A 144,179-nucleotide genomic window follows, 5' to 3' on the forward strand; every position below is an offset into this window, starting at 1 on the left:
TCACAAAGGGGTGTGTAAATAGGACAAAAGAGAAAAAAGACTCTGAGCACTGAAAAGCACTGGAGGACCAACGCATCACAATCCGTGATCGTGGTCTGAAAGACAGAAATGTATTGGATTTGTTGTAGCTGATTTCATTTTTTCGCAATAAACAGAAATTCTGTCACTCATGAAAGCGTATCTCATCTGTCCCAGTGTATGTTTTGTGAATATACATATATATCCTCAAGTGCTAGGTCGCTGTAATCCGGCCTCATTAAGTGCGGCACGCATTGGCAGGGTAGCGAACCCTCATTAATCCTAAAAGACACGTCGGTTGAAAAATGCGAAGCTTTATCTGCGTTTGACACTCAAAACGAGCCGAGAAGAATTCAGCATCAGCATATTTATTTAAAAGAAATCCCTTTTGCGTTTCGGAGCCGAAGCTCCTTGCTCACAGATAATTACACGTATCTCATTCCTAAACTTTTTTTAAGAAACCCACCCCCATGTTTTTCAAATTACAACATAAACAAAGGACTATCACAACCCCCGTTTTCAACGAAAACACATTGGCCATCTTTGAACAGATTTTTCTGTTTCTTCAAATCTACTGCGTGTTATTTATTAAAGCAACCTATTATCCTGCGTCTAGTACATAATGTATATTACTGTTGATTAATAATGCTAAATAATTATGTCAAAAGTTATTCTCAAAAAATTCTCAAAAAATAATTGTCTTCTATTGAATGCCCTTATCAAACACAAAATATCATCTAGCTCAGTAATGCCGTACAACTGCCCATTTAAATGCTGAACCTTTCTACAAACCAAACTCTTTTGACCTGTATGCTGGATCCGCAAAATAATATGCATATTTATGACAAAATAGAAAAAAGAAACTTAATTATACATCACAGGCTCGGGGTCAGTTATCTAACAACTGCCGCCTGAAGAAGAGTTGAATTTTTGGCGACACGACCTGAACGAGAAATATTGACCCTTAGAAATGCATGCATGCAGTGAATACCGAGGAACGGTGTAAGTACGCAAATATATTTTACTGTGAATGCGAGATTGCAAAGGACAGTGGCAGCATATTCATACAGCAGTATGTGTCAATACGTTTTATCTATATATATATAAATATATTTATATTAGAATTGGCACATATATATATATATATATATAAGCTCAAAACAACTAATAAACCATACAAAAAAAAGAAAAACCTAACTTAAAATTCGTTGTTCAGGCAAAATCGCTGTTTAGACAGTAGTTGTTCAGTACTTCGTTGTAGAGACTTTTTAGTTGTTTAGCAGTAGTAGTTTAGGCAAGTAGTTGTTTAGGACCTAGTTGTTCAGGATGTTTCTTGCTGTAACTGTAGCTCCCTGCGTGCAGGAGCAATAATTTCATCTTGTTCCCTGCCTGCTTATTTGGGGGCAGGAAAAGAGATGAACTGGGTGCTTTCTACAAGCAGGAGCATTTTCAAAGCTCCCGTTTGCTGAAAGTGGAGTGTTTGCTTTTGCTTGGTGAGACCTGTCACAGATCCTGCCAAGCAAACAGCTACCTCCCATAGGTGGGCACCGGCCCTGGGGGTGGCAGTCCTCAGGGCCTTACTCGCCTCAGCCCCTTCTTCTTTTTTGGCCCTGGGAAGGTCTTGTTGCCCGGGTTTGGGTGTCCGGGCGGACCCCTCCTTTAAACTTATTGTAGCCAAGGGGATGGGGTCCCCAGGGCCCAGAGCGGGATACTATCTCCCACCTATTGTTTTAAGAATTGTAGTCCCTGGGAGATGGTGGTCCTGAGGGATCCTTGGGGGCTCTCTTAACTTTCATCAATTGTAAACCCCAGGCAGGTGGTGGTCCCCATGGCATAAGGTGGTCTCAAGGACTCCCTTAATCATTTAATTTTCTATCCCCAGGGAGGCGGTGATCCCTAGGGCCTGAGTGGGTCCCCAGGACCCCCTAATCATTTTATTTTCTAGCCCCAGGGAGTTGGTAGCCCTCAGGGCCTGGGGAGGTCTGCACGCCCGCCACATTTATTTTGCACATTGCCAAAGGGAGATGGTGTCCCCAGGGCTTTAGAAAGCCCTAATGGGGGGACCCCCACACTCCCCTCTTCAATATTATAATTGTGCATGCCACTGGGACCTGGCCCACCCGGGGGCAAAATTAAACGCAAGTGTGGGACACCGTTTGCTCTTTTTTTTAAAATGCATGATGAAATTCACTAATTTTGTTGAGGATAAAAAAAAAAGGATTCTTGCCCTGGCTGGGTCCCAGGGGACCCCTGCACTAAGGCTAGGGGTTAGGGTAAATGGACCCTACCCCCTTTTCTTTTATTTTTTTTTTAGGCTCGGCTTAAGCCAAATCTCACAACGGCTGCCAACACTTCCTGGTTGAAGTGTTTGCAGCCAATCAGCTATCTGCAGAAGATCAGGAAGATTTGCGAAGCGTTCGCACCTCTAGATATACAAATCTGTTTTTTAATTTCTCTAAAACCACAGAATGGACTTACACCAAATGACAAAAAAAAAAGTTTTGTGGGCCAAAAGCTACGTTTCTGCCAAATTTTTTGTAATTCCATCCAGTGGTTTGGGCTGTAGTGGTGTTCAAAACTCCTATGGAAATTATAATTGGAAATGCACGTTTTTTAACCTCAGTTTTTTCTGGGCCTCCGCTTGGAATTTTCCTGAAGATTTGTCAAACAGCACCCATAATATAGGCATATGAAAAAAAACACTTGGAAACAGGGTTGTAAATATAAGTACCGACTGGCGACCCCAGGTAGGTATTATATATATATATATATATATATATATATATATATATATATATATATATATATAAGGTTACAGGGACATTATAGTTAGGCTCACATTTACAAAACCATAGAAATTCACCAATTATAGTTAGAGTTATCTCAAGTGAATATAACTCATGCCTTCAGGTAACTATAACTCGTGCCCTCGCCATGCACAGTTTTTTTGTCAAAAATTTTACTGCAAATATTACATTGATATTGTCAATGATTTTATCAAAGATGTCATGAGTCTTTAATTTGTATGGTAATTAGCAGTGCATGGCGAAGGCGCAGATTATAATTACCTTAGGACACGAGTTAGAGTCTCAAGGCCTCCCAAATGGTTCTTGCTCTTTTTTAATGATGTTTGGCCCTTTACAGGATAACCGGTCACTCCGAGGGAACCTCAAATCCTACTCCGCAGTCCAATTGCTCCAGCAACCAAAGAACTCCTTTAAGTAGCAGCTCTTTGTTTGCTGGAGCAAAGCTTTCATCTCTGTTTCTTGTACGCATCACTGTACCGGGTGCACCGGCAGTCGGCACCCCAGGACATAGGAGATGCTGGTAATGGGGGGTGGCAGTCCCCAGGGCCATGAGTGTTTCCTCGAGAGGGGCTGTGTGCCCCCCCCTCCAACATGACAGCCCAGGGAAGGTGGTGGTCCCCAGGGCTTTGGGGTCCAAAACAAACCTCCTTTTCATTATTTACTATTTGGCCCAGTGAGGTGGTGGTCCCTAGAGCTTCATGGGGTGGCGCACCCCCCACAATCAATTTAACAATGCCCCGGGAGGTGGTGGACCCCAGGGTGTTGGAGCTTTGCAGCTCCCCTGCTTACATATTAACATATTGCCCCTGGAGGTGCTTTTATTATGTGGGGGAGGCCACTGGAACTCCCTCCACATAATAAAAGCCTTTTCCCCCAAGGTGGTGATGGTCCCCAGGGCACGGATGGGCCACTCGCCACCCACACATATTTCAGAAATAGCCCAGGGGAGGGGGTGGTCCCCGGTGCTGTGAAGGGACCAGGATGCCCCCCTATTTGAAAAAAAACAATGCCCTCGGGACTTGGCCCGCCCGGGGATTTCAAAAGGACAAAGCACAGGGAGCCTGTGCTTTATTATTTATTTTTTTACATCGGTTCCCCAGATCCACTATGACTCCTGCTGTAGATTTAAAAAAAGGCTATTTAGTCCTGGGGAGTCCCTCCGAGAACCCACCATTAGAGCTAAGGGGTAAGGGTGACTCTACCTTGGCTCCTTTTCCATTTTTATATTTTTTTTGTGGGATTTGGCCAAAGCTGAGTCCCGAGATGGCTGCCAACACTTGTTTGTTAGAGTGTTGACAGCCAATTAGATCTCAGCACAAGATCGGGCAGGGTCATGAAGCCTTTGCGTCACTAGATCTACAAATTAGGATTTCCTTACATTTCTTAAAAACTACTGAATGGATCTACACCAAATAACAAAAATGACTCCTTCTGGGTCAAAAACAACCTTTCTGCCAAATTTGGTGTCATTCCATCCAGTGGTTTTGGTGCCAATGCTGGTCAAACTCCCCATTGAAAAATGAATGGGGAGACGCCCCTGTTTTCCTCAGTCCCCGCTTGACGGATCACCCCTAAACTTTCCAGACAAGCTTTGTGAAGACTCGTCAAGAGGTGCCAAAGGTATTAGCAAAACAAAAAACGCTATTTCTATGGAAGTTTGCTCCTAACTATAGCTACCTAGTGGATACTGCCACGAGGTATATATATATGTATATATATATATATATTAATATAAACAAAGAGAAAAATATAATACTCGCACACTCAGGTTTCAGGAACAAGAAAAATTCAGTTTAATCCACACACAACGTGTTTCGACTGACACAGCAGCCTTGGTCACGTGACCAAAGCTGCTGTGTCAGTCGAAACGCGTTGTGTGTGGATTAAACAGAATTTTTCTTGTTCCTGAAACCTGAGTGTGCGAGTATTATATTTTTCTCTTTGCTTAATTTATTACCGGTTTGCTCGTACCGGTTCTCGCACCACCCCTTTGGGCTGATTGAGATCTCATTCCGAGCATTTTTTGATTTTATATATATATATATATATATATATATATATATATATATATATATATATATATATATATATATATATATATATATATATTTCTTTTTTTTAAACAATAGTTGGGTGACAGGAATGTGCCCAGTGCTATAATCTCAGTCCACTGGTCCCCATCAGTGTAATAATCAATAATACAAAATTAACAAAACTGAGATGTAACCAAATTCACACAATGTAAACTATTTTGTTGTTATTTTATTCTTTCTTTATTGTATAAATGTTGTATCTCTTTATACAGCAACTACAGCCAACACGTGTTTCACACACACTGCACTTTTTCAGGGCTGTTTACAAAATACACAACTTACACATCAGTAATTTTCCACAGAAAGAAAACCATGATACATAAGTGTACTGAAAAAGAAAACAAAATTCACAACCAATGCACATACTCGATAATAATAATTCTTTCATGCTAATTGTATGTACATAACTTTTGTAATGCATGTCACATATTATCAATTACACTACCAACAGATTGACACAAGTTGCTTTGGCTTCCCAGGGGACACTACCATTTTTTTTGTTATACATTTGCAACAGTGGCACATAGCTAACACAACCTCTCAGGCTGTTCTACTTGTACATGTCAATATTACATATCCAAATTTGCAAGTAATTATCTTAGAAGCAATAATTATTTAATTCTGTATATATAATACCCCAAAAGCAACAATACATTTTCAGGCCATGAAATATGACAATTTTATGCAATCTTAATTTTTGTAAACAACAATTCAAGGCTATTTTATATTACTGAGCATTTTAAATATTCTTCAAGTAAAGTAAACTTATGCCAGTGCATGGAAATATTCTACTCCTTCATCTTGTAGGATCATTAAAAGTTTGCATTTGCATTCACCTTATTCACATCAAATCTATTAAATTAGTATGCAGGTGAGTTATTTTTTAAAAGAATTTTCTACTTGTGATAATCTAAATTGGATTCCTGTATTATGAGCCATTATCTCACCTTGGCTAAACATCTGAATTCAAATGTGTGGAACCACTTACAACTGATTTACTTTTCTGTCCTTGTTTGTACACTTTCCATGATACAGGATCCTAAAAAATAAAATTACAAGTGTGTGAGAAAAGGCCTCTTTTGTCGCGATTAACCAACATTTTTGCCTGGTATTTGATGTAGACTCAAAGTTGTTAGTGCCCAGGGCTTCTGCTAGCCAGGTTCCCTGGGCCAAATCTCTTTCCCTAAATCTGTTGTGATGCATTGGCACAATTTGCAGCACCTTTAGCTGCCACTATAAGTCTTTAGTAAACAGTACTTAGGTATCCAGGGCATTGGGTACTAAGGGTAGGCCTCTGAGGGCAGCAGCACAGATTGTGTCACCCTCTAGCGCCATGCATCCAGAAGCACCCAACACTGCTGTTACAGGCTGGGTGTTCTGATGCAATCCTAAAAGGCAAATCTGACATGTCACACAACCTGTGTACCCTATGAACTACACACTGAATGCAATATAGATAAGTCACCCCTCTTACAGGCCTTCCAGCCCTAAGGCATGGTGCCCTATACTGTATGTGTGGGCATAGATGCATGAGCAATATGCCCCTACTCTGTCCTTGCCAAACCAGGGACATAGTAAATGAACAGAGCAGTAATTTTCATACATGTGCTGGACACTGGTCAGTACGAGTTTCACAGCTACATGATGGCCACTCTGAACTCTGGGTTGTTTGGTATCAAACAACTCAGAATGATAAATCAAAACTGGTACCAGTATTGGATGTATTAAAAAATGTACCCAGGGGTCACCTTAGAGGTGCCCCTTGCAAAAGCTAACTATCATGGTTGCTGGCCAGTCACAACCAGCCTGACACCACCAGATAAGATTCTGGAACCCTGGGTTGAGAGATTCTGCTCTCTGGGTCCCAGAACAAAGCCCTTCCGGGCAAGAGTTGCTATCACCCTCCCCAGGAATGTGCACTGCCCTGCTAGCAAGCTTCAAAGGGCTAATGCCCTTTGAAACTTGACCACCAAGCCTGCTCCTAGACGCAGATTGCCACCCCATTGCAAACCCCCACTTTTGATGTGGGCAATGGTGGGAAAAACACACAAAGGACAGGAGGAGTGTCAGCCTCGGCTTGAACCACCCTGAAGTGCTGCATGTTAGGTGACCCCTCCATTTAATTTTCCTCCATCTTGCATGGGAGGAAAACAGCCAATCAGGTGTAGGGAAGTGACCTATGCCCACAGGAAGTGGTGTAGCCACCCTAATGTACATTACCCATTGGTCACTACTAGGTACTCCTCTAAATGCCCACCAAATACAGTATTTAGTGGGCATCACTAGCCCAGAAAATCAGACTCCAAGGACAAAAGAAGAAGACCAGTAACAAAGAAGACCTCAGGCTCGAGAACTGAAGTCCTGCTGCACCAAGAAAAAGGTGCCAAACCCTGCATGCTGCACCCAGGCCTTGGCAATCACTGGTGAGGGGTTGCTTCGATGTTGGACGGACTCTACAAACCCCAGAGGATCTCCACACTTCGGAAATCACCAAAGATCTCCCTCCAGAGTGAAGGCACCACTCTCCTGCAATGAAGACCAAAGACCAGGTGAAGGCCACTTCACTGACCGGTTGCTGTCCATGGAACTGGAAACTGCAGCCAGGCCAAACTCTACCTGATGGACCATGAGGACAAACCCTGCAAGTGTGTCAAGTTTGGTGACACTGCACCCTTCAGCGGCCAAACCGCACCATTGCCCCAGGTAGCAGTAACCTAACATCAGACACCCAGAAAGAGTGTCCACCCCCGACTGCAAAAGGACCATGAGGAAGCCTCAGTCAAGGGACTTCAGAAAACACCAGGACCTCCCACCAGAATGTCCCGACCCTCAAAGTGACCTACCTTCTGCTTCTAAGGGCACCTTTGCACACAGCTTATGGCCCACCAATTCGCTCTGCACCTAGCCGCCTTGTGCCCTGCACCAAAGATCCATCTGTGCACTAAGGGTCCCCCCCTTGCGACCTCAACACTCCAAGCGGACCCACTAGACTTGGCTTTAATTTCACCTGTGCAGTGCTTTTCCAAGTGGTCCCCCGCAGAGGCTTGGTCACAGTTCCAAAGCCTTTCTGCATCTGCTCCCGCCGAAATGGTGAACCACCCAAACTTCTCCAGCTGGTCCATATTGCCCATCGGCAACCTCAACATACCTGCAAAAGGATACATTGGTAAACGCATTGCCTGATTTTATATGCATTTTTAAAGTATTTCTCTATTGATTCCTATGGTGCATAATTATACACAAAAAGACTACTTTTGTTAAAACTGTAAAAATTCATAGCTTAAATATTACTCTCCCCATTTTGATGATCTTGGTCTGAAGTATTTTTGTAAATTGGTCTAGAGTTATTCTTTTAAGTTTGTGTGTCTTGCTTTATTGACACTCTGAGTACAACAAATGCTTTATAAAATAAAATAAAAGTAATATCCAGGATTTGTAAGGTGCAGCAAATCACCTGTGAGGTTCTCAAGGCACTACATTGTGGGCACAGGGAGATTAAGTGGTTTGCCAGATAATGAGATGACACCAACATTTGAATCTGGTCCCCCCAGCTCTAAAGGCCATTACGCCACACCCTATCCCAATGCTTTTTGCTTCTCCAAGGTAAGCCTAACTGCCCGACCCATCTACCATATAAATTAGAGCATTAGGTGGTCTAGTTTTTACCTCTGTAAACCAACCTACGGTTTCCTGGACCCTATACACAGTATTTCTAATTTTGCACACTACATAGAGGGCCAGCCTCCTCCAAAGAGTCCTCATTTCTTGTCTCTAAACCAAAAACTATTTTAGCTCCTCATGTCACTTTACGTCACTCAGTGGGTGGGTCACCTAATTTATTATGCACATTCCCTATTTAATGTCTCTTTTTTTAAAAAACATTGTGCTAAGGAATATTACTAAAATAATATTCTCTACCTCGTGACAGTGACATCTATGAGTTCTTATTCTTTTGCAACCATCTATTATTGGTAGGGAGGGGGGTATTAACCTATTACTTATCAAACCAAAACAGAGCAATTTGTCACAGTTATAATTCCAATACCACTACACTCTTACAGTCTTGCTCGTCGTTCTGCAAAAGGCTGCACTCCATAAGGAATCCTAGTTCCTTTATTCCTGCCCAATCGATTAATTATGAGCCAACTTAACTTGGGCTAGCTAACCCAACTAGTAAAATTTTAAAATGAAATGTTTTAAGACATTTTATTAATGATTTTTGTTGCCATTAAAGCGTAGTCTGGAATGTTTGAATATGCTTATTTAATAAAAGGATAGAGGTATTGAAAAGCATTCACAACTGTAGGGGAACCCTGGTGGCACGAGGGAGACTACGTGGATACGTAGCATCTTTGATTCCCAAGAACGGAGTTGAACCTGAATGTGCATTTTGATCTTATGTTATTTGGTATTTGTAGTATCTAAACTGAAGGGTTAGGACGTGTGCTACGTTGACGAGTAGTGCAAGGGAAGGTCTTATCAAAGAGTAATGTTACAGTCATCGCAAGTTCGATTCCTGAGAGTGGGGAATTTAATTCTAATTGGTTTTATTATTGATTCGTTCAATTTTAAATTGGATTAGGTCTTTTAGAAGAACGACATATAGGTTTGTATAATAATTTCTAGTGACAACGACAATTATTTCAATTGGAGAACGTGGACATATTTTATTGAAGCCCTCTTAGAGTTGGGTTAATTAAAATAATGCTTGTAGCCAATTGTAACGATGTGGGTAGCCGGTTACTAATTGAAACATAACGTGGATTTGAACCAGGTGGCTTCAATTAGGTAATTGTTTTAAGTATATAAGAGCACGGGTGTCGAATACCCCTTTTCATCAGCATCGTGAAGGAGGGAAGATGTTGCTGAAGAGAGACGCAGTGAGTGTCGAGTTCGGGGAATGTTGCAAGTAGACGCTATTAAAGATCGGCTACGTTTATGTTAGAAGGTGTTCCGTGGTAGTAGCCATGTGCGATGGAAGTTTATTATACCTTGTGTTTTTGAGGAGGGAAGCAAATTTAAGGCTTGAGTCAAGTCGGGAGGAGGCTGTGGAGGAAAGTCGCGGGGAGATAGGCAGCTCGAGTTGGACGAAGCACTACGGACTGTTTTGGCGAGTGCAGTTTGCAGTTGGACTCTGATATGTGGCACGGGGACAGCATATTATATTATAAAGGCGGGGTTGCATTGAAGATCGGATGCTAAGAGGCTCAATCCATCGGGCAGGGATAAACGGCACTAGAATTCCTTATGGAGTGCAGTCTTCTGTAGCACGACGAACAGGACTAAGTATTTAATGGTATTGGGATTATAACCGTGCCTAGCTGATCTATTTCGGTGTGATAGGTGAATATCCCCAACCTAGCAAAAATGGATGGTTGCAAACGAATAAGAACCCGTAGATGTCGCTGTCATGAGGAATAGAATGTTAATTTAGTAATGTTCCTTAGCACTGTGTTTAATAATACCTTGAAAGATTAAATAGGGTGTCCCTCCCACTTAATTACTTATAGTTGCACAAGGAGCTAGAATCGTTCGTTTTTGATTTAGACAAGGATTGAGGGCACTTGTAATTTATTTTTTAGGATCCTGTAACATGGGGAATATACGGCCAAGGACAGAAAAATAAATCCGATGCAAGTGGTAACACATGTTTGAATTAGCTGTTTAGCCAAGGTGAGATAAACTAAATTTGATTCCTATATAATGAAGGATTATCACAAGTAGAAAATTAAATTATTTTAACATTCAATTTACCTGCATAATAACTAAACAGGTTTGATGTGAATAAGGTTACTGCAAATACAAACTTTTAATGGCGCACAAGATGGAGTAGTAAACTATTTCCTTACATTAGTGTAAGTTTACTTGTAGAATTTGTAAAATGCTCAGGTAAGAACTTGGTATATGAACTAAAAATAGCTGCGACTTTTTACAGAAAGTAGGATGAAATAAGATTGTCATATATTTAATGTCTTGACAATGTATTGTTTGTTTTTGTGGAAGACAGACAGATCTAGAGAGCCAAATATTGTTTCTAAGGTAATTACTTGCCAATTTGGGTACGTAATATTGATGTGTACAAGTAAAACAGCCTAGGAGGTTTTTTTAGCTATTGACCACTGCTGCAAATGTATAACAAAAACAGGTTTGTAGTGTCGACTGGGGATGCCAATGCAACTGATGTCAATCTGTTAGTGTCATTTATAATATGGGATGTGCATTATGAAAGTTATGTACATATGATTATTGTAAATTATTAATAGCAAGTATGTGCACTGGTTATACATTTTGTTTTCCTTTTCTGTACACGTTTGCGTATGATATTTTAGTGGAAAATTACAGATGTATAATTTCTGTATTTTGTAAACAGCCCTGAAGATCAATGTGTGCAAACCACCTGTTGGTTGTGATTTATCTATAAAGAGATAGAAGTGTTACTATAATGAGACTGAAATAACAAAAGTTTACATTGTGGTTTTGGTTCTATCTCAGTATTGTATAGATAGATAGATGGATAGATCCTATTGGTGGCCACCAGAAGGTATAGTTATGATCTATTTTCCATAGGATATATATTTTTTTATTTTTATTTTGACAATAACTTTGCCTCAGTTTGACAAATCATAATAATTTTTCAAAACTAATAACAGTTGGTTCAGCTGCTGTCTTTAAAGTCTCAGGGTGATCCATCACCAGTGAGAACTGGGTGGATCCCAAAACATGTTTTCCCATAGGGTCTTTAAACACCTTTAGCCTGAACCACTGAACAGAATTACATCAAATTTGGCAGGAAGCTAGATTTTATTGCACAGATTGTGTTTTTCTTATTTGTTATAAATCTGTTCAGTAGCTTTGGAAATAAGAAAGAGGGGGGTGGGGAATAGAGATATCTGGAGATGCAGATCCACCTGGGGTGGATTCATATGCCAGAGGAAGAACTTAATTGGCTAGCCGCAACCTAACATGTAAGTTGGGGCTGCCATTTTAATGTATTGGGGAACGGTCCCTGGGGCTGAAATATGGGCTGCAATGGACAAAGGGATTAGGGTAGAGGTAACGTGACCGCTTGGTGTGAAACTTTAAAAAAAAAAAAAAATACAGAGATCTGTTGATGCACCAACAGGTGCCTGTGTGTCCTCCGCTGTAAATCCCATTTACAGCTGTTACTTATGGATCTATCACGTAAACTGATATATGTACATGCCTACTTTTACAAAGTCATCAGGGCACACTATAATCCATACACTCACACACCCATCCACACTCTAATGCAGGCACAGACACAACCAAACACTTGTGCATACACTGAGACATGCAGGCATACACAGATAAACCAACCAAGCAATGTGTTCAACTTTGCACACACATGTATAAAGTAACACACCAAGGCACACTTTCATGTACATACTCACACCTAACAACACAACAATGCAGACACTTACAGACATAGCTATACAGGGATGGAGTCTGTCACACACCCAGCCAAACAGTTATACATGCACTGAGACATCCAGGAACACACCAATTTAGACACTGATGCACCCACATAACTAATGTATTCGATAACAGAGCCCGGCATACACTGCCACACCTGGGCACATACCCACACAATGATCTATCAATCATGTCTTTGTAAAACACAACTTGCTACCTGAAAAGGTATCCAGGTGCTAAGAGGTCTCATTTAAAAAGCCAGGTTTTGAGCCCTTTCTAGAACGCCTTCAGTGAAGGGGTAGTGGGGGGGGGGGGGGGGAGGGTGTTCTTGCTCTTGGCAGCTAGAGAGGAGGAGCATCCTCCAGCAGGACAGTAACAAGTGTGAGAATCTGTGCAAGGGCCTGATGAGAGGAGGGTCCTCCTAGGGTACTGGAAGTGCAGGCAGTGGTTCAGGTAGGTGCCTCCTTGGTCATGGAGGGCTTTGTAGACATCTGTGAGAAGCTTGAAGTGGCATCGCTTCTGGACCAGGAGCCAGTGAAGGTCTTTCAGGAGCTAGGAGTTGTGGGATCTCTTGGGCAGGTCAAGAACCCGTCAGACAACAGCGTTCTGTATTTTTTTGAGACATTGCATGAGTTTGGTGGTGGTGGCTATAGAGTGCATTGCCATAGTTGAGCTAGCTAATACAGAGTGTGAGTAACTCTTGTGTTGATGTGGGACTCTTGAAATTGTTTGAGTGTGCATCCAGGTACACACCGATGCATCCACTAACATACCCAGTCTCGCTCATGCATACACTAACACACCCAGGCACACACTCTCACACATGGTTGTGACAATAGCCAGAATACGTCCTGTCCACATTTGCAGGACTGCAGAGGATCCTTAGCTATCTTTAAATTGTCAATACTTTCTTATCATCCAACTTTTTTTTGTCCTTCATATATTTCCCTCATTTTCACTGCTTTCTTTTTTTTTTTTCAATTTTTTTTTTTTGAGTACCTTCTCATCACTTTGTCCCAGTTTTTACTGCATTCTCCTTTCCCCACATTTTATAAGAATCTACTACTTTGTACCCCCATATAGCATGGAGTTCCAACCATAGCAGGGGTTGGCTCCTGCAGCGAACCCTCTTCTGCATTTAATCAGTGTAATTTGAGATGTAATCAGTAATGTCATGAGTGATGTATTGAGGTCCTAAGCAGTGTATTTGCATATATGTATTTATGGCTCGTGTGTGTGTATATATATATATAGCAGCTGTTACAGGCCTATGGGACATGGACCCCCATTTAAATGAATTGTAGTGAACATCACTTTAGGACAGTCACAAAAGGGAGAGCATATAAAGGGTGATAACAGATTTTATTTAAATATAAAATAATTTGTTTGTGGAACCATAATAGCTTTAGGAATTGTGGTGTGTGCTAAGGTGATTTTACTGCTACTGGGAATTCATGAATCATGTTTGGCAGAACTGTTTCCTCAGGAGTTTTCCATATAGGTTATGGAAGATCCTCCAGAAGCTAAAAGATTATTATTTTTTTGTTAATTCACACTATTTTTCAGCCACATCAGAATGAAGTCTGACATTCTCAGTAAAATAGGTAATTCCAATAGGAGCAGCTTGTCAGTTGATTCCCTTGTTCTACTGCAGCCTCCCAGAGTGTTCTAAAAACTAGAGCACTAACTGTCTTTCTTCTGACAAGTGGCACACATGAATTCATCTTTATTGAATCAAACTGGTAAAATTTTAAAACATTTAATTTAGAAAGGGACAATATGAGGGGGCTCATTTTGTCATGAAAGTATGATTACTGTGCTAGAAAGAAATTAGGGCACTCTTTAATAGAGTTCTGAATCATCTTCCTCTTGTATTTCAATAAAACATTCTGACATGCAGACTGAAACATGCACTTTCGGCACCTGCCGCAGACTACTAATTAACTATGCTACTTTACTAGAGTATTCTAATGAGCAACTAGAGTGCTAACCTTCTGACTCTATACTAAGTGTGGCACATTCAAATGGCATATTGATGGAATTGGAGTGGAAAATCAAAAGCTTTTTCCTCTGAGGATATAGCAGTAAATGAGGAAATTAGGGCGCTTCATAACCAACAAGTCTTTCAAGATTGCCACGGGGGGGGGACAAAGACCAAATGTAGTCCAATCATAGCCCAGTGACACATGTGCCGGATTTAGAATCCAGTTAACAGGTTACTCCATCACAACAATGACTGATATTCCATCTGCTAAAATATCAATCACATAGACCCTTAATTTGTTTATTTGCATGCAGACTTAGCCCAAAGGTATTGAAGTGCTTTACATGAGCATCAGTTACATTACACAACACATTCATATTGGTTTTAGGCATGGGGAAATTAAATGATTTGCCCAGACTCCTAGGATGTTGAGCTGATGCTGAAACTCCAACCTGGTTTCCCAGTTTGAGAGTCTGCCACTCTGGTGGTAGTGTTGCATCCTCTCTCCCCCCCCCCCCCAAGTGTTGCTGATGTGCTTGTGGAGGTCTTCCTCCCACCACAGGTCCAGAAACCACAAGCACTTTGGTGAGAGATCACTATTCCCACCACCAGAGGTGGACTAGATCTTTCTACTTGGCGAAAAGTGTAGTCCGTTTAGTCAATCATGAATCAATGTCCTAAAACCATACACAATTCTGAACACTACAATCTAACAATAGATCAGACTCCAAACTGAATGCTTTATTACAGTCGCAAATTCAAGGTCCTGTATATGGTGCGCAAAACTAAATTATAAACATACACAAACATAGGTTGACCAAAAAGTCTCCAGAGATTTAGACTATTGAACATCAATACTGTTAAACACTCCAAAAGAATGGCATAGCCACAATATGGACATTAATCACATTGCGATGCAGATGATGGCATCAGTAAATCATCAAAGTTTAAGTCCACTGCATAGTTGGGCCTTCCTTTTTAACATGAATTTGGACTTACATGTGTGGGAATTGGTTAACACATGTGGGCGAAAAGACAAAAGTGGAAAAACATGGGAACTCTACATAACAGTATGCTAGTGTAATTAAGTTGAAAAAAAAACACATTTAATTATACCTCTTGTCATGGGACAGCAGATGGAATACTACTTCAGGCGGAACATTCACCTTCTCCTGACATCAGTAGACAGAAGCATCAAGATGGTGCAGAGCACTGGCTTGACATGCAGCAAGTCAGCAGTTCAAAATTAGTTGGGCATATTGTTACTGAACAGCATAAACAAATGGGGCAATTAAGACTAAAAGGAAACTCTTCAGAAGGCTTGGAGAAGAAAGGAGGTGACTGTCAGACTTGAGGAGGAGACTGACTCTGGCAGAGTTATGGACAGACTAACTCAAAGCTTCAAAGTCTCACTAATTAGAAATATCCATGGGCTTCTTGATTTGCCCTTCAGTTGGGCTTATCTCAAGATCAAGATTTGGGGTCCAATGGTTGTCAATGCACTATTAAGTCTGCAACTATTCTGAATTTTCTCAACAAAAGTGCACTGTTTTCAATGATTTCATAGAGTTCTGCCAAAATATTTCAATTTCTAATTGTTTGTTACTTGAGAAGTTTTTCTCACCACACACGGATAAAATTCCCATGTGAGATGTTTAAGTTTCCTGTCTTGTTTGACATCTAGAACAAATTGTTACATAGTTAACACAAACATGTTGTTTGACTTCAATACAATAGGACATTCAACATCACTTCAGCAACATAGGGAAAGAATTCAGATCAGAGGGAACAGAATAGTCTTTTTTTTTTTTTTTTTCTTTTTTTTTTTTCCTCTCTACGGCTGTAAAATGAATCTCAAGCTAGTCAAGAGAAGACAACCTAAATGCACATTAATACACTAATAAAGCCCATTGTGCACCTTACAATTTAAAACGTATTTTATTGCATACATTTATGGCATAATAGAACACAAGTTAAACATTTATTGTTCTGCACATATGTAATTCATGTTAATAAATTCATTCAATATAAGTACGATTCACGGTCATTTAATACTTCAATTCTAATTCATCTAGTAATTTACTTTTTGCATTGTGTAAATCACTCAAATATTAATGCACAATGTTTTTTCATTGTATAGCTACAAATGGCAGCCATATTGTTCACCGTATTTCAAAAATGTATTTTACATTTCCACGTCAATATTTCATACCTTAAGGTTTGAAAGTCACTGTATGCTAACTTCTTTGCCATTAATATTAGTACATTTGAGCTCGATCAGTCCCTCTGACATCAATCCATGCCATCACAAAATAACTTTTCTCATTTACAATGACACAGATTAAAAACCTTGTAGCTTGATGACCTAGGTCTGTAATAATTATAAATTCTCGTAATGGTCTGATAATATCGGCTTCTCATATTCTACATTTCTTCACTCCTCTGTTTATTCATCATGCTTTGTCTTTCCCAGAAATTGTAAGCTTTGTAAAACAAAGTGCACAAATCATCACACTGTCACAATCAAAGCGTGTCATTTTCACAAATCCGTTTCCAGACAAAGATCCTACTTTGGCAAATCCTTCACCTTTTGTCTCCCAAACATTTCGGTTTCAGATTCATGTGATATTCAAATTGGAGAAGTATCTCCTTGCTTTTATCAGGAATGTGTGCAGCAGTGCTGTGACTGTAAAACTCAGCAGAATCTGCCTTCCTCTGCTAAAAGGCTGTTTAACACAAGACAATTCTGCAAAAACCTAAACCTTACCCCAACCATTTCTGTATCCATTAGGAGAATTGCACCTAACAAAAATCAGTCTATCTTATTTACAATAGATTCTTTTATTTGTCATTCAACATCACACCCCCTGATGGAATAGAAGCTCTAAAGATATTTCCAATAATATCTGAAAGACTTGCTCCTCTTTTAAATTTCATTTTAAGTGTCTCAGATTTTCAGAAAAGACACTGATAAATAGCTTGTGCCATACCAACCTCTTGTAACTTGTAATAAGAGTTCTTAACACAGATGTAACGTACACCAGGCACAGAGGGGTCTTTTCCATTTAGTATAAAATCCCATACACTCCTGAACAAAAACACGTCTGCATTTACTCATTCCCACAAACGCTTTGACTGTGTATGTGTATATATCGCTTCCCAATAAGTTGCCAATCTGAAGCTAAGCATCCTTGTGTATCAGATGTTGTGAACCAATTTCTTTCTGTAAAATATGCCTTTGTCTATCTTGTCTTTCATTGCTTTTCTCTTGTCAATTTGATTTATGAACTCCTTGTCTACCTGTGTGATGACATGTTAAGTTATTCCTGTGCACATATGTTGTGCCAAATGTTAGTGTAGGCTCAGAGAACCTGCCTACTATGTTCTTTGCAATGCTGATTGATGGGAACAAAAGAAACACAAAACTAAAATTGTAATAGAAATACTGAATGTATTCTTGAATATACAAATGTGTTAATTATAAACTGCAACTAATTCCATAAATTGGAGGTAAGCTGATAAGTGATTCCCTCCTGTACTGATGAAGGAATTTGTGTACAGAAAAAACACACACATTCATACAGCAAACTATAAAACATTGGAAAAATAAATCATCCTTCCTCTAAAAGAAGTACTCCCTCATCGTTATAAAATGTAGCTTGCTTAGATGTTGCCATTCTCTGCACTGGAGTTGCTTTGCTTTAAATATCTCATTTCATTGAAACACTCATTATTGCAAGCAATAAAATGTGCACAATCCTATATACTATAACCAAACCAATGCACACATACTTACATTTATTGCGTTTACCGTGCCTGGGTACAAGGCTTCTGTAGAATCCGAGGAGAAAAGAAAAAATATAAAAGCAAAAGCCAAATAATGCAATTCCAAAGTCTTTTTGCACTATTTTACAGCAGTTCTTGATGACCAAGTGCTATTAAAAGACCTTAACATAATTCAACTTTTTCAATAAAACAGTCTCATCACTTAACATTACTTCAAGAATGTAATGTTCTTGATCAATTGGCAAGGTTATTTCAAAATTCAGTTCAAATATGATTTTCAAGTTCCAGAATGTTTAAACGAATTCCAATCTTCAAAACAAAAGGCCGTCAGCTCATTCTCCTAGTCATTTGTGCCAAAATAGATACTCTCACCTGACGAGGTCTGCAGCTTGTCACTCTCTGCTTTCGTTCTCCTTACTGCCCCATCTCTATCTTCACTTTGATTTGACTCTTCAACTGCTTTTGTTATGGGAGCTTATTGGCAACCAGTTCATGAGCAGCTGCAGGCCATTGATTTTCCTTTCAGCTTTCTCGTTTGGTGCAACTGCATTCACATTTGTTGCACTGGCAGGAGTCTGTTTGCTTTGACTCTTCTCTCCCACACTTTTGTCTTTATTCAGGCTGTTTGCACTTTGACCATTCTGCACAATTTCTGCTTCAGTCATCACAACTTGGTCGAGCGGAACCCCCCTTATCAGCATTCACTCTTGCAGGATCAGACTCTGGGCCTTACAATGACCCTGGCGGTATACTGACTGCAAGGCTGGTGGGTGGTCCAACTGACACATTACGACCACCATGGTTGGACTGCCAGTCTTCCTCCAGAGGACGGTCTGGTGATGCTGGCAGTCCTAACTGGCCAGGGCAGCACCACCCTGGGGATTACAACCCCCTCTGCCAGCAGTTTCATGGTAGTAACCTCACCATGAAAAAGTTGGCGAAGACAGGATGCAGGGTGCCCCTGCACTTGCCAAGGGCAAGTGCAGGCCCCCCCCTGGCAAGCCCTGTCACAAAGTTCACTCACTGCCTTGCAGACAGTGAACTTTGCGATGGGTGCCAGTGCACCCTATGGACTATAGCATTTCTGCCTGCTGACTCAGCGAGGAACTCGTGATGAGGCTGGCTGCAAGGCAGTCACCTACCTGTCGGGGATTCAGCAGATGGGCTTTTCAGTCCTCTGAAGCTGTAATGATCTATGTCCAAAGAGGACACAGAACGTTGTGTGTGTCTTGCATGAATTTAGTTCGGAATCCCAGCACACTTCACAGCTGTTGTCCTCAAGATAAATTGATACTGTCCTTTCCACCCTGGCTTAAGGCAAGCCTTCCTTCCAAGTTTCTTTATAACTTAACCTCTAGCTTTAAAGCTGCTGAAGAGTTCTTGAGCTGTTTGAACTGTTGCTGCTTCAACCTGATGAGACAAAGGGCAAACATGTTAGAAATGGTGTCTTTGAATGGCAGTCAGGTTCCCCCCCTGTCCAAGCAAGGACCCTCACTCTAGTCAGGGTAAAAGAGAATCAACCTTGGCTAACCCCTGCTTATCCCCTTGGAAGCTTGGCACAAGCAGTAGGCTTAACTTCTGAGTGCTAGGTGTAAAGTATTTGTACCAACACACAGTAACTTAATGAGAACACTACAAAATGACACAACACAGGTTTAGAAAAATAGGAAATACTTATCTAAACACCAAAATGACAAATCCACAATACAGGTTATCAATCAAAAAGCAACAAGTCTTCATGTAGTTTTAACCACACACTTTCACTGTTAGCGTGAATGTACCTTGGGTGCATCAAAGGGCTTGTGATGCGCCTATTTCACTCACAAGTGAGACCTTGCGTTATTTCTCCTTTTGTTGGGTCGAGGCGCATAGTTTCTGCTCTTGGCAGGAGCGCAATACATCAATCCGGTCAGCACTCTCTGGTCCTGGCAGGCTTTGCATTGTTTTTACATGCCCAGCAGTACTTGCGTCAGAAATCCAGCCGCATGATCCGAAAACCACGCAGCGCGGGTTGCATTCTCACCAACCTCCATCGATGTGTGATTTCTCCAGCTCCATGTGTCGATTCTTCAGTCATGTTGCAGATGAGCATCTTTTTTTTTTTTTTTTTTTAACTGCAGATTAGTTGCATCTCTTTTCTCTGCACAGCGTTCTGTACAAGGGTTTCTTCCTCTTAGGCTGCCAGCTTCTCCTTTCAGGGTCCCAGGAACTGGGCACCACAGGGCAGAGTAGGAGTCTTTGCTGTCCCTGAGACTTAAACGGAGGCAAGCTCTAATTCAAGCGCTTGGAGATCTTCGCAACATGGAAGGCACACAAAGTCCAGTCTTTGCTTTCTTACTCTGGGAGAAGAACCAACTGCAGGATAGCTCCACAAAGCATAGTCAGAGGGCAGCTCTTCTCCAAGCAGAGGTTTCTCTTGGTTTCCACAAGTGTTCTTAACGTCTGGTTTTGGGTGCCCTTCTTATACCCAATTTCTCCTTTGAAGTAGGCCTACTTGAAAGCAAAAGTCTTTCGACTGTGAAATCCTGCCTTGGCCAGGCCACAGACACTCACCAAGGGGTTGGAGACTGCATTGTGTGAGGGCAGGCACAGCCGTTTAAGGTGAGTGATCACTCCTTCACTCCCTCCTAGCACAGATGGCTCATCAGGATATGCAGGCTACACCCCAGCTCCCTTTGTATCACTGTCTAGTGTGAGGTGCAACCAGCCCAACTGTCAAACTGACCCTGACAGGGAATCCACAAACAGGCAGTCACAGAAATGGTATAAGCAAGAAAAATGCTCACTTTCTAAAAGTGGCATTTTCAAACACCATCTTAAAATTAACTTTACTAAAAGATGTTATTAAATTGTGAGCTCAGAGACCCCAAACGCTACATGTCCATCCACTCCCAAAGGGAATCTACACTTTAATCAGATTTAAAGGTAGCCTCCATATTAACCTATGAGAGGGACAGGCCTTGCAACAGTGAAAAATAAATTTAGCAATATTTCACTGTCTGAACATATAAAACACATTACTATATGTCCTACCTTAACCATACTCTGCATCCTGCCCTTGGGGCTACCTAGCACCCCCTACCTTAGGGGTGCCTTACATGTCAGAAAAGGGAAGGTGTAGGCCTGGCAAGTGGGTACAAGTCAAATTTACAGTTAAAACTGTACACAGACACTGCAGTATCAGGTCCGAGACATGATTACAGAGCTACTTATGTCGGTGGCACAACCAGTGCTGCAGGTCCAATAGTAGCATTTGATTTACAGGCCCTGGGCACCTCTACTACACTGTACTAGGGACTTACATACACATTTTGTAAAGGAGCACTTGCACTTAACCACTGGTTAGCAGTGGTAAAGTGCCCACAGTAACAAACAGCAAAATCAGAGTCCAGGACACATCATCAACCTGGAGAAACGGAGGCAAAATGTTAAGGAAGACCATGCCAAGGATGAAAATTCTAACAGCACATCAGCTAGATCCTAGCAATAATCCCGCACCAAGTCATCTGTTATGCTCACAATTTTATTGCAGGTACTGTTGGTAACCTCATTGCATGCCCCATAATCTCATGGTGAGACAGTCCTGTCTTTCAGTTGGGGTGCTACATATCCACATCAGGACAGGTGGCAATGCATCCGGCCATTTCAATGCTGTAGAAGCACAAACCTTTGTCAATTCAGCTTTCAATGTTCCATTCATGTGTTCCACCAATCCGGATACCTCTGGTGCGTAACTGCGGTGCACATTTTGCTCCATTCAGTGCTGCAAACAACAATTTTATGACCTTATTAAAATGAGGTCCTGGATCTGATTCCAAAGTTGGGAACCCAAACCTCCCTATCAGTTCTCTGAACAGCAGCTTGGCTACAGTGAGACTGTCATCCCTACATGTTGGAGCCTCAATCAGTGGGAAAACACAAATGACTAGTAAATACTTTAATCTGTTGCAGGCAGGCATCTTAATAAAATTGAGTTGCAATTTGTTAAATGGACCTCCCTATGTCTCAAATTTAACCAATGTGCATTTCCCTACTTTCATTTGTTGGCATGTAGCACATCTAACAAACCACTTCCACAATCAATCTAAATTTGGTGCTCTAACACGTCTGAAAGTGCGAATCATTTAATCTCTGCCAAGATGAACCTGACCATTGCAATATCCAGCCAGCGAGTTCAACAAACACTCTTGCCACAACTTTCCCTTCATTTGAAATCCTGACATCTTCCTCCCTTTGAACATAACCTGCTTTTGCCCAACCTGTGGTCCTCCTCTGTTGCCTTTTCAGGCAATCTCTTGATTTCATCCCAGCTATCAGCCACTAACATCAAGAAACTTTGATTTTGTCTCACTGGTATCACTTTAACCACCCGACTCTACATTGAAGGTGATGCAATGGAGTGCACAGTATCTGGCAATATAATCAGTATTGGCATTACTTAATGATGCATAATCATTTGATTTCTTATGGGCTGCGCAATTCAATCTTCTCAGGCAACTGCAAAGCATTTAACAAGATGAATTATTTATCCATTTTTAATGGGTGACCCTGATAAAGTCCTAAAACCTCTCATGCCACAACTGCCCAAAGTCATGCTCAACACCAAATCTGTAGTGACTATCTCTGAATATTGTCACTTTCAGCTGCTCAGATACACAGCATGCTGTTGTAAAAGCAACCAATTTAGCCACTGGACAGAAATTACTTATCGAAGCTTTGAGTACTCTGTGTGAGGGTGCAGACTGCATAACCAGCTCAGAGTACCTTTTGTCTCTTAGAGGAGCCATCAACAAAAACAACTTGGTACTTCTCCTATAGAGAAGTATTCTGAATATAGTCTGGGTTTGGTGCACAGTTCAGTGACATCGAGACAGTCATGTTCCATTTCATTGGCATCTTTTGAAACTTTCACAGGCTATAATGTACAATTCAGCTTCACATGGAATTTGGAATACTTACTGCTGGCTTTGGCACCACCTTTCTCAAATACTGAACTATGCCATAGTTCCACTTTGCTTTCGCAATCCTATAATTGGAGGATTACATGGGCTGCCCATCACTCCTTTTAGAATTCTCTCCTCAACAAAATCTACAATTTGGGAAATTTCTTTAATCGCTTCTGGGAAACCTGCATTTGGCTTTACAGTCACTTTAACTGGTTCAGCACCTTTTTGAGTCCAGTATCCTTTCCAGAGAGCCCAAACTCTCAATGTTACTGTGTCCTCCAACTCATCAGGCAGGTCTAACTGTCATGGCAGGAAACAATGTATTTGGAGGAAACATCTCATCTGTTTGACTCTAAGTCTCGTGGCTATTGGCTTGAATTGCTATCCCTTCATGTGTAAAGTGATGGAACATTTGAATTTGCACAGTAAGTCTCTTCCTTACCGCACTAGATCTCAGACTATGAATTGGTGAAAATCCTCAAAGGTCACCACTTTAACTGGAATGGGCTCTGTAAAGGGATTTACCCAATGCTTGTCTGCTACTCCCCCAACCTGAACTGTCCTTCCAGGAATGAAACATGACCATGATATTCACTTTCACATAAGGAACACACTGATCTACCTTCAGTGAGGCAGCCAGCACACATTCTTCTTTTCTGAGCGCCCTCACATTCTTCACTCACTTCATCTATGAAATCAATCCATGGGTGTTGTGATTAACTGATTTACATTTGCACTTTGTTTAACTTTCTGCCGAGTAACCATTACCTGTTGCTGTGCCATCAGAGCTTGTGGAATCTGCATTTGCTGCTCCAACTTTCTTGTTGATTTCAGGGCTCTTAAACTCTTTGATATTGACTGTCCACCATCTGCACAACACCACCACCCTGCACCAAAATGTACATTACTACAGGGACAGTTCCATTTCTAATGTCTCATTGCTGCACGCATGACAAGGAAGAATTTTCTTCATGTTTTGAACATCAGCCACATTAACATTCAGAACTAATTCCACTAGCCCTAAAACTGAGGAACCATATTGGCTTCCTGCATTCACCAGTCCTTGCATACATGCTATTTAGGCAGACTTGATCTGTATCATCCATGCCTTTTCCCTTAGTCTTTTCTGCTTCAACTCAGTTTCATCAATACCCTATTTTGCATAATGCAATACCTTATGAATTGGCTTTCCATACCAGCAAATCAAATGATTCAGTCATGTTACTTATTTCAGGCTTCAACCCTTGAACAAATCTGAACACAAAATGAATCATCTCTTGGTTCAATAATTTCTGTGCTACTATTTGAATGCTTGCAACAATCTTATTGGCATGAACATTATCTTTTGTCTCCTGTGATGTCCTCCTAATTCTTTGCCTACCAATATATTTTTTAGGGGAAACTTTAGCGTTCAATAACTCAGTCACCTTGTACTAGCTTTTCATCAACTCTTCAGGTGGTGCACCTACTTACTGCATCCCTTGGCAGCTCTCAAGTTAGCCAATCAACACCCTGCTTACACTCTCCTACAAATCTGCCAGAACCACAATTTCAAATAGTGTTCAGATCTTCCCACAGGCACTTTGCAAGCTTGACAAACCTCTTGGTTTGCTGCTACCACTCCACTGGTTTCCATCAAATTTGGTTAATCATTTGTAAATGACAGTATGCCACTTCTGCTCCACAGGGCATGAACAAAATTCCCTCCTTGAATCTCTCATTGCGAGCATTTGTTTTTTACAGCTCCTTCAGCCTTCTATAAATCATTTGAAGATGCAGTTGGCTTTATTCCTATCTCCTTTATTTGCCCATCTATCTTAACATTTATCTAATGCTCCCCATGTTTAAATGTTCTGTAATGTTAATTTTTATTCTAGGTGATGTCCTAGTTTGCAGTGTCTCTTGAGTCAAAATCTAATCTTTAAGTGTTTGCATTCATTTATCTTTCAGACTTTTCAGTTAAAAATTAGTTAATTTCTTATAAGCCTGTCTTGATCAAAGAGTGATGTCCTTGCACATAGTACAACTTGTTTTCATCGTAAGAATCTACTGTCCAATTTGAATGTTCCCTCAATCATTTTTAATTCCAATTTTAATCTCACCATGTTAAATATCTTATCTTTGGGCGTGTTTCCTGAAACTGATGCTTAAATTGACTAACCCTTCAGTCAATCCTTGCAAACTAATACTGTTACTATTGTCTCTGGCTGTAAGCTGTGGAATACTGCATAGAGCTCGCAAAGCTTCATCTTGAGCCATCACAGATGATCCCATTGAGCATGGGGGACATGTTGCATCAATTGGACCGATCAATCATGTATTTTTTGAACAAAAAGAAATCATAGGTGTCATGGCTGGCACCACAGTTCATAGTCTCCATTCCTGCATTATTTCCAAAACGTGAATTTATTGCTGATACTGGATTTGGAATCTGGGAACCCCAGGCATACAGCAACTACCAGGCCTATTGTCACCGGAAATGTCAATGCATCTGGTCCTGACATTCTTTTGACATTGGGGTAACATTAATTCTTTACCCTGCCCAGTTAGCAGTTGTTAGACCTGGCATCTGATGTGTTTTTTTTCATCTTTTTCAAAAACACCCCATTTCTAACATTGGTGATCAGCAGTGAGGATTGGACTGGTATTTGTACTTGACAGTGACTAAGTGCACCCTACTGTTTTCAGTGCAGACCATTATGTGACCACATACTACTTGTCTGTTTTTTACTTGTTCTGTTTGGACTTTCTACTGCTTCAATTTTTGTTTTTTTATATATATATTTTTTGGGGGTGGATTTTTATTTTTTATTTATTTCATTCTTTTGAACGCTCTGTTCTATTTGGAACTTTGTACTTTTCAGTGACCCTTAACATGTCTCAGTCTGGAGATGCACCAGCTAGGTCTACAAAAGTTGTTTTTGAGTTGGAGAAACTGGAGGAGTACACAGTGGCTCAACTTAAGCAATTTTGTAAGGCGTGCACCTGCCTGCCCAATCAAGAGCTTCACCAGGAAGGATGAGCTGCAAAAGGCATTAAGGGCCTTGGTCTCAGCCGGGGAGGCTGGGATGCACACAGAGGGGGGTGAAGAGTTCAGAGTATTTATAATGTGGTAGTGCCTGTTCTGCCGGGGGGGGGGGGAAGAGAATGGTCTCCATGGCAGGTAGCAGTGTCATCCAAGGGTCTGACACCTGAGGAGTTGCAGGAGCAACAGGCAGAGAGGTTGCACCAGTTGATATTAGAGACACTTAAAATGGAGATTGAAGAGAGAAGGGTCTTCATAGAGGAGAAAAATATGCTCTTGGTTCATGAGCTCAGGTTAAGGGACTGGATCAGAGGAGCCAGTCTAGCAGATATGGTCGCAGCAGTATCTCAGTTCAACCTGAGGAGGGGGTATACATTCCAAAGGACTTGGTAAATAACTTAAATGTGATATTCCTTTTTATAATCCCTTATCTGTGGTTTAAGGGGTATGAGTCAGCTCTCCGCATGAAAATTGTCACCAAGGTACATTGGGGGGTGTCTGTGGAAGTACTTTGAGGTAGAGGGGAGGGACACTCTCACATCCTTGGGGGATCCTCAGGGACTCGCTCCCTCTATCATGAGGGATACCCTGCTCACAATATATGGTCTCACCCCTGAGCAGGACAGGGATAAGTTGAGGTCCTACAAAAAGGAATCCCAAACGTGGTTGGAATGTCTTTTTGCAGGTCACTGGATGGTTTGGTGAAGGACAGCAAAGTGACAACTTATGAGGGGGCTGTACAATTTGATTGGGAACATTTATCTAGTCTGTTTTCGAGAGCTGTGCCAGCATCTGATTGACAGCAAGCTGACTGACCCCAGAAAGCTTGCACAGGAAGCAGACTGTAGGGAGAGCACCAGGTTTCATAAGTAGTATGGGGAGACCATGCCAAGGGTGGGCAAGGTCCATCAGAAGAAGCAGGGGTCAAGGTGTAAAGGTAAATGGTTAGGAGTTTTCTAAAGGGACCCAACCTAGTTCCCAGGGTAAGGATTAGCAGCCCCCAGTAGAAAAACATGCGTCTCTGCAATGTGCAGAGAAGGGTCCCCACAAGTGCTTTGCATGTGATCAAGTGGGTCACATGAGGGGAGGGGGAAATTCCAAATGTCCCAAGGGGGCACAGACACCCATTGGTGCTCAAAGGGTTTGGCCTGTGTAGCTCTTGGGAAGGAGTTGGTTCCAGGTGGGTGCCAGCTTAGATGATACCTGTCTCACTAGGGGACAGTGAGATAGTCCAGAGGACCCTTGTGCCTGAATCCTAAAATACAGGAGGTGGGTGACCATCAATGGACAGGGTGGAGGCTCTGAGGGACATGGGAGCCAGAGTCTCTACGGTTAGAACTCACCAGGTGTCAGAAGAGCAGATAGATCCCCCATGTACTTCACCAAGTACTTGCAGTAGAAAACTCTCAGTGCCTGTGCAGAGTGGCACAGGCTCATCTTGAATGGGGGGTTGGGGTTTCGGGTTCCTTGAGGGTTGCTGTGAGTCCAACCATGTCTGTAGATTGCCTGTTTTGCAATGACCTGGAGGATTCCTCTTGGAAGGAGGTGGAACACAGGTCTCACTTGGAGATGTTGGGGGGGGGGGGTTGCCTGAGTGAGGTGTGCCCACCCGGTCAGTGGCAGCCCATCGGGGTGATCAGGGGAGCCTGAAAGAGTGGCCAAGGTGTCTGCCAGAAGGAGTAAGGGCAAGGGGTGGAGGAAACCAGCCCCAGATGTTCCCACTGTCTGGGAGCAGGCTGAAGCTGAGAGGATGCCGCAGAGCCAATAGGCATGCAGGTGGCTGAGATGGGGAGGCCCCTGAGCTGACTAAGTGGTTGCAGGAAGGGGTGGTGGCCCACCAGAGAAGTCTTCAGTGAGGCACAGACATGTCCTACTCTGGAGGGTTTGCGGCAGCAGGCCGTTACCCACATGGGGATCTCCAAGGAGGTGGTAACTGATGGAGGTACCAACTTCTACTGGGAGGTACCAACTTCTACTTATATGAAGTCTCTGTAGAAGGCATGTGAAGTGACATGAGTTCACCACTCCTTACCCCCCCCCCCCCCCCAAGGAAATGGTCTTGTTGAGAGATTCAACCACACCTTGAAAGGCAGGATTGTGGGCCTGTCAGAGCCCTTGGGTGTAAGTGGTATGTCCTCTTGCCATGCCTTCTGATTGCTTACAGGGATGTGCCACAAAAGGGACTTTGGCTTAGCCCCTTTTAATTGCTGAATGGACACCCTGCGAGAACCTCCAAGTCTGGTTGGGGAAGACTTGGAGAAGGCCTCCAGTAAGCACCCCAGGATGTGTTAAGCTACATGTTGGATTTTAGGAACTAGACAGTCCGCTTCAGGAAGCTCGCTCAGAACCTGGAAGCAAGCCACAAAGACTTGAAATGCTGGTATGACCAGAATACCACTGACTTTCAGCCTGGCCTGAAAGTGTGGGTGATCCACCCAGTGGAGCCTAGGGTGCTTCAGGACCAATGGACTGAGCATTTTGAGGTAGTGAGCACAAGGGTGATGTCACCTATTTTTGTGAACTTGGTGACTCCCATGAACCCTTAAAGGGTTCTGTATGTGAACTGCCTCAAACCTCACTTTGAGAGGTCTGAGTTGACAATGCTCCTAGCAACAGATGGGGTGGCGGAAGTATTTTCCTGACCTTCTGTTAAGGAGAAAGATGGGACTGTGGAAGGAGTAAACCTTTCCCCCTCTGACCCTCAGAGGAACTGCTGTCAGGTGTTGGTCCCAGGGGTCACACATTTGTGATGAGGACACTAGGAACAGGCCACCTCTAAGTGTACCCAATTGCCAGGCCAAAACTTCCCTTTTCATACATGTAAGGCACCCCTAAAGTAGGCCGTAGGTTGTCCCATGGGTAGGGTGCAGTGTATGTTAAAGTTGGGACATGTACTAATGTGTTTTACATGTCCCGAAAGTGAAATAATGCCAAATTCAGATTTCACTGTTGCAAGGCCTATACCCCTCATAGGCTAACATGGGGTGCCTTTAAACATCTAAAGTGCAATTCCCTTTGGGAGCAGATAGAAAAGAGGGGTTTGGTGTCTCTGAATTCACAATTCAAAAACACAACTTTTGGTGAAATTGGATTTTAAATTGTCAATTTACAAATGCCACTTCTAGAAAGTGGGCATTTTCTTGCTTAAACCATTCTGCAACTACCGGTTTGTTGACTCCATGTCCGGGTCAGTTTGACAGTTGGGCTGTTAGGGAATCCCCTCTAGACGGTGAGACAAAGGGGGCTGGGGTGTAGCCTACAAATCCTGATGGGCCTTCCAAGCCAGAGTGTAGGGAGGAGTGGTAACTTACATCTGAATGGGCTGTGCCTGCCCTCAAACAATGCAGTCCCCAACCCCCTGGTGTGTCTGTGTGTGTGTGTGTGTGTGTGTGTGTGTGTGTGTGTGTGTGTGTGTGTGTGTCAGGCCTGGGCAAAGCAGGAACCTGTGAACAGGCGTTCCTGTGAAGTTTGCCTACATCTAAGGCAGAAAGGGGTATAAGTAGTGGACACAACCCCAGATTTTTAGATTACTTCTGGAACCAAGAGGAACCTCTGCCATGGAGAAGAGCTGGAGGAGGAGTGTTGCCCCTTTATGACTGCTTTACTGGGTTGGCCTGCAGTTGCTGCTTCTGCCTGAGACAGGACTTTGTTGTGCATTCCTGCTTGAAGAATATCTAAGGGCTTGAAATGAATTTGGACTCGGACTCCTGCCAAGTGGTTCCCCTGTCCAGTCTCTGGGCCCTTGAATGGTGAAGTTGGCAGAAAAAGGACTGAAATCCATGCACAGAATGCTGTGCAGGAAATTTCACATGCCACCTGCATCACGGATGGAGAAACAACGCAACACCCGTTTGCAGCTGCTGACGCAAACCCCACATAGTGCTGTTTTCCAACACTGTGCGGCCAGATTTCTCATGCATTGTCGCTGGCCGTCAAAATAATCGTGAACCTGCATGGATCCGAGGTGCCATGTCTGGAAATTGATGCATTTCTCTTGCAAGGGAGAAAAATGGTGCATCACCTACCTGACCGGAGAAGAAACGAGGCACAGCCTCACTTTTGAGTAAGGAATTGACACATCGCTGACTTTTCTGACGCATGCTTTCCTGTGCAGCTTTATTTTTGATGCAAACCAGGTACTTTGTATAAAATCAACGTTTACATTGTTCTCTATGTAGTAGTATTCTTTTGAAAATTCATATCTTGTGAATGTTGGATTTTTGGCCTTGTTTTGATTTAGATAAATTGCCTATTTTCCTAAACTGGTGTGGTGTTCATTGTGTAGTGTTTGTTACTGTGTTGGTACAAATACTTTACACATTGCTTCTGGGGATGAGCCTTCCTGCTCATGCCAAGCTACCAAGGAGGGGTGAGTGGTGTGCTTTTTGGGGGGGGGGGGGGAAAGAGTGACGGTTAACCAGGTTTCTCCTTCGCCCTGACTAGAGTGTCCTTGCTTGAACAGGGATTGAGGAGTGGGGAACCAGACTGCCAACCAAAGATCCCATTTCAGTACTGTACTATAAGTCTGATTTGATCCTTTCTATGGGTTTGTTACATGGATATAGCTCTGGTTCAGTCTGTGCAGCTGTCTGCACATTAGGGATCATAGTTATACATTCTGATGCAAACCAGCAGCGGCACTAGTTTGTGTGAGGGGGGGAATTACCGCTGGCTAAACTGATTCCTACGCACCAGGTGGGACTGGCGTTAGCCAGCACTGCGGGCTGGTCTGAATCAAAACAAAGGCCTCCAACCAGGCAGTGCTGGCTTAGGGAAAAATGGGGGTTGTGCATCAAAAAATGGTGCATATCGGGTAAGAGTCAAAAATCATGGCTCTAACCAGACTTGAGCCATTTGTTGACTCCCAACCCCCACTGAAATGACCCCCCCACTGAAATGACCCCTGTCTTAGCAAAGACAGGAGTCATGCCCCCTTGCCCAATGGCCCCCATGCCACTTTAAAACAATTAATCTTACACTTACCTGTACATGCCTGGGATGGGTGTCCTCCAGGGTGGGTGAGGGTGGCAGAGGTGTACCGGGGGGTTGGTAAGGGCACCTTTAGACTGCTTCCATGGTCGGAGACCATGGAAGTAAGCCCACAGGCCCCTTAACTCCTGCCCTCACCCAGGCGTTAAACAGCACACATCAGGCTGTACCTTTGTTTTTTGTTTTTTTGCATCAAAATGACACGGGAGTATAAATGAGGCGCACAGGCCTTAGTCATTTTTGGGACTGGAAAGCCTACCTTGCATGTCACTAACGCAAGGTGGTGTCCCGCATCCAGAAAACTACACACACGGAGGGATTTTGACGATCGTGGGGTCGGGCGTCATAGTATAAATATGGTGCAAGGTTTGCGCCAAATGTGCATCAATTTGTGATGCACTTTCGGCACAGAGTATAAATATGCCCCAAGATGTGGACTCAATTTGAGTCACTACTGCATTCTGAATAACTGGAACTAATACATTCTGAGCTGTATTAACAATTGGAACTGTCAGATAAAACACTGGCACCTGTGCAACAATAGCAATAGGCACACTCTGAGTTAATTGAGTGGCTTTGTTGAACTAGGGGTTGTGGCTATATTTGAGACTACATTCTAATTTACTGGTTGAACTGCATTGTACAGTGGACAGTTCTGCAACAACTGGATTATAAATTCATCCTCTGAATCACTCTATCTGCTACCTTTCACCCAATTTCTGTCCCTGCATCTTCCTGACATTTCTTTTTGGCTTTAGATTGCACCTTCTATTGCCTTCCTATGTAATTGCTGAGAATAACTTCACTGTGTAATGCATCTGTTCATCCCATCTAGCTTCGGCTAATGTCTCTTCTGTTTTCCTCATTCTCTCAAATTTCTGAGCCTCTTTCTACCTCACAATTAATTCCCAAATGGCAAGTGCTTCAAACTGTGCAGGTCTAGGAAGGGGTTTTAATTTATACAACACCTTCTTCCGATTATCTAATACTCTTAAATTAAGTTAATTAACAGGGACAAGCTAAAATACTATCCTTAGTTATTTTACACAATTGATTTACCCACAGACATGCTGATACTCTTTCCTCAAGTACTTTAAATTCTGGTACCACCTCAGGTGGAGTAGGTTCACCCTCTAACAGGAATAAAAATCCCATGTCAACGTGCTCCTTAAAGCTTTGTTAATCTAATTTACATAAAATAACTTTTTTTTTTTCAAACACAAATTTGGCAAAACCAGGAAGTAACTTTGATCACACAATTCTTTTCACAACCTGGTCTCAACCTATAGCAGTGCAGCTTTACTCACTGGCCAACTTATCCAAGTGCAGACCAAATGATGTCACTCATTTCACTCTGCAGCTGTGATTCACTTTAGAGCCATCTTATGCACCTCTCACATAAAACCCCATTAGAAAAATTGGGAGCACAAAAAAAAAAAAACTTTCTGCTCATTACCGGAGGACTAAAATACTTCGAAAGCTATATCGAACTTTTGACTGTGGCCTTTCACACACTGCTACTCTTCTGGCTAGGACTTCCTCACCAAATCTCACTCCGGTTGATACGAATTCTCCCTGTGCCCTCAGGACTCACCGAATATCTACTGCTATTGTCGTCCGCGCCCATAACGGCCAATACCTCAGTCTCCAGACACTTGTACAAAACTTTGCAGGACCCCTCGACAAGCAAGTGAGCAATTTTTTAGCAAAAAGTATGCCACTTCATATCACACTTCACTGCAATTTAGCCGCAAGCACTACTCAAAACGCATACCATACACTTGCAACACAATGCTGGAAATTCATCAACCCTTCCACTACACCGAAAACAACTCACAATTTGGGCAAATTCGGACTCTCCGCCTCTCAATGACCTAAAATCATAAACCATTCAGGGTGCCATGAATACTTTAACACTAAATCACACTCCAAACTGAATACATTTTAAAGTGTGCTATATTTTTTATTACAATCCCAAAACCAATGGCATGTATATGGTGCACAAAACTAAATTATAAGCATATATAAAAACAATAGGTTGACAAACTTCTATTGAGATTTAGTGTAAACATCAATACTGTTGAATACTCCAAAAGAATGACCTAGATCAGCAGAACCTCAATATGCACGTTAATATCAGACTTCAAAGCAGATGATGGTGAAATCAGTAAATCATTAAACTACAATTTCAGCAGTCCATTGCAGAGCTGGGCCATCCTTTTCTCTAACACAAATTTGTACTTGTATGTGTCGCAATAGGCTAATACATGAGGGCAAAAAGACATCTAACAAGGGACTCTTTAAAAAAAAAAAAAAAAAAAAAAAAAAAAAAAAAACTGGCTCATTTATTTAAGCTGGAAAAACAGAAATCGCTTTTAATTATACCTCCCTCGTGGGACAGGAATAACTCATCAGATAGAATGTTTACCTTCTCCAGACATCGACACTGCAGACCACTGGCTGCACACAGGGCAAGTCAGCAGTTAAGAATTAGTTCAGCATATTACTGAACAGCATAAACAAATGGGGCAATTAAGACGAAACTCTACAGAAGATTTGGAGAAGACAAGAGGTGACAGCAGCCGACTCGAGGAGTAGACTGAGTTAATCTGCGCAGAACTCTGCCAGTCTTACATGAATTGGAAATATCCATGGGATTCTTGATTGGGCCTCCTGGTGGGTGAATCTTACGCACAAGATTCAGAGTCCAATGGTTGTCAATGGCACCATCAAGTTTGCAACCATTCTGACTTTTCTCAGCTAAAGTGCATTGTCATTTCAATTATTTCATACAGTTCTGCCAAAATACTACAAATTCTAGTTGCTTGTTACTTCAGAATTCTCTAACCACACACACATTAGGCTAAGCATTTCTCACATGGGAAGTATGTTTCCTGCCTTTCAACAGCTAGAAGGAAATAGTTACATAGTTAACACTGAAACATGTTGTTTGCCTTCAATACAATAGGACATTCAATATCACATCAACCTAGGGAACAGAATAGGCAAGTAATGTTCATCTACTGCTGCAAAATGAAGCTCTATTGCACACCTTTAAAATTTAAAGCAAATATAATGTATTGCAAACACTTTATGCAATATTAGAACACAATTTAAACATTCATTTTTCTGCACACATGTAACTCATTTTAATTTCAATTCAATGAGTACATTTAATTCATGTTCATTTAATACTTCACTTCTAATATTAATCTAACTAAATACTGTTTGCATTCTCATGTCACTAATTCACTGAAATATAAATGTGTCAACTATGAATGGCAGCCAAATTGTCCACTATAATTCAAATGTGCACGTTTTACATTTCCACTATTTTTTTGGTAGGCTTTTAAAATGAAGGTGGGTATGTTGCCATAACTTTTATGCCACTAATGTATTAGTAAAATTTTATCCCCATCAGTTTAAGTGATCAAGTCATCAACTAGATAAATTATTTGATATCTTTAGCTTTTTTTTCATCTCAGAAAATAGGTCCTCATTTTAGCTTTCTTAGAACACTAACCAAACTTTCAAAGAGAATAAGCCCCTCATTCTTGGCTTTTCTAAAGGAAATGCTTTAGGTATTAATTATAATTATATCAAGATGACCTCAGGCATGCCACATTTTTGTAATGAATATGGAAGGTTAGCAATCTAGTTGTTCGTTACAATACATTGGGGAGGCAACAAGGTGTGCATGCTCGGCAGGTGGGATGGGCACGGGCAGCTCAATGGACCATGGATGGCAGGGAAAGGGTGGGGGGGTGCATCAATAACAAACTAACTATGCAGGACAGGTGAGAGGATGTGGCAATATTAGACCATTGAGAGCAGAAGGAATAAACAATGGCAGTACAAACATGCATGCCAACAGATCGGATTTAGGCACAAGACTCCTGATTTCATTATTTTTTTTTTTGTTTTAAGCTTAAAAGGGCTTTTACTTTCTATCTTTTGTCTAAAATCATTTTCAGTGTAAGTCAATGGGGAAATTCAATTCCCCTGTTTTTTTCAAAATCTCTTACAAAGTACAAAATGTTGGCAATGCCCTTTTCTTTGTGGTATCCCAAAACTTTTTTTTTTTTTATATATATATATATATATATATATATATATATATATGATCCTTTTTGTTGGCCTTAGGGCTCTGGGCACTTTACCACTGCTGAACAGTGCTAAAGTGCATGTGCTCTCGCCCACCACTTAGTATGATTGGTTTATCCAACGTCTGGCATATTCAATTTACCTGTAAATCCCTTGGAAAGTGATATACCATATACGCAGGGCCTGTAAATAGAATGCTTTGTGGGCCTTCAATGCATATCGCACCGTACACAGAATTCACATTTCAAACATCTCTGGCCTGTCACTGCAGGGCCTGCATGTGCAGTTTACTGACATATAGGGTTGGCGATCCAAACTACTTGTGAAGGCCTAAACTCTTTTTGCTACACTGAAGTTACCTCTAAGGACACCCTATACAGGGTGCTGAGTATGTGAAAGGGAGGACAGATGTCTTACATATTATAGTAATGACAGTCTTTTAGTTTCTTAGTACTGTGAATGTTGCTCGTCTCCTCAAACTGTTGGAAATGCCCTGACATTTCTCTGAGCCTCTGATTTGAGTAATAGCATGGGTATGTTTAGAATGGTAGAAAGAAATAATTGTTGGTGTTGGGTGTTTTTTTTTTTTTTTCTTTTTTTTTTTTAAATACATTTTATTAACATGGTGGAAATACCACTTTTCAAAAGTTGGCATTTCTCTGTGCTTTTGCAGCCTGCCTTCAATCCAGGTCTGGGATAGTGACAGCTCTACTTGGTGCATACTCTTACCGATGACCATCACACAGAAGGGGCTGGGTCTGACAGAGGCATCTACATTCTGATAGTCTTCCTGGGCTGGGGAGATAGTGTTCACACCTTGCATGTGAATAGGCTGGTTCCTGTCCTCACCCAATGGACTGATTACCCCCCTACTCCTGTCTGGAGACAGGGCTTGTTTGAAAGGGTGTTATTCTTGACTTGGAAGGACTCCTTTGAAGTTACCCTACCCCCCCCCCCCCCGCCCCCCCCCCCCTCCATGAACAAACTTATTTTTGTGTACAAGTATAAGGGCCTTGTGAGAAAACAGGGCTGATTGCAGAGGCCCCATAACTTTTTGCCCCCATTTTCCACTTTATGCTGGTGTTTTCCTGACTCTGATGGTGCCCTGGGTACTGCTAACCAGTCCCAGGGCCTGTGCTCTGTGTAAAATGGATATGCAAATTAGGCTAATTATAATTGGCTAAGTTAACCTACCTATAAGTCCCTAGTATATGGTAGGGCATGTAGGTTTAGGGACCACAGCATAGGTGGTGCACACCTAGGTGCACTGCTGAGGTGCCCAGTGTCATTTTAAAAGCAAGCCTGCCTTGCTGGCTGCTTTTAAATTAAAGTTATATGCAAATTCGACTTTGGAATTAAAGGTACTTCCAAAGTCTTAAACTACCTTATTTTTACATATAAGTCACCCCTAAGGTGTGCCCTATGTGCCCCTAGGGCTGGGTGCCATGTAACTATAAGCAGGGACTTTATAAAAATAGATTTATAAGCCCTGGTGAGGTAAAAACAGCCAAATTCGTTTTTCCCTCATAGAAGTAAATGGCCTTCATAGGCTAGAATGGGCAGACTTTATTTTAAATTCTAAAGTCTCCTTAAATGTTGCATACCAAGAATTTGGTATCAAATTAATTGTTGTAATAAATCCTACAACTTCCAGTTGTTGGATTTAATATAACTAGTTCAGGTAAAAAGTTTAGACTTTACCTAAAAAGTTGCCAATTTCAGCTCTGCATTGTTTTTGCTGCTGTGCTCTGATTGGCCAGCCTGCAGCAGCTTCTGCCAGGCTGCCTTGATTAGGTGTGAAGTGGCCTGGCTTCACACAAAGGAATGTGCTTGGGGGAGAGAATCTCCCCTCAGCAGATGGTGAGGCAGGAAGGGGGAGGGCGGCCAAACTGGTCTTCAAAGGCAGAGAAGGACATTTGAAGCACCCAGCAACACCCCCACATCCTGCAACCCCAGACAACTAGGTGCCCCTTGATTAGATTAGGAGAGGGCAGGAGAGGGGTGTGTTTATGATTTTTAGCCACACCAGTGGGTGGGCTCAGCCAGATGTAACCTCCAAAAATCAGATTCAGCCATGTTGGATTTTTGGAGACTGTTGCCTTTTGGGATGGATTTTTGCCACACTTCCCAGGAAGTGGTCATCACAGGGGGACGACCCTGTACCTGATTGGAGGATCAGGACCCCCCTGCTTTTCACCCAGGAGCAAGGATAAAACTGGCAGACCTGCACCCACGCCTCAGATCCCCTCCAGAATTCAACAAGAAAGGAACTAAAGAAGGACTGCCCTGCTGGACCCCTGGCATGCACCTGGACCCTGCACTCAGAAGGACTGCACCAGCTGCACACTTGGGCTTCACCACAAGAAGGACTTTGCCTGGCTTCAACTGGTTCAAGGAGGGACTCCCTGTTTGCTACAGGTGAAAAATTGCTAACCAGAGTCCCCTGCACCAACTCCTGAAGAAAGCGACCAGCTGACCACTGTCCATTGGCCTAAAAGGAGTTTGCGCCAGGTGCATTCTGGGAGTTGAAGTCCGCACCCCCAAGGACCATCACAGAACTTCTGGACCCTTGGGGTGAGCTGTGGACCCCAAAAGAACCTTAAAAGGACATCTGGGTGAAGCCCCAGAAGTTTGGAGAAGATTTGAGAATTTTTGAAAAAAAGCTCCGTAGAGGGACCGACCCGCCGCGGAAATTCTAGCCGGCTTGCCTCAACCGCGACCCGGCCTGATTTGGTGGTTCGTCCTGGTAAAGAAAAACATCCGAAAAAGAGAGTAAGTCCGAACGTAAAAAGTTGACCGGGACCTCCCAGCCATCGTATCCGAGAAGGGCTCCATGGACGTCGGATCAAGATCCAGGTTTACCCCGGTCGAAGGATTTTCATCTCGAAAAAACGACTAAGTCCGAAGGTAAAAGTCTCCACCGAGGAAACCCACATCGCGTATCCGGACAAGGGCTCCAGGAGGTCGGATTCAACTGGCAGGTTCGTCCCGGTGAAGAAAAACTTCAAAATTAAGACTGTCAGAAGGTAACTTTTTAACCGAGGCCTCCCGCGACCTGTAGCCGAGCAGGGCTCCATCGCGGTCGGCCTGAAAGTTTGACTTTGCCCCGGTCGAGGTGCAACAAGATGACCCGATTGGCGCTTTTTGTTTCTAAACGCTAGAAAAGTAATAATTCTTTAAAAATTCATATCTCCTGTTCCGCTGAACCGATTTTAATCGTTTTTGTGTCATTTTAAAGATAAAAATATAAACTATTTTTATAAATTGGTTTTGGATTTTTAAACTGTTTCCTGTGTTTTATTTAATTACTGTTTTGTGATATTTGAATGCTTTACACTGTCTCCTAAGTTAAGCCTTGACGCTCGTTGCCAAGCTACCAAGGGTTGAGCTGGGATTAATTTACTGAGACCTAACTGTACCTATGTGGAGGTTAGTGGCTTGTTGCTAGGTGTAGGTACCTACCTGCCCTACCAATAACCCATTTTCCAACAGGCCTCTGCCCCTGACTGAGCACTCTTGGAACTGGGCGCTGAACCTCCGTCAGCGGGATTACTGGACTGCACAAAGTACTCATGTGGACTGTCCTTCTGTTTGTTGCCCTGGTGTCTGCTGGGTGGCACAAAGGACTCATCGGGGGATGGCTTTCCTGTGTTCTGCCTTGCTGTCATCTGCTCCCGGATTGTTTTGGTTCTGCTAGGACACTCCATGGACCAGCACTAGATGCTGCTCAGATACTCAGAGGAGCTGCCATTGGGACTGCTGGCCTTGATGGACTGGTCCGTTAGCAACTTATTGAGTGGCTTTGAGGGACTGTCATCTGACCTTGCTGCCTGATGTGCCAGCCTTCTGTTTGTTTGCTGTGCCTTACACTCTCCCAGGGGTCAGCAGGGGGATTTAATGTCTTCCCCATCCTACCATCAGCCCTGCTGGTATAGCACTGCAAGTGCTATACTGTGCATTGAAGCACCCGCAACTAAAGCACTTAAGTCATGTTTCCCTCCATTTTCCCTTGCCCAAGAGGGTGTAGGTATTGACCTGGCCCTTGGGAGCTCCTTTCTGTCCATAAGTGCATTTTAAGCACTGGGATCAGGTGTCTCCCTCTCTGCTGGTGAGGGGGCAGAGAAGGAATAATGGCAGGTGCTTGCAAAGCTCAGGAAGCATGCACTGTGCAGCTGCCCGTTTGTCCTGGAAGGGCTGAACTCTGGTGCATTCACACTGAGGCAGGAGGAGGAACACTGGCCTTCCAGTGTGTCTTGTGTAGAAGTGGAGTTCGCATCAGCTGCGAGCACTAGGTGAGAAGGGCCTGGAGAGGTCTCCATGAACCCCTGGCTGGGAGCCTTGCCACCCTTGAAAAAAGGAGCCATTTTCCCTGAGCTGCCGCACTGCATCATTGTAGACAGCGGAAAGTCTGCCCTGTTGAAGATCTTGCAGTGGGGGAAGCCAAAGTTTCCCTGTTCTACCCTACCAGAGGTGTTCCTCCTTATGTGTCCATGACCTACTTGTGTTGGTTGGGGGGGGGGGAGGGGGCTGTGTTTAGTATTTAGGGGGAATAGGATGAAGATGATGGAAGCCCTGCAACTGCTAGGAGAGAGTACTGCATTTTCAGGGATAGGAGTACTGAAGCACCCTTGTGCATCCTGTATCTCGCTACTACATGCTTGGCCCTGATGTGGTGATATTTACAGAAGGAGGGTAGTGATCAGTGATATGACAACTTCTTTAGCAGAGCACTATTGATTAATGCCACTTGTGTAATGTCAGGTGTAATACACGGTTTTTATTTCACCTGTAATACAGTTTTTATTTCACCTGTTGAGTCTCTTTTGTGGTGAATTTGTCACCGGTTTGTGTTGTGCCAACACTTTACACAGGGCCTCTGAGGATAAACCTGCCTGCTTTTTGCTAAGCTACCTGGGGGTGTGCACAAGTTATCTCTGGAGTTTAACTTACTCGCTTTCGCTAGAGTGGTGGATTCTGCCTGGCTGAGGTGTAAACCTTAGCAAACCAGAAAACCCATTTCTAACAGCAAGTATAATACACTGAGTCATGGTTGGCAGGAGGAATGAGGTGGTGACATGGACTTGGATAACGGAGGGTGGGGCGGGAGATGGGCCGGGGGGGCAGGGGTGCCAAACTGAACTTACAGGGCATGTATCTGCAGTTGCAGCAGCGCAATACACCACATAGGGCAAGCATGGTGGCAGTGCAGCACAAAAGACCATGGACCATTTAATGCCCCAGGACCTGGCCCAAATGGGGGCCTCATTAAAACAAGTCCTCACTTGTCTTTTTTTTTTTTTCCCCTCTCACTAAGGTAATTAACTCCAACCCTCACCATGCACTGCTAATTAACCCACAAATAACGTCACTCATGACATCATTGATAGCATCAATGTAATGTTTGCAGTAAAACTTGACCAAAAAAAAAACTGCATGGTGGGGGCGAAAGTTAGTTACTTGAGAACTGTAACTAGTGAATTTCTGTCTGTATTTTGTTTTTTATTTAATTTTTTGCACTACTAAATTCAGAACCTAACTAGAACCTCCCTGTTTTTACATGTGAATATATAGATCACACACTGATTTTCTGAGCCTTAATCTAAGACTGAGATTTTGCCATGAACCTTGGTTCAAGGTTACCTGCGTTGCATCAAAGATTGTGCTGGCAGGGACACTTTCCTGCACAAACAATCCTCATGTGCAGCTTCCTCTTTTTACATGTGCATCTTCCTCTTTCTACATGTGCTGAATAATACATCACAAGTGGAAGGAGGAAAAATCACATCTGTTCACTATGCGTCTGTGGGATGATGTAGCAGGTTTGCTACCCTTAGTGAATCTTGGAATGCACTAAAATCAATGGCTGGCTGTGTGGAAATGACCATACTACATCCATTGAACTCCTTCCCAATGCAGGGTGATTTTTCACTGCCTCTGGTTACTCTGGATTTACTAAGCTAAGCAGGGCCATCCAATGTGGTTGCATGGTTGGGTAAATCTGGCTTTAACCCTTGCCTTGCTTGCCTCAAGGGCAATGTAGGGACATGTGAGAGAACAGGGCTGATTGCAGAGCCCCCCCCCTTACTTTTTGCCCCATTTTCCAGTGTTTGCTGGTGTTTTCCTGAGTCTGATGATGCCCTGGGTACTGCTAACCAATCCCAGGGCCTGTGCTCCATGTAAACTCAGTATGCAAATTAGGCTAATTATAATTGGCAAAGTCAACCTACCTATAAGTCCCTAGTATATGGTAAGGCATGTATGTGTAGGGACCCCAGCATAGGTAGTGCACCCATAGGTGCACTGCTGAGGTACTGTCAACACCAGAGCAGTACGCACTCTATTGGTGACAAAAATGCAAAAACCCAGCACTCTCAAAACAAAGTAATTTATTCATTGTGCTGATATGTTGTGGTTTAACCTTTTGCATTGCAGAGTTCAATCCTGAAAACTTATTTTTAATATGCTTACAAATACTGTTCCTTTGCCATGTATTGCTGCAGGTTTTCAGAGTGTTAGGGTGTGGCCCCTTTCCAGGGCCTTCCAGAGACTTCCCCTGCAACATGCCTGGGTGTGGTTCTGGGCTGGGCCAAGACTCTATAAAAGAGAGCCAGCCCAACTCCCAGTGCTCACTAGTCAGAGGTCCCGGTGCAGAGCAGCAGCTTCTTCCTGAGCTCCTGTCCCGGCGGCCTATTTGCATCTTCCAGTCTTCTGCCCTAATCCTTCATTGGTGATCATTGTTCCAGGCGGTAAGACGGTGGTTGGACTGTCCCGACACCGTTATTTAGAATTTTCATATTCTTGGTTTAAAGTCTTAAATGAGTTACAGATTACTTGCGCTCTACCATTTCTTGACATGTACATGGTGGCTTAAGAATTGGCAAGACGCACAACTCGTTTCATGAGCATTTAACTTTGTTATTCATTGCGTGCTACCATTTCTTGACATTTTCCATTGGCAGAATCTTTTCCTTCACTGTATACGTGTGTAACTTCACTAAAATCCTCCTTGGTTTTGTCTTGTTTGCTGTTTTCCAGAAGGGATCTAAATGTACATGTTGTATATCACTATTTAATATAGTCTCTGCTCATTCCCACACACCACTCTGTATCGGAAGGTCTATCACCAAAGTTTTTATGTCTTCACCTTCTTTTCCTTCCGGGACATTCATTAACTTGATACTATTCCTTCTCGCACTATTCACCAATGATTCTACCTTCTTTGTGTCATGTTTATTCTTAACCTTTACATCAACTATGTCGCAACTGTTCTTCTCCGATGCTTCTTTTAATTGTTCAACTTGAATTTCCAGGGCCTGGGTTCTTTGAGACAACCGGTCTATCTTGTTTGTTAATCCTTCATACTTCATGAATCCCTTTTTGATTGGCTTGAGAGATCAAGAAGCCCTGTCTAACCTCCTTTGTTAGGGATTGGAGGAGGAACTCCAAAGAACCTGATTGAGAAAGTGGAGTTTGCCGCCTCAGGGAGCACTGTCTGGAATCCTACAGTCTCCTCTGAAGTAACATTTTCCACATTGACTCTGCTCAAACCGTCCAAGGGGACGCCTTAATTCTGCACTAGCAGAGTTGGTAACTGTGCTAAATCTCCCCGAGCAGACTCATGGGATTCCACCCCATAGTCCCATTAGACCAGGATGTCTGAATCATAGGAGATATATTTGTTTGCCCCTCATCTATCTCTTCCATCACTCTCTGCAGCCCCCTCCCTGATGCCAGAGAGGGGGGAGAAGAAGTGGCCATAGAAGCAAGTAGATCCTTTGCCTTAAAATAGAATCTTAAGGAGGGGGATTACTCTCTGCTGCAGAGCAGGAGGTCTTTTTTTTTTTTTTTTTTTTTTTTGTCCTTCCCCCATGATGCTATCCGAGGCAGGGCTTTTTAGGGCACGAAAGATCTAAAGTCTTCACACAGATCCCCCTTAATTCCTCCCTGGGGCCCAGAAACTTTCTCTTTACTGGGGGGGCTCCCCTTTTCTTTTTTCCAGACTCTGCCGAAGTAGCAAGCCCCCTCTTAATTTACCCCCTACAGCAGTATTCAAGCTAGTGCACCCTCCTCCCGGTTCCTGAAAAGTTAAAGCAGACTTATTTGCGAGTGCGGGCTCCTCCAGGACTCCAGGGAAGAGTCTCTTCACTCTTCTTCACCGCCTTCAGGACTTTGTTTTCCTCTTCCAAATTGTCTGCTGGTGCTGTCTCTGCCCAGCATTCTCCCGGATGCACCCCTGAACACAACCCTGGACGTGAGGGTCCTAACCCTCCTCACCTCCAGAGCTGTCCTCGCCCAGGGACCTCCACTCCTCCTCATCCCGTCTGGGGTTTCTGGCATCTCAACCCGCGGAAGTCCTCGCATCCCAGCGTGTTTCTGCTCCTGGTTTCAGGGAGGCATGCATGCACTCCCGGAAAATGTAAGGAGAAAGGGCACAAACGACGAGGGGAAAAGGGGGCGGAAGGGGAAATGAAATGAGACACTTCACCCTAATCTAGTGCTTCAACTCCATTACAGTGCCCATCAGCGCCGAGACCTGCCTAGCAGCGCTTCTGCTGCCACCCGCTGGCCACCATCTTCTCCCTCGAGACCATCACCCAAATTCCTGGAATGAGGCTGTGATTATCCTTATTTTGAAACCGGGGAGGGATCCCCTATCTTGTGAGTCATATAGGCCAATCTCTCCATTAAATATTGATTATAAAATATTTACAAGTATTCTAGCTAATAGGTTAAGTATGGTAATTAGGGGATTGATCCAGGGTGATCAGAAGGGCTTTTTAAAGGGTATGTATATGCATGAGTTGTCACATGAATTGATCGGGGCAATTGATTTAGCAAAAGCATGTGAATTACCTTTGGCAGTTATAACATTGGATGCTAACAAAGCTTTCGACAGAGTAAATTGGAAATACTTAAGCTTTATCCTGACACACCTTAACTTTGTAGTGAAATTTTGCAGGGTTTTGGAGAGCATTTATTAAGCCCCACTTGCCAGATTATTGTTGAATATAATCTTAACCAAGCCCTTTTCTTAACAAGGGGAACCAGGCAGGGTTGCCCCCTCTTCCCGCTGTTATTTGACATCTACATAGAACCATTGGCTCTTATGATTAAAAAAGACTCTCTGATTAGACCATTTAGCAATATGGGCTGGGAGAAGAAAATTTCCTTATATGCAGGTGACATTATGATTTTTACTGAACTTCCCTTCTGCGTTAGAGAGTTGAGGTTTTAACAGGAGACTTTGGACAGGTGTCAGGGTACGCAGTGAATATGCCAAAAACAGAAATAATGACATGGAACATGAATGAGAAACACAGGTTGGTAAAAAACAAGATAAAGTACTTGGGTGTTAAGATTTGCAATAAACTAGAGGATATCCCGGCAGAAAACTTGAAAGGTGTGGCACGAGAAATAAACTTCTATCAAGCTGGTCGCATTTACCTTTGACGTTGTATGGGAGGGTACATTTAGTTAAAATGTCAATCCTTCCCAAGCGTTCCTTTCTTTTTAATATGATCCTATTAAATTTTCAGAAGAATCTACAGCTTTATTTGGGCCGAAGGGGGACAGGAGTGCAAGATATAAACTTAGAAGGAAATATGATAAAGGAGGGATTGTGTTACCTGATGTCCAATTATATGGTTGGGCTTTCCAGTTAAAAACAAAAGATTTCTTATCAGGAAAAGTGGGTACCCACCATACAAAGGTCATGTTAAAATGTGAGGGAGGAGATGGACAAAAATTAATGTACAAATTTGGCCACCTGAAATTTTACAAACGATTAAGACTGAAAATGTTACAAGCGGCCGCTCTATTGTGTATACAGATAAGGAGTATTACTAACTTATCCTAATATAGCATTTATGCCCCAATATGGGTTCCCCAGGTACCCCAGTGTGCCTTAGGGACGCCCTATCTCAACCTCTACAGGAAGCAGGCATTGAGGAATGGGGACAGGTACTTCAAGAAGGGAAGTTTAAAATCCGGGGAGGGATTAGCGACAAAGACACAGAATTTATTATCTAGGTTCAAGTATTATCAACTACAAAGCTGGGCTCGCTCATTGCAAGAAAGAGGAACCGATACAAACGAGTTAGAGGAGATATTGGTTAAGGGCCCATCTGGCAAAAAGGAAGTTGCAACTTAATATAGACTGTTCTTAGTCTGGATCAGGACCATGACTCTCCTGGTTCCTTATGGAACGGTTTAGTTAAAAGCGAAGAAATCACTAGATTATGGTCAACTTCTTGGCAGCTTTTATATCGATTGGTAAAGCCGGTGTTTCTGAGGAAGAATAATCTTTTTGTACTACACAGGGTTTTACACTCCACAGAAAAAAGCAAAGTTTAGCTCTAACTATGATTGTAGGAAATGTGGCCTAGTTATGGTGGATGATTTTCACATGTTGGTGTCTTGCCCACAGATTGCAGGTTTTTGGTCAGAGGTTTTTGAAATCTTATATAAAGTATTAGTGTCGCTTAATTTGTACTACAGTATTAATTCTATTTGGTTGGTCCCCCGAGATACACCATTTGTCTAGCCATAATAGGAAATTACTGTTTTATCTGATTCTCCCGGGCAGGCGGGAGATCTGTAAAATCTGGACATCTGTAAACCCACCTTCATGATTAGCATGGTTGTATGCAGTATTAAAAATATGTAACTTAGATCTTAGTCGGTCCAGGGTAGGAAACCTGCAAAAATTATGGAGACCTTGGGTGAACTGAGTGGACCAGGGTGCCCTCTTCCCTGCGGGTGTCCAATGATTATCCAAGAGGAGAAGGAGAAATACTCCGGGAAAGATTTCTACAGATAGTCTCGATCTCTCTCCCCTAGACGACTTATACTGACAGCTGGACCCATCCAGAAATATTGGAATTTGGTCATGGCTTTATCAGTCTGGAAGTGAATGAGGACACAAAAAAAGGAGCAGGGGTGTAGCCTTCATATTCTGATGGGCCATCTGGGCTAGGATGGAGGGAGTAGTGGTCACTTACACCTGAAAGGACTGTGCCTGCCCTCACACAATGCAGTCTCCAACCCCCTGGTGCGAGTCTGGAGCCAGGCCTGGGCAAGGCAGGATCTTCTGAACAACTGAGACTTTCCTTTGAAATTTGCCAACTTCAAATGCAGAAAGGCGTATAAGTAGTGGACCTAAAACCCAAGAATTTCAGATGACTTCTTGATTCAAGAGGAACATATACCAAGGAAAAGAGCTGTAGGAGGAGTACGGCCCCTTTGCCTGTGACTGGACTTAGTGGTATATCCCTGCTTGTGAAGTGTCTCAAAGGGCTTGAATTGAGCTTGCCTCCTGTGTTGAAGTTTCAGGGCCATCAAAGACTTCCTCTGCCAGCACCTGGACTCTCTGCAGAGTCTCCTGCCCTGCCAAGTGGTGGCCTATCTAGTCAATGGGCCCTTGAAAAATGAAGTTTGGTGAACAAGGACTGAACTCAATGTACAGGAAACTGCACAGAATATTTCGACACACCGCCTGCAACGTGGCTGTGAAAAATGACACACATCCCGCCTCGCAGCTGAATTTGACGCACCATCTGCATCACGTCTAGAGAAATTATGCAACAATTGCTTGCGGCTGCTGAAAATGACACACCCGAAGCAGTGAGGTTTTCCATAATTGTGTGGCCAGAATTCTCATGCATCATCACTGGGCATCAAAATCAACGTAAACCTGCGTGGGCCGAGGTGCCTAGTCCCGATAACGACACAGCCTCACTTGTGAGAAAACAACACATCACTGACTTTTTCGACGCAAGCGCGCCCAGGAGGCTTTATTTTTTACGCAAAACAGGTACTTTGTGTAACAACGTTTCCATTGTTTTCTATGGAGTAAGACTCATTATTTAAAAAATTCATATCTTGTTTTGTGTATGTTGGCTTTTTGTTGATCTGGTCTTGTTTGGTTTAGATAAATATTGCCTATTTTTGTAAACTAGTGTGGTGTCCATTTGGCAGTGTTTTCACTTTTACTGTGTTGGTAGAAATACTTCACGCATTGCCTTTGAGATAAGCCGGACTCCTTGTGCCAAGCTACCAAGGGGGGACCAGGGGTTATCTTAAGTGTTTATCTCTATTGCCTTGACTAGAGAGGGTCCCTGCTTGGACAGAATGCAAACTGACTGCCAACCAGAGACCCCATTTCTAATATTGGTGATCAGCAGTGGGATAGAACTTGTATTTGTACTTGACATACAGTGATTAATCGTACGCTACTGTTTTCAGTGCAGACCCTTATGTGACCACATACTAATTGTCTTGCCTTTTTCCCTTTTTGGACTTTTCTGCTTCCATGTTTTTCTGTTTTTTATTTTTTTGTGTTTTTTTGCTTTGTTTGCTTTTTTTTTTTCACTTCTCTTGGGAACTCTGTTCTTTTTAGAACTTTGCATTTTTTTAGTTAATCTTACCAACATGTCTCAATCTGGTGATGTGCCAGCTGTGTCAAAGTCTGTTTTTGAGTTGAAGAAACTGGAGGAGTACACAGTGGCTCAACTGAATAAGTTTTGGGAGGATCTTGTCTGCCCAATCAAGAGCTTCGCTAGGAAGGAGGAGCTGAAAAAGGCATTGAGCACCTGTGTGGCAGCCACAGAGGCTGGGGGGGCCACGAGGAGGAGGTGCAGTGTTCATGATGTAGTGGACGTATCCGTTCCGCCTAGGGGGAGGGTCTCCAAGGCAGGTAGCAGTGTGTCATCTAAGGGTCTGTCTCCTGAGGAGATGCAGGACAGAGGCAGATAGGATGTACCAGTTGGAGTTAGAGAAACCTAAAATGTAGATGGAAGAGCAAAGGTTGGCCATAGAACAGAAGAAGATACTGCTGACTCATGAGCTTAGTTTAAGGAAGCTGGATCAGAGGAGCTAGTCTAGTAGAGATGGTGGCAGCAGTAACTCAGTGCAGCCTGGGAGGAGGGTACACATTCCTAAAGATCTGGTGAAGAATTACAAGAGGGAGGATGGCATATCTGTGGTTCAGGGGGTATGAGTCTGCTCTCCACATGTACATGGCCCCTAAAGATAATTGGGTTGGTGGGTCTGTGGAAGCACTTTGAGGTAGAGAGGACAGATACTCTGACATCCTTAGGGTGTCCTCAGGGCCTTAGCTACGATATCATGAAGGATGCCCTACTCACCAGATATGGTCTTACTCCTGAGCAGTATAAGGAAACGTTTAAATCCTATAAGAAAAAGGATTTCCAAACTTGGTTGGAGTGTGTAGACTCTTTTTGCAGGCCACTGGATGGTTTGGTGAAGGGCAGTAAAGTAACAACTTATGAGGGGCTTTACAACTTGTGTAATGATTCCCAAATCCCAGTTGAAAGGAAACCATGGCTCTCTACAGGGAAACTGCAGCGAGGGGTCACCGCAAGTGCTTTGCATGTGATCAGGTAAGTTACATGAGGAGGGGGAATCCCAAATGTCCCAAGGGGAACACAGGCACCCACTGGTGCTCAGTCACAGGGTTTGGCCATTATAGCTCTTGGGGAGGAGTTGGTTCCAGGTGGGTGGAAGCCAGCTGAGATGACCCTTATCTCACTAGGGGACAGTGAGATGGTCAAGAGAGCCCGTGTGCCTGAAGACACTAAAGTACAGGCAGTGGGTGACCATCAATGGACAGAGGATGGAGGCTCTGGGGAGACCAGGAGAAAGTGTGACTACTTTGAGAGGTCACCTGGTGACTGAAGAATAGGTAGTTCCCCATGCACTTTACCAAGTAGTTACAGTAGACAACTCTGAATGCCCGTGCAAAGTGTTTCAGGTTCCCTTTAAGTGGAGGGAGGTTCCTGGGTAGCTGAGAGTCCAACCATGCCTGTAGATTGTCTGCTTGGCAATGCCCTGAAGGATTTCCCTGAAAGGTGGAATACAGATCTTACTTGGATATGTTATGTCTGCCTGAGTGAGTGTGTGTCCACCTGGTCAATGGAAGCCCGTCAGGGTGATCAGGAGGCGCTGGAGCCTGAAAGAGTGGGCTCGGGTATCTGCCAGAAGGACGACTGGCAAGGGGCATGGGGACCCCACCCCAGAAGTTCCCACGGTCCGGGAGGAGGCTGAACCTGAGAGGGATGCCAGAGAGCCTACAGGGGAACAGGTGGCTGAACTAGGGGAGATCCCTGAGCTACCTCAGTGGCAGCAGGAAGTGGGACCCACCAGGGAAGCATTGTGGGAGGCACAGCAAACATACCCTACTCATGATGTGCCTTTAGCTGGACATATAGGGCAGGACACGACCTTTGAGGGGTCTGTCACCCACTTTTACTGGTCCCAAATGCCCAGGCACTTAGATGTGCGCTGTAGGTCTTGCCAAACTTGTCAGGCAAGTGGCAAGAGTGGAGGGAAATGTAAGGCCCCCCTCCAACCTTTCCCTGTTGATAGCACTCCCTTTGAAAGGGTTGGTATTGACATTGTGGGCCCTCTGGATTCCAAGACAGCCATGGGCAACAGGTTAAACTTGGTATTGGTGGACCATACCACCAGGTGCCCAGAAGCCATTCTTATGAGATCAATCACTGCCCCTGTGGTGGGATATGCATTGATAGGGGGTTTTACCCACATGTGGTTCCCCAAGGAGGTGGCATTTGATGAAACCAACTTCATATCTACAAATATGAAGTCTCTGTGGAAGGGGTGTGAGGTAACCTACAAGTTTACCACTCCTTACCACCTCCAAGGAAATGGTCTGGTTGAGAGAAACAACCGCACCTTGAAGGGCATGGTTATGGGCCTGTCAGAGCCCTAGAAACTTAAGTGGGACATCCTCTTGCCATGCCTTCTGTTCCTCCCAAGGAAGGTGCCACCAAAAGGGTCTTGGATTTAGCTCTTTTGAGTTGGTGTATGGCCACCCTTTCAGTGGACCTTTTGAGTCTGGTTAGGGAGGGCTTAGAAAAAGCCTCCAGTAAGCCCTCCCCACCCTCCAGGGTGTATTCAGTTACATGCTGGTTTTTAGGAACCAGACTGCCCGCTTCAGGAAGGTCACTCGAGAGAACCTGAAAGCAAGCCAGGAAAATATGAAACGTTGGTAAGACCAGAATGCCACTCTGGTTGAGTTTCATCCTGGACAAAGTGTGGGTAATGGCCCCAGTGGAGCCTTGCACGCTCCAGGACAAGTGGACTTGGCCTTTTGAGGTGATGGAGCGCAAGAGTGATGTGACCTATCTGGTGAACTCACTGTCTCCTAGGGTTTCTTTGATGGTCCTACATGTGAACCACCTCAAGCCTCACTTTGAGAGGACCGAAGTGATTATGCTCTTAGCAACAGATGAAGGGGTGACCTCCTGTCTGCCAAAGTGAAAGAATGTCCAGTGGAGGATGTGAACCTCACCCCCTCACTGACAACAGAGGGATTGTTGCCAAGTGTTGGGACAGTTTTCCTCTCTCTTCCTTGATCCCAGGGTTCACACCCTTGTGCACACATGATGTGGATAGTGGGGACAGTCTGCCTGTGAAAAATAAAGTTTCCAGGGTGACTGATAAGGTTAATGCCAGCATTAAGGTATCCAAAATGTTAGCTCTTGGGGTTTTTGAGTTTTCAAATAGCCCTTGGGCCAGTCCTGTGGTCTTGGTCCCAAAGGCTGCTGCTCCTTTTACCACTCCAGTTCCGTGTGGATTACTGGGGACTCAATGCGGTCATGAAGACTGACGCGCACTCCATTCCCGAGCTGATGAGCACATTGATCGGTTAGGGGCTGCCAAATATCTCAGCACATTTGGTTTAATATCTAGATATTGACAGATTGCTCTGATTGAGGGGCAAGGGAGAGGTCTGCATTTTCTATCCCAGACGGGTATTACCAGTTAAAGGTGATGCCCTTTGGGATGTAAAATGCCCCTGCCACCTTTCAGAGGCTGGTCACCCAGGTGTTGGCTGGAATGGAGGATTTCAGTGCAGCCTACCTGGATGACATTGCTGTGTTCAGCTCCACTTGGGAGGAACACTTGCAGCACCTCTGCAAAGTGTTAGAGGCCCTTCAGAAGGCAGGCCTCACTATTAAGGCAAGTAAGTGCCAGATAGGGTAGGGTTCTGTGGCGTATTTGGGGCAGAAGGTGGGGAGTGGCCAGGTGGCACCCCTATAGCCAAAGATTGATACCATTGTGGCTTGGGAGCCTACCAAGACCCATACTGAGGGGAGAGCCTTTTTAGGTCTCACAGATTACTATAGGAGGTTGGTTAAGGGGTACAGCTCAATAAATCAGGGATTTGTAAAGCGCAGCTACTTACCTGTGAGGGTCTCGAGGTGCTGGGGGAGGTGGGAGGGGTGCTGAGGATCTGTCAAACAGCCGGGTCTTGAGGTCCTTCCTAGACTGTGACAGGGTGGGAGATTGCCTGAGCAGGATGGGGAGGGTGTTCCAGATCTTTGCAGCGATGTGTGAGAGAAGGATCTTCCTCCAGCTGTGGTTTTCCAGAAACTGGGGATGTTGGCGAGGGCCTGGTCAGCGGAGTGGAGTTGTTTGGCGGGAGCGTAGAAGGAGAGTCTGTGGTTGAGGTAGGCTGATCTGGTGTCATGTAGGGCCTTGTAGGAGTGAGTCAGGAGCTTGAAGGTAATTCTCTTGTCTATAGATAGCCAGTGTAAGCCTCTTATAAGGGCAAAGGAGTGGATGTGTCTTGGGGCATTCTTGATGAGACTGTCAAAGGTGTTCTGGATGCGTTGTAGTCTTTTCCGGGTCTTGGCGGTGATTCCAGCGTAGAGTGCATTGCCGTAGTTGAGGCGGCTGCTGACAAGGGCCTGGGTGACTGTCCTTCTGGCTTTGGTGGGGATCCACTTGTAGATTTTTCAAAATCATGCGCAGGGTGTGGAAGCAACCTGATGAGTGGGCTCACTTGTCGGTCCATTGAGAGGGATGAGTCTAAGATGATGCCGAGGTTGCCGGCTTGGTCGGTGGGGGCATTTTTGAGGGTGGTGGGCCACCAGGACTCATTCCAGGCAGAGGGTGTGGAGCCGAGGATGAGGACTTCTGTTTTGCCCAAGCTCTTGCGACGGGGGGGGGGGGGGGTGTCGGAGTTGGTGAACTCTTTGACACAGAAAATTTCCTTGCTATTGTCGGCATTTTTATTGATGGGTTGTTGCAGGGTGAGTTTTTAATGGTCCTAATGAGCTGGTAGTGATGTTTGATGGCATTTTTTTAAGGTTTTGTGATTTGCCGGGGTCTTGTCGGTGCACCATTTTCTTTCTAGACATCTGCAGACCTGCTTTGATTCTTTGTGTGTGGGGGTGAACCAGTTTGCTTTCTTGGCTGTGCTTCTATTGTAGAGTCTTTAGGGGGGCAAGGGTGTTGGCACAGTCAGTGATCCATTTGTGGATTTGTGGAGGTTGTGTTTGGCAGTGTTGACTATGGCGGCAGCTTGGGGGGGGGGGGGGGGTGTTACAAACAGCCTCAATGCAAGCTGGGCTTCAGTGACCTCGTTCCAATTTATGCAGGAAAGTTGGAGGCTGTGGTGGCGACCGATGGGTTTGTTGAAGGTGAAGTGAATGCAGCAGTGGTCGGTCCATTGGAGTTTGGTGATGTGGCTGATGGAGACGTGGTTGCTGGCGGAGAAAATGGGGTACAGTGTGTGATCGGCCAAGTGAGTGGGTGCAGTGACGAGTTGCTGGAGTCTGAGGTTGGCAAGGTTTTTGATCAGGGTTGTGTTGTTGTTGTTTGGGTTTTACAGGTGGAAGTTGAGGTCCCCCAGTAGGATGTAGTCCTTGGATGTAAGAGCGTGGGTGATGGCTAGGCCAGCAATGGTGTTGCTGAATGGGGGGCTGGTGCCCTGCGGCCTGTAGATGAGGGTGCCCCGCAGAGCGGTGTTAGGATTGGTTCCAATCTGGAAGTGGAGGATTTCCATGTTGGTTGTGGACTCTTCGGTGGTGGTGGATAGGCTTACGGACTTTTTGTGGATGATGGCAATGCCTCCCCTGAGGCGGTTCGTGCAGTCTTTACGGATGATCTTGTAGACGTTTGGGATGGTGATGGCGTTGTCTGGAGCCGAGGAGGGGTTCAGCCACATATCTGTGAGGAAGGCGATATCCGGGGATGTGGTGTCTGAGGTTCCAGAGTTCAATGGCGTGCCTGTGGATGGAGCGAGTGATCAGGATACATCTGAGGCTGTGTTCTGCTTTGTGGGTCCCCGGGTGGGCTTGAGTGACAGAGGCTAGTGAATTTGCAGTGGCGACAGGTGAAGGGTCCCTTGGTGTTACTTGGAGATGCCTAGTTACAGTTGTTGTCGTGTCCTGCGTTGAGTGCTACTGGTGTGTAGTAATGGTAGTTGAGAGGTCCTGGGGTCCTGGTGCTGATCGCAGGCGCGGACTGGCACAGATGGGCTTGGCATTAAGTAAGGAGGGGGCAAGGAGAGGACAGCTGGGAGCGGAAACTGAGTGAAAAAGGGGGTGGGGTCACGAGGGCAGCAGCGGTGGGGAGAATGAGAGAGAGCAGTGAGAGAAAGAGGAGTGAGGAGAAAAACGAGGGAAGTGCAGAAAGCAAAAAGGCAGACAGCACACTAAAAGAAAAAAGGAGGAGTAAAAGGAAAGAAGCAACGAAAGATGAAAGCACCAAAGCGAAAAGCACAAAAACAGCACACTAAAGAAAAAGGAGGAGGAAAGAGGCAGAGGGAAGACCAGCAGAAGAGCAGAGCTCTCCCACTAGGCAGCAGGTATGAGGCACAGGCAGAAGCCTGCGGGTGGAGAAGGGCCTAGAACTTCTGACAGAGGTCAGAGTTCGAGTCAGGACCGGCTTCCATTTACTGGTGGATCTATGCGGAGGCAGAGCAGTTCACTGACCAGATTCCATTGGTGCTCCCTTAAGAGTTAACTTCCAAGTAACCACCAAAGAAAGTGATCTGGACTGAGGCTTGCCAGACAGCTTTTGATGCCCTGAAGGCAGCCATGTGCATGGCACCCATGCTGAAGGCATCTGACTTCTCTAAAGAATTTGTTTTGCAGACTGATGCTTCAAAGCATGGTGTGGAAGCAGTGTTGTCACAGCTAAATGAAGAGGGCCTAGACAAGCCTGTATCCTTCATTAGTAGGAGGTTACTTCACCGAGAACATAGGTGGAGTTCAAATGAGAGTGAAGCTTTTGCTGTGGTCTGGGTGCTGAAGAAGCTGAGACCCTACGTATCTGGGACTCCCTTCCGAATTCAGACAGACCCCTCAGATGGTAAATGCAGATGGGGGGGGGGGGGTGAGAACCCAAAACTGTTGAGGTGGTCTATTTCCCTACAGGGAATGGACTTTGCGATGGCAAACCGCACTGGAACCGAACACGCCAACGCTGATGTTCTGTCTAGATTCTTCCACCTTAGTACTCCCATGAGGTTGGGTAGTTCTCCCCACTTTCAGGTGGGGAAAAGGCACTTTTTTTTTTTTTTTTTTTGCCTTTGCTTCCCATGTTTTGACTGTGTGCTGGACTCTGTTTTTGGTACTCTAAACACTTTGCTGACCAGTGTTGAAGTGTAAGTGCTCCCTGTGTAAAATGTATGTGTAATTGACTTTTCCATGATTGGCTCATTTGATTTACTAGTAAGTCCCTAGTAAAGGGTACTAGAGGTGTCCAGGGCCTGTATATCAAATGCTTCTAGTGGGTCTGCGGCATTGGCTGTGCCACCCACAAGAGTAACCCTGTAAACATGGCTCGGACCTGTAACTGCAGTGTCTGGTATGTCCAGTTTGTACCAACTTGCCATGCCCAAACCTTCCCTTTTTATACAGGTAAGGTAGGCCCTAGGTAGCCCCATGGGCATAGTGCAGTGTATGTTAAAGGTGGGACATGTACTGATGTGTTTTACATGTCCCTACAGTGAAATACTGCCAAATTTGGGTTTCACGGTTGCAAGACCTATCTCTCGTAGGTTAACATGAGGCTGCCTTTAAATATCTTAAGTGCAGTTTCCCTTTGGGAGCAGAAAGAAATATGGAATTAGTGTCTCTGAACTTACAAGTTAAAAATACATATTTTGGTACATTTGGTCTTTAAATTGTCAGTTTGAAAATGCCACTTTTAGAAAGTGGCCATTTTCTTGCTTAACCCATTCCGTGACTGTCTGTGTATTCCCTGTCTGGGTCAGAGTGACAGTCGGGCTGTTTGTGAATCACCTCTAGACAGTGACCGAAAGGGAGCTGGGGTATAACCTGGATACCCTGATGGGCCATCTGGGCTAGAGTGGAAGGCGGAGTGGTCACTTATACTTGAAAGGGCTATGCCTGCCCTCACACACTGCAGTCTCCAAATCCCTAGTGTGAGTCTAGAGCCAGGCCCGGGCAAGGCAGGATCTTGTGAACAGCATTTGCCAACTTCAAATGCAGAGGGGTATAAGTAGTGGACCCAAAACCCCAGATTTTCAGATTACTTCTGGATTCAAGAGTAACCTCTGCCAAGGAGAAGAGATGGAGGAGGAGTACTACCCCTTTGTCTGTCGAAAATGACTCACGGCCTCACTTGCATGTTAGAAAATGCATCGTTGACTTTTTTTTGACACATGCTCAATCGGGCGGCTTTATATTTGATGCAAACCAGGTACTTTGTAACAACGTTTCCATTGTTTTCTGTCGAGTAAGGCTCTTTTTGTTTTAAAAATTCATATCTTGACTTGTGTATGTTGGATTTTTGCCATTTGGTCTTGTTTCGTTTAAGCAAATATTGCCTATTTTTCCAAACTGGTGTGGTGTCCATTTTCACTGTATTACTGTGTGTATTGGTACAAATACTTTACACATTGCCTTTGGGATAAGCCTCACTGCTTCTGCCAAGCTACCAAGGGGGAATCAGGAGTTATCTTAACCCCACGGTTCACCTTGTGCCCTGGACGACCAGTTTGTCCTGCTCCACCCCCATGGACCAAACCCCCCCCCCCCCCCCCCACACCGGTCGGGGATGGAAGGGGAATCTCTTCCCCTTCCATCCCTGCCCCCCCCCCCCTTGGTAATCTGATGACGACAGCAAGCTCACAGCGTGCTGACGTCATCAGAAGGTGCAGAGGACACACTGGAAGCCATTTGCTTCCAGCGCGTCTAGAGAAAGGACATCAAACAGGTGAGTCCTTCTCTTTTTAGGGGTTCTGGGGGGGAAACCGATACGGGGGGAAAGGAGAGGGGATCACATACAAGCCTTGAAAAAGTCATTGGGAGATAGTCCCGAACCAAACACGTGTTGGCCAGGCTGAATGTGAAATTATAAGAACTACAGAGTGCAATAAAGAGATTCATTGCACAATTTAGATTTAATAGATTGAAGTGTGCCTGATTTTCTTGCAAATTTATAACAACCTTAGGGCTGTTATTGTTTTAGGGTTTTGGGTGGTTCCCTTACAGAGCACCATTCAACACTTATAATGTAAGTTTGATATATGTGAATGTTGGTTAACTACTGGTATAAGATTGTGAGCGCCATTACCCTATCCAACCACCTTTTTCTTTACAATTTAATCTTGTGTTGGTAGTTTTTTTTAACTTTTATTTTTTGTTAGTGGTTTCTTTGTTTATAAACAAAGAAAAAGTGATGGCGGTGTGTGTGGGGTGGCGCTTGGCAGGCAGTGTGTGTGGGGTGGTGCTTGGCTGGCGGTGTATGTGGCGCGGCGCTTGGCTGGGGGTGCCAGCCAAACGTCAGTCCACACACTCCCATCAGCTAGTGTGATTGCTGAATCAGGCATGTGGGCGTATGTAAGTGATGGGCCCTTGAGTAGAGCTGTCTGTCGATGCGAGTGTTGTAATGTGCTGGGCACGTCATGTATGAAAAGTGTGTGAATGGATTGTAAAACGGTTGGTTCCTTGTAACCTGTAAAGCCGCATCAAGCTGTGAGTTATTGGTTCCCTTTTTTGGCCTTTCAGTTATTAACAGTGCATTTCACTTTTGTGAAATCTCTTGTTAATAAAATTTGATCTACTGAACCATCACTCGCCCTCGTGCCAAATTCAACCAGTATGTGTGGTAAAAATGACAAAACCGCTCCGCTGTAATCAGGCATCGCAGCACACTTGTTACATGCTAGGTGTCTCAGGTGGGACACCGATGAAGCATGCCACCAGCTTGGTTGGTGGGTGAGGGCTCTTTCTCACATGACCTACGTGCGTTTCTTTTCGCAATTTTAGTGTTTGGCACATCACAAACATACGTGGACACATCAAAATGATATATTAGAAAACTACCTGTGTTTGGGGGGGGAAGGGGGCACCTATGTTTTTGGTCCTGGGTGTGGCCTTCATCTAGGGAAACCTACCAAACCCAGACATTTTTCAAAACTAGACACCCCAAGGAGTCCAGGGAGGTGTGGCTTGCGTGGATCCCTGTTCTGCCTTCCTACTTATCTCGTATCAGAGCTTACCGAACATCTCTGGAATGCACTTCTGAGTTCAAAGAAGACCTTTATTGTTGTTAATTCCTCCCCACCCACAAGTTCTTGAGAGACGAATTAATAGACTTCAAGCACACGTTCAAAAGAGAAAGTAGTCGCAGCAATGAAAACAAAATATATCACAGTACTTCTCAGTTGCAATGTACACAGCAGGTGTTATATATATATATATATATATATATATATATATATATATATATATATATATATATATATATATATATATATATATATTGAATGTAAAGCGTAAAAATAAAATTCATCACCGTGTGAGACCTATATACAGCTTCATCTTTCTGGGGTCTGCAAGTTGATGGCTCCGGTCAACTCCGAGAAAGATTATCTACCCACACGGGAGACTGGCAACTGGCGCCAAGTTCCAGCCTGAAGTCAAGCAGATTCTAATCTAAATCTCTGAAGCCCCGAGTCATCCTTACAAAAGCGTGCCCCCCTCCTCTAAGACTCGGGAAAACTACGCAAGCCTTTGGAGACTGGCCAGATCTCCTAGACTTCTCTTCCCAAGCCTGAGCAGAAAGGAAAACACCAAATGTACTCTCTCATCAGGTCTAGTCTGGTGTGAAAAATACAGCTTGGTTTATCTTGTGGAAAAACATAGCTTGGAAAAATACAGCTTGGATTCTTAACTGCAATGTCTAACTCCACGTTAAAGGCAATAGGCAGCTAACCTAAATATCAAATGTAATGTCTAATGTCATGTCAAAGCCAATAGGCAGCTGAGCTGAATACAAAATGTAATGTCTAATGTCATGTCAAAGCCAATAGGCAGCGAAGATGAATACAAAATGTCAAAGCCAATAGGCAGAATACAGAATGTAATGGGTAATGCCATGTCAAAGCCAATAGGCGGCTAGGCTGAACAGAACATACAATGTGCTACTAGTGAGCACTGAGCAACTAATATGTGCAGTGGTGAAACAGTCATTGGTCAAACACAATTAATAGCTTCACATTCCACCCTATGACCAATGAATTTTTGTTTCACATATCTTGTTTCAAAAAAAAAAAATCAGCACAAAAAAATAAAACATTATCAGCAAGTCAGATTTGAATGATCAAATCAATCACTGTAAAGCAATGGGAGTGGATTAACCTATAGATCTCATACCCTTTCACATCAGATACCTCTACACAGAAAAGACTGACATTTTTATACTCTGAATGAGATTATAGTGTCTCTAAAATAGCAATTTGATGTAGCAGGAGTTCTACTCATGTAAAGGTGCACGGTCCACCTGAAAGGTTTGCTGGAAGGTAAGTGAAAGTCAGAGTTCCATATGAAAAAACAGACCGTTAACTGTTAAGGTTGCTTAGTTCCCGTGGAAGAATGTAATCAAACAAGTTGAACTTGAACTGAAGGCACCATTTGCGCAAAATGGATCCATGGTGCTTGCACTTTACTCAGTCAGGTTCAGGTTGGGGGTTCGGTCCCTTCCCCGACCCCACACGCACACACCCGAAGGGGGACCACTCAGGGACAGTGGCGAAACATGGTAGGATCTGCAAAAGAAAAAAGTATGGCTTTTCTTGCAAATAACATTTGTCATTTGAAATGTACCCTTCCTCTTTTCCCTGTTTTATAATCAGCAGGACGTTTTTGGGGCCCTTATGATTTCTGCAGGTTCTGGAGGTTCTGGAGGGTCACTTGGGGCTTCAACCACACCTCAGCCCTGAGGTTTTTATCTGCTGCGCCACAGCTTCCCTTTTCTTGCACTGTCAGAAGGGCTGGGGCAGACTCCTTCTTTACCAAACCTCCATTCACTGCACTTTTGCCAAGTTGGGCCATTCTGTCTCCAGTTTGTATGAATGAATCACATTCTTTTCCAGTTATCACCATAATTTTTATTTCTCCTAGGTAATCTGCAGCAATCATTCCCCCTAAAACCTAATCAATTTGCCATATCTGTCCTGGTAACTTTCCTCTCCCCAACTGCTCTGTGACTGCTTGTGGGACAGATTTCTCTTGTGCGTGCTGCACAGTTTTTATCAAATCTAGGGGAATGTGCATCTCTCTCATCTCTGCCCACCTGTAAGTGGCTTTTTCTCCCAGCTGTTCACATTTCTGGTGCACCCACTTAGCCATTCCCACTAAGTCCGAATTCTGGGTGAACACTTCTCTCTCTGAATTTTTCTCTTTAACATCTGCAAGGGAATTGAACCAGTTAGGTACAAGCCATGTGGAAAACCAAACGGCTAAACCATTGGCAATGAACCAAGAATCAGTGTAAAAATGACACATCTCACGCAGCTCTTGCTTTAAATTCTGACACACATTGTACAACACTGTTCCTTCTCCTGTCAGAAAACATTTCAGTCAATGAATCATTAGTAAAACAAACATGCTTTTTATCTTCAGTGGACACAAATTCAAATGGTGCACTCAATTTCACTGGTGACTTTTATCTGTGGTACTCTAGCCCTGTCTTGCAGGTACCAGATCCAGTGTATGATCCTAGCTAGGGGCACTCTTTTCTTCCCCTGTTCCTGATTTACATGTAAATCAGTGTTTCCCTCTTGCACTGCGCAAAAACCTAAAGTCTGCAGTATTTCATTTGCCAAATCGCAAGCGTGCAGCTGCATATAATTTTTCCCTGTGACTCTGTACCAAAGTGTTAGGATTTCACTCAGATGAGGGCTATTCTGTTTCCAAAAATCAAACACGCTAATGAAACTCTGTGTCTCTTGCTTAGTGCAAACAGTAAGAAACTGTAAAATCTTTTGTTTTTCTTCATTTTGCAACGGTAACTCGTAAATCACATTCTGAGCTGTTATCAGTTAAGGAATGCACTTCGACTGCCAAAAAAAACTGGCTCACACGGAGGCTCAGACTGGCCCACAGCTGTCTTAACCCCCTCATTACTGGAATGGGAAAAGACAGATTCTTCTAAAACAGTTTTATAACTTTCAGCATTATCTTGCATTAATGTATTCTGGCTAATTTTCTCACGTAAATTCTTATTTTCATGTTTTAACTGCCTACATCTCTCCTGCATTTTTCTGTAAGCAGATAAAAGTATCCAAACCCTTCTGTCAAAAACAAAAGGATCATCGCTTCCAAAAGGCACATTTTCTAAATATGCTTTATCACAGGAAAACATGTTTCTCACAGCACCATCAGGCAGTTTAACTACACATGCATTTTTAAACATGGTCTGCCATGCTTCTGTAATTCTCCAAACAAACAACAAAAAAGAATTACACTTTTAAATTGTGCACGTAGAAATCTATAATTCAACCCTACCCCACTTCTGGTACTAAAATGTTCTGCCTTCCTACTTATCTCGTATCAGATCTTACAGAACATCTCTGGAATGCACTTCTGAGTTCAAAGAAGTCCTTTATTGTTAATTCCTCCCCACCCACAAGTTCTTGAGAGACGAATTAATAGACTTCAAGCATGCGTTCAAAAGAGTAAAAGTGGTCGCAGCAATGAAAACAAAATATATCACAGTACTTCTCAGTTGCAATGTACACAGCAGGTTATATATATATATATATATATAATATTGAATGCAAAGCGTAAAAATAAAATTCAGCACCGTGTGAGACCTATATACAGCTTCATCTTTCTGGGGTCTGCAAGTTGATGACTCCGGTCAACTGCGAGAAAGAGATTATCTACCCACACGGGAGACTGGCAACTGGCGCCAAGTTCCAGCCTGAAGTCAAGCAGATTCTAATCTAAATCTCTGCAGCCCCGAGTCATCCTTACAAAAGCACGCCCCTCCTCTTAGACTCTGGAAAACTACGCAAGCCTTTGGAGACTTGCCAGATCTCTTAGACTTCTCCTCTTCCCAAGCCTGAGCAGAAAGGAAAACACCAAATGTACTCTCATGTCTAGTCTGGTGTGAAATACAGCTTGGTTCATCTTGTGGAAAAACATTGCAGTTGAGAATCCAAGCTGTATTTTTCCAAGCTATGTCTAACTCCACGTTAAAGGCAATAGGCAGCTAACCTAAATATCAAATGTAATGTCTAATGTCATGTCAAAGCCAATAGGCAGCTGAGCTGAATACAAAATGTCATGTCAAAGTCAATAGGCTGCTGAATTGAATACAAAATGTAATGGCTAATGCCATGTCAAAGCCAATAGCGGCTAGGCTGAACAAAACATACAATGTGCTACTAGTGAGCACTGAGCAACTAATATGCGCAGTAGTGAAACAGTCATTGGTTAAACACAATTAATAGCATCACAATCCCCCAACACTTTCTTACCCAGACTCCTCTGCAAACCTCAATTTGCTTAATCATATTTTCCTGACTTTTCTTTGTAGGATCACCGCTCCAGCACAAAATTCCTACTACTCAGTGTTCTACTCAGTCTCCCAAGTAAAATGACACCTCACTTGTGTGGGTCCCCAAAGCAGAGTCAGCCTAAAGATGAATAAAAGAAAAATATGTGCTTATCAACTCGCTGTGCTGTCCCTTCAATCTCTACAGGTCTTTGGCCTTTTTCTGTTGCAGGCACCTGGCCCACCCACACAAGTAAGGTATCATTTTTATCGGGAGACTTGGGGTAACACTGGGTGGAAGGAAATTTGTGGCTCCTCTAGAACTTTGTCTCCGAAATGTGAGAAATGTTTTTTTTTTTTTTTTTTTAAAGCCAAATTTTGAGGTTTGCAAAGGATTCTGGGTAACCGAACCTGGTGAGAGCCCCACAAGTCACCCCATCTTGGATTCCCCTAGGTCTCTAGTTTTCAAAAATACACAGGTTTGGTAGGTTTCCCTAGGTGCCGGCAAAATCCACAGGTAGGTACTTTGCAAAAAACACCTTTTCTTTGGGAAAATGTGATTTGTCCACATTGTTTTTTGGGGCATTTCCTGTTGCGGGCACTAGGCCTACCCAGACAAGTGAGGTACCATTTTTATCGGGAGACATGGGGGAACATAGAATAGTAAACCAGGTGTTATTGCCCCTTGTCTTCCTCTACATTTTTTCCTTCCAAATATGAGTGTGTAAAAAATACATCTATTTGAGAAATGCCCTGTAATTTACATGCTAGTATGGGCACCCGGGAATTCAGAGATGTGCAAATAACCTCAGCACCTTATCTTGTGCCCATTTTGGAAATACAAAGGTTTTCTTGATACCTATTTTTCACTCTTTATATTTCAGCAAATGAATTGCTGTATACCCGGTATAGAATGGAAACCCACTGTAAGGTGCAGCTCATTTATTGGCTCTGGGTACCTAGGGTTCTTGATGAACCTACAAGACCTATATATCCCCACAACCTGAAGAATCCAGCAGAAGTAACGTATATTGCTTTAAAAAATCTGACATCTCAGGAAAAAGTTACAGAGTAAAACGCAGAGACAAATTGCTGTTTTTTCACCTCAATTTCAATATCTTTTTATTTCAGTTCCTATTTTCTGTAGGAAACCCTTGTAGGATCTACACAAATTACCCATTGCTGAATTCAGAATTTTGTCTACTTTTCAGAAGTGTTTAGGTTTCTGGGATCCAAGTCTGTGAACCTCTAAAATCCCTAGCATGTTGGAAAAAAAGGACGCAAATTTGGCGAGGGTACCTTATGTGGACAAAGTTATGAGGGCCTAAGCGCGCCCTGCCCCAAACAGCCAAAAAAAGACCTGGCTCCTGAGGGGTGGGGGAAAGGCCTGGCAGCAAAGGGGTTAAGTGTGTACCTTCATTGCCCTGCCTAGAGTGAGAGTCCCTGCTTGGACAGAGGTAAACTTACTGCTAACCAGAGACTGCTAACTGGGTGGCGAATACTAACACCTGCAACTTTAGAAAAACATGCAAAAAGCAAACTTCACACTAAAGGTTAGAACACAGAAAAAATGTAGGGGCCTTCACTCTGGCCAAACTAATCACAAATACATTTTTTCAGGTTGTATGTATAGAATGTAATGTAAAATTATTTTAAACAATAACATTTCTAAAGTACTAGAAACTAAACATTCTTTCAAAAGGATGATACAATATGGCATACATGAAACATTGCATTCAACTGTACTCTTCAGTCCTACGTCTTAGAGTGCACCACCTTAAAATGAAAACATGTCCTGCATTAACTAGAAACATTCTTCATGTTTTAAGAGACCTAAAGACCGGTCCAAGTGAGGCTCTCTTAAGAGTAAGTATGACTGATTTTGCTCGTATGAATACTCAGTTTTGGACTGCCGCACACGACGATGTTCCTGTGGCACCACAAAAAACTTTTGTTTATTTTGGTACATTATACTTCATGGAAAGCTCATCTATGGCGCCACTACTGTTACTTTATGCTCCTTTTATGAGTCTCGGTCTTTGTATAAAGAGGCACTTTGCTCAACAGCAACCGACAAGCCCAGTCTCACGGAATAGAGCGGATCCTTTCCCTTCTCACTTAACGCGCTTAGAAAGGGGTTATTTTACATGCGGGACTGTATTCGAGTCTTTAGTTCCGGCTGAGGCACAGAAAGTGCTTCGCTGCACTGCTTTCTTTTCCATTGGCAAAAACGTTGACGTTTATCTCCTGCTTAAGGGGAGGGCATTGCTCACATAGGAGAACTTCCAAGCGTCATGTTTGATGTGTTGGCGTCGTCTTTGAACTTGAGTTGACCTCCAAGTGGCCTGCCTGAAACTTGCATGTTGATTTAAAGAAGAATTTGTGGCCGTTGCTTCCTCATTAGTCCTACAGAACAGCATGTAACGTGACCAGACCAGGTTGTGGATAATACAGTGCATCTGGAAAGGTGCCCTATTCTTTTAAACAACACCTAATAGCTTTAATATCATAGTATGATGACTGTTCATACTAAATATGTGCTACTTGATACGCAATTAATTGCATTCTATATCAATCAATCAATCAGTCGCATTTATAAAGCGCGCTACTCACCCGTAAGGGTCTCAAGGCGCTGTGGGGGGGGGGGGTTCAATGCTCGAAGAGCCAGGTCTTGAGCTGCCGTCTGAAGTGAAGGTGGTCTTGTATGGCGCAAAGGTGGCTGGGAAGGGAGTTCCAGGTCTTCCCTGCTAGGTAAGAGAAGGACCTGCCTCCGGCAGTGGCTTTGCGAATGCGTGGTACGGCTGCCATGTCTATATGGAGCGAGACATGTCGAAAATTGTATTTTATGTAAATCCACACTGAAATACGTTATCGCAAGTCAAACAAGAGTTGCCTTTACCTCACTTAGGGCCAGATGTAGCAAAGAAACATTTTGCGACTTGCAAATAGCGAGTCATAGCGACTCGCTATTTGCAACTCGCAAAATGTTATGCAGAACGGTGTCTCAGACACTGTCTGCTAGTCGGTTTGGGGTGCAATGACCCACCTCCATTAATAATAATGAGGTGGGTCGCAAATTGTGGCACCATACCGACTATGGGCACTTGCAAACAAGGAGGCCTGCTGTAGTCAGCAGACCTCCATGTTCGTGACTGCTTTTAAATAAAGTAGTTTTTTTTTTTTAAGTGTAGCCCGTTTTCCTTAAAGGAAAATGAGCTGCACTTAAAAAAAATCCGAAACCTTTAGTTTCAGTATTTTTTCAGGGTAGGTAGTGGTCCCTTGGACCACTACCTGCCCTGAAAAAATTATTTGGGGTCCATTCACAAAGAGGAAGGGGTCCCATGGGGACCCCTTCCAATTTGCGAGTGGGTTACCATCCACTTGAAGTGGATGGTAACTGCGACACCATTTGCGACCGCATATGCGGTCGCAAATGGTATTGCATACCACTAGGAATCGCAAATAGGAAGGGAACACCCCTTCCTATTTGCGATTCTGAAATGCATTTTGCAAGTCGGTCCCGACTCGCAGAATGCATTTCTGCATCGGAAAATGCGATTTGCGACTCGCAAACGGCAGTTTTTGCCGTTTGCGACTTGCAAATCGTTCCCTACATCTGGCCCTTAATACCGTAATGTATCTGAAGTCATAGCAGCAGCACCAATAAGTAATCCATCTTGTATTTATTTTTTATCTAATTTGCCTTTTGTGTGCTGTTGACTACCTATTAGGAAGGCTTGCAGCCACACTTACTTGAATCAAAATGTATTAAGAACATTGTGCATGAGAATTTTCTTACACACCTTTCAGAATGTGAACGGTCGTATTAGCAAAAATGAAAAAACGAATCATAGAGTCAACTGGCCAGGGTTTACCCTAGCTCCAGTTAGTAAAGCAAGTTAATAACCAAAAGGCTCATTTATACCCTAACAAACAAGTTGTTTTGAGTATGATCACATTCCTATTTCTTACAATACGCACTAGTAAGAGGAGGAAGGAGCTCCATGTAAGAGACGGATACTTTCTTTGGGAAATGATAGCTTGGGCAAGAAAACGGCAGAAGAAAGTGACAGTTGCACTAATGCAATTAATTGCACTTTTTGCTTCACGATAATGTATATTTCCAAAGTTGTGTAACATCTGAAGAATCGAAATAAATACTTGTTACTCAAACACAACTATTTTCAGGAATACCAATAAACTCTAATGAAATATTTATAGCATTTTGAAATGAAGGGATGACCAATATAAATGTTGGATCAGAACAAGTGCATAATTCCATACATGCATATGCTACCAAAAAAGTATAGGAGCAAAATGCAGGAATGTATTACAATTGTTTTCAAGGATGAAATAGATGTTCTTTGCAAATAGCCAACATCTTCATTGAATTCAAAGTTAGTCAGCCTGTGTCAACACTGTATGCGCAATTTTGAGATGGAATGAGTTCTGTAGAGGGTACCTCTACAATATAGTTCACAACGTTAAGTTGGCAAGAAACGCTATGGGCTCAGATGGTTTGAGGGGAATTTACCTTTCTGCATATTCTTCGCAGATATTTTTTTGGGACTGTATTGACTAGACATTTGACTCTATAGTGGAAGGGCCTAAACACACGCAGTGTATTTGCTGTGGCCCCTAAACACAGTAGTTCATTGCTGATGTCAATAGGCTACTGTAATATGACACGCAGATTTCACCAGGGATTTAAAGGTCCGATGCCACACATGCAATTGAATGGGTCTCGCTCCAACCATATGCCTAATTCTAATAACCTGGCATCGAGGCTGTTCTGACAATCTTGAACTGCTGTAGCTGCAGAAAACATGCCAATGTAATCCTTTTGACAGCCTACTTCTAACACTAAGGGCTTGAATTTGAGTTGGGTGGACGGTCACTTTGTCACAAAGGTGACAGATATCTGGTCCGCTGTACAAGGATCTCCATAGTCTATATGGGATTGTACTATGGTGGACAGGATGTCGGTCACGCTTGTGAAGAACTAACCCCCTCTGCCAAACTCTAAATCAGGCCTTAAGTTACCTACAAATAGTATCTTTCGCTCCCAGAGCCAGCCTACTTGTATGTTGCTAGTCCTGGCATCTTTGGTGTGGTTTCCCATGTTTGTTGTGCCTCTGTTTCCTGCACTTTTGACTGTGCTGGATTTCGTTTTGGCTGGTTTTGGTACTCTGGGCGCTTTTCCACTACTGACCAGTGCTAAAGTGCAAGTGCTCCCGTTGTAATATGTGATTATGGTTGGTTATCCCTGATTGGCATATTTGATTTACTAGTAGGTCTGTAGTAAAGTGCACCAGAAGTGACCGGGGCCTGTGAATCAAATGCTACTAGTGGGCTGTATTGCTTTTGCTCAAACTAATAGGACACAATACCACAAGAATGCAGCAATCCTTGTCTAATGAATTTATTAAGGCACTTCCCAGTTGTTAAAGGCACACAAGTACATATAAATGAACATATATTTCAAGTGAAATAAAGTGTGTGTGTGTATGTATGTATAAAATATATATATATATATATATACACACACAGCAATTAAGCTTTCACGGAAAGAAATGTGCAGTGCATCAACGGAGCATTAATATGTATAAGCTGAATAATCAAAAGTTAAAATACATAACAAAGGGGGTAGGTTTCATCAGCGTCATCATTCTTGCCACCACCAGTCGGGAAAACCCTTGAACAGCCAAGGCAAGAGACCCAAATGGGATCATAAATTTGATCCTGGGTAGCATGTCCGCTTCCCAGGTGAGTTCCTGTCTTAGTGCCAAGTCTCCCCATCTTTTATACCTTAAGCTAGGAGACCGTTCTAGAACACCCTCCCCTCGGTTATGAAATCAAATTCTCACTATACTTCATCTGCGTCAAACTCACAAAAGAACTGGCCAAGCTCCAAAGTGCATTCCTGAGACAGAGCTGTACCCTTTTCTGATGAAATCAATCTCAGCCTTGTGCACTCATCTCATCCTCAAATCCCATAATGTGTTCCAGCATGGTGTGACCCTAGTCTGGTGAGGAAAGCAAAAACACGTTCTGTGTGGAAAACAAGTTTTGTCTGGGGGGAAAAAACCCTCCTCTGCTGTGAGGGCAAGTGAAGCAGGGCACAAAATTGAGTCAATGGGGAAGATGGTGCTGGGGGAGGGGGGAGGGGGAGAATGGGGGGAGAGATTTGCACTGCCAATTCACCCTGGCAAGTGTACCCACTGGCAATGCCCAAACCTTCCCTTTGACTACATATGTCACCCCTAAGGTAGCCCCTAGGTAGCTGGGCAGGGTGCATTGTATTTAAAAGGTAGGGCACATACTTCTGTTTTTTACATGTCGTGGTAGTAAAATACGGCCAAATTCGTTTTTCACTATTGCAAGGCCTATCCCTCCCACATGTCAACATGGGGATTGCCTTTAAATATCTTAAGTTGAGATTCCCATATAAAAATACACCTTTTGGTAAAGTTGATTTTTAGATTGTCTCTTTGAAAATGCCATTTTTTTAGAAAGAGTGCATTTTCTTGCCTAACCATTCTGTGCCTTTGCCATATCTGTGTCAGACTGACAGCTGGGCTGTTTGTGCATTTACTCTAGACCGTAACACAAAGGGAGCTGAGGTGTCTCTTGCATATCCTTATGAGTTTTCCTGGGCTAGAGTGGGTGGGAGGAGCTGTCACATGAAGTTGAAAGGGCTGGGTCTGTCCCCTCATAATACAGTTTCCAACCCCTTAGAATGTGGCTAGGGAGGGGCAAGGAAGATGCAGGATATTGTGCTCTACAAAGACTTTCCTTTGTAGATCTACTCCTTTCTGCCTTTGAAGTAGGCAAAGTAGTGGACCCAAAACCTCAGACTTTTAGAATATTTCTGGATCAAGAGGAACCTCTTCCAAGGAGAACAGCTGAAGAGCTGTGAGGGGGGAGTACTGCCCCTTTGTGTCCTTTGCTGGGTTGGCCTGCTGTTGCTGTTTCTGCCTCACAGAGCATAATAACTGGACTTCGCTGTGCATTCTGCTTGTGAATTTTTCTCCAAGGGCTTAGACTGAGCGTGCCTCCTATTAAGAAGTCTCGGGGACATCAAAGACTTCGTCTGCCAGCACCTGGGCTCTCTTGCTGAGACTCTGACTTGCCAAGTGGTGCCATATTCAGTCCCTGGACCTCTAGAAGGAGAAGCTGGCAGAACCAAAATGAAAATCCACCCACCAGAGTCAAGCTGCTTAAAAATTGATGCATCACATGGACTCTGGCAGAAAAACTGACGCTGCGCTGGTGAAATAGATTAATCGCTGCTGTGCGTCCAGATCTTTCATGCATAGTCCCTGGGCATCAAAATTTAATCACATGCTCCCGAGGCTGCTTCTCCGGAAACGAAAGCATCCCTTCCCTGCAAGGAAAGAATTGATGCATCGCTTACCCAGCAGAGAAAGAATCAACACAAGGCCTCACTTGCAAGTAAGGAATCAACACATCACTTGCTTTGCTAATGCACACTCTCATGTGGGGCTTTATTTTTGCGGCATACCAGGTACTTTGTGCTAAAACAACGCATCTATTGATTCTTATGGACTAAGACTTTTTTTTTACTTTAAAAATTAATATCTTTTCTTGTGGATCTTGGCCTTTTGTTGTTTTGGTCTTGTTTGATTTAGATAAATATTGGGTTTTTAAAAATCTAAATTGGTGTGGTGTTTTCACGGTGTTACTGTGCGTTTGTACAAATAAGTTATACATTGCTTCTGAGATAAGCCTGACTGCTTGTGTCAAGGGGGTGAGCAGGGGTTATCTGAGCTCTATCTCCTCTGCTGTGCCTAGATTGAGGGTCCCTACTTGGAAAGGGTGTAAACTGACTGCCAACTAAAGACCCCATTTCTAACATATGTAAAAGTCATGCAAGGTAAATATGGATAAGGCATGTTTCTTCTTGTTGGGCTGTGGATGAGCTGGCCCGCCACTACTGTCTCTGCCATGTTACCATATAGGTTGTTCCTTGATGTTTAGGGGATTAGGAATGACCAGAAAGTAAATATTTATTATGCTGAAGATGTGCTTTCGAAATTTTCAACATCAGAATTCAAGGTGGCATGGCTACCCTAGAATGTTAAGTTAGTGAGCAAGATTTTCTATTTTGTCTAATAAGAAAGTTTCTGCAAAATGCTGAAGGTATTCAACTTGCTAAGTGTCTCACAACCTACTCTAAAAAGGGAAAGGATTGTCTCAACCATAACCAGCATTGGCGAGCCCACAGTTTCATACTGAAAGTGCATCTAGCAAACAGGGTACTGTATTATTAACTTTGCTCTCTACAAGTTAATAATATACAGTCACATAATGCAATGTCTATATCTGACACAGGGGAGACAGCCCCAAGGAAAGGTCTGCAAAAAGGATGTGCATGCCTCTGTCACTATTTTTCTTTTTTTTGAGTCCTCTGGCAAAAGAAGTATGTTATACGGGGCTATAATTAACTATTGGGTGAGCCCAAAAAGACAACCTTATTATAATTTGTCTTGCCTAATTCTCTAATATGACTTAATTGGCCTGTCCTTCAGATTATTTGCAACCACCTTCTGTGGAAAACCTCATATTGTCCATCTCAGAAAGCTGTCACAATTTTCTCATTACTCCATTGATTCAGAAGTGTTCTTGACCCTATTTCGACCAAGTCAGAATATTAGGACACAGTTCTCTGAATGACCAGATTTCTTATCATGGGGGTCAAATCCTATGCAAATATATAGAAAGAAGAACATTAATATATACATGAGCATTACAGTTATCTTGAGGTGATGGCTAACAGACCATTAGCCTAGGTGCACTAGAAATAAAATTCATTCATATCAATGCCCTAAAGAAGCAGCTGTGTTGCAAAATGTATATTGGCTGTTTAAATTGACATAGGGGGTTATTACAACTTTGGAGGAGGTGTTAATCCGTCCCAAAAGTGGCAGATATACCACCAGCCGTATTACAAGTCCATTATATCCTATGGAACTCGTAATACGGCTGGTGGTATATCTGTCACTTTACCGTCACTTTTGGGACGGATTAACACCTCCTCCAAAGTTGTAATAACCCCCATAATCAGTTACTGTGATATATAGATTTAAGAAGAGATTAAAAAAAGTATCTATTTGAAATGTGATGAACACTATTCAATCAATGGAGTGATAAGAAAATTGCAACATCCCTCTGTGGAGTTGATGAAAAATATCAAACCAACAAAAGAGATTTTCTTTCACATAGGATCCAAGGCTGGTTATGTTGAAAATTGTTGGTATCTCAGATTACCTGATTCATATTACAAGGACATGTAAGAATACACTGGTAGGGTATCAATTTATCTGAGAAAAGAGCACTGGATCACAATTCCGGTTTTCCATACCTTAATTTTATCTAATTACAACCATGGTTACAGGGTATTTGATTTTCTCTTAGTAGGCATGAGATTTGTGGTCAAGCATCACTGCCTTGAAGCTACTACAGATTTTTTTTTTTTTTCCATAAGTGTTGAATCACACAACCATTGTTAGTCTCAGTCTGAAAGTTTTGTAGAATTTACAATTGACCTTGTTTTCAGTAGTGATCACTAACCCCAGAAGGTGAGCCTGTTGTTGTCCATCAGGATAAGTACTACTAACTTAGGTGCTTTGAATGAAGGAGGATCAGATATGGCGAAGAAAGAAATGTAGCAGAAAGCTAATTCTAAGCTTAGGCGAATGACTTTTATGGGTATATGTGGTTTTGGTCAATTGGAAAGGGAAATAGTAAACTCAGAGCTAATTAATGAGCTTGCATTTGCAGTCTAGCATTTACCTATAGATATGCTCCTTAATGAAATAAATGAGATACCACAAATAAAAACATACATAAGGTCAACAATGTGCCTGATTCCTTTGACAATGATTGTAGATGATAGGCATTGAAACATCTGATTGGTGGAAATAGGCAAAACTTTTGCATTGTGAACTTTAATGTCCTTTAGAAATAACCAATTTCATATAAATTTGCCTAGCTTTATAAAGAATATATTTTCGAAAAGTGAATTGTATTTCTCCCGATCGCAGCTGAGAATCTCAGCAAAACGTTCTGGTACAAGGTGGTCAGAGATTTTGTAAAAATGGCCAGGATAAATCTGCCAAGTCTCCATGGAGAGTTGGTTTGCCTTTTTGACCTCACTATACAAAACCAATGATCGCTTATAGAATGACCAAGTACTTGCGTAATTCTGCTATAGTTTGGCTGGAATTCAAAGCTCATTGTTGTGAAAAATCCTTTAAAAAGGAGCAAGATCTATTATGAGTACTTTAAGATTAATATTTGCACAGGATTGGCCTAAAGTCTTTGTGTGTGGGTAACACTTTGCACAATTTAAAAAAAAAGGTGACTCAGCAAGTTATTACTCATTACTTTTGTGTATTGTGGTGTTTAGGTTTTGAAAAATTAGCCATAACACCTAGAAAGAAATTGGTAAACAATAAAAATATACCCTCTGAACCGGACTGGGATTTGCCAGAAAAAGTTGGCAGTGTAGCACAGGTTAACACTTGCATCTGATTTTTTTTTTTTTTTTTTTAAGTACATCAGGCAAACAAATGGCAACCCATTTAAAAAAATGTATACAATTGAATTGGCTTGTGCTTCAATGAAGTGTAAACGTCTGTGGATAAATTTAGTACAACTTAATATGGATAAAGTGCCTAGGGGGAAAGCTGTATAATCACACATGGATAGGAATACCAAGTGCATGTTCTGTATCCCCAGGAAGGACTGGTGCATTTAGGAGCTTAAAGCAGGGATGCCTAGTGCCTTGAGTCTTTTTTTTTTTTATTTATGTTTTTTATTCCTTATTCCTTCTGTGTCCCAAATGAAGAGTATTTAGCTATCAACAGTGGTTTGACTTCTAAACTAATAATGGAAGGTTTTTCTATTTTATAGTGGGCTGAGCATGTTCTACAGTTAAATACATTGGCTGCACAGATAATAAGACTATTGAAATAATCCAATAAAAATAAACACGTCCCAATCTGTGGAAAAATAAAGATGATCTAATTTGGAGTGCACTTTGAGGATTACCATATACTTAAGGTTTAACAAAGAGCTATTCCTGTATTAAGTGGTCTCAAGCGGTTTGAAATTCTGTAGTTTGGAAGGACACAAAGAATAAGTCCTGCCATGTTTCCCTGTGCCAGAAATTTGAGAGGCAGGTGAAAGATGCTTCAAAGACCATTTGTAATGGAAGAAACAATTGCTGAGGGACTTCTAAGCCGGATAACACATCTTTTTATTGAGCAATATTCATGAAATTGGGGCTATTGTTAGGGTGCAGGCAAAGAGACTTTATGCAGTTCTCACTGTAGAAGGTCAATATGCTTGATCTAGTCTTTGCAACTCAAGCTTGAAGTCAAATATTAGATATTAAACAGATGCTTATAGGAAAGTGTTTGGACACCCTGTCAAATTAATCTCCTATATATGAAATACAGTCCATGATGTGAAGATATTAATACATGGAACACAACTTGGGGGTGTATTTACAAGGAGCTTGCACCAATATTGCATAATGTTTTCTGATGCATTGGCTCCATTTTTACTAAGGGACTCATCTGGGCAGATGTGTAACTTCTAGTCATCCTGTGACGGTTCTTACCTTTGTTGGAATAGGCTGTGTCACTTTAGAATTAATATACCACAGTAGGTCTTTCCACAGGAAATCCCCTGTAAAACTGACGCAGTGGTATTGATGACTTTTTCGAAAAGTGACACATCGGGAAGCAGGCAGCTGCATTGCAATGTGCCACAATTCCCACATCTCTAAAACCCAGGTGTAGGAATGGTGCATTGGCTGGGGCATAGGAGTCTGACCAGCTGAAGTTACTTCCAGTAATGTAATAACATCCCCTCAACAGGAAAGTGCACACATAAGGCAGGTAACACAGTAAATGTCACATTACACAACATTACTGGCTTGTATCCATACTCATAGTGGTCTCACACAATGTCACACATACGTAGGTATAGTGGTACATAGAAAGTACACTACGCCCACTTGCATGCAAGACTAACAGGACCAATGTAATAGAGTACAAACTGAGTTTTTTTTAACCAGTTCTCACTCGATTATATTGGTCTCCATATAGTTGGCTACTTGCATCATTCAGTACCAACCCATCACCTCTGTTTTGGATGCATTGCTGACTACAGCAATGAGCCCCTTTTGGGCCTGATGTCTTCTGGCATCCTTCCCACAGATGCATCAAAATTTGTGTTGCATCTGTGAATCCTTGCACCATATTTTAAATACGGCATATCAATGATGTTGTAAGGATTGCTGCTGCAGGCGCAAGTATTTTTGATGCATTGACACATTACTGCAGCCATGCATCATTTCTTGTAAATGTGGCATTGGTTTTTTAAAGACAAACCTGGTCGCCCACTTGGAGAAAAGATGTTTCTGTCTGCCTAATAAACTTACTACTAAACTTGAAAAACATAATAAACCTGATCATTAGGAAAAGGTTTACATCAGGTGTGCCACTGCTAGAAACAGTTATTTCATGCATAGGCTCTTTGGTAAATAGTATGCAACATTTTTCACACACTTAAGGGAGCCAAGTGCTATTTCGTAGCAAGGTACCCTCCTGGCAGATCAGTGGGAATGCTCTATTTCAAGGTTTCCACCGTTCAGCCACTTCAGACCGGCAGAAATCTTGTAATCGGGTCGGAGGACGCCATTGCGGTGCTCCTGCAAGTTTGGCTGTCCTGAGTTGGGTCAAAAAACTCATAATGAGCCACTAAGACTCATACTTATAAAGCTATTGTTAGGAAAGTATAAAGGGCCTCATTACGAGTTCGGTGTTCAGACCGCCATGTTTGCAGCTGTCAAAAAACCACCATGTTGGCGGTCATACAGACCGCCGTGTTATGAGTTACACAGGCAGGCCTGCCAAAAGCCAGTCAAAAATCTGACCCTGCCAGGACTCTGGAGGGTGGGAAATAGGTGGGCTGACCACTGGCATTGCCAGCCCATCAACCAACCACTGACCGCATTACCAGTCAAATATCGCCATGGTGGGCACTCCATGGTGGTCTTCCAATAGAGATGAGCAGTCGGCTGTCACCACAGTAATACATAACACCATAGTGGATGGACTTGAAAACGACAGAGCTGACACACATCCAAACAGTTGACACTCCTACAAACCACACTATAAAACATACCTCTTCACACTACAATCCTTTGCCTCTCCATGCCATACACAAGCCAGAGCACTGCCCTAAAACTTCAACAATCATAGATTAGACACCCCTCTAACTTTCACCAAGCCCATATCACACACTCTCAAAACACATCCACCACAAATATTTGCACCTCTACACTCCATTTACTCCTTGTCACCTCCTCATTACACAGACCTAACCAGTAAATCTATTTTTCAAGTTCATTTCCACCACCATGTCACCACAGAAACATCCCTGTTTCACAGATGACGAGTTAAGTCATGCTGAATGAAATCGGCATAGTAGAGCCACAACTATTTTGAGCGCAAGTCCAGCATACTACTATAGCTAGGAAAATGAAAATGTGGCAAAGGAAACATCTTTGTGTAGTGGGTGTAGTACAGGGATTGACAGCGCTACACGTCCCCGCAGTCACTGTTCCACATCACTAAAACCAGAACAGTGTAGCCTAATCAAAATTACCTTATTTGTCAAATCCCCATTGGAGTGTATTCACCTGAGAGGATGACATCAGTATAGTCTGTTTAGTGCGGGAAATGACAGGACTGCAAAGGCCAGGAGACACTGGGACTCTCCCTACACTCTGCCACAACTGTGTGCTATCATCTATTCAGTCATACAACTGTACTCACCTGACAAGTGAATAACTCTACAGTGTGTGGAATTCAGGGTTTGAAATGGTTAGTGCTTAAAGTAGGATCTCTTACTCACAATCCAAGCAACAGTATACCGTACAACTGTAAAAATACATTTACCTGAAAACACACTCATGACATGTACACACCTGGGAGAGTCTAACTGACCAACTGTATGTACTGCAGGGAATCACATGACTGCAGAGGCCAGGAGGCTCTGTCTACCTAATCCAATCACCCAAACCACTCTGCAAATAGCCAGTATACCAAAAGGGATAATTGACCATGTAAGTCCACACTCCTCATAGGACAGACAATGTGAACTGTAAGTTGTATCAAGAGCAATGTCAGATAAATTCAAGGAGGACCAGACAGCTGCCCCGATGATATTGTGCCCTAGTCCCTAAACCCACAATGAATATGATACACCTAAGAGGGACAAGGATACATGTCATGGTACACCCTGTGATGTGGCAACACACTCAGATCCCTCTAGAGCTGACATGCCAAGATTGCAATAGTGTAGACGGGAAGGACCGCTCAAATTGTCTGTTAGGAACTTCCTACCAGATCAAAGGGCCCAAAATGAGTCTGCTGTATGCCAGTGGCAGCACTCACATCCGCAATGCACTGGCCATAGAATGACAACTATCACACATCATCCAAGGTCCTGACAATGTCTGTATGACAAATGACTTAAACAACATCCTGCCCAGCCAATGTCCTTCCTTCATTGCTGGCAGCACATGAGTCTATTACCATCCCTCCAACAGCTAGGAATTCCAGACAGTTTGAGGCTAGGTCACTGAACAGGAATTGCGATGTGGCTACAAAGTCACTACAAATGACAATGTGTACCGGTCACATAAGGGAAATCCGCAAATACAATGTGAACATGGCCCTATCCCAATGTCACTGTCCACTATTGGAGGTAGATGTCACAAAACAACCACTAACAATCTCTCCACATCAACAGGTCTTGCAGCCACTGCAACATGGGAATGCTATCACCGACTCCACAGATGAGACTGCCACTACACCATGGATGAAGCCCTCAGTTAAAATAATACTCCTGGACCGCTATACATTGAGGACAGTTCTGGTCCATCCAGCCAACCTGAGGAGATGACGCCAGTTAGCCTTACACTGACCACATCAACTCCTCTCAGTCCCGTGGCCTAAACCTCATAGGTAGCAAGTCATCCCCAGGCCTGCGTCCCTACCACAATCACCTACATCTTGTCCCCCCAGTCCAGGTTCCTGAGTCTCAACCTGCCAACCCTGATAATGATGGACCTGGATGCCATCAGCCAGGTCTTGGCCATCTACCAACTTTCTCAAGGTGTGGTGGGCCAGGCACTGACTGAACTCTTGGAAATCAAGGAGCTACAGAGTTCCATTGTGAGTTGTGGGAACAGTGAGAGGTCCACAATTCCAACATGGCCTCCCTAAATTTGGTGCTGAGGGACATTAACAGTACCATGAGCAGGGACAGGCAACATCACACCCCTTTCTTTGGCACATCATCACGTTACTTTGTTTTGGTAAAACATACCATAAAAGTACAGTACACAACAATCCAGAAAAAGATTATAGAAGGAGTACCAATAAAAATAGATAAATTCTAAAAGGAGAAATGTAAAACCAAAGTAAGACAATACTTTAAAAAGGTTCTTTCTCCATAAATATAATGCTTAAAAAAATCCAGTCCCAACTACAGCATCAAACTAATAAGCTTACACTTAAATACAACAAATGTGCACTAAAATACCAACTTCTAAAAGCTACTGCCAGGACTTGTTTTTTAAAATCACTAATCTAAAGCACCATATTGATTCAAGAACTTTTGCCACAGGGTAAACTATTTGTACGGATGAATCGGATTTAAATACTCTCTCAGCAAATAAACAATTCCTGAAACCCATTCCTTTGCATAGGGGAATAATCCCAAAAGCCCTCTGTTTGGTATATGCACAACATTGAAAAAAACATGAAGATCAGATTCTTCGTTCTTGCAACCCAACGGGCATAACTTAGACTTATTGATGGAATTGGGCCATTTATGAGTTAAGGAACAAAAAGGAAGCGACCCTATTCTAAATCTAATGTAAAGAGCATGCACAAATGGAGAGAGTGCTGCATCCATAAAGGGCTCAAACTCGGTGACATTTGATTTGCAGAAAGATATCAGTCATAGAAGAGGGTGCAACTTCAGCCAGTTGTGTGGTTTGAACTCTGAGCCAGAAAGCGTCCTTCAATGTCTGAACAGCATTTTTGGGAATAGAGGGATCCTTCCAATAGGACCCCAAGCCAAGGTGGAATAAGGACCGTTCAACATAGGAGACTACTTAATCTTGATGTTGAGGTTGGAGCCCACCAAATTGAGCAGCCCACATCTAAATGGACTGAGAGCATCGGATGGCCATAGCCGAATCCAAAACAATAAAGGCCTTAAGGCAGCGATCTGGTTAATGGGAAAAATCTGGATCTATTCGGCTGGGCAAAGATGGAGTACTTGATAGAACTTTTAACAACATCTTTAAAAACTGATTTTCCACCCTAGTCCAGTTCTCCAGATTGCAATGGCCCCATAACTTGACATACAAAGCCCCCCCCCCCCCCCCCCCCCTGGCTTGTGATTTGTATATTTCTAGAGCAGGAGTAACAGCAAAACTGGGGGATCTGGCTGCAAATCTCACAATGCCACCCGCCCTTTGCTTCAGGCACATTAATGATTTCTGCAAATGAGCCTGCCAGTGGTGTGAATCTTCTAATTTTACATCTAGATATTCAAAAGTGCCCACTCTTTCCAGTGGAACACCTTCTAGATAAAAAAGTCTCCATCATCTGCTTTTTGTCTCCAAACAACATGTATTTCGTTTTTGATGAATTAATTTCCAGGCCATGATCTTTGCAGAACTCCATGAACCTTGCAAGCAAACATGAGAGGCCCATGGCTGTTCGGGAGAGTAATAAGGTATCTTCAGCGAATAAAAGACCAGGGAATTTCTGCCCTCCCATAGTAGGGGCATCACTAGAACAATCCAAGAGGTAGGGAATAGATGCATTGATAAATAGAAGAAACAGAGTGGGCGCCAGTACACAACCCTGTCTCACGCCACGAACTGTGGGAAATGCTGAAGTCAGATCACCTGCCAGACCCCATCGTACTTTGGCGCAATTGCCTGAATAAAGATCTTTGATTATATTAAGCATGGAGCCAGGGACTCCAGCTTTACTCATGACTCACCACAGTTTGGGACGCGGGACAAGGTCGAAGGCGGATTTCAAATCAACAAATACCACAAAAAGATGGCCTGATTCCACATCAACGGTCTTCCACTTTATAGTAATAAAGCAGAAAACCTGGTCGATAGTACTGACCTTGTCTCTGAACCCTGCCTGGAGATGGCTTAGAATCTGATTTTCCGCTATCCAATGCTTCAACCTACTTAACAGCTGGTAGGAAAATATTTTTTGCAAATTGTCTAGTAAGCTGAGAGGTCTGTAATTCCCTGGAAGGTTCTTCTCGCCTTTCTTGTGTATGGACACAATTATTGCCTCCTTCTAGGAGTCAGGCTAAGACCTAGTGGACAAACCAATATTCGATATCCTATTTATATACCGAGTCCATTTGGGTAGATCTGATTTATATAAATCTGAGGGAATTCCATCCAGCCCAGGTGGGTGCCTTCCCTGATTTTTGGGCAAGAATTGCCAACACAGTTTCTTTTCGAGTGAAAGGGGGCAGAGAGATCGCTAAAGAGTCAAGTGACTGTAACTCTCCGGAACTGATGACAGCAGGGTCTGATATGGGGCCATACATCTCCCTAAAGTAAGTTAACCCGATATCCGTGGTGATGTTGCATTCTCGGACGGATGAGAGATTTGAATCTCTACATGTAACCAGAAGCCAGAAAAGTTTGGCATCATGGGTCCTGGCCGCCTCGGACAATTCACCCCATAGTTTCTCCTCATGCTCGAGTTTACACATCTTGCATGTGGAGACATAAGATCTTCTTGCTCTCACAATGGCTTCCCGATCCTAAGATCTTAATACTTTAATCAAGAAGCTCTTAGTCTCTCGGTACCTCTTGTCAAACCACTTGCTATTGGATGAAGAGGAGGAATTACTTTGGTTCGAGACAGTTTTAGTAAACCACTCCTTAAAGGCCACAAAAAGGTCCACATGAGAAGACATGAATTCCAATGAGGTTAATACAAGATGATCGTCAAAACACTGGTGTCTAGAGACTAAGGGCCAGATGTAGCAAAGGGTTTTACCCATTCTGTGTCTGGGAAAATGTGTTCGTACATATGGCCCTAAGGCACACAGTTTATCCCTTAGCATGTTAGACTTCTGAAATGAATCCCATCTCACAGCGCGCCTGTTACTGGGCAGCTTCAAGGGCCCCATGAGCATTAGAAACGGAAAGAGAGGCGGCTCCTGATAAGAGTTATATCATAAACAATTTGTAAAGGCTCATGATCGCTTGTGTGCCGTGGGCCCACCTTCACATCTATTATGGAATGCCAAACCCTTAAATCAAACATAACATAATCCAAAGTACTGAAATATGATCCCCTAAAGAAAGTTGGTCTAGCGGGAGTATCTGCTGGGAACCTCACCATTGCCAAGGCGAAGACCATGTATTACTAGAAGATCTATTATCTGCGAGACCCTACTACAAGCAGTAGATAACACCGGCTGCATCGGAAAAGGGGAAATATTCTACACTTCATCTTCAGTCTGCGTTGCTTCGATAAAGGCCGAGTCAAATTCAATTTGCGCATTAAGGTCACCCGCAATGATAATGCGATATGTGGGATGAAAATCTAATGAGATTGTACAGGAGATCTATAGTAGCAGACCGATGATTGGAAGGGCCTGGTTTATTATAGATGTTAATACATAAAACTGGAGTACCGGAGTTTGGCAGTATTGCTATTGCCAAAATATCAGGGAAATCTACAAAAATCTCCTTAACTTCACCCACCTCAGTCATCTTAACCAAAGTACTTAAACCCCCCATTGCCCTACCTATGGAAGACTGCGTAGCATTTTTAATATAACAAAACCCTTGCCTATACACACTTTCAGTAGCCCACGTTTCCTAAAAAATGCAAAAGGTTACAACATAAGCCCCCCATTCAGAGTCAGCTAGTTTACTTTTGATTCCAGCCACATTCCACGACAAAAGCATCCCTGTTAAATGTGAAGTGCGACAGGTAGGTTCACTAATTGGATCGACTGGAAAATGAGTGTTATTGTGTACATGCAATACAGGATTAGAGTTCACAGTAAGGACAGAATGAGAATCCCGTAAAGTATAAACACCTGAACTTGAGAAAATTCTTGCATGTAATAGACTGTGGGGGTCATTACAACATTGGCGGTAAAAGCCGCTTACTGCCGTGCAGAAGACCGCCAATACACTGCAGCGGAAAACCGCCACAGCTATTATGACCCACATCTCGGATTCTGCCGAAATTCAGACACCCACACAAGTCCACCACACCAAAGGTCAGTGATAAACTAGCCAAAACAAAACCTCCACTGTCACGCCAACAGAAACACGTCCATGCTATCATGACCCACTAATCCATGCGGCGGTCTTTCAACCGCGGTATTCCATTGGCGAGACACACTGCCACGCTCAAAATACACACACATCTCCAAAACACCGCCACATTGGACAATTCGAAATACACACACCTGATACACATACAAACACCACGCCCACACACCCAACACAATATAACACACACCCACATCACCCACAAACCCCTACAACCAAAAATCAGAGACGAAGGCGACAGACAGAGCACAGCAATAGACAAACCCACCACACAGGCACACAACACCATCACCCACACAACATCCACGCACAAAACACCACACACCACTACATATCACCACATACACCACCCCACACATCACCTACACCACCCCATGGCACGCAAAAGACACCCCAGGTTTTTGGAGGAGGAGCTCAGGGTTATGGTGGAGGAAATCGTACAGGTAGAGCCACAGCTATTTGGATCACAGGTGCAGCACACCTCTATAGCTAGGAAGATGGAGCTATGGCGAAGAATCGTGGACAGGGTCAATGCAGTGGGACAGCACCCAAGAAATCGGGAGGACATCAGGAAGAGGTGGAATGACCTACGGGGGAAGGTGCGTTCCGTGGTCTCCAAGCACAACATTGCAGTTCAGCAGACTGGCGGCGGACCCCCCACCTCTTCCCCCACAACTAACAACATGGGAGGAGCAAGTCTTGACCATTATGCATCCCGAGGGCCTCGGAGGAGTCGGTGGAGGAATGGACTCTGGTAAGTCAAATCTTAACTATCATATCCCCCACCCTACCTGCATGCTATCACACACCCCCACCCCCTCCTCTATCACGCCAAATCCTCACTAATGTACTAATCACACAAACCACACATCCCAACACCAAGCCCTGCATGACACAACAAAGCATGGACACCCATCACTAAAGCATGCCCACTGCACATACTCATAACACCCCCTAACCATCATCACACAAGCCCCCACACAGGAATGCTAGCACTGGGGTACACGCTCAACCACCCATTGCACACCATGACACACGCAGATGCAATAATCATGCTTTTACACCCCTGCAGGACCACTACCTAACGTCACCAGACAGGAGGGTCCAGACATCTCCACCCCATCCACAGAAGAGGCCCACAGTGACGACAACAGCTCTGGCCAACTGGATCCAGATGACCAGCCCAGACCATCGTGGGCCTCGGGACAGTCTGTTCCCGTCACACAGGCACAGCCCAACACTGAGCTTCCACCCTCTGGTAACACCAGCACAGCACCCACCCAGCGGGCCCATACCTCCGTCCCCAGGACATGTCAATCAGCTGTGTCCACCACTACAGGGAACCCAGGATAACCCACCACCCCAACAACAACAGGGACCTGGGGGCAGTGGTAGTGGGCACACGGTCCAGGGGACGGAGGCACAGGAACACAGGGGAACTGGGAGGGCTGCTGTGCGACAGGGGGCGGACAGGCCAAGGGAACCCACTCTCCATGAGGCCCTCTCCTCCATCATGGGAGCATACCAGCACTCCCAGGAGACAATGGCTACGGTCCTGGCCAAGTTTCAGGAGACCCAGCGCATGCAGGTGGAACAGTATTTGGGCTTCAGGGAGGAGCTCAGAACCATCAGCTCTATCCTGGGCACCATGGTAGGGGTGCTGAAGGACATACACAACACCTTGAGGGACACCGTGGCACTCCAAGGGGCCGCTGACACTAGCATGGACGATGAACAGCCCACCACCTCCGCCGGCGCTAGTGGACCGGACGCCCCGCCACAGGACCACCACACCAGCACCCCACCCCCTGCAGACTGAGAACCACCCCGCAAGCGGTCCCTGAGATCCAGGAGCAGGACAGAGCACGATGGCAAGACCCCCGCCAAGAAATGAGACCACCCTGATTGTCATCCCACTGTCCCACTTTGTTACCCTGTCCAAATTCGAACTGCCCCAGCTCCACTTCCTATGCCCATATGGGCAGTGCACCTGTGAGACTAATAGACTGGACTCTGCCATGGACATTACTCCAACATCACCCCTCACCATTTTGCCACCCCCTCCAATAATTAGCACGTCAAACACACTTGAACCACAAAACAATCGAGTCATTCTGTGATTTTTAAAATTTGTGTTATCTATGACCATGACAATCCTTTCGGCGATTGTAATGTAAACATACCTATGTCACACTTCACAAGTCCATGAAGGATGCAAGCAGATGACACACGTTTGTAACCACACCTGTGAAACCGTCATGGAAATGTACAACTCAGTTACCAAATACTGCTTCAAATTGACAGACAGGATAGAGGTAGAAGTGTGAAAGTAAATGTACTAGTAAAGAAATTGTTCTCTCCTGTGTGTCACTGGAAATATTGCTGTATGACTGACTCCCTATTGTCAATGTCGTCTTCAGCTTCCTCCTCATCACTGTCCACAGGCTCCATAGCTGCCACAACACTGTCATCTGGACCATCCTCCTGCAGAAAAGGCACCTGGCGTCGCAAAGCAAGATTGTGAAGCATAGAGCAGGCAATGATGATCTGGCACACCTTCCTTGGTGAGTAGAATAGGGAACCACCTGGCCTTCAGGAGTCCCAAGGTGCGTTCGATCACCCTCCTAGTCCGCCCATGGGCCTCATTATAGCGTTCCTCTGCCCTGGTCCTGGGATTCCTCACTGGGGTCAGTAGCCATGAAAGGTTGGTGTAACCAGAGTCCCCTAATAGCCAAACCCGGTGCCTCTGGAGTTGATCCATCACATAAGGGATGCTGATATTCCGCAGGATGTAGGCGTCATGCACTGAGCCAGGGAACATAGCATTTACCTGCGAGATGTACTGGTCTGCCAAACATACCATCTGTACATTCATGGACTGATAACTCTTCCGGTTCCTGTACCCCTGTTCACTCCTGCAGGGGGACCAGAGCTACATGGGTCCCATCAATGGCACCTATGATGTGGTTATGTCCAAGGGCATAGAAGTCACCTTTTAACTGTAGCCAATTCCTCCACCTGAGGGAAAACTATGTAGCTCCTCATGTGTTTCTGCAGGGCAGACAACACTCTGGACAACACGTTGGAAAACATAGGCTGGGACATCCCTGGTGCCATGGCCACTGTTTGATATGACCCACTTGCTAGGAAATGGAGCACTGATAGCACCTGCACTTGAGGGGGGATTCCTGTGGGATGGCGGATTGGTGACATCGGGTCTGGCTCCAACTGGGTACACAGTTCCTGGATTGTGGCACGGTCACCTGTAGGTGATGATTAAATGTCGCTCCTCTATTGTCAACAGGTCCACCAGCCGTCGGTACACCGGAGGATTCCGCCATCTCCTCACATGTCCCAGCTGACGGTGCCTAGGAAGGACAACAGCGACCACAGAGTCAACCAATTCAGAGGTATGTACCCAAAGCTACACAGAACACGATACAAAATACTTTCTGTATGTGTGTTGACTTCAGGCCTAGGTATGTGTGACGCAGTTGAAAATGAAGCCATGTGGGCCCCTGAAATGTCAGATGCCGGACCTCTAAAGTGAGACAATGGGATGTGAGGTAACTGCGCTGGCGTTGTACACCGTTGCAGTAGGCGGTCGTAGACTGCCGCACAATGCTGCATTGGTTAACATAGGACCCTATGGGTCCCAGGAGCCAATGACTAAGTGCGCCGGCGGTGATGATACGCACCGCCGCGGACGTCATCGCCATTTTCTACCTGTTCAATCACTCGATACCTGATCTTCGACAGGAGAGGGCCTACACTGCAAGTGCTGCTGTGACGTAGTTCTGGAAGAGACAATGGCACGTGCGTCTGGGGAAAGGGCCCCTGCCTTCACTGCACAGGAGTTGGAGAAGCTCGTCGACGGGGTCCTCCCCAGTACACGCTACTCTACGGTCCTGCAGACCAACAGGTGAGTACATAGGGTGCAAGTTGTATGGGCTATGCCTGTGTGGAGAGGGCTGGATGTAAGTAGGAAGGGGGCAGAGTTCAGCGAGCATGAAGGAGTGAATGTATGTGCCACATGGCAAGGGCAGGGATGTGGGCCACTTACTTCGATGGTGCAGTTGGTAATGACTTCTCTTCTTCCCCTGTACATGTCATGTAGGTCAGCGCCCACCAGAAGAAGGATATTTGACGTGCCATTGCCAAGAACGTCCGGACCCTGGGGGTCCACCAGAGACGGAGCACCCACTGCCGTAAAAGATGGGAGGACATTCGCCACTGGAGCAAGAAGACGGCGGAGGCTCAGCTGGGGATGGCCTCCCAACGTGGGAGGGGTGCCCGTCGCACCATAACCCCCCTGATGTTCCGGATCCTGGCGGTGGACTACCCTGAGTTAGATGGGCGCATGAGGGCATCACAGCACACAAGGGGGTGAGTACACTCTCATTCTCATGACTTTGCGCGCAGTGGAGGGGTCTTGGTGGGGGAGGAGGGCTGTGGTTTTCCCTAGGCCAGGTCGAGTTCCGTAGGCTGGCCCCTCCATAATGCAGGCCATGTGGCACTCCACCCCACCTCTGTAGAGTGCCAAGTACAGGTATACATGCCCCTGTGTCATCTGTGTGCAGATGTCCACCATGTCCATGTAGGCCATATCCCAGGAACTGCATCTGTAGAGCCCAAGAGTGCGGCGTAGTGCAGGGGGCTGCTGTCTGTATTGTCCGCCAACGGTAGCGGTAAGCCATGCACTCAACCGGTCTTTCTTCGGTCATCCCCCACCCCCCTTTTTGTGCTCTCTGGTCTCTTGTGCATCAGCATCATCAGGCGGAGGTACAGGGGCACCGGAGCACGAGGGGGCTGCATCCCACATGGCCATGGAGGGCCACACCACGGACTCTGAATACACCAGTGGGACTGAGGGCGAGGGTACCTTCACGGCGGTCACCGGATCAGCAAACAGCGATACAGACTCGTCCTCTGATAGGAGCTCCCTTGTGGTGGTGGCAAAATCTGTGCCCCCCACTTCTACAGGTACAGCCGCCACCCCCCCTACCAGCACCGCCCTCCCAGCAGCCCCTCAGCATTTGCCCCGTGCCCGCTTACCCAGGAGGGTGGGCATCACCTTTGCCCCAGGACCTCGGCCCCTGCCACTCCTGCTGCCCTCAGTGAGGAGGCCATTGACCTCCTCAGGTCACTCACTGTTGGGCAGACTACCATTGTGAATGCCATCCATGGTGTAGAAAGGGAGTTGCAACACACAAATGCATTCCTGGAGGGCATTCATTCTGGTCAGGCTGCCATCATCGAACCCTGCAATCTCTGGCCTCAGCACTGATGGCAGCCATTGTCCCTGTGTCTAGCCTCCCCCTCCAACTTCCTCCACCCAGACCCAATCCCCTGTACCTCAGCCTGTCCCAAGCACACCATCAGACCAGCCTGCACACACGTCAACACACAAGGGCAGCTCAGGCAAACATAGGCACCACACATCCCACAGGCACTCACACAAGCATCACTCACATACAGACACAGCAACATCCACTGTCTCCACTGTGTCCCCCTCCTCGTCATCTCCCTCCTCCCTCCCAGTGTCGTCTACACTCTCACCTGCATGCACTACCACTACAGCCACTAGGACTCGCACCAGAACACCCAGCACCACACCCCGCTCACCTGCACTCACCACCCCCACTACCATCTACACGTCCCCTGTGTCCTCTCCCAGTGTGTCTGTGACGCCTCCCTCCCAAAGTTCACAAACGCGGGCACACACACACACCCAACATCCATCCACCGCACGACAGCCTCTAGAACATGCATCTGCACCCAAAGCATCAAAAGTTACACCTCCTACAACCACCTCCTCTTCCTACACTCCCAGACCCCCTCCAGCTACCCTTCCCAGTGTTCCTAAGAAACTTTTCCTGACCAAGCTTGACCTCTTTCCCACCCCCCCCTCCAATTCATAGGTCCCGTACTAGCACGTCAGCCAAAAAATCTCCGGGACCAGTGGTGCCTGTGTTAGAGGTATGTGGAGTGCACCGGGCACCAGGGCAGCCAGCGTGACACGGAACCAAAGCACTGCCAGTCCACTTCCTGTGAAGCACCAGAAGTTGGACAGTGCCTGCAGGAGTCTTCACCCTCTCCCATCGGGCAAAGCCGCTCACAAGGGTCCCGGGGGGAGTGTCGAGTCAGCTGTGACTCCTCCCAAGGAGGGAAAGGGGCAGAAGAAGTCACCAAAGTCTGGGAAGAGCAGCACGGCGGAGAAGGCTGCCATCCTCCCCGCTGCCCAGGACGCCACCGCCAGCCCCATCGTCACTGGTCAGGAGACCACCACCAGAGTCAGTGCCCAGGAGGGCAGCACACATCACTGGTCAGGAGACCACCGTCAGAGTCAGTGCCCAGGAGGGCCCCGGCCGCCACAGCCCCGCTGGGCAATGAGGGACCACCATGGCACACACCGCTGCACAGGTCAGAGACCGCAAAGTCGAGCACCGCTGAACAGGGCAAGCACCGCTGAACAGGCCAAAGACCGCCATGGCAAGCACCGCTGAACATGGCAAGCACCGCCAACTCAAGCATAGTTAGCCCATGTGCGGCAGGGGCAGTGACGGAACTGGGACCATCACAGGGAGCGTGATGCACTGTGGTCACCAGTCCCCCTCCAGAACCAGTGGAGAACAGCATCCACTCCGTCTGTCCTTAACAGGATGAAGCACTCTGGGCACCAGTCCCCCTCCAAAACCAATGTAGACTGTTATCCACTTGTGAGACTGTGGCTTTGCACTCCCCAGGATACATCAATGGGCATGGAGCCCCATCGTGGATCTAGCGTGGTGCTGTCATCTGGCTGAGGTGCCCACCCTTACCTTCCCCTTGAGGTGCCTGTTGTATTTCTATCTGATGCCCCAGCAGTGTTCTCTCCATTTCTGGACAGGTATCGTGTGTGGGCCTCGCCCATGCATTTTGGGGCCCAGTGGTCCACGGACATTGAAATGTGCATACCTGCACTACTAATCGTGATGTATATATTTGGATTGTGTATATATTTATGTATATATGTGCTTACTGTATTTTGTTACATTACAATGTTTGTACTTCATTTCCTTTTGTCTTTGCATTCTTCCGGGGGGCTGGGGGTTGTTCCTGTGATGTTTGGTATTGCATTGGTGTGTGTTGTAGTGTGCGAGGGTGGGGGTGTTGTGTGTGTGTCCCTGACTTTTGCCTCCCCCTCTCCCCTATGTCGTGGGTGCAGTACTCAGCGTTGTCTTCGGCACCGCCGTTGCTGATGTTCGTAGAGGAGCAGGAACACAATCGCAGGGAGTATTTGGAGTTCCGGCTCAATGTTATCCTCCTTCCTCGTGGAGTGTGTTCAGGTGAGTGTTTTCCCATTGCAAAAGCTGTTTCCGCCGTGTTTTTATCCACGGAGAACCCGCCCCGGAAAAGGTGGCGGATTGGCCTGTTGTAGTACTGTGCACGGTACTTTGTCTCCCGCCTGTCTGTTGGCGGTGACCGCCATGCTGCTTGTCTGTACCGCCGTGGCGGTCGGAGTGTTAAAGTGGCTGTCTATGTTGGCGGTTTCCGCCACGGTCATAATTCCCTTTTTTAGTTCCGCCGGCCTGTTTGTGGTATTACTGCCGCTTTAACACCGACCGCCAGGGTTGTAATGACCCCCTGTGAATCAGGTCTAATACTAGGGTGACCGAGATTAGAGAAACTTGGTCAATCAATATCTGAAGTGACCCCCTTGAAGCTCAGAATCACATGCACTGATGTGTTTATAAGCAGGACCCATATCAGTCTCAACAGCTAGGCTGGATGTCGGGCCAATAAAAGCAACATGGCCGGTTGCATCAATTGATACCGGCATAGACATACTTGATTGAGTGGACAAACTCATACTTCCTGAAACAGAGCTGCTGTCACTGAAAAATATATCCAGTTCCTTCCTTGTATGGTTGTGAGCTTCCATCTGCAATAGGCCCGTGACCAAAAGGGGACTTGAAAGGATAAGTTTAATGGTATCCCGCCTGCCAGATCGACCACATAAACGTTTGGCGAATAAAATATCGGCATGAATAATTGAGACACAACCTCTAACGTGACGAATCCAATGCAAGACCTTGTTGATTAAGGAATATTTGTCTCCCCACATTTGTGCTGAAGGTGAAGGAACATTGCACATATAAATGCAATTTTCAGTAGGCATGTAGGAGGGATGGCCAGATCCTAAAGTGGTGTCCCAATTCCAATCCAGGTTAGAGAGAGAGAGAGAGAGAGGGTATGGATTTTGTCAAAGGCGGCACAGCCTTCCTATTATAATGAGGCCTATGGTTAGGCCCCTGAACAACCTCAGAATTCAACGACAGATCTACTGATGAAGACACAGCTGCCGGGGAGTGATTACATGGCAAAGACAATGGCTTCAGTACTCGAGGAAGAGATAGATCAGGTTTCTTGAGAAGCTTAAGAACTTCGAGCAACAAGTGCTTCAACTTTCCTACTTCACTCCTTAAGATGGAGACCAGTGCCAAAAGTTCTTCTCTGGGAGGGTCAAAGTTGGGGGGCAAGGGAGCCAAAGGGACCTGTTGAACACTGTCCAAGTCTTGTTGATCCAGAATGGAGAAACGATTTGAGCAGGTGATCCCATGAATAATAGTATCAGTAACTGGGGCTTCCAGATTGGACTTGGGTACAGAATGTAAAGAGTAATTAACAGTTCTAGAAGGGCTATTAGGAGCAAGTGCTTGAGGCGGGACAGTTGTGGGCTGAGCGTCAGCAGAGAAATTAGTTCCAGATGTTAAGAACAGCAATAAAGTCCATGATTTCTGCCCCTTCCGAGCATTCCTCTCTTTTTTATTGAGAATTAATTCCACTTCTTCTATTAAGTTGTCGATCTCTCTAGACACGCAATTGGTATGGAGTTGCGTGACTCTATGTTTAGAAATTTTAGATTTAGCAGGGCCCAAATCGGGACTAGTTCTCACCTTGCGTTTTCCCATTCTGTACAAAAGTCTCCTTCCAGTATGGTGGCAAATTGAAAGAATTTAAGCACAGTGATGTCAAAGAACCCCAAGCTGTACCTTGGGGCCCAGAGGGGGAGCCCAGTCCGGCCTCATATGGTCAGTCGGTCACAGACGGGCCCGCTGTTGACCAGGGCTCCGTGGCGTGCTCGAACAAATCTGCGTTCAGAGGGTGCAACAGGGGGCCTGGAGGGTGGAATAAGCCTGTACTCCTCAGGCCTCACCAGTCTCCAATCCCAATGCAGAAAACAAAATATAAGATGTGGCCCAGCCTCTTCCGGGCGCAGGACTGGCCCACCCTTGGCCCGGGCTTTGCCCGGGTGCGCGAATATGTTTAAGGGGGCCTCTGGTCCCGCCCCAGCAGCTCCACCAACAGTGCATCCACACCAGGCCCTTCATCAATGCCAGCCACTGGAAGGGAGGCCCTGCCAGAGGAAGCACCCACCTCAGACACCCCTGCCTCTGTATTTACTGACCCCCCGCAAGCGAGGACATCAAGCCAAGCATCCAGGAGGTGTGGATAGCAAGACACCAACCACTGCCAGCAACTGACCACTTCCTGATGCCACTCCTTTGTTTACCACAGACTCATTCTGTTCACTGTTCCTTAACCACTTTCCATATTCCATGCTAGTAGGACACTGGATCCCAAATGTTGTGGCCTCTACTCGATTGATTGCATCCACCATGACTGATCCCTTTACCTGAAGTATAGTTTATCCAGTATCACTATTCATTTTTGTTCAAATGTATATAAACACACCCATCGCTAAAAAACTGCCTGCTGCCTCTGTTATCTGTCTGGAATGTTGAATGCTAATCACATGTAATGTACATGCTTTAGATATTAGGCGACAATGCATGGAGAGAGATGTCTCAGGTGATGACATGCTGAGGATGACTAAAAACACAATGTCACAGGTATCTGGTTGCATCAAACGTTTTATTGTACTGTATTGCACATAAGCTGTGAAGAATATCTGCACAGTCATAACCAAGAACGTCCCAGCCACATGGAGTCAGGCCAGATATGTAATTACCAACGTGCACCAGACTACACCAGAGAAGGCCTTTAGGTCCTTGTCCTCTAGATTAGGCAACAAGTTTGGGATTTTGGCTCTAGTTTGGCCCTTATCACATTCCAAAACCAGGCCTGCCAACTTAACATATGCCATGGCACAGACAGAGGACAGTTCAACAGATCCTAGGCCCAGGCCCTTCCCATAACGAGGAGCAAGCACCTGGTGGAATGTCACAAACCTGTTTTGGTGCAGGTACACTGGTCTGCAACAAGGAAACACATTGATAGCAACTGACAGGTCATTTAGGATCAATGTCCTCACAATTTGAAGGTAGAAGAAATGAATTTCACAGGATGACATGTTACATGGCCACATGATCACACACATGAGAACATTGGACCAACAAACCGCATCAAAAAGGTTTATTGTGTAGCTCTGATTCGTGCCCTCCCACTGTTCAAGCAGCCTGGCCATAGGACTCATACACCCCAAATCTGAGACAAACAGTATCTGGCTCAATCCATGTCCACTTCACATGTCAGACCAGCAACAGCCACCTGCCAATTACACAACTCTGAAATGCCCACATGAGGATGGCATGGTGAAGACACCTGGAAGGAATAAGTGGCATACAGGGAGTGAAAGCAGGTAAGGCATACATAATACACAAACCTCATTTCAAACTTCAGTTGTTTCACTGAGTGCAATGTGACTGCCCCAAACAAAGATCCTGAAGAGAGTCACATCTTCAAGCTGGATATAGCCAGCAAACCATGACTGTATGATGCATAGCATGAGATGCCCTGTCTCATGGTGACAGATGCCCTCCTGAACAAATAGTGACCCCCTTCAGTACCCTGTGCACTCACACTAATCTGAGAACATCACATACTTACACTCAAGTGAAGTGCTGATTGACATTTGCCCGCATGTCTCCACATTCGTCCTCATCACTATCATTTTCACTTGGCATTTCAGGAGTCTCTTCTGGTGGCACTATCGAGGAATACCAGGGCACACCAAGAGTAGTCCAAAAATCAGTTCCAAGGTTGAAAGAAGGGTCCAAAGTCCAAACAAAGTGTAGAGGTTGATGAGCTTTATTCTTCGCGGACAAAGTACATTCTGCAAACAGCCGACACATTTTTCGTCACAAGGACTTTTTCAAGTCTGTAGGTCAAGAATCATGGAAACAGAACAGTATAATCAAAATATGGTAATGCATGATGACAAGTGATTAACAACCTCTAGCAAGAGTTTAAAGAAGAGATATAGAACGAAAAGTGAAGAAAGATAGTTTTTTCTAGTCATTTTCCTTTGATTCACCTATTAGAAGAGGGTACAGATGTTGTAATATAAAATTGGTGCCTCAAAATGAGGGAAAAAATCTCAACATGAGTGAGAACACGATACAAGACAATCACCGTGCTCCGTGGAAACCAGGATGCAGAGTAGTGCACATATTATGAGTCGTGAGAGAAAAAAAGAGGTGAGTGGGATACTAACTATGAGAGATGAAAATTAAAAAACTATGTGAAAGTAAAACAATGGTCTGCCTATTAACGTATCTAGCAGGCCAGGATGTGAGACCGGCAAGAGAACCAAGTGATGAATCATTCCCTTTTGATGAGGAAGGAACATACCAAGATTGTAGTTGTAGGTAGTACTCATGGAGAGAGCTAGATAATTTCCAATAATCCAAAAGGGTTCATGTGGTAAGTCTGGTAGAGAAACTACCATGTACTGATATAATGGTGACAAATAATTTCCGAGCAAGAAGTCTCTGAAATCATGGATATTAGTCACGTGGAGAAGAGGTGGCCATGATAAGCCAAGGATGAGCTGGAAAAAAATACATCATTAACAAAACGTTATTGAAAAGACAAAGTTATATCTGTAAAAATATAATTAATTGTTTTCTTGAACAAAGAAGAAATGTTTATAAAAACAAACTACTTATGGGACTCAGTGTCTGAAGAGTGGGACGCTGTGATAGAGAAGGTTATGGAGTAGTGGAATACATACGAATATCCATGAAAGGGAGATTTAGTAAGATAAAAAAACATGACATTTACCTAACAATGAACAAAGGGAGGGATTAATTGGTGAACTACCACATTAGTGTGGGCACGCATGGGTGAAAAAGCACCAGGTGCAATGCGTATACCGGAAGAAAATATGATCCGGTTGCCAGCATATATAAAAAAGACGAGTGTCGGCAGACAAAACTTATGCTAGGGCCAAACAAATAGCAGCAGCGGAAGCCAGATTTCCGTGGAGTCCGTGTGTTTTAGAAATTAAGCTGCTAGGGCAAAAGTTATGGAAAAAAGGAACTAATATAACAATTACATATTTGTGGTCTTAAATTCGAGAGTGCATGGCGGTATATGCAATGCAAAAGAGGCAGATTGCGTCCATGCGGGACAGAGACCACAAGACGGGTGTCCCCAACGCACAGGAAAATAGACAGCAGAAAAAGCACGGTCGGCCCATAAGTTTAAGATTACTCCCTGTCCCAACAGGGTCCTTGGATTAGAGACGCTTACCTCTAGGATGTCGGTCCACGCGATCAGAAAGTAGAAGTAGTGCATGGAACTAACAAATCCATTCTGTTTATAGTCCCAATAGAAAAGGGACAGCGGGTGAAGAGAAGCAGATTGAGAGGTAGACTGTGGGCGCCATATTAGAATGGCTAGATTTTGATTAAAACATTTGGTGTGGTGGCCATGGACTACATAATATCGAAACTTAGTGCTGGAAACAGACATTGTAGTGATTGTAAAGAATAGATACAAGTGAAGGTTAGGGAGAGGTGACTAGTAAAACAAAAAGAACAAGAAGTAAATCGAATATTAATAGTACAGTTAAGATATGTTATACAGAGATCAAATTTGTACAGTGTATAGAGAATATATGGATATTACATTGTGACGTAGCACAGCAATATACTGTAGTGATCATCATAAAAAAAAAAGTCCAACATGGGTTGATTAATAAAACATAATAGGCAAAAGTCTATGCAAGCAATTTAGGGAGGTACCTATCAAAACAACAGGAGCAAAAAGTAAACATAGTGCTATTGATGTAGTTATGGTATAGAATACAGAGACAAAATTTGTAATGTATATACAAAGTATGTGGATATTATCTTGTGACCTATACCGCAATCAAAGTGTTGAGATGGTCAGTACATTGAATATCCAGTATGGATTGGTTGTGAAAGGATCCTGGAAGAGAAATTCAGTATTGCGAGCATGTGTGCTGAATCACAATAATACATGTAAGTCCTTCTCGATATTAAGGCCCTCCACCACAGCCCTGAGTTTGAAGATCCAGCTGCTTTCAAGAGGATCGAGGTCGTATTACTACCCCTAGGTAGATTCCTAACTGTGTCAATACCATGTAGAGTAATGACAAGGATTTCTTGTTGTCCATAGGTACTGTTGAAGTGTATCGTAAAGGGGTAGTTCGTATTATTGGAACGGATAGCCCGAATGTGTTCTTGAATCCTCTCTTTTAGTGCTCTGATAGTACTACCCCCACAGATGTGCCCACATATGCACATAATGCAATAAGCCATTAAGTTGGTGTTGCAGTTGATGAATTTGCAAATTCTATGTGTAACAGGTGTGTTGTACTGAAAATCAAGTAGTTTATCCTTGATATAACAGCAGATATTGCAATGGCCACATTTGTAAGAGCCGTGTGGGGGTTTGGGTAACCACGTGTTGATTTCTAGTGGTATGAAGCTGTGGCAGATGATCTCGTAACGTGCGACCTCTGCTGTATGTAATACTGGGTTTTTCAGTCAGGCCCTTGTGTAGGGTATTGTCAGCTAGGAGGAAGGGCCAATGTTTCTGCACAATTCCATGTATCTGGGTACTCAAGGTGTTGTGTGTCCTAATTCGAGACTGTTTGAGTCCTATCTTTGTGGTGTGGTTAGGAGATCTGCTAGTTTCATTTTCTTGATCCTATTACTAGCCTATAGTATTGGGGTGGTAGCCTCCCTGTTGAAAACGCTGTTCCATATGGTGAAGTTCTTTCAGGAAAACATCATCCTCACTGCAGTTACGTCTAATTCTTGTGCTTTCGCCAAAGGGAATGGCTCTAATCTGTGAATCGGGATGAGCGCTAGTGGCATGTAGGAGTGCATTACAAGCAGTGGGTTTCTTAAAAAGCTTGGAGCAGACACTCTTGTGTTTGATATATAGTGTTAGGTCGAAGAAATTGACTGCTGATGTACTAAAGTCATGAGAAAAATTAATATTGTACATGTTTGGATTAAGATGTTGGAAGAAAAGCTTAAGGGAATGTGTATCCCCAGACCAAAAAAGGATACTGCCAATGTATCTACCCCAATGCAGGATGTGTTGTAAGTTCAGATGGACAATTTTTCCAAAGATGCATTTTCTCAGAGTACCCCATGTATAGATTGGCAAAAGATGGTGAGAATTTGGCTCCCATAGCAACCCCTTGTATCTGACGATACCAATTCCCAGTGTGTAGAAAGATGTTGTTTACTAGAACATTCAAACATGCTGATGGACTTCATTCGTACTGTTCTAGATGAGTGGCCTCAGGTGTATCTAAATAGTGTTGAATAGCAATCAGTCCTTCTGTCCTGGGAATGCTAGTGTAAAGTGAGGCAACATCCAAAGTCACTAGTAGTTGGACCTCCGTCCATTCAAAATCATTCATCTTGCAAAGAAGATCCTTCGTGTCTTTAATGTATGAGGGTAAGTTGTGTACAAATGGTTGTAGAAAAATATCAATGCACTCTGATAATTTCTCAGTAGGTGAGCCTATTCCAGAAATAATGGGTCTAGCGGGGGGAACACACCTGTTTTGTGTGTTTTGGGTAGTGTATAAATACAGGGTGATGGTGCAGAATTGTAGATATATTGGTACTCCATGTCTATGATGAGATCGATATTGTGCCAGAGTTTTAGTTTTTGTTGTACATACATGTTGATTTCCCTCATAGGGTTGTGACTTAGTTTCTGATAAGCAGTCACGTCTTGGAGTTGTCGATCTATTTCTTTCAGGTAGTCAGGTTTATTCATAAGGACAATGTTGCCCCCTTTGTCTGCTTCCTTAATGATGATGTCTTGAAATTGTGTCAATGAATGTAGTGCTCGTCTTTCTTCTTTGGTGGTGATATGCTTAATGGTGCTATGACCTGTGTGGCATTGATCTTCCAAACAATAAAAATCAGCAGTGACTCATTTATGGAAAACATCAATCACCTTGTCAGACAGAAGAGTGGGTGTGAATTTGGAGGCAGTTTTCAAACCACTGGGTGCCCCCATATCCGATACTACTTAGAGATCCGCCATGATCTCAGTAAGAGAAGGAAGACAGCCTGTGGTGTGTCGTATAGATAGTAAGGTTTGACATCCTTGTCTTTGATAGACATTGAACATGATGTATCGCATAGGGAGGTGGCTGATTCAACAGGGGTGTATTTACCCTGAAAGTATTTAAACAATTTACATTTGCGTCCGAATTTGAAAAGACTCCTGTAATGTGAAGTCTATTAAAGAAGTAGAAACACAACCAAGGCCTTTTCTAAGAATGTTTATTTGTTGTGTATTCAAAGTAACTTTAGATAGGTTAACAATAGAAATTTAATTGTGCATATCCTCTAGGAGTGAGGAATTACAGGTTAATGTTTCTTATTGCGGTTTGTGGATCTCGTTGTCACCCCCTCTTGTTTCTTTTCTATGTCTATATTTCCTGTTTTTCCCTCTCCTGGTGGCCTTCCATATGCTTCTTCTGGTGGCAGTGCTAGCTCTCCCTCATCGGGGATGTATGGAATGTTTTTCCTCAAGGCAAGGTTGTGGAGCATGCAGCAGGCCACAATGATCTTACACACATTTGCTGGTGAGTAGAGGAGGGCTCAACCAGTCTTGTCAATGGCCAGGAATCTTGCCTTCAGGAGCCCAAGATCACACTCCACGACACGCTGTGTTCTTCCATGTGCCTCAATGAAGCGGACTCACCTGTGTCAACAACCATGGACGGTCTGGGTATGCAGAGTTCTCTGTAAGAGAATGCCACCATTGTTCAAAGCATAGTCTCACTAGCAGCATACAAACAGACATGACATATGTTGCTTATCAACCACCCAGGCCCTCTCCTGGTACAGTCATGTCATCAGCTGTGGAATTGCACTGTTCCACATGATGAAGGTGTCCTGGACTGAATCCGGGTACTGGGCACAGACTTGGGAAATGTACAGGTCCGCCAGACAAACTACTTATACATTGATGGAAGGGTAGTTCTACCTGTTATGATAGACCTGTTCATTGCCATACAGTGGAACCAAGGCTACATGGGTACCATCAACGGCTCCCACACCATGAGGGATATATGTCAAACTATAGAACTTTGCCTTCACACGGCCAAAAACCTCACGCTGAGGAAAGTGGATGTAGCTGTCCAGGTATTTCAACACTGCTGAGAGAACATCCTTCAAGACCAAACTTCAACACAGGCTGGGACATCCCAGTGGTTATGGCCACTGTATTTTGGAAGGACCCGTGGCAAGGAAGTGCCTCACTGACCTGACTTGTGCAGTGGGTGGTATGCTACTTGGATGGTGGATGGCTGGCATCAGTCCTTGCTCCAACTGACAACAAAGATCCAAAAATGTCTTCCTATCCAGACATCTGTCCTCAAAGGCCTGCAAGTCTGCTAGTGGATGGTACACATGAGGTTGTCTGATCCTCCTCCTCCCAGGATAACTATATGGGAAAAAAGGAAGTTGTGGCCCTTGCATATTACATAATACATATCTTATATGAACTGTGACCTGTCATGTGAGTCACTGAAAACATGATGCACAGCACTCATCAAGACTAACATTGTCTCCTTTTTCTAACGCATTACCCCCTTGTTTTTAAAGATGTGTTCACATCCTCTATCCGGACACCAACAATATGTGCATCTGATTTCCAACTCTGACTGATTCAATGCCCAAGAACCTGAAATTCCCATGGGGGAGATGGTGGTGGCTCTTCCCCCAATTATGTTGGCATATGTGCTATACCAATATGCACACTGAAATGATTGACCTACAAGACAGGACAAGGCAAGCACTTGAGATTCACCAGGACAACACTTTTCACACTTGTGGCACATCTAAAATTGTGATATTACATTCATTGTGTGCCTCTAAAATGGTGGCTGCCTGACCTACTCCAATGGACATTAGGAACCACCCAGGACTGGTGGCAGAAGTTGTCATGGTGGTAGGCGGATGCTACCATGGTGGACCTTGCCATTGGATTTCTAAAAATCATTTAAGCTGTTCGCTTACTGCGCTCAATGACAGACATCGGATATGTGAAGGCTCTTATTTTAGAATTAAAGTTCAAAATAGCCTGTTCATTGAAGGCCTGCTACTTTATAGACCGCCGGGCCCCAAGAATGCCTTCCTGGCTTCCTGGCCATCATTGCTGGAACCGTTGCTCTTAGCAGAGAACGCCTTGGTATTAGGTGACTTTAACCTACACTTGGACGAGTTATCTGACTCAGCCTTGGTAGATTTTACTAGCTATATTCAGAGCCTGGATTGGCATCTAGGAGACATCTCTCCTTCGCATACCGCAGGCCATATGTTGGATGCTATCTTTATTAGATCAGGACTGATTTCCAGAAATGGTAACAGGGAGGTAGATTGGTCCGACCACTTTCTACTATCCATTAAGTTATCTTGGCCGGCCCCTGCTCCGAAATTGCCTCTGAGCACTGTCTTAAAAAGGCCTTCGCAAAAAATCAATAAGACCAATTTCTCACAGGCACTGAAAGTAGGTTGGGACCAGGCGAAATCAGTAGGATGCTCACACCTTTAAATTTTTGACCGTGGTCTGAAAAGGGCCATTGATGTGCTAGCACCGCAGTCCGCAGCAATCACTAAAGCCCGTCGTTCTCAGTCTTCACCTTGGTGTTCGGAGGAGCTGAAAGATTTACAAAGAACCTATTGCAGGCAGGAGCGGAAATGGTTACTAAACAAAACTCAATTAGAAAGAGGAAAACTCAGGGAAGTCCTTGAAGTATAAACTGGCCATTAGGTTAGTAAAAACTCTTAATTTTTCCAAAGCTATTAGAGGTGCTATGAACTCCTCTAAAGAATTGTTTAATACAGTTCGAGCTTTGACGTCTCCTACGACGAGCCCAGGATTTTCCCCCTCTGAAAATTCTCATCAATACTGTCAATTGGTGGTGGACTTTTTTAATAATAAAATAGCCAAATTGCTGACAGACTTTAGTCCCCCCCCCCTCTCTTGACTCCGAGGGTGAAGTGCCCCTTTCGCATGTGGAGTTAGCCAATTCGCTAAACTGTTTCCGACCCCTACCTGCTAATAGAATCATCGACTTATTAATGGCAGTGAAATCCGGTTCACCTACGGATCCCTGTCCGTCCCGCAACTTAGTTAGCCCCTTCGCTGGTGGCCTCTGCTTTGGAGCCAGTGTTTGCCGAAATCCTTCTGGAAGGGAATTTCCCCGCGGACTGGAAACAGTCTACAGTTATTCCTCTCATTAAAAAAACGGGAAAAGATGCATCTGATCTTAATAATCTTCACCCGATCTCGTTCATGCCTTGTTTGGCTAAAATGTTAGAAAAACATCTTAATCAGGAACTTGCTGAATTCCTTCAAGGTAATGGTAAGCTGGATCATCACAGCACGGTTTTCGCAGTGCACATAGCACGGAAACGGCATTAATTTCTATTTCAGACATTATTCGCCGAAGAGGGGATTTGGGAGAAGGCACGTTTCTAGTTCTGCTAGGTTTGTCGGCAGCATTTGATACTATTGCTCCTACCATTCTGCTTCAACGCTTGTCCCAGGCCGGAGTGAGGGGGAAGGCTTGGAAGTTACTTAGCTCTTTTCTTATGGATAGAACGATCACAGTGGCCTGTGGTGGACATCGTGCTACCCCTTTTCATCTCCTGTGTGGAGTGCCGCAGGGGTCATCTCAGTCCTACGCTTTTTAATTTATATGTGGCGCCTCTGGCGAACCTGATGCGCTCCTTTGGCTTCCAGATTGTTTCTTATGCAGATGATACGCAGGTGATTGTGCCCATTTCACATAACTGGGAGGACACAAAGTAGAAATTCCACTGCTGTCTGACAGCAATCAACAACTGGATAGCCAGCAATTGGCTTAAACTTAATGGGGACAAGATGGTGATCATGTGTTTCGGGCGCAATAACTCTTCTTGGATTAACAGTTGGTGGCCCCCGGTCTGTGGGGGATGTCCACCCCCCTCTCCCTCTGCTAAAAATTTGGTATTATTTTTCACTCTACCCTCTCTTTCAAGTTACAGATTAATCATACAGTTAAGGTTTGTTTCTGGATATTAAAAACGCTTAAGAAAATCCTACACCTTCTTGAGGAGGACTTAAGGCTGCCGGTAGTGCTGGCGCTAGTCACCTCAAGACTTGATTACTGCAGTGTGCTTTTGTTAAATGTGAATAAAACATCCCTTGATAAACTTCAGTCTATCCAGAATACGGCAGCGCCTTATTCTGAATCTTCCTCAGTCCGCATCGGCTAGCTGCTGTTTGAAATCTCTTCATTGGTTACCAATTAATAAGAGAATTATTTTCAAGACACTCTGTCTTACTCATAGAGCCTTAGTCGGAGGGCTGTGATTATTTGAAGTCTTCTCTGCAATTCTATCAACCGACTAGATATCTGAGATCTTCCTTCAAATATATGATCACGGTTCCTCGCTGTAACAAGGCTAGGTGGGGAGACCATGCCTTTACGGTGGAAGGGGAGAGGCTTTGGAACTCCCTGCCTTTCACGCTCCAACAAACTGCGACTCATTTTATTTTTAGGAAAAGCCTAAAAACCTGGCTCTTCGCTCAATAGGTATTCCTTGTTGGTAGCTTGTGCTTCTCCTCTTGCTCTCGTTCAGATTAGCGCTTCGATGCTGTTTGCCAGAATGCGCTCTCTAAATGAACCCAATACAATACAATAACTAGGGGAGGTGTAATGACAGCTATCTCAAATAAACTCTTGCCATAAAATATGTATTGTGTGGTCATTTGATTGCATAACAGCAGGCTGTGTGTATGCATGTTGTATGTGTTAGTGGATCACTTTGAATTCTTTCTGCGTTTGCACAGTGATCCCTGGAAACATCTGGCCTTGTTGTACTGTTCTTCTTCAGCCAGGTAATGACTCACAGTGCCCCTCAGCTCTGCACATAGACAGCCAGTGGCTACAAAATGTACTGCGATACATGTGATTTGTCAGAGAGGGTGTTTTGTGTAGGGCTGTCTGCTCAGCCTGCAGAGACTGGGGCTGATCTATTGTTACTCACATCAAAAGTCGAAATCTGGTCTGGTATTGATTCCCTTTTTCAATGCCAATGTGACACTGTGCCCCCACCCTGTACATCTGTACAGCATGTGATGTTGCTAAATCATGTCTCACTGGCAATATGCAGCTTATTGAGTCTTTGTCCACTGATTAATATGGGAATGGCATTTGGGGCAGGCTGTGGATCTGTAATAAATGTGCTCTTTTCAACTCTGACAGTGTGTGTCACATAGCCTTGACCGGTCCTCTGATCTCCAAACCCGGTTATCTTTCATCCATTTCTGATGTCTTGTGTGTATGCTCCTTGCACTTTGGACATTGCACATATACAAACAGTGTGCTGTTAACTGATTTGGCATGATATCGGACTCTAACTGTATGCCCAAACGACAGACATGTACAATGCATGGGCAGGTTTTGCTTAAGGTAATCTAGGTTTCATGAACACATATGTGTTGAAGTGTGTATTGTTATGTTGATGTGACACACAGACCCACATCCCTTGAAGTAGCAGGTGTCTGCATCTGTGTCTGGAAATTTCCAGACATGGACAGGCTTGATTCTTTGTGTGCTTAACATGTTGCTACCTTCATTGTGGTCCAAGCACAATGGGTCAGCATTTAGGCTGGCTGTAACCTGTAGGGACTGTATGCAGCAGGTGACATTCATAGTTAGTGGATGTTTGTGCAGGTTCTTTGCTGGATGGTGTACTTGTCACTTGACATTTTGTTTGATGTGTTCCATTGTATTTCTGGTCAATGTAATGTGGCTAGCTCATGTCCCACAAAAGTCAGTTGGCTTACCTGGTCAGTGCAGGCCCTGAGCTTGGGAGTGTAGGGCACCCAATTGGTGAGTGTTTGTAGTCAGATCCCTGTGTCCAATGACTGCTATGTGCCACAGGTGGACCGGATGGTCAAGACAGGATGTTATTAGCTTGGTGAACTGACATGTATGTGACTCAGCCATTTTGCATGGGACTTGTGGACATAATATGCTGTCTTGTCCTTTGCATCCATGCAGGTCAACACCCATCAGAAGAAGGGGATTTAGAGCCATCCTCAAGAAGGTGCAGACCCTGGGGGTCCACAGTGGGCAGAGCGCACATTGTCAGAATAGGTGGAAGGACCTGCGATGCTGGGTCTGGGAGGCTGCAGAATGCCAGCTGGGGCTGTCCTCCCAACGAATATGGGGTGTCTGTCAGACCATGACCCCTTTAATGGCCCGCATTTTGGCGGTGGCCAAACCGGAGTTGGATGGCCATTTGAGAGTAGCACAGCAGCCATAAGGGCATGAGTACAATGCAAATTCATGCTTGACCCTTTGCCAGGCGATTGAGTGACAGACAAACTGCTCCCCCTGACAATGTGGGATGTGTCATGTGTCACATTTCATCTGGGTTCAGATTGGTGGAGAGGGGCCATGTGTTTCCAAGTGGTGTAATCACTCCTCCCAAATTTCACATTCCAAAGATAGGCAGGATGTGGCTCACTGTCCACTGTCATATGCCTGGGAATATGTGAAGGTTGACATCTGCAAACCATGTGTACGTTTTCTCCATTGTATACTCTGTGCTGGTGCCTCACAGCAGTCTGATGCATGGGTGTCCATCAAACATGTGACATGACTTACATGGCAAAATCTTGGCAGCTGTAACATGCTACTTTCCCTTGGTAAGTGGGAAATGTGCATTGTCATGGGTGATGTCATCAGTGTAGCCAACATTCCAGTCGCCTACGTACCTACATGTGCTCCATTCCCACTAGGAACCATGACTATATATTAGATGTAGGCATGTGCTAGTTATGCAGATGGGACGATGTTTGGAATCTATCAGTCCTATTTCCATAAAGGTACTCCTGCAATGGTTGTCCATATACTTTGCCCCAGACAGGACTGTATCATCACCTTATGTTGATCATCCCTGATGCCCCTACCTGTGGAGGTTACATGGCATTGCCTTGGACTTTGGAATACAGACCTAATTTATTACTAAAGCCAACCTGTTGGTTTCATGGATACACCTTTGTCCTGCATTTCCTTCCCTAGCTTTCTGTTGTTTCCGAGTACCATTGGATGTGTTCCTGTAGTTGTGTGTGTTAGGACTGCTTGATACTCCATGTGGTGTTTTTTGCAGTATGCGAGTTTGTGTGCAGTGCTGTTGTCCGCCAAGAGAAGGTTGTGTCTTGTGTGATGGGTGTGTGTAGTTGCAATGTTGGTGTCATGGCATTGTGTTGTGTTTGTTGTGGAATGTTTTTTTCTTTTTGATTTGAGCGATGTGGGTATGTATGGTGTAGGACTTGTCCCCCTGATATGGCTATTGTCTACATGTGGTGTGTCTGTTCTAGAGGTTTGTCAGTGCAGACATGGTGTGCATTGAGTTGTGCTAATTTGCTTTGCATTTGGTGTGCATGTGTCTATTTAGGTGTGTGTCTGCCCAGCTGTTTGGTGTAGGGGTATGTCCCACGGAATGTGAGTTGGGTGTGCTTTGTTGCCTTGCCCTTCCCCATTGTGTGACTTTGCATGACAATTGCTATTTGTTTTGCTTGTTCCTGAGATCCAATTGGTGTCAATTCCTGTGTGTATGTTGTCTGTGGCCCTGTTCAATGTTGTGTCCCAGTGCAGCCTCCTTCCATGTATGGTCCTGATGCTCCTATCCCAGTTGTGCAGGTATTGTTGTGGTGGTGCACTTTGTGTCTTTTTTCTATGTGTCTCTGTGTGTATTGTGCATGGCATTCTGTTTGTTGTGGTGTGTCAATAGCAGGGTTGTTTGTTCCACTGCACATGTGTTGTGTATGTGGCCCATCCCTGGCCAGTGTTGGGTGAGAGTGTGTGGAGTGTATTTGTATCTGCGCATGTGTGTGTGAATGGTGTATGGTATTCTGTGTCACTGAGCCTGTTCTGTATGCGCATGTGTATTGTTGCAATGCAGTGTGTGTGTGCTGGCTGAAGTGTGAATGTTGGGATTGTGTGGTGTCTGTGTTGCAGTATGTGAGTGTACGTGTGTTGAATATTAGGTGTAGCTGCTTCCCTGTGACGTCTCACCCCACACGTGTTTGCTTGCGCTACTATTTTTTTTGTCATCTCAATGGTACAGGTAGGTGTTTGTACTTATGGTTGCTATTGTCCACGTCAACGTTTAATCTATTGTCTTTCAGTGAGTAGGAGTAGCAGCTTGTCGTTTTGAGATGGCTCCATAGGGCTACGGACATGTCTGGCTGTCTGCAGGTGAGTGTCTCCCTTATATTGTTTGTGTCCGCATTCTGATGTGTGGTGGTTGGACTGCCACGGTCACATTAGCGGGGTGCAGCCTCCTAATAGGTCCAGTGGAAACATGGTCTCACAGGCCTGTTTATGCTTCCAGGGGACTGTGGCAGTCTGTGCTGCCTGGTGGTGGTGGCGGCGGACCACTGGCGGTCTTCTATTTGCTCAACCGCTAAGCTCATAATATGGCAATCCGCTCTGCAAACCAGTTGGTGGTGACCGCCACCGCTAACATGGTGGTCCTCGGACCACCAAACTCGTAATCAGCCCCAAAGTGCTTGACAGACACCAAGTACTGCAATTACTAAGGAAGTGTGCATTACTTTTCTTTTGAAAAGTTTGCTTTGTCATATTCTTAGCATGGAGTTTTAAATTGTGGTAGTTGAATCAAAAGTGATTACATTAGGAGTCTTTACTTTGCCTGTTTTTACGTTGCAAAGAAAGGTAAGTGACATGTTTTAAACAAATCACATATAAAATCAAATTATATAAATATTCAGAAATATTTCTTTTTATAAATAGATTTAATTTGACAAGCAAAAAAGTGAAATGTAATTTATTTAATTTCTGGTTCGAATAATTTTTAAAAGGTTAGATAAATCTCTTACAGATTAAACAATGCATTTTTATTTACAAAAACTAAAATAAACAATGTTCAGTTTTTATATCATAGTAAACATTGAAATAGAGTAAACATATTGATACCATGACACTTTAATTTTATTCAGAAGCATTTATATTAGGCATTTTCAAAAAATGTAGCGGTTTTGAGTTTTTTTTTTTATTAATGAACAATATGATTTTTAACAATGTACAAAAATAAAATAAATACATTTTTAACATTCATTTTCAACAGGTTTACATAAACTTTAATGGAAAAGAAATATATTTTTTCCTTTTCTCAGCATCTTCTTTTGTTACGTAGATTGTTTTGCGTCTGAGTTTTAAGGTAATGGAGCATTGTGGTTAAGATGCTGCTGGGCACTACTGTCCAAAGGTAAGAAACATAATTTTTTCACTTTGAATAATATTTTGAAGTATGCCTATTGAAGGGAAGGGAGGCTAAGGAATCATTTGGAAGTTACTTTTAAGGACCTAGGGGTTTGCTTTTATCTTTATTTTATGATTACCAGACTTAGCACCTATGAGGGCAGGTGTAAATGTAGTTTGCTTTTTTTATTTAAAAAAAAAATAAAAAGAATACTTGTGTTCATGGTCTCCCCCTGACAAACCTACCCTCCAGCCTCAATTTTGCAGTTTTACTAGCAGGTTTATAAGTGTTTTTGGCTATTGGGTGGTTTGGACTTGGAACAAGGAGGTAGATGGGCCTGAGATGCTTTGAATTTCAAGGAAGAGAGGTTGCTGAAGGCCTCCCCAACAAACACACACCCTGATCTTAATTCTAAAGGTTCCCTGAAATGACTTGTTATTGGGGTTTGGATAAGTTGTACTTTGGATTGAGGAGATTGATGAAACTGAGAGGCTTGAAAAGGAATGTGTCCAAAGACCAACACACCCCTCTTTACTTTCATTTTTCAGTTTTCTGTAGTGTTTTATCACCTATGTATGTGTTTTCGGACTTCAAATAGTTTGGGATTTGGATTGACGAGTCAGATGGATTAGGGGTGCTCGGACGTTCAATTAAGTGAGGTTTTGAGGTATCCCCGGACAAACTCTCCCATGTCTTTATTGATGAATAAAGACCTCTAAATACAAGTTATGAAACTTTTTTTCCATTTTCTTGGTTGGTATGAGAATTGTAATTCTGTAATTGTTTATTCAGTTTTAGGGGATTGTTGTTTATGTTAAATATAGTGAATATGGTGGTCTGATGTTGTTGGGTGGTTTGTGAGTTTGCTATCAGTTATTTGCCTCTTTGAAAATGGTATTTGTATGGTAACTGAGTACGGGGTTAGTATTGCTAGTTGTTATAGGGTTGCCATTATTAATGGGACTTTTGTTCGCATTCTACAATGCAGCCAATTAGTTAAATGTAGTATATGCCTGAACATGTTCCAAATGATTGTATTTTTTAAAGTAATTGTGTTTTCATTTCTTCGACTCATTTACAGCTTTTTGGTGGGAGACTACCAGAAAAAAGATGGATTTTGTCTCATTTCCTGGAAACTTTTTTTTCACAGTTCGTACAAAATGGTAGAAGGTAGGATAGGATTTTCCAATGTGCAATCAAGAGTTCTGCCACCCCTCTACTGAATTGTGCTTTTGTATGCCCCTCTAAGAAGACCAACTAACAGTTTCACCATTCAATATTGTAACATGGTAGTCTTCTGTGACCCACCCAGCTTAAACAGCCAAACCATTCATGTTTAAAGTAATTTACTAAAGTACCAGTTTTTCTTAACTGTTGCTGTAATTGTCACTTTGTATTATTGCAGTGAACTGCGTGTCTACTTGTGAAAGTACTACAAAGTAGAAGGCATAAAGTTATTTTTCAATTAAAACTGGGCAGAAGTTTACTACCATACACAGAAAATGCATTTTTCTGATAGGGATTTTCTTTGAGCCAGATTGCTTGGAAAAAAATGTAAAAAAAAAATAATCACTGCATCTGGCTTAATTGTTTAAATGGCTCTCATCATTGCTAATTTCAATCTCAATTATTATTTTAGTATTCCTTGTACGAGGAGCATGTTCTTGCTCTCATTTGTGGTTTATATTTTGCTGATTGGATGATAACATGTTTTGAAAGTGCCATCCTTTATCTAAATGTTGCTCTTTTTTGGGGGGGTATTAGGGTACATGTGGTTGAAAATATTAGTAAACATTTTGGGAGTTCTTGATTATCATATAGAAGGAAAGGCGTGTTATAGACTTTTAGTCAAAGAAGTTCAGAGAGGTTAATATCTGTGATGGTTTTGTGTCGTAGCATATATTGTTAATTCTGCTTAGATTTGTGATCCCTTTCAGTTGGTCAGTTACGGGGGAGAGGGGAGGTCGTTTGGTGATGCTTTCAGAAGGACTGAACCCAATGGCTGAAAGTGCTGGCCATGTGCTTCATTTCTTTCAACTGTTTCTCTGGCACCAACATTTATGGCAGAGACGGAATGGTTGTGTTCTGATTTTCTTTCAATAAAGTCCACCAGAGTAGGGTTTTGCCCTCGCAATTGCCAGAGAAACAGTTGACATGCTTCCAGATCTACATCCAGTGAGTCCAGGGTTCAGTGCATCTTTCCCATCTGTGTCTCCTCTTGTACATAACAGGTAATTGACAGCAAACTCTATTTGTTTAAAGTGCACAAGAACACATTTTTCTATAATTATTTTTGTACATCATTTTCTTCTAGTGTGTTCTCCTGTAGTTTCTTTTTATTTTTCCTCTCTGATTTATTCCCAGGGTTTTTAAAATATTTCTTTAATTTAACCTCTTTTCTGTCAGCAGATACTGTTGAAGGCAAGATTTTGATTAACTAAGTACTTGTTAGGATTGGTAGTATCCCCTGTGGAAAATTAGTGTTTTATTAATCATTACTCACATTTAGTTTACATTTTTTAAAGGATTTAAAAACTTATGCTGACTTCTTGGGACACAAAATGGTCAATATTTTCCCAATGGCAATTGTTTCGCTATTTAGAAATGTTTACCACGACTTTGTGATTTGAGATTTTTCTTCACACACAGGATTTAGTTCAGTATACAAGGTTCTCGTATTGAGGTTTACAGGTAACAAGTATTGTTGGTTGTGGATTGGTGTTTGATCCAAAGATGTCTCTTCTGTGGGAAATTTGTGGAAAAAAAATAAACACGTTTATGTACTTTTCATTTAGATGGCAATTTGGTATTATCTTTCAGCAGAACAGTCAGATATGTCTTATACTGAAAGTGATCTCATAAGTGTCTATGATATGGTGGACACTGCGTTTTTATGTTTTTTCCATCAAACATTTTTAAGGATAATATAGTGATACATTCTGGTTAAAAAATTTGTTTTTTACGAGTTAACCCTATCTAAAAAATCGACGTTTTTTTTCAATCAATATTCCAGAATAACATTGGAAAATCAATTTCACCTTGGCAGTAACATTAGAGTATCAGACTTAATTTATTTAAAAAAATTATATTTTTTCATTTGACACAGTTAGTATACCTTTTTATGTTTCAAAACACAAAAATGCACACTAAGTTAATGCAAACTTAACACTTAATTCACAAAAGGTATGTTCTTGGAACATCAGTGGACTTGCACGTAAGACCAAGAAATCCAACAATATATATGGTCCTTCCAAATAGTGCTCCTCCAAGAGACCAGGTCCCAGACGCCTCTCTAGCTTGAGGGTTTTATAAACCACTGTATGCCGGCATCTAGGTAACACAAGTACAGGTGCCGTCAAGGCGGTCTTGCTATGTACGCAACCACCTCATGCACAATTGAATTCAGGGCTACAGACAGTGACAATGATGATATGAAGGTTGTTGACCTGCCACTCTAATCATTGGGTGGCAAAACCAGAAAAATTACCTTGGTAGATAGCTACATCCATCCAAATGGTACAACAACATCTGCATCTTCTGACAAGCTGATTGACATCATAACAGGTCTGAGTTTGGAGATTGTGAGCAGAGACCTCATTCTATCAGGTGACTTTAATATGTGGCTATTGAGTGTTTTACCCACCTAGATCAGAGGAGCAAGATATCTACTGGCTGACCCCCCTTTAGTATACTCCAGGGTGGCACAAGAAGGACAAGAGGTCAACTCCTGCAAGGTAGCCTGGAACACCTTGGCCTCAGAGTGCTAAATTGTCACGTCTTTCCAGACAAGTCCCTTGGCCTCTCATAGTTAAGTTCTTTTGGGGCATCCCTTATTGACTATACTTTCATTAGTCTCCAACTAATGAATATCACCTCCTCATTTGACTTTTGAGAGAAAACTATCAGCAACCACCGTCCACAGGAGATGACCTTTGGCATCACCCTACTTAAATGCACATGCTACCGACCTTGGGCACAAAGGGTGGTAAATCAGTCTGAAATGGATAACATACACCCTGGCTTCCCTGTCAGGTCTTGCCACAGATGCTAAACAGCTAAGAGGGTCCATGAACATAACAGCTGAAAATCCTCATCTTTGGAAAGGTTTACAACAGAACTTGCAAAAAAGCACTCTAGGTCATTTTCCACCAAAAAGAGGCAGAAAGCCCTAATAAACTTATTTGAAAAACGATGGGGAGAAGGATGACAAATTTGGTGTGGAGAGACACCAAAAAAATCGCCATGGACCCATGATACAACACGACCTAAGAAGCAAGGAGACACCTAAAGAGGGAGCGAAAGAACCTCCAATGGGTGAGACAGAGCAACTTCTGGATGAAAATACTTTGACATCAGGTCAAACAACTCTTCAAACTTTTGTCACACCATAAATGGGGCTGGGAGACCCTTGTCTAATGTGGCATCTCCCTACATCTCTGGGTCAACCTGGTATCATTTTCTGTCTGCCCACTTCAACACACCAGCTCCCTCAGCCGAGTCCCCCACTCAGGATGATGGCCCAGTTTTTTCAGCATCTTTGCTACCCCAGCTAGGGAGCAGCAGTTGTGACTCATTGTGGGGCACAGTTTCAATACCTAGTCCAGAAACAAATCACCAAGGGCTGCTGAGACGTGGTGCCAGGTCTGGGCAGAATTTCCTCAGCGATATATAAGGAAGATCTATCTTTCTGGGCTGCGCACCTGGCTCCACTTTTTTCCAACATCTAGCACCAAAGCTACATTCTCATTGCATTTTGCAGTTTGATCCATGCACCAATATTCAAGGGTAGAAACAAAAGGGCCCCAGGGAATTACCGGCTCATAGCCTTAATGGACTGTGAGGCCAAATACTTTGCAGGGATCATATTAGGTAAGTTGCAACCCTGGGCCAAGTCCCATCATCATTGCCCCAAACCAAACTGGGTTCACAAAGTATGTTGGTACCATTAACATCATAGCACTTTTGTTACTTATTGACCAAGCCAAGCAAAATATTAATCCAGTATACGTGGGTTTCATCAACTACAAGTCAGCATTTGATAAGGGTGGTGGGGAAGGTCTGGCACAAACTGGCTGTTTTTAATATCTGGGGTGATCTCCTAAGAGCCCTGGAATTGCTACCCAATGACACATGGGTCAGTATTAACCTCTTAGCTGCTGGGCCTTCCCCCCACCCCAGTGCTGAGTTTTTTTACTATTTAGGGTAGTTTGTGCTTAGGCCCCCATACCTTTTTGTCCACATAAGCTATTCATGCCAAATTTGCGTCCTTATTTTCCAACATTCTGGGGATTCTAAAGGTACCCAGAGTTTGTGGGTTCCCCTGGAGGATATAGAGAAAGTAGTCAAAATACAGCTACAATTTGTTTTTTGGGGGAAAAATGGGGAAGAAGTGCTGCAGAAGATGGCACCTGTTTTTTTACCTGCAAATGGGATCAGCAAAGGGTTTGTGGTGCTAAAATCACCATCTTCCCAGCTTTTAGGATCTGGCAGACTTGAATCAGAAAACCAACTTTTTCAACACAGTTTTGGCATTTTACTGGGATATATCCTATTTATACTATTTATTTTTTGTGTGCTTTCAGCCTCCTTCCAGTTAGTGACAGACATTCGTGTGAAACCAATGTTGGATTTTGGATAGTTAAAACATTTCTGAAAAGTAGACAGAATTCTGAATTCAGAAAGGGGTCATTTGTCTAGATCCTTCACAATGGTCCCATAGAAAGTTAAAATAAAAAAAACATATTTCAATAGAATGGGGAAAAAAAAGCAATTTCTGTCTACGGTTTCCGCTAACGTTTTCCAGCTATGGCAGATTTTTTTAAACAATCTCCTGTTACGTCTGCTGGATCCTTTTGTTTGCAGGGGCACATAGGGCTTGTAGGTTCATCAAGAACCGAAGGTACCCAGAGCCAATAAATGAGCTTCACGTTGCAATGGGTTTTCAGTGTATACCAGGTGTACAGCAATTCATTTGGTAACATATAAAGAGTGAAAAATAGATATCAAGGAAATCTATGTATTTCTGAAATGGGCATAAGATATGGAGTTTAGAAGCAGTGGTTGTTTGCACATCTCTGAATTCAGGGGTACCCATAAAAGCATGTGAATTACAGGGCATTTCTCCAAATGACTTCTTATACACTGTCTTACATTTGGAAGGCACAAATGAAGTCTCGCAATAGAAATGGCACCTCACATGTGTGAGTAGGCCTAGTGCCCATTACAGGAAATGCCCCAAAACATTATGTGGACACATCACATGTTTCCAATGAAAACAGATGTGTTTTTTGCAAAGTGCCTAGCTGTGGATTTTGGGCTGTAGCTCAGCCTACACATAGGCAAACCAAGCAAACCTATACATTTATTTAAAACTAGACATATAGGGAAATCCAGAATGCATTAACTTGTGGGGCTCTCGCTAAGTTCTGTCACCCTGAACCCTTTACAAACTTCAAAGTAAATTTGTTTAAAAAGCACATTTTCCTCAAATTTCAGCGCTGCAAAGATCTGGAATCTGAGGGGAAACACAAACGTCCTTCTGCTCAGCATTCCCACAAGTCTCCTGATAAAAATGGTACCTCATTTGTGTGAGTAGGCTTCGTGCCCGCAATAGGAAATGCCCCAAAGCACTCCGTGGACACATCAAATTCTTCCAATGAAAATGGACACTTTTTTGCAAAGTGCCTAACTGTGGACTTTGGGCTCTAGCTCAGCCGGAACATAGGGAAACCTAGCAAACCTATACATTTTTTTAAAGCTGGACACCTAGAGAAATCCAGAATGGGGTGGCTTGTGGGGCTCTCGTTAGGCTATGTCACCCAGAATATTTAGCAAACCTCAAAATGTGTCTAAACACATTTTATTCAAATTTGCAATGGAAAGTCCTGGAGTCTCAGGGGAGCCACAAACTTACTTCCACCCAGCATTCTCCCAAAAATGGTACCTTGCTTTTGTGGGTAGGCCAAGTACCCGCTACAGGGAAGATCCCAAACCTATTGTGGTGATAATGCTAACTAAGGTGAGAATGCTAATTAGTCCTGGCAGCAGGAACAATTAAGTGAAACCTATCAAACTCAGACATTTCTGGAAAGTAGACATCAAGGTGAGTACAGGGAGGTATCCCTTGTGAGGATTCCCTAATTTTTTTTCCCCCAGAATGCCCGATAAATGTTAACCATTGAATAAAAGCACTATTTGTCCTTGTGTTTCTGTGACGTTAACTACAGGAATATGCAGGAATCCACAAGCTGCTTACCACCTAGCATGCCCCAACTTGTCCCAATAAAAACGCTATCACACTAGTGTGCCTGGGCTTAGCCATTGTGTCATCCATTCCTGCCACATGCACTATGAGGGCTCCTGTTCACCCTGGGGTGAGGTGATTAATTCCTTATGCAGGCACTAGCACAGGCACACAAGTTGGGGTTGCGTTTTTATCAGGATAAGTGGCTAGATGCAGAGTGGTAGGCATTTTGTGGATCCCTGCATATATTCCTGTACTTTGCGTGACAGAAATATAAGGAAATCTAGAGTTTTTATTCCGCATTTTGACCTTTTGCATAGTATTCTGGGTGAGAACTTTGGGAAATCCACACAAGCCACACCTTTCTGGACTCCTCCAGGTGTCTAATTAAAAAAAAAAAAAAACTGGGTTTGGTAGGTTTCTGTATTCATCCCACGCAGATGAAAGGAGACAGTCTTTTATTGATAATTCTCTGAATAAAGTCAATATTTTCTCTACTTACTTATTGGCAATTGGAGGAGACAAATACAATCCTCTTGGAAAACAAGCGATATTACTGCATCATTTGGGTACTGAAGGAAGGAGAATATATTATGACTTGCCGAAGTATCCTTGGGCATTGGTGAAGGACAACCCGTAAATTTATATGATCTGTCCTTCCAAATGTTAGAAAAACATTTTACGCCAAAAATTAGTGTTGTGTTCGAACGTCATAAGATTTTTTTGCATGTTCAAGGCTTAAATGAAGACGTAATGACTTATGTAGCTGCACTAAGAGGGCTAGCAATTACATGTAACTTCCAAGGTTTGACTGATTCTCTCATTCGTGACCAAATAGTGCGATGCACTAATAATAAAAAAGTAAAAGAAAAACTATTATCTATAGACCCTACGTTAGAGGAGTCAATACAAATTGCAAGAAGCATGGAACACACTGAGGCTTGGATGAAAGGAATCGAATTTAAAACACACATGAGAGAATCAACTAAAGAGAACACAGTAGTAGAACAACTTAAGACAATAAAACATGACAAGGGTACTAAGACAGGAGAGAAGAGGAATTCCAATATATTATGCTATAGGTGTGGGTGGCCAGGTCACATTGCTTCAAGTCCTGTATGTTCTGCGCGTGCTGAATCGTGCGCGAGAGACACTGCAAGCCGTCTCTATCGCGCGCATCGTATTTGTTTAAATCCGCAACTTTGCACGAGCCATCTTGCATGTAATATTGCCATATAACAGTTCGTTTCCAAAAAAAAACCATTGGCTGTGCTTGTCTAGGTTAACCTAGTCTTAATAAATATTATCTAAATCCGCACAGCAACAGGAATACGGAGTACATTACTCTGAAGTAATTTAAAATCAAAACAAATCAATTATTCCGTATTCTCCGGTAATCTCCAGGAGTTGAAGAATTAAGCTTATAAATACACATCAAAGTAATCAGAACTCACGATTCTGTGCACTTCCTTAATGAAGTTTGTGCTTCCTTGGTGTGCTGTGTAAATTTCCTTCTTTCATAGGTCCTTCTCCAGATAGCTGGGCCAGGGGTTGGAGGTTATCGTTTCTTCTTGTTTCTCTGCCCCTGCACAGAGTCCCTCGTCGCCAAAATATGTATGAATCCCACGCAGATGAAAGGAGATCATTTTTTTTTATTGATAATTCTCTGAATAAAGTCTTAACGATAAACCTCCAGCAAGAGCTCCTCTTCCATCCAGCTTCCAACTCTCCTCACCATTCCAGAATCCCCACTCTCTTCCAGTTCCAATCTCATCCTCTGAGATCATCACTACAGTTTCCCTATATGAATGCTGAGTCCAGGACCCAAAAAGCAGGTGCCTGCCTTACAAAACTAGGTTGTTTTGTGACAGAATATTTTGATGTCTCCACAGTACAATTTGGGCCCTTCGCTGTCGTGGCTCAGTGCGATGATGGTTACCCAAACCATGTGAATCGTCCAGCAGGACTGCAAGGTGGGTTTCTCCACTTACCCAATTCTAAGCGTAAGGCCCAAAAATATCTTCAACTCTGCCAGAGAAGTGAGAGTCCAATGGTGTGCCCTAGAAAGGGGCCCTAAAGTGCCTCCATGCTCCCTCAGAAATTGTCATGCACACAAATCTATCTGCTGCACAATTTGCTAAAGGAAGTCAACATTCAAAAAGAGCTGGATGGAGTTGACTGGCAAAAAGTTGGCCGTATCAACTTCACATCCTGCGTCACCAGTAAAAGGTGGAATTTCGAGCTAAACTAAATTGAGGGGCTGCCAAGAGAGCACTCTGTTTGTGCTCTTTGGGTTGGGCTATCTCGCCTTTGTCCAACTGCACAGTCTGTGCTTCTGAAAGGACAGCATGACTGTCCTCATTGTCTCCCTCAGATCCATTGGAAGAGGTGTCATCAGATCGGACTCTGCCGACTGAAAAATCGCTCCCAGATTCTACTCCATTATCCTCTACCTCAGGTGCTGTCTCAGTATCTGCTGTCTCAGTTTCTGATCCTGTCTCAGAGCTGCCCACCATAACCCGAGTAACCACTTCAGCAGCAGTCATCCAATGAGACGCCATCTCTGCTACTGGCTAAATTGTCCCTTAAACTCTAGCCTATGTAGAAGGCAGATAAGGTGAAGAAATTGGTAGTGTGTGTGATGTGTGCAATAGTAAATGCCAGTCACCTTACCTTTTGCTTCTTCCCTCAATCAGCAGGTTCTCTGACTTTAAAAAAAGACAAAAAAGAGACTCTATTACTTCACCTTGCCACATACCCATCATCACAGCCTTTAGCACTGGTGGTACCAAGTGAGACAAGCTTTTTTCCACTTCCCCTCTCATGACCTCCTCCTTGGATTCCCTCACTACCATCCAGGAAAATTGCTCTTCATCTCTCCATAGCCCCCCTCTCACATACATTTTATGTGTTTTAAAGCACAGGTGACAACTGGCTTTTATAATCCACTCAGCAATTCACATAAAATACAGATCTGATCTTTGCAGCAGGCATATAAACATTCTGCACTACTTTATGGCATTGAAACTGCCACTAGACAAAAGTCTGATCTTTCTCTAGCAGGAACATAATCCAAAGTGTCGTAGTTTGGACTCTTGCTCTGGGCAAGACTGCTGGTTTAGTGATGACAGTACTTACGTTTTTTGTAGGTGACTATGCCTATCCTACAACAAGTTGCAACTGTAGTCCCAACCCTTCTGGCTCACTAGCAGTACCTCGCCAACAACCCAAACCATTAAAGGTGATCTGTGGCAGCCTTTACGCATGGACTCAGCAGTATGACATCTCCGGTAGTGTTGTGGTTAAACGAAGAGTACCTCTTTCTCACAGATATGTCACAACCAAACACGGGCAATAACAAAGATGCAGTAATGTTTCAATAGTTTTTACTTAATACAATGTGGTAAATTGTATTGGCTGCAATGATTAAGATAATGAACAGTACAAGAGACAGAATTGTAAAGATGAGGGCCATGATTATGAAGACCCCCACCATCTTGTATTAGCATAGAAAGACACATTGGGGGTCATTCTGACCCTGGCGGTAAAAGGCAGTTACCGCCGGTCAGAAGACCGCCAGAACACCGCTGCGGTAACCCGCCAGGGTCATTCTGACCCACAACTGCCAAACTGCCAAAAACCCGACCTCGACTGCAGTCCACCACATCAGCGGTCAGCGATAAACTGGAGATGACCAAACCTCCACCGTCACGCCAACAGAAATACGCCCATGCCATTACGACCCACGAGTCCACGCGGCGGTCTTTCAACCGCGGTATCCCATTGGCAGAACACACCGCTGCACTCAAAATACACACACCTCTACAAAACACTGCCACATTGGACAATTACAAATACACACACCTGATACACATACAAACACCACTCCCACCAATCAATACGATATAACACACACCCACAAACCCCCACAAATCGAAATTCAGAGACCAGGCGCAATACACAGAGCACAGGGAACGCAAACCACAACACACACAGGAACCCAACATCATCCCCCACACTACATCTACGCACAAAACACCACACACCACTACACTCATCACCACAAACACTCATCACCACAAACACCACCCCACACCTCATCCACACCACCCCATGGCACCCCAAAGACACCCCAGGTTCTCGGACCAAGAACTCAGGGTCATGGTGGAGGAAATCATTAGGGTAGAGCCCCAGCTCTTCGGCACACAGGTGCAGCACACCACAATAGCCAGGAAGGCGGAGCTATGGCAAAGGATCGTCGACAGGGTCAACGCTGTGGGACAGCATCCCAGAAATCGGGAAGACATCCGAAAGCGCTGGAATGACCTACGGGGGACGGTGCGGACGATGGTGTCAAGACACAACATCGCTGTGCAGAAGACTGGCGGCGGACCCCCACCCACTTCACCCGAATTCACAGCATGGGAGCAAGAGGTCTTGAACATCCTGCATCCTGAGGGCCTCGCTGGAGTAGGCGGAGGAATGGACTCTGGTAAGTCTAATCTCAACTACTTCAACCACCAGCATGCCAACCCCCACCCTCACCCCCAACCCCCCAGCACATATCCTCCCTCCTAATGTCTCACCAGCACAACCCACCCAAACCAACACCAACCCCTGAATGCCAACACAAACCATGGACACCCATCACCTAAGCATGACCACTGCACATACCCATCCCCCCCAAAACCACCCTCACAACTCCTCCAACAAGGGAATGCCAGCACTGGGGGACAAGGGCACCCACAAATCGCACGCCATGGCACACACAGAAGCAATAACCATACTCTTTTACCCCTGCAGGGCCCGAACGCCAACACACCGGCCCGGAGGGTCCAGAAATGTCCATCCCACCCCCAGAACAGGCCCCCAGTGATGACAGCGGCTCTGTCGACCTAGAACCTGATGACCAGCCCGGACCATCGGGGACCTCTAGACAGTCGGTTCCCCTCAGGCAGCCACAGGCCACAGCAGACCTACCCCCCTCTGGAAACCCCAGCACAGCACCCACCCAGCGGGCCCATGCCTTTGTCTCCAGGACAGGTCAAGCAGCGGTGTGTCTACCACTACAGGGCACCCAGGGCAACCCACCACCACAACAACAGGGACCTGGGGGCAGTGGTAGTGGGCACACCGTCCAGGGGACAGAGGCCCAGGAACAAAGGGGAACTGGGAGGGCTGCTGTGTGACAGAGGGTGGACAGGCCTAGGGAACCCACTGCCCAAGAGGCCCTCACCACCATCATGGGAGCGTACCACCACTCCCAAGAGACGATGGCGACGGTCCTGGCCAGGTTCCAGGAGATCCAGGCCATGCAGGAGGGCCAGTACATGGGGTTCCGGGAAGAACTGCGCAGCATCAGTTCCGCAATGGGTACAATCGTGGTGGCACTCAACCAGATTGTCACCACATTGCGGGACCATGTGGCCCCCCAAAGGGCCCCTGCCACTAGCATGGAGGAAGAACAGCACTCCACCTCCGCCGGCGCTAGTGGTCAGGAGGCCCCGACACAACAGCAACGGGCCACCCGGACCCCACCCCCTGCAGAACATGAACCACCCCGCAAGAAAGGCCTGAGACCTAGGAAGAAGACAGAGTAGGATGTCAAGACCCCTGCCATGCACGGATCCCCCCGGATGTCATCCCACTGTCCCACTTGTTCACCCTGTCCCCCTTGAACTGCGCCTGCTCCACCTTCCACAGGCATATGGACAATGCACCTGTGCGAACGAGAGTCTGGACTCTGCCATGGACATGCCTCCACCATCACCCATCACCCTTTTTGAACTATACACCAATTTTTGCACTTCAATAAACACAATTATTGCACAAAAACCATCTGGAGTCTATTTATATTTTTAAACCAAATGTATTCAATATAGCCAACCAAAAATGTCCTATTACATTGTGATGACAACATACCAGTGTCACACAGCGGTAGTCCATGGGGAAATAAACCAGAGGGCACTCCGTGGGGACCAGATCACTGAAACAGGAAGGCAAATTCACAACTAAGTTACCATACATTGGGGTGAAAGGTCAGACAGTAGAGAGCCAGTACTGTTACAGATATAATAAAATGCAGGAGTAGATTCTTACCTGTGTGTTACTGGAAATACTGCAGTATCACTGTCCCTGTTGTCTGTCGTCCTCTTCGTCTTCCTCCTCTTCACTCTCCGCAGGCTCCACAGCGGCCACAACACCACCATCTGGACCATCCTCCTGCAGGAAAGGCACCTGGCGTCGCAAAGCCAGGTTGTGAAGCATGCAGCAGGCCACGATGATATGACACACCTTCTTTGGTGAGTACATTAGGGATCCACCTGTCATATGCAGGCACCTAAACCTGGCCTTCAGGAGGCCGAAGGTCCGCTCGATCACCCTCCTAGTACGCCCATGGGCCTCATTGTACCGTTCCTCTGCCCTTGTCCTGGGATTCCTCACTGGGGTCAATAGCCAAGGCAGGTTGGGGTAACCAGAGTCACCAATTAGCCACACACGCTGTCTCTGTAGCTGTTCCATCACATAAGGGATGCTGCTATTTCGCATGACGTACGCGTCATGCACTGACCCTGGGAACTTGGCATTTAAATGGGAGATGTACTGGTCAGCCAAACAGACCACCTGGACATTCATGGAATGATAACTTTTTCGGTTCCTGTACAGCTGTTCATTGTCTTTTGGGGGGACCAAAGCCACATGGGTACCATCAATGGCACCAATGATATTGGGAATGTGTCCAAGGGCATAGAAATCACCCTTCACTGTAGGCAAGTCACCCACCTCAGGGAAAATGATGTAGCTCCGCATGTATTTCATCAGGGCAGACAACACTCTGGACAATACCCTTGAAAACATAGGCTGAGACATCCCAGATGAAATGGCCACTGTAGTTTGAAATGATCCACTAGCCAAAAAATGGAGCACTGACAGCACCTGCACTAGAGGCGGAATCCCTGTGGGTTGGCGGATGGGTGACATCCGGTCTGGCTCCAGCTGGGCACACAGTTCCTGTATAGTGGCACTGTTGAGTCTGTAGGTGAGTATGACATGTCGTTCTTCCATTGTCGACAGGTCCACCAGCGGTCTGTACACGGGAACATTCCTCCGTCTCCTCGCAAGTCCCAGCGGACGGTGCCTAGGAAGGACAACATGGAGCACAGTCAATCAACCCACAGGTAAGTTACCACAGCCTGCACAGTACACGAATCTCTCTGGATTGAATGGCTTGTATGAGTGTCGATGCAAGGCCTAGCCATGTGTGACGCAGTAGGAATTAAGCCATGTGGGCCCTTGAAATGGCGGCTGCCTGACCTGTGAAGTGTGACAATGTGAAGTGAGGTCATTGCGCTGGCGTGGCACGCCGTGGCGGTAGGCGGTCGAAGACCGCGGCGCAAAGCAGCATTGGTTAACATTGAACCCTATGAGTTTCAGGAGCCAATGACGAAGTGCGCCGGCGGTCGCGGTACGCACCGCCGCGGGCGTGACCGCCATTTTCTCTCGGCTTAATCACACGAGACCTGAGCATCCACAGGAGAGGACCTATACTGCAAGTGCTGCTGTGACCTCGGTCTGGAAGTGACAATGGCTGCTGCGACTGGGGAAAGGGTCCCCGCCTTCAGTTCCGAAGAGTTGGAGAAGCTCGTGGACGGGGTCCTCCCCAAGTATGCGCTACTCTACGGTCCTCCAGACCAACAGGTGAGTACACGGGGGCCAATGCATAGTGGGCAATGCCTGTGATGAGTGGGGTGGATGTACGATGGAGGGGAGGGGAGCGAATTACGAATGCATGGCACGACAGATGAGAGCATGTGCCACATGGCAAGTTTGGGGAAGGGGGGCCACTCACATCGAGCATGCAGAAAAGTGATGATGTTTCTTCCCCCCCCTGTACATGTCACATACTGTACGTCAGCGCCCATCAGAAGATCGATATTTGGCGTGCCATCGCCAAGGACGTCCAGGCCCTGGGGGTCCACAACAGACTGGGCACCCACTGCCGCAAGAGGTGGGAGGACATCCGCCGCGGGAGCAGGAAGACCGTCGAGGCTCAGCTGGGGATGGCCTCCCAACCTAGGAGGGGTGCCAGTCGTACCTTGACCCCCCTGATGTCCCGGATCCTGGCGGTGGCCTACCCCGATTTAGATGGGCGCTTGAGGACATCACAGCAGACACAAGGGGTGAGTACCAGCACATTCAGCTATATTTGCGCGCAGTGGAGGTGCCTGGGTGGGGGAGGAGGGCTGTGGGTATCCCTAGGCCAGGGCGATTTCTGTAGGCTTGGCCCCTCCCTGAGGTATGGTCCTGTGCCCCTGCCCCCCACCTCTGTAGGGTGCCTAGTAACTCTATTCATGGACCTGTGTATTCTGTGTGGGCAGTTGTCGCCCATAGGCTTGTAGGGCATGTCCCAGTGAATGAGTAGTGTACCCCAAGTGCGCAGCATAGTGCAGGGGGCTTCTGTGTCTGTCCTCTCCGCCAACGGGGTCCCCAATGCATGCACTCAACTTGTCTTTCTTTCTCCACCCCCCCCCCCCCCCCCCATTTTCTTTGTTTGTCTGTGAATGTGTGCATTAGCATCAGGCGGAGGAGAAGTGGCATCGGCGCAAGAGAGCTGCATCTCACATGGCTCCGGAGGGCCATGCAATGGACTCCGACATGACCAGTGAGACGGAGGGCGAGGGTGGTTCCACCACGGGGACCCGTGCAGACGTCCGTGACACTGACACGTCCTCAGATGGGAGCTCCCTTGCGGTGGCGGCAACATCCGTGCCCACCGATACTACAGGTACAGCCGCCACCCAGCGCACCAGCTCCGCCCTCCCAGCAGCCCCTCAGCATTTGCCCCGTGCCCGCTCACACAGGAAGGTGGGCATCTCCTTCGCCCCAGGCACCTCAGGCCCTGCCCCAGTCACCCTGCTGCCCTCAGTGAGGAGGTCATTGACCTCCTGAGGACCATCATTGTTGGGCAGTCTACCCTTTTGAATGCCATCCAGGGTGTGGAGAGGGAGGTGCATCAAAGCAATGCATACCTGGAGGGCCTTCATTCGGGTCAGGCTGCCCATCAGCGATCGTTCAACGCTCTGACCTCAGCACTGACGGCAGCAATTGTCCCTGTCTCCAGCCTCCCTCTTCTAACTCCCTCCACCCAGTCCCACTCCCCTGTTCCTCTGCCTATCCCATCCACACCTACAGACCAGCCTGCACACACCAACACCCAAGGGAAGCTCATCCAGACATAAGCACCACAGAACACACAAGCATTCACACAAGCAACATACAGATACAGATGCAGACCTGCCAACAGCCACTACCTCCTCTGTGTCCCCCACCTCCTCGTCTCCCTCCTCCCTCCCTGTGACGTCTACACTCACACCTGCATGCACACCACCATCAGCTAGTACACCTATCACCAGCACACCCTCCAGACCAGTCCGCACACGTGCAGTCGCCACCCCCACTGCCATGTACACGTCCCCTGTGTCCTCTCCCAGTGTGTCTGTCACCCCCGCTTCCAACCCACACAAATGCAGGCAGGCACCCAACCAACAGCCATCCACCTCACGTCAGCCTCCAGCCCAAGCAACTGCACCCAAAGACACCAGACTTGACTCTCCTACAACCACATCCTCTTCCTCCACTCCCATACCCACTCCAGCTACCCTTCCCATTGCTCCTAAAAAAACTATTCCTCTCTAAAGTGGACCTCTTTTCCTCACCTGACCCACCCCCTCCATCTCGTAAGAGTTCCAAAAACACCTCAGCCACCACCAGCCCAGCAACTCCCAAGAACGTCGTGCCTGGTTTTTGGAGTCCGCCCTTTCCTTGGGCAGGGACATCGGCCAGCAGCAAAGGCACAGCCAGCCACCCCCCCCCCCCCCCCCCCCCCCCCCCCCTGGGAAGAGGACCAAAAAACTGAAGGGCAGGCGCGACAGGCCAGATACGCCTGCCCCCAAGGAGGGTAGCCTTGCACGTCACCTGCCACATCGGGAAAGGGAGCCAAGGGCCACGGAGAGTCTGCCAAGGAGGGCAAGGGCAGCAAAGCGCAAAAGGCAGGGAGCAGCCGACCTGGCCATGAGGGCCCCACCAGCCCCATTCCGGGGGTATCGGAGGAGACCCAGGGCCCCAGGACTCCATCACAGGAGGGCCCCGCAACGGAAAGGTCTGATGCTGACTGAGCGGGAAGTATTGGCCAGGTGTGGTTCACTCGAAACACAAGACAGGCACCGCTGAACATGGCCCCGCCGTGAGGAGCACCGGGGGAGCACCGCTGAACATGGCCCCGCCGTGAGGAGCACCGGGGGAGCACCGCTGAACCGGGCCCCGCCGTGAGGAGCACCGCTGAACCGGGCCCCGCCGTGAGGAGCACCGCTGAACCGGGCCCCGCCGTGAGGAGCACCGCTGAACCGGGCCCCGCCGTGAGGAGCACCGCTGAACAGGGCCCCGCCAAGACAGGCACCGCTCCGCTGGGCCCTCCTGTCAAGCACCGCTGGCCCATTGGCAGGCCTGGTTCTGTGTCGGGCAGGGCTTCACGAGGCACTCTGCCCACCATGCCTCCTCCCTGACCAGTGAACTCTGTAATCCACCTGATGGACTGTGGCTTTGCACCCCCCAGGATGGCACAGTGGGCAATCCACCCACTTGTGAGACTTGAGAGACTGTGTCTTTGCACTCCCCAGGATGGCACAGTGGGCATGGAGGCCCTTCGTGGATCTGGCGTCGTGGACTCATGTGGCTGAGGTGCCCCCCCCCCCCCCCCCCCCCCCCTTCCCTTCCCCCTGAGGTGCCAGTATTTTATTTTTGTGATGCCCCAGCAGTGTTCTCTCCAATGGACTCAATCTTGTGTGTGGGCCTTGCCCATGTGTTGCTGCACATTGGCCCACGGACATTTGAACTTTTCAAAACTGTGCCGGACCTTTGCTACGTGTGTGTGTGTGTGTGTGTGTGTGTATATATATATATATAGTTCTAGATGTGTAATAATTCTTTATATATTGCTAAGTTCGCTATACTTAATTATTGCTATTATATAGTTCTATTTTTACAATCATTGCCTTTTGTCTTTGCATTTTTGTTTTGGGGGTTTGGGGGTGTCACTCTGACTTTTTAATCTGCATTGGTGTGTAGGTATTTCGGTGGGGGTGGGTGTGTGGCGTATGTGTGTGCCCGTAACCTTTCCTCCTCCCCCCTCCCCTGTGTCGTAGGTGCAGTACTCACCGTTGTCGTCTGCGGCGACGTTCATGATCCTGGAAGAAGAGCAGGAAGGCAATGGCTGGGAGGATGTGGAGTTCCGGTTCCATGCTGTCCCGATTCCGCGTGGAGTGTGTCGAGGTGAGCGTTTTCCATTGGAAATGTCTGTTTCCGCCGTGTTTTTATCGGCGGGGCTCCTGCCCCGGAAAAGGTGGCGGATTGGTGAGTCGTGATAGGGTGGGTGGTACATTGTCTGCCGCCTGGCTGTTGGCGGTGACCGCCGCGCTGTTTGTTTGTGCCGCCGTGGCGGTCGGAGTGTTAAAGTGGCGGCCTGTGTTGGCGGTTCCCGCCAGGGTCAGAATTCCATTTTTTGGACCGCCAGCCTGTTGGCGGGTTGGCCGCCGCTTTAACACTGACCGCCAGGGTCAGAATGACCCCCATAGTGTATTATATGCTCTTGTACCCTATCATAATAGGCCTAACCTTCTACCTAGAGGAGAGCTGGGTATGTTATACCTAATCTCCCAATGCCATGTCCCTGGAAGGAGCCCCCAACCCTGGTTACCTTGAATGAGGTCTCGAGCTTAGACTTCGGAAGAAAACAAAGTCCGGGTCAGCGTCAAGGCGACGTGCAGCATCAATAGCAGCGATGGTATCTGGTCAAAATCTCTCTGATTATCTGTCTAAAGTGTGATGTATTTATACAGATCTACTTGGACCCCTGACTTAGGTTGTTCCAAAGCAATAGATAACACTGCATGCTTGGGACGGTAACTTCTAATGTGAGCACCTACAGTTTGTTTGTCTTTGTTGTATGAGTTGACGCCTTAGTGCGGTGACACTGATAACATAAATCTAAACAAAAGGGCCTAACTATAAACAAGGCAGCCATCTTAGACCATTTATTTAATTAATTCTTCTAAGACCGAGCAAGCTAAGTAGGTTAAAAGTCACTAGGTGACGGGGGCACAAGTCTGCACCGAAGGTTAGGTATTCCAAAAGCTAAAAAGGCTGCTCTGAACTAAAAGTGAATTACAAAGTCCACTCTAGTTCCTCCAGCAAGGAAACATCGAAGATCTGAACCATGCGTTCACGGCACACTTGTACTGTTGGCAGCGGCTCTGTGTAGCTGTAAAGAGACAACCTCTGCGAATCAGAAAAAACAGCAGTGGTATTCTGCCAAATAATGCCAAAATTATAGAAAAGCCGCTAAACACACTTGAAAGAGTGAATGGCTGGATGACTCCGAAGATAGCCTGGAAGACTGACACAAATCCAGACCCGACAGCCTTAAAGAAGTGGACAATCCAAGTAGTGCTCGAGGCATTGAATATTCTGGATACCAGCTCACCAAAGTGCTTGGGGAAGTTGGTATTTAATAGGGATTGTATCTCTGCTGATGATCTCGCAATCTCTAGCGCATACGTCTCTAGCGGATGTCAACAAGACCTGTTTCTTAAACAGTAGCGCCTTTAGTCTACTCAGATTGTCATAATTTACATTAATAGTATCAATGTGAAGCCACACTTCTGATACCTTTATCTCTTGTGTGGGGGGAAATAAAACATGTCCACAACACGTAACAACCTTAGACTGAAATTGTGTAGGCAATGCCCGGTCGCATACTGCAACAGCTTCAATCGGTCAGCACCACGTAACTACCATTGGTAAGTACATGAAATGCTGGTTGAATCAAAGACGGGAGTACCCTTCAGAAAACAGGCCAAGTTTGCGCCCCTCACATTGCAGTGGCCATGAAGGGACACCTGCTTGCAGATCATAGAATGACTAACCATAGTCTCACAGTCGCTTCCACTAAGAGACTTCTGTTTCACCGTTCAGACATTTATTTATAATCAAAAGGCAACTTCCACTCTTCCTTAATATAGCTATCACCCAAACGCTCATACCTGCCCACGGCAAGATGTTTCAAGCACTTTGAAAAACGAAAGGTGGATATGGGCAGATTAATAATGCCATGTATGAGCCAGATAGTCGAAGGACTCTCTGCAATCGTAAAAGGTAACTTTTCTAACTTTTCTACATAAAGCATGGTGAAACTCGCTTCTCTTTTAGCCATTGTCTGTTGTTTCTCAGAGATTAAAAGCAGCGAACAGTTCACTACCGTTAATGTACCTCCATGGAACATGGCCATTTTTCAATGTTTGTAACGTCCAACCAAGCTGCATTATAGAATGCAGCTGACTTTGTCCATGGTATAAACGGGACATGTCTCGATTGATAATATCAATCGTAGATGACACTATATTTGTGAGCGAATACATTCTGTTGGATGATTAAGCCAGCAGCGGCCAGCACCCAATACTCTAGCTGTTAATGACTGCTTTAGATCACGGTTCCGCCTCTCTACAACCAAATGTACCTCGAGATGGTATGGTGAGGAGTACTGGGACTCAACACCCATCATGCCCATGGTGTTCCTGAATGCCTTAGAGGCAAATGCAGGGCCCTGGTCCGAGTGGAATGCTGCAACTGCATATATACCGATAAAGATCAGCAAATCTTTTATAACAGTTCGAGCGTCAGCCAACCGCTGTGGCCATACCCACAGGCATCTAGAACAAGAATCTACAGTGACTAGAATGTATTTGTATGCACCATCCGGTTGGAGTGGACTGCAGTGGTCCAGGTGCACTCACTATAATGGCCTACTGGACACTACAAGGGATGTCTGTGGTGGGCATTTGATATTAGAGCCCTTTATTTGCTGGCAGATGTCACAACAAAGGACATATTGCTTTGTCTGTTTGTATAGACCCCGGCCACCAGAATCTTCAGTGGCCGGAATACCAGCATGAGCAGAAGCGACACCCTCATGCGCTGCTTTCACTAGATCTAATCTCTCGTCTTCATTGGGGATTGCTCAATCTCCAACCCCAGGAAGTGTTGCATAAGCAACTTCTGTGCACTGATATGGTATGAATATTTTGTAGGGTATCCTTTCGGGAGCGACTTGCCTTCAGCCGAAGCTTTCACAGAAGTCATTATTTCATTATCCAATCTCGTATTGAAATGAGTCACTGCAGCCACAGAAGCCATAGCTACTGCGGATTTGGCTGCTTTATCAACCAAAGTATTACCGACAACATGTATTCCTACACATTGGTGGCCCAATGTATGTACTACATGGACACATGGTAGCTTCTCCTTAAGATCAGCCACCCTCCCCCCCACAATGTCTTGTGTTTTATGGTGTTCCCTTTAGAATCTCTGAACCCGTTCAGATTAAGATAATCATTGTAAGACTGAACGCAGTAATATGAATCAAAGACCGTCAGTCTTCCTGTCTCAGTTTTTTCTAGTGCTAAAATAAGGGCTTTAAGTTCAGCCAACTGATCTGTGCAGTCCCCGACGGTCTGCATGTAGATATTGTGAGGGTGGAAAATTCCATCCTTCATCACTCCACTCACAGCTGCGCAAGCAGCTGAGTATTGATGTTTGCTACCTACAGCTGGTTGGGCTGAACCATTAGTATAAATGACAGTATCATAGTTGTCTAAAGGTAAAAGATGCAGTGGAGCCGGGTACTCTTGTTCATATTGGAGAATTTCTTGTGTCTGAAGTTTCAGATCAAAAATATAATCTACATCAGTAGCTGTCAGAAAAGTTGCCCACTGAATCCAGAGTGGGTGTAGTGCTCTAGCGTTAGGAATGCTCGCTTTGGTGACGGCCTCTAGTGCCGGCACCGGGTGGTAACGACAATGATGCGTTTCCCTGGGGCAAGTGGTCTCTCTTATGACAGCCATCTGAACTGCAGTTAGAATTTTTTCTATGCGTGCAAAGCGTTGCTGTGCGTTCGAGTATAGATGAGATTTATATGCTATTGGCACCATGTCATCATTGAAGTTGACATACGTGAACCCAAGGACACCAGCAATTATTCTGATGACCAAATGTTTCTTGTTGTCACGGATGTGAAAGTGTTTAGCTTCTAGCATTTCCTGTTGCAAATCACTAAGAAGGCGTGTATGTTCAATTTTCCAGTGTCTGCTAGAAAAGTCTGGACGTATTAAGTCATATAGTGGCTTAATGCGTTGTGCATAGTCTGGATGTATGTTCTGCCAAATTAAAGAAACTGAGCAATGACTGTAGTAATCTTTAGCATATTTGGTGGATGCAGTTGTGCACATGTTTCTAGGAAGTGTGGGGCCAAGGCTCTTTCCTTCGTTCAATAGCTCATATCCCAGGAAAAGTACACTGAGAAAGGCGATCTTACTTTTCTTAAAGTTGAATTATATAACCGACTTCTGCAAACCCCAACATTATGTGATCGACTCTCACAAGATGAATGTTCAGGTCGTCGTCTGTGAGATAAATGTCATCCACATAGGATAACCCCTCAGGCTCAATATCATGTAATATTGACGTTACTCTCGGGCTGCATAGCCTTGGGGTGGACGGCAAAAGAGTTTTTGTGAGCCAAATGAGAATGCACTCGGGTCCCTACTTTCTATCGCTAAATTCTGGCAGAAAAAACAGTTGGATATATCCAACATTGTTTATATTTTTTTGGCACTGTTATTTATTAGTGCCGTACTATGTGAATTTTGTATAGCATATGTACAGGTATGACTGTTTAAATGTCTGTAATCTAAGACTATTCTATAGGAATGGACTGCTTCGCACCTGGGAATAACTGGTTATTCATTGCAGAGGCACAGGGCTCAATTACCCCCCCGATATTCCAGCTGAGTGAGGATCTCCCACCTCATGTTTAACTGGATATTGTGGCTGAGGCTGGGGTGTAGACCTGATAGGTATTATATGACACGGAGACTCCCTGTCCCAACCTACATGATTGTGATATAATGCAGGAGCCTGTGCTAGAACCCAATTGACAGGTAGGCTTCCTTTTTAGCCACTGGAACAAGATTGGAGAAACAAGGTACAATGACATTTTCCCCATGTGGGAGCTTACGGATGTGTTCGGCGCGGCCAATCTCTTTCAGCCAATAGGATGGCACAATTAAGCTCATCACAAAAGATCATACCAATGGTGCGTTCCACGTCTCCCGCAATTTGGATCTTTAAATCATAAAGTCTATCTGGTGGGAGTACACGCCCGTCTGCCATTTCAACCACAACAAAATAGCTAGTTGCTGTCACATCCAGATGTTCTCCTCAGACTGTGGCAATATATCGTGACCTCTGCTGCACTGTCTAGCAGGGTCACTGCCCACATCTCGTTCTTCAGCAAAGTTCTCAATTGTATTGGCATGTTTAAGCGATATTGCTGCCACCTTTTTCTTTTTAAACTGTGGCTTTTGTTGTGAAGTCTTTCTTTTTGTTTCACGTAGTCAGGACGTCGGTCAGGACTGCCCCCTCTCTCGCTACACCTATCCGGAGAGTCCTCAAAGGAACGAGAGGGACCTTGAATTAGTAATATCTATCAGGAGTTCTAATATTCTTCCCTTTCCTGAGAGTATATCTACTTTTGGAGTTCTCTGGATGTGGAGAGTCTGCTCTCTGCTTCTGTCTTTCTTTAAATTGTTTTGGCTTCTCCCAGTGCTTTCTCAAACTCTCGTGTCTGTCTCGTACCTTCCTTAGGGTTGGTACTGTGTACTTCCAATTTCTTTGGCTTGGCTCCAAACTATCCCGTCCTATACTAGTATAGGTATCGGAAATCATTTTTGGTAGCTGTCTCTCTTGTTCCAAATGTGTAGTTTCTCAGACGCTGGCATATAGCCAGTGCTACCGCTCCCCTTGACAGAGCAAGCGAAGTAGGTTAAAAGTCACAAGGTGACGGGGGCACAAGTCTGCAAACCAAAGGCTAAGCTAACTCCTGTTATCCCATTAAAACAAACTAGGATAACTCTTCTGGAGTGTATCTTGACATTTTTATTGCTACATAAAAGATTATATATGGTATATCTATATCCAAACAAGTCCCTTTCAGGGTTAGAGTGACGCATAAATTATGCAAAAAGAGAATAGAGAACTCTGGGTAATTCCCAAGTTTAGGTGGAGAGCAGCTCTAGTGAGGAGTACTCTGCAACACCAGCGACACTCTAGATTTGCTCACCTCAAATGTCTGTTTATCTAGCAAAGATTTTAAGCATTGGATCAGCACAGTGCTATCCACGCCAAGCTAGATAGTGACAGTCTTTTGCCATTTATACAGCAAAGTCGTTACTTGTTTGTACACTGAGTCAAACCTATGCTTAGAGTCACAGAATGGTTTAAGCAAGAAAATTCCTACTTTCTAAAAGTGGCATTTTCAAACACACAATCAAAAAACAAACATTACTAAAGATGTATTTTTTAAATTGTGAGTTCAGAGACCCTAAACCTCCAAATTTTCTATCTTCTCCCAAAGGGAATCTACGCTTTAATACTATTTAAAGGCAGCCCTCATGTTAACCTATGAGAGAGATAGGTCCTTCAACAGTGAAAAACTGAATTTGGCAGTATTTCACTATTAGGACATGTAAAACACATAAGAACATGTCCGACCTTTAACATACACTGCACCCTGCCTATGGGCCTACCTTAGGGGTGCCTTACATATATAAAAAGAGAAGGTTTAGGCCTGGCAAGTGGGTACACTTGCCAAGTCTAATTGGCAGTTTAAAACTGCACTCCCAGACACTGCTGTATCAGGTCTGAGCATGTTTACAGGGCTACTAATGTGGGTGGCACAACCAGTGCTGTAGGCCCACTAGTAGCATTTGATTTACAGGCCCTGGGTACTTCTAGTTCACTTCACTCTACTAGGCACTTACTAGTAAATCAAATATGCCAATCATGGATAAACCAAAGTACACATTATTTATACAGGGAGCACTTACACTTTACCACTGGTCAGGAGTGGTAAAGTGTCAGAGCAAACAAAACAGCAAAATCAGAGTCAAGCACACAAAATCAACCTGGGATGAAGAGGCAAAAAGTTAGGGGAGACCATGTCTAACAAGTGGGGGAAAACAAACCGTGACATCAGCGCTCCTCGTGGCACGCTGATGTCACAGATGGGCGGGTGGGGGGTGCAGGGGGAGACACAAACTCTTTTATCTCCTGAGGGTTTTAAAAAAAATATAAAAGCACCTTAGGATTTTTAAAACACCTCCCTGGTGTCAGTCAATGGTCGTGGCCCACACCAGGGAGTGTATGCGCGTATTGGCCATTGGCCAACATACACCAATGGGGTTAAAATTGCAGATGGCTCACAGCTGTCCAGGACCGTCAACAATACTCAAGGTCTTAGGCAAGGCTGTGTCCTTACACCAACTTATTTAACTTGTTTCTGTCCGATCTTACTCCAGATTTAAACATGTGGAATTATCACCCTCCCAAGCTGTGGGGCTTCCATCTGTCAAACCTGCTGCATGCAGATGACTTGGTCTTGATTAGTAGAACTAAGGTTGGCTTACAGCATCTTCTGAATATCACCCTCAGCCAGGAACAGGCTAATGGTCATCTTTTTGTTGAATAAGATCCTTGTAATCCGTCGCCCCCAAGTTACAAAAACCTATGTGGGCTTTGAATCAAGAGAAGATAGGGATCATCTAATGCTTTCAGTATCTTGATGTCCTATTCTCTTTTTTTTTTTTTTTTTTTTTAAATATTTATATTCACATTTTATCGTGGGTTAAATACAAACAATAATATGACTCAACAGTTTCTTGTCATATCATTTGCCAACGTTAGTGGCTTCCACAGTGCACATTTGTATTCATCATTTGTCTTCTCTGTTACCTTGTCTCTATGGATGTGTTTCACTGTTACACCTTCTCTGTGTAGTCTCTCCAGTAACCTCTGTTGTGTAATATGCTATTCCCCCCTCTCCTTTCAATTGTCTTAACCAAAACTCTTAACAACCTCTTAACATGATGGCGCGCATGGGAGCATGCTAAGGATAGTTGCTGTAAGATGTGGGGCAGGCCCGTACCAGGGAGGTGGCCCGGCTCTCATTACCGTCTACGTCCCTGTATTGCCTGTCAGTGTATGTCTGGGGTCCCCCCGGTGTGTCCTGTTACTCTCCGGCACGATCGGTAAGGGGTCTGTGGGGGCCTATATCTGTCTGATTTCTTATTATATCTCTCCCTTCTATTGTAGGCCTGTCCTTCCCTTACTGCTCGCATGTCCCGTCCTGTAATTCGTGTCCTCTGTTTCTCAATATCAGGACTCAATTGTCAAATGTCACTGTCTCCGATCCTCCCTCTCCTTTGACTATTTGTTCCCACTTCATCAGTATTTCTTCCCATGTCGGAGTGATGGGTGTTAGTCGTATGCCCTGTGCTTCTTCGCTCTTAAGGGCTTGTAGTTCGGCTCTGGCCCATTTCAGCCCGTCGCGTCTCCATTCACTCAGGGAGGGGCTCCTGGGTGACCCCCAGCCAAGTGCTATTAATTTCCTAAATAGTACCAGTGCCAGATCCAGGAAGCGTTCCTTTACCTTCCCCACTACTAATCCAGTTTTCAGGCCCAGGAGACACATAGCTGGAGTTTGGGTTACTTCGGTCTCGAGCAACTCTTTCAGTTCAGACACCACCGCTCCCCAGCCCCTCCGAATATCGGGGCAGTGCCACACCATGTGGTCAAAGTCAGCGTCCTCCTCATTACATTTAGGGCATGTCTTGGGAGTTCCTCCGTATATTAAAGTCAATCTATGTGGAGTAAGGTACGTCCTATGTAAGTAGTTGAATTGGGTATATCTTAGTCGTGTGTTCCTTGATACGCCCTGCGGATGTGCTAGTCTCTTCCACCATTCCGAGTCCGTGAGATCCCTACCCAAGGCCCTCTCCCATCTCTCCCTTTGAGGCTTTAGTGGGTCCAGTGCGCTTTCGACCTGTGTCTTGTATAACTTCGTTATCAAGTGAGCGTCATCTCCTGGTGTCAGCAGTAGGTGCAGAACTTGGTGTGTGGCCGGTTACACGTTTACCATGTCCCAGTACTTCATTAAATTATGTGTTCGCCTCTGGTACAGGAGATACTGTCCACTCGGTACCCCCCCCCCCCCCCCCCCCCAGTATCAATCAAATCGGTGAATGTCCTAAAAAACACTGTCACAAGAGGTCCCCAATTGTCTCTACTCCTGCTTTCGCCCATGCACTTAGTCTGACTCTCTTTCGGTTCCCGCCTGTCAATTCCAATAGGAGTACCGATAACGGTATTCCAGGCGAGTATGCCGGTCCTACGCCCACCTGTAGTGTACATCTTCTCCAGCAGACCAGTGCCACTTTCGTCATTCTACTTTTTCCTTGTGGATCCACCTTCCGGTGTATCATCTGTGCTATGATGTCATTGCAACTCATTTCGCCACCCATGACACATCTGTCCAGCCGGCCTCCCCCCCCCCCCCCCCCCCCCCCCCCCCATCCACCTAGAGACCCACTGTAACTGGCACGCCAAATAGTAGGATTCAAAGTCTGGGACACCAAGTCCACCCTCTAGTGTTGGCCTGCAGAGTATTGCTAGCACTGAGAGCCTTCGACCTCCGTCCAATACCAGTTCCCTGAGCAAGGTATTCAACTCCCTGAACCACGATGCCGGGATAGTCACCGGGAGGTTAACAAAATAGTAAAGGAGGTGGGGGGGTAACATGACCATCTTAGATAGTGATATTCTGGCCATTATCAGCAGTTTCAACGTCAGCCAGAACCTAACCGAGGTCCAGAGGGAAGAGAGTGCCCTTCCCAGGTTCCCATCTCGGAGATCTTTAACATTGTGGTACACCTGTACCCCCAGGTATTTGATGGTTTGTGGAGCCCACACCACGCCCCGAGGGCATGAGGATGGGCGGGCCAACCCTGCTGTGATAGGGAAGACAAACGTTTTCCTCCTGTTAAGTCGTAGCCCCAACATATTCCTGAAGCAGTCCAATATTTGCAGTGCCCAGGGCAGCCCCGTCTCCCAGTCCCTGAGGTAAATCAGGACATCGTTGGCATAAAGTGAGATTATGTGCTCGGTTTGTCCCCATTCTACCCCCTTGCCCGCTCCTTCCAGCCGAAATTGTGCCACCAAGGGCTCACTAGCCAGGGAAAATAATTATGGAGACAGTGGACAACCCTGCCTGGTGCCTCTGTATAATGGGTAGGGTTCTGAGATCGTCTTCCCCATTCTTACTCGTGCCAGTGGGGATACATATGGCCAGTCCACCCATCTCACCTAGTCTTCTCCTAGTATCATCCTAAACATCACTGTTCGTAAATAATCCCATCTGACTGAGTCAAAAGCTTTCTCAAAGTCAATAGCTATTAGCGCACCAGTTGGGGGTCGCTCCGTGTTTGCCATCTGTAATATGGCAAAGAGGCGTCTGAGGTTCAGGGACGTACTACGGTTTGGGACAAATCCATTCTGGTCCGCATTAATCAGCATTGGTATATGCTGGAGCAATCGATTAGTCAGGATTTTACTGAGGATTTTAAAATCGCTGTTCAGCATGGATAGTGGGCGAAAATCAGTGACTGATGCCTCGCCTGATTTCAATTTAGGTAGGGGCATTGGGTAGCCAGTGCTTCTGAGAGAGTCTGGCAGTCGTCCAGCGCGCAGCGCTTCTGCATATAATTCTACCAGCTGGGACACCAACAGTGCCATGTACTTTTTGTAAAAGTCCATTGGGAGACCATCTGTGCCAGGTGTCTTCCCAGGGGCCAGCTGTGTGATAGCCTCCCTTACCTCTTCTATTGTCACCGGTCCCACCAGCTTGCCCCTTCCTTTGTGCGCCAGTACAGTCAGTGGGAGCGGTCGTAGAAATATATCTAGTCGCCCTGAGCAGCCGGAGCACTCCTCTGATGAAGCTGTTGTGCCATCTGAGTGACTCTCGTTGCTCCCTGAATGGGATGACTCTCTGCTCATAGCAGCCACCACTCTCAAGGCTTCTGTCCTCTGCGACTCCCTCTGTGATTTTTGTCGGTCCAGACCGGAGGCGGGCCCAGCAACGCCGCCCCCCGGAAGCCCCCAGCATCCTTCTCTCGGTGTTGTCCGATTTCATAGGCCGCCCTGTTCGTCCTCCACGGGTCTCTATCCACTCCCATGCCTCCTCTGGATTTTGGAAGAATGTGGTCTTGTCCTCTGCAATCACCCTCAGTCTTGCTGGCAAAAGGAGAGAGTATTGGATCCCTTCGTTTCTGAGGGCTCTCTTCACCACCATGAATGACGCTCTCCTAATTTGGACGTCCATGGTGAAGTCCGGGAAGAGAGTTACTTCTCCATTCGCCACCTTAGATGGCCCACCTCTCTGGCTCTCTGGAGCAGGATGTTTCTGTCTTTATAGTGGAGCAGCCTGGCAACCACTGTGCGGGCGGTCTTCCTGGAGCCAGAGGTCTGGAGGGGACTCGGTGTGCCCTCTAACATAAAGAATGGTATCAATTGTCCCGGTGCTACCACAGTGCGCAACCATTCCTCAAGAAATTTGATCATATTTGTGCCTTCTGCTCCTTCCGGGAGCCCTACCACTCTTACATTGTTCCTTCCATTCCTTCCCTCCGCAGGCGCATCACTCTGTCTGTGAGGCTCAGTACTGAGGCTTCTAGGTCTTAGAGTCAAGGAAACAGATCACACTTGCGGACCTTACACAGACACAATCAACAAGCTTCTGGTGATCCTCACGCAGGAGGCCCATTTACACCGCCACCTGGTTGATGAAATGCTTCAAGGTTGCTTTTCTGTCCTCAATTGCACCCAATATTTTATCTAGGGTATCTTGTACTTTGGTTTACGTGAGGTCTTGCGGGTCCCCTCCACCGTGATCAGCGTTAGTTGTGCGCTCCATCGCTTTACTCCTGTGCCGGCCCTTAGAGGTCATCAGCCCAGAATGGCCCGGAGCCCGGGATCTCTACAGTGCTTGAGGCCAAAGCTGCACTTCCGCCTGACCCTTTTACCTCTAGATCCAGTGCCTCCAGTTCAGGTTCTTTTACTAGCGTGACAGTGCCCAGCCAATCCTCCGTTGGTTACTCTGGTTGTTCATGCAAAACGTGTTCTCAATTTTGCATTGTCCCTATGTGGAGGTCTTCCGGGCCCGGACATGCCCTCTTCCCAGAATTGACGCCAGGTGTAGCGCTAGGCCCCGCTTCGCACTCGAACTCGTTGTCCCCGGGGCCCTTGTTGTCTTTGCAGAGAGCCTAATGTCTTCTCCAATGTCTCGTCGGTGTGCCCCGTCTGCTGCTCTCAATTTGTAGCTGAGTCTAGGGCTCGCGGGGAAGTCTGATTCATAGAGGGCTCTTCCCAGGTGTCCAGCTCTTCCCAGCCCAGTGCTCGAGGGAGCTAGTAGGGCCCGAGATGTTTGGGGGCCTCCGTTCTTCTTCACTGGTGAAAAGTCTGGGTACCGCAGGCATAGCGCCGATCGCCCGGCCTGCCCGGGCAGGGCTCCGCCTCCACAGCTCCAGATGAGCGCAGCGCACCACATCCCCGGCCTGCAGGGGCCGACCAAGCCCACCACTCCTCTGAGCGAGGCGCCCTCTCCCCCAATCAAAGTGGCCGCGCAGCCGCCGCTCCTCCTCTGCTCCGCGGTGTCTCGCAGCGCCTCCTCACAGTCACCAGGGAGACCGGCACTCGAGCCCCCGGCTCCAGTTTCTTTCTGGGCCCCGGCCGCGACCCTCCACAGCTCTCCTCCTGAGGGGTCCCAGAGACCTGGAATCCCCTCCGCGGACTAGTCTCTATGCCAGTCACCCCGATGCACAGTACTCTGAGGGATGGTCAAGGGATGGGGCTCGTTTTTGCAGATAATTAAAAGGTCCCTCAGGAGCCAATGTATTAAGCTGCCGCTATCTTGCTCAGCCTAGCTATGCCCCCCCATCTTGATGTCCTATTCAGTGAAAAAAGGAGTTTTGGGTACCAAATGGAGGAAATTAGGAAAAAGGGTCGTGTCTTGACATATGGACTGTGGTCCCTCCATACTAAACTGGAAGGCCCCACGCTTACACCGATCCTGGAAGTAGCCCAAGCAAAGGTTCTTCCAACCCTAGCCCATGTAAGTGAGGCCTTAAGGAGCTGAGACAATAATATCCTGGACAAAAAATTACTTAAAATTTACAGACCTCTTCCAGTTACCTTCTTATTCAACCCCCCCCCCCCACAAAGCAGGCTGGAGTTCGACATTGTTAAGCCATCATTTGCACAAATGGCAGCTTTTGAAATATGCTGCTGTAAATTAAAACTGGGAAAGAAAGGCTCACTTGGTTACTTTCTTTGGTCTGAACAGGAAACAAACACCCGTTCCCTGACCAATGTTCATCTGAACCAGGCCCTGAACACTCTTGGCCTAACAAATGCATGGGACTTAACTGTAAGTCACCAGTAATTTAAAAATCTGACAAAAGCAAGCTCTCATCTGCTGTCGTTGCTAGATGATAAGGACTTGTCCCGTCAATGTCATAGCTGGATGGCTCACCAAAACTACACAAGGCTGACACCACAGAGCTAGCTAAGTGAAGCTTTTAATGACTGGACCAAGGCCCAGTATATGAAATACAGTTTGGGAGTACTGCCAAGCTTAAACCACCTGCCTGCATGGATAAGACCAGGGACAGATGAGCCTTGCTGGTTATGCCCACAGAACCAAGAAGGCATTGTTCAAGTACTTTGCTGTGTCTAACTCTCTAGGAGGACCTATTTGAGGTTCTCCAGGGACCATGGAACACATGTGGTATCAAGTCTTGCAGGGAGGCAGTGATAGTCTTCTTTGAGCCTTCCAACGCTAGGCTCAACTGCACTTTGGTGCAGTTTTTTCAGAGATTCAAGAAGAAATTTGGCTTAGATCCATGAAGCAGAAAGGGCACAGGTTGATTATATGACATATTGTTTTCCTCCCAGGTTTATAGCCATCCTTGACACAACAAAGGCTCTGAGCCCTTGAGGGCTTAATTCTAACCTCCCTTGTCTTTCCGCTTGCTTCTTGCAACTCTGTATGAGTTCCATCAGCTCATGAGTGTTCCAGCACCCCCTGTGACAATATTCCTTGTGTTTTATTACATGTTTTTTTAGACGCCCAGTTTGCTGCATCAGTACTTTCTCAATCACACACTTTCCACTTTACTAGAATGTCTTTGGATGAAGTCCATTGTGTCTTTCACACAATATAATCTTTATACGATGTTTGTATTGTTCATCTGCCAACGACTTAATTTAATGTCCTCGGGCACCTTTAATGTCCTCGGGAGCCTATTAGATCCATCTCGCAGGTATATGTTGGCTCAGGGGTGTTCCAGCACTCCCTGTGACAGTATTCCTTGCATTTTATGAGATGTTAACCCTTTAGAAGCCCCGTTTGCTACACCAGCACTTTCTGAGATAACACACCTTGCACTTTACTAGAACGTCCCTAGATAAACGCCTAATTGTGTCTTTCATATGATTGAATCTTAATATGATGTTTCTTACTGTTTAATTGATGATGACTAATTGACCTTAATGTGCTCAGGAGTCAACTAAATCCACTTTGCATGCCCCAGTTACTTTTGTGCCCCAGTGTTGCATTATAATTATATTATTTTATCCAGGACGGTCTCTACCTAAGGCCACACTGTGCTTTGTGTACATGTATTTCTTTTTCGTGCATTTTGTTGTGTACTGCACTGTTGCAACGGTTTTCTTTTTTATAAATCACACAAAGTTTATTATTAAATGAATGCAAAGTAAACATGGAAAACAAGATTAAAACATATGTACTAAAAGCTTTTTAAATAGGGATAAGTAAATCACAATATTAAAGACAATAGTAAATATTGAGTTGTAACCTGCTACGATGTGGAGGTATGCGATGTAATGGCTGGCAGTCTAATGAAGGTATTTGGATATTTGTAATATAGTCATGAGACGCTGATAACTGATTAAAAGGAGAAACCGTAAGCGAGGTCTCCCATACATGCTGATTCGTGGTGTGCGGACTCTCCAATAAGAATCCCGCTCCCACACTAGAAAGGACGCGTTTTTTTTGGACCTTCACACTGTATGCAAGAACGTAGTTTTGACAAGCAGACCGTCCACTTTGGATCCGGCTCACTTTATTTACCCAAATGGTATTGCCAGGGGTTCCCTGAGTAGGAACCTCTATCTCTCAACAATTGGTGTCACACCCAGTGTATTTCCCATTGTGGATCTTTTTGTGTAGCCACGGCTACATAGTATAGATGTCCATTATCTTGTCCTGATGAGACCCTACTACTAATACAGGGTCGAAATGTTGTAGACACCATACAAAAAAAAAACCAACAGCCCAGTTCAGGCTCAGCCTTATTATACCTAAGGGCTCAAAATGTAATTGTTTGTTTTCTGTGGGACACACTTTTGTTCATTATTAATTGGATATGTTTTTATCATTATTTTAGGGTGGGTCGGTTTCACTTGGGACACAGTACACTTTTTGTGTTGTTTTTTGTTATGTATATTGCACTTCCGGCATAAAATGCTATGAAATTTGCAATATGGAGTGATGGTTTCATCTTTTGCAAAGAACATTAATTGTTTGTAGCCATTGCTGCAAATCAAATTGATATTTTTGTCAACAATGATAACCGTTGTGTGTTGAATATATTGTATACCCAGGTTCCCATAGAGTAAGGGTGAGAGATGTGCTTCTTACAAATGCTCTGGCCGTATCTGGGTCTTACTAGGCCTCAGTTTAATTGTATTCAAATTCTTCAATGTCCTGAGAATGAAAAACTGAGATGACGTTGGCAGAATTTGAAGTCGTGATCTGGTCATAATACCAATGGCCAAACTTTGGGTGCTGTGCTTTGTGTGAGGAGAAGCAACACAATCACCAGGCTATAATTAATGACTCAACAGTATTGACATCATTCATTAAACAAACATTGATGACAGCATGTGTCGCATTAAACACACACCCATACTATACTGGATAGTGGATCCCGACGACCTCATGTCTGCACTAAATCAAAAACTGCATTATTTAAGTGCCAAACTGCAAAAGGAATTGCCACATTAGACTGTTATTGAATTGCAGCCCCCTACCTATACTTTAATCAGTGATGATTGAATTAAAGCACGGTCTTTTGTGAGCACGTGTGCTTGCTGGGAATAATTAAGAAACCCAAGAGAGGTAAATAGCAATGGAAGTACCTACAATTGGCTCTGTTATTGACAAAGAAGGGTGGCCATTGGGTGGTTAGGCACCCAAGCTAGTGTACAAGGGCTCTACAGAAAGGGCTGTGTTAGACTTTTCATCGTGGCGTGGTCTCCTTAACTTTTTGCCTCTGTTACCCAGGTTGTTGATGTGTGCTGGACTCTTATTTTACTGTTTTTGTTACTCTGGGCACTTTACCACTGCTTACCAGTGCTAAAGTGCAAGTGCTCCTGTTTAAAATGTGTACGTAATTGGTTCTCCCTGATTGGCATATTTGTTTTACTGTTAAGTCCCTAGTAAAGTGCACTAGAGGTGCCCAGGGCCTGTAAATCAAATGTTACTAGTGGGCCTGCAGCACTGATTGTGCCAACAACATAAGTAACCCTGTAATCATGTCTCAGACCTGCCACTGCAGTGTCTGTGATTGTATTTTTACACTATAAATTCGACTTGGCAAGTGTACCCACTTGCCAGGCCTAAACCTTCCCTTTTCTTACAAGTAAGGCACCCCTAAGGTAGGCCCTAGGTAGCCCCAAGGGTAGGGTGCAGTGTATGGATAAGGTAGGACATGTAGTAATGTGGTTTATATGTCCTGACAGTGAAATACTGCCAACTTCGTTTTTCACTGTTGCAAGGCCGGCCTCTCTCATAGGATAACATGGGGGGCTACTTTTAAATATGATTAAAGTGTAGATTCCCCTAGAGAGTAGATGGACATGTGGAGTTTGGGGGTCCCTGAACTCACAATTTAAAAATACATCTTTTAGTAAAGTTGATTTTGAGACTGCGTTTGAAAATCCCACTTTTAGAAAGTGAGCATTTTCTTGCTTAAACCATTCTGTGACTCTGCCTTGTTTGTAGATTCCCTGTCTGGGTCGGTTTGACAGTTGGGTTGTTTTTCACCTCGCAGGTTACACCCCAGCTCCCTTTGTGTCACTGTCTAGTGCATTTCCTGATTAGCCATCTCTGCTAGGAGGGAGGGAGGGGTGGAGTGGTCCCTCATCTGAAAGGACTGTGCCTGCCTCTGACAATGCAGACTCCAACCCCCTGGTGTGTGTCTGAGGCCTTGCCTGGGCAAGGCAGGACTTCCCAAGTAGGTGTGAGTCCCCTTTGAAGAAAGGTGACTTCAAAGACTAAAATGGGTATAAGAAGGGCACCCAAATCTACAGACTTTAGAAACACTTCTGGAACCAAGAGGAACCTCTGCCTGGAGAAGAGCTGATAGCTGAGGAAGAAGTGCTGCCCTGCCTGTGACTGTGCTTTGTGGAGCTTTCCTGCAGTGCTGCTTCTGCCAGAGTAAGAGGGCGAAGACTGGACTTTGTGTGCCTTCCATCTTGTGAATAAATCTCCAAGGGCTTGAGTTAGAGCTTGCCTCCTGTTATTTGAAGTCTCAGGGACAGCAAAGACTTCTCTCTGCCAGCACCTGGAGTCTCTGGAGAGACTCCTGCTCTGACAAGTGGTGCCCTATCCAGTCCCTGGGCCCTTGAAAGGAAAGCTGGTGGAAATCCAAGGACATCGACTTCGGACGACTCCGGACCGATGCCGCTGCTGGATCCGGGAACACCGCCTGCACCCGATGCCATGACCTTTGCTGGAACGCGACGCTCTTCGCAGGCCTGATGCCGCTGCAGCACCGCTGAGGTCCACCACTCCGTGGAAGTCGCTGCATCACGTCGTGACCGAAGCCGCTCGAAGTGCACGGATTCAACGTTTCGCACAGATGCTGCGATCCCCTGCGTGTGGAGCTGAGGGGTTGTGAGAAAAGGCCTCTTGTCATGGTGAGCCCCCATCTTATGCCTGGTATTCGATGCAGCCTCAAAGTTGTTAGTGCCAAGGGCCCCAGATAGCCAGGTTCTCTGGGCCACATCTCTTTACCAAAAACTGTTGTAATGTATTGGTATAATCGACAACACATTTAGCTGCCACTTTAAGTCCCCTAGCAAATGGTACCTAGGTACGCAGGGCATGGGGTACTAAGGGTGTGCCACTGAGATTGTGCCACCCTCTAGGGCCATGCATCCAAATGCACCCAGCTCTGCCATTGTAGGCTGAGTGTCCTGGTGCAATCCTAAAATGCAAACTCAACATGGCACACAGCCTGTGTGCTGTGTCCACTATACTCTGTATACAATTTAAGCAAGTCACCCCTCTGACAGGTCTTCCAGCCTTAACGCAGGGTCCACTATACTACATTTGCGGGCATAGATGCATGAGCAATATGCCCCTATTGTGTCCTTGCCAAACTGGGGACATAGTAAGTGAATAGATCAGTTATTTTAAATGCATGTGCCGGACACTGGTCAGTATGAGTTTCACAGCTACATGATGGCAATTCTGATCCCTGGGTTGTTCAGTATCAAACAGCTCAGATTGATAAATCCAATATGGTACCAGGTTTGGATTTATTGTAAGATGTACCCAAGTGCCCCCTTAGAGGTGACCCCTGCGAAGCTGACACTGGCATGGTGGCTAGAAGGTCATAACCAGCTTTCCACCACCAGAAAAGATTCTGGAACCCTGGTGTGAGAGCTCCTGCTCTCTGGGTCCCAGAACAAATCAATTTCTGGGTGTAAGTTTCACACCTCCCCCCTCAGGAATGTGAACTGCCCTGCTAGTGAGCTTCAAAGGGCTTACTGCCTTTAAAACTTGACCCCCAGGCCTGCTGCTAGCAGCAGAAGGCCACACCCTTGTCGTAGTTTGGACTCTTGCTCTAGGCAAGACTGCTGGTTTAAGGATGACAGTACTTTTGTTTGTAGGCGACTATTCCTATCCTATAACAAGTAGCAACTGTCGTCCCAACCCTTCCGGCTCACTAGCAGCACCTCACCAGGAACACAATAATAAAAGGTGATTTGTGGCAACCTTTATGCATGGACTCGAGAATAAGACATCTCAGGGAGTGTCGTGGTTAAATGGAGATTACCCCTTTCTCACAGATGCATTATGTCTCATTCAAACACAGGCAATGACAAAGATGCAGTAAAGTTTCAATAGTTTTTATTTAACACAACTGCAATTTGAGATATTTTGCATGGGCTGCAATAATTAGGATAATGAACAGTGCAAGAAACTGTAATAATGACTCTCGTCTTTACAATCCTGAGACCCCCACCATCTTGCAGTAGTACGTAAAGACATAAGAGGTGTAATATGATCTAATATGATAGGCCTATCCTCCTATCTAAAGGAGAGCTGGGTTTGTTAAACCTAATCTGCCAATGCCATGTCCATGAGAGGAGCCCCCACCCTCGTTACCTTGGAATGAGGTTTCTATTACAGACTCCGGAGGGACACGAAGACTGGGTCAGCGTCAAGACGACGTGCAGCATCGATATCAGCGATGGCGGTGATGCCCTCTGGTCGCAATCCCTCTGATTATCTGACTAAAGTGTGATGTGTTTATACAGATCTACCAGGACCCCTGGAGGTTTGTTCCCAAACAATAGATATCTGACATGCTTGGGACGGCAAGTATTATAAACAAATCCCTTGAAAGTATAGAGAGGGAAAATCCCTAAGTGTGAACACCTACTGTTTGTTTGTCTTTGTCGCTTGGGCGCGGTGGCACTGATATGCAAAGCATTACAAGTGGCCTAACTATAAATAACGCTGCCATCTTAGATTAATTAAATGGGCTAAGACAGAGCAGGCTAAGTAGATTAAAAGTCACTAGGTGACGGGGGCACGAGTTTGCAAGCCAGAGGCTAAGCTAACTCATGTTATCCTATTAAAACAAACTAGGACTCATTATACCATTGCAGACCCCCATGTTTGGTCAGCAGAAAAACACACAAAGGACAGAAGGAGTGGCCATCCCCTTCTTGCACCACCCCTTACTGTTGCATGCAAGATGATCCCTCCATTTCATTTTCCTCCATCTTGCATGGTAGGAAAATAG

At 44.8% G+C, this 144,179-nt stretch overlaps 1 long non-coding RNA gene across 1 annotated transcript; it reads left to right on the plus strand.

Annotated features, from left to right (window-relative positions):
• Positions 1-9,767: 9,767 nt before the first annotated feature.
• On the plus strand, positions 9,768-107,310 carry LOC138258657 (uncharacterized). Its single transcript, XR_011198486.1, has 5 exons — positions 9,768-9,798; positions 10,501-10,591; positions 104,716-104,785; positions 105,678-105,818; positions 106,894-107,310. It is a non-coding gene; the product is annotated as an uncharacterized lncRNA (long non-coding RNA).
• The last annotated feature ends 36,869 nt before the right edge of the window (positions 107,311-144,179 follow it).

The sequence above is a fragment of the Pleurodeles waltl genome, chromosome 9 (assembly GCF_031143425.1).
Source record: "Pleurodeles waltl isolate 20211129_DDA chromosome 9, aPleWal1.hap1.20221129, whole genome shotgun sequence".
NCBI lineage: Eukaryota > Metazoa > Chordata > Amphibia > Caudata > Salamandridae > Pleurodeles > Pleurodeles waltl.